The sequence below is a fragment of the Nipponia nippon genome, unplaced genomic scaffold, assembly GCF_047370975.1.
Source record: "Nipponia nippon isolate SJK-2023a ecotype South Korea unplaced genomic scaffold, ASM4737097v1 scaffold_1, whole genome shotgun sequence".
Taxonomy (NCBI): domain Eukaryota; kingdom Metazoa; phylum Chordata; class Aves; order Pelecaniformes; family Threskiornithidae; genus Nipponia; species Nipponia nippon.
The window spans coordinates 121413603-121547161 of record NW_028262290.1 but is presented as its reverse complement, the minus strand read 5'-3'; the positions used below and the strand labels follow the sequence as shown (position 1 = coordinate 121547161).

The following is a 133559-nucleotide window of genomic DNA, read 5'->3' as shown; positions in this document are numbered from 1 at the left end:
CGCGGCCGGCGCAGGCGCAGGGTGGGAGGCGGCCGAGGGCGGCGGCGTGAGGGAGGCTCCGGGGCGGAGTGAAGGGGGGACGCTGCGGGGCCAGGCGTGCTGGCACTCACGGGCAGGAGGCGAGGAGTCGTCGCCGCTTCGCTGTGCTCGTCCTCTTGCCGGGTCTTGTCGCCTTCATGGCGGAAACCCCCTCTCCTGAGGCGGTGCCGAGCACGGGGGTGGCGAACGCTGTCCCTCTGGGCGGCAGAGCTCGGCCGGGCGGTGGTTTCTTGGTTTCGGCTGTGGAGCCTTCGTGCTGCTCCCTTGTTGCCCGAAGCTCCGTGCCCCAGGGGTGAGAGGCCACCAGGCCCGGCCACGGCCGCAGCCACTAAACCCTGCCTGCGCAGCACCAAATGGCCGCAAATGTGCAGCTCGCCCAGAGCTGAGAGTTGGGTAGAAAAAAACCCAGACTGCCCGGCTCACCAGTTTCTTCAGGTGTTTCATCCACCTCAGTGAAGCAGCATTACCTCCTTTGTCCACAGCACTTCAGAGGCCCTTCAAAATTGAGGGGCGATATGCTTTTTTCCGTAACCGTAGCTTACGTAAACTTTGTATTTCAAATAACACATGGACTGGAGTTAGGCAAAAAATAGCTCAAATAGTTCGACTATATACAGAAAACAGCCAAGGTTGGTGTTTGGGCTTCGAATGTGGTGATGGTTTCAACACAAATGGAGGACACCAACGCTTCAGGACCATTCACTGCGTGATAACATGAGCACGTGGAAGTTAGCTTACAGAAACAACATTGTACAAAGATTGAATCTAAATGACAAGTGCTATGAAAATCATAAATGATTACACTTAATAAGGTGATACTTTAATGACAACAATGCGATCAGCAAAGTTGCACGTGGTTGATAAATGACTGTGTCCTACGAGCAGTCCCTTTCTGTTCACAGGTGGTCTCTGAGTGATGAAGTGCCTTATTCAAATTATTTCACCCTGACTTAGTGCTCGGTGGTGTTCACATTTCATGCATCCTAGTTTGAGACCCATGCACGGAAATGAGGCTTTTTTTGTCACTACTTTATAGAAGTCCAGTACTGTGGATGTAAAAGAGTAGTTGAAGAGTAATGGCATATTTTACCAACTGACGTTGGGTGGCTATGTGACTTCGGTTCATGTTACTGACTTTATCTCTGTTTCTCCATCTATAGGTAGTGATAATACATCGTTGTCCAAATAAAGGCAGAGAACACTGGATTTTCAGCAAAAGCCCTCCATAGATGAGGAAAGAACAGGCAGGCTGGGAAGCCATTAACTTTCTTTTGCTTATCATCTTAGGTTGCACGTACGTGTTTAAGTACAACAAAAAGTCAGCAAGTGGCTAACTAAAGCTAATCAAAGCAAAAAATACAGATTTCTTAGGCAGTTTCTCCCCCGGCTCAGTATTGTGCTTCAGGTCCTTGGGACAGAAAGGACCCAATAAAAGGGAGTTAACTAACTGCACAGGATTTATCATCGTCAGTGTTCTGTAAGGCTAGTATGACATAAAACATTCAGCTCTGGCAAAATTTAACCTTCTCCAGTTCAAATATAACCTTCTCCAGTGTGTAACGTAGTCTTTTAATTTAGATAGCAAGACAAGAAAGAAAAAGATATGCCGAAAAGCAGTAGTGAAGGAAATCTGGAAGAACGGCATATGAATTATCTTACTGCTCTCCAGTATAATTTTTGAGTATTTAGTCAGTTATTTACAATGATGAGAACTCTACTCAGACCAGATTTTTATGAAATGAATAAAAAATGTACTTGAAATGAGTACTAATTAAAGACATTCTTCATGAAAGTCCTTTGAAAAAAGGGCTAGAGCCTCAGAAAGGACATTTTGAAGCAGCTGTGGATTATGTTAAAAACCAGATTGCATTCAGTTTACAATACTGCTAAAAAGAGGTAGTATAAACATTGTCTTGCAAAGTGGATCAATTTAACCATCTTTTAAAAATACTTGAAAGAGGAGAGAATTTTAATACATAGACATATTATTTAAAGAAATTCTGTGTCAAGTGTTTATTAAAACTGTAGGTTATTAAAGTGGAAATAACTTTAAAAAATCATATAAACAGCTTTGGGGGAAAAAGGAGTTATTTTCACATTCTAACAATATTTGAATTAGTAATACTACAAGGAAATGTTTGAAATTTATTTTTAAATTATATCTTGTTTGGAAATAAAGATAAATTGTTGTTTCTTTTGAGTTTTGTAAGTCCTCTATCTCAATGCCATATCTAAATTTTAGAACTAGTTGAACTTTTGCTGATCTGTTGCTTTGTTTAATTGGTTTCTTGTTCACCCTAGACACAAACAGTGTAATAGAAATATGAGGTACCAAGTGTCTGAAAGTAGAAAGGGAATCCTGGTGCCTGAAAACATTTTTTTTCCCGAATAACCAGTACACTCAGAGATGCCTGGCAGTTTTCAAGAGGGAAAAAGGAACTTGTGTGACTACATTCATGTAAAGTCCATGAAATTATTATTTCTTTCTTCTCTCAGAGGAGTAAGCATGTGCATTTAGCCCCCTAAGTAATGTAGTTTACATTACTAGTGTGGAGAAGTTGTGGCTGCAGATCTAATGATACATTTGAGTAACTTTCCAAAAGTTTTTGAAGGATTGAAATTTTGATTGATTATGTGTAAACACATAAACCAGCTACATAAGTGAGCAAATCATACAAATTTTTGACTGGGCTGTATTTTAGACTTTGCTAATACACTCATCTAGCAACAGGAATTAAGTTGTCTTTTTTAGCTAGGGAACTGAAAAGAATTAACTGGAAAATGAATTGGGTTTTTTGTGAGGCAATGTGAGAAAGGTCCCCTTGGACCACTTCTTTTTGCACTGCTTACATCTTCATGCTTGGCTGAGGGATAGATTTGTTATCTCCAGCAAACCGTAGTGGAAAGAGTTTGGCTGTGCTGTAATAACTGAGACTGAGCTCTGCAGAACATGCATAGTCTGTTGCATTCTTAAAACGCGCCAAATTAATCCCTTAAGTAATACGACTAAAATGAAACAGGGATGAGTTTTAGTCCAGTATGTCTAAGAAAGTATCCTTTTATAACCCCAAGGATTTATTTATTATCAGTTCTGAACTATTGGTTTTGCAAAGGTAGCACCCAAAGATAGTAAACGTAGATAGGATTTTTAAGTAATTTCTTTACCCGCTGCCTTCCTTTCAAACACATGGGTGTTTTGGAAATAGGTGTGTTGCTAATCTGTTGAACTAAGGACTTTTGTCTCAAGCCATTCATGTGTATCCCTCTAAAACTGCCTTTGCTTTCCATTCCCAGGCACTTAATGAGGGAGCCACCTTTGACGTGACATCTAATGAGAATCGTGCTAACTGCCCTTGTTGGACTTGAGGTACAATGTACACATTCGACTCATGTCCTTGGTAGCTCAACTGTATAGATGTTGATCCGGTTTATAGTAGCAGCTGTTTGTCTGCTTGTCTACCCTGACACTATGAACTCAGTTAGACAAGGGCCAGTACGGTGTTGAGAGCAGAGGTACCTCAGTGGAAATACGTGATCTGTTTTGTGAAGTAGCTGAGTGATTACACTACATGGTGTCATGATGGTAGACTAGGTGAATCCAGTGAGTAGCTGGATATTTCAACCTTTATTTTGGTGTCTGTTTTTATTATAGAGTCATACAGGGTAGATTAAAGTAACTTCATTTTCCACCAGTTTAAAATGAGACATTGGAGGAAAAAGGACAGCTGGTGTATTTCATAATGAACCATCTGGCATTTCTTGGTAGATCCTCTGATTCCTAATTTACTACTGAATTGTGACAGCATGAAAATCAAAATTATTGATTGTGTGGAATCAGTGTTTCCCTCTGGCACATTTTGTGCTCCTTCAGTTTCTGTCAAAGGATAGTCATAAGAGGGGTAAGGACCTCTCACACTGAGCTTTGCAAAGCTTGAAAGTCATCTGTACCATTTGCCTCTTTTTTTTTAATCGTGCTGCTTGACATTTATTCTGGAAGACCGACTTTCCAGATGATCACATCTGATCTGAACCTTACAGAAAGTGGCACTAATCGGTTTTAAGATTCCACGAGGGAACTCCTGTGTTAGGTTCGTATTCTGTTTCATTCCCTTTCTTTTGTGGCTCTTTTTTAAACTTCCACTGCTAGGAGTTCAAGAAATAAACTACCTAGCTAGCTGGAAGTTGAGATTAAAAAAACACAGATGCAGTAGAGGATTAAGTAGTCAAGTAGGAGACTACACATACAGTTGCAATTGATTTTAAAATTCTCTAAATAAAGCATATCTTTGCTTTAACTAGATAGCACATAACCATGCACCTACCACTAAATCTGCCTTTAGAATCAACTTCTTTTAGTGGCTGGATGAAAAAGATGTTGGACTTACGAGGAAAGCACCTGCACACCAGCAAGTACATGACACCTCCATCTTGCTGCCAAAAAGGATTATGAAATGTGATTTCTAAATGAGAAAATTAAAAAAAGAAAGGGAAAGAGGAAGTGGAAGTTGAGTAAATCTGAGCTAGAAAAGCATAGGATTAGAAACGGTAGGAGTGGGGTAAGGTATAGAGAGAATGTAATAAAACAGTAGATAAACAGGGAGAAGAGTGCTAGACAGAAATCAGACCAAAAAATTGGCAAATTTCTTCAGAAAATCACCCTTAAAAGAAGAAAGGAGAGGTGAAGACAAAACACAGTAATGGGAGACTTCTCTGTGGTTCAGACTGACTGAAGAAACAGTGGAGGGTCATCTTCAGCAGTGCTCCTAGGAAAAGTAGAGAGAGCCTTGAACTTTGAATGGTGACAGTGATCAATTGCAAACTAGAATCCAAAGCTGAATCTGAATTAATGTTGCTGTTGGAATCTGAATTAATGTTGCTGTTGGGCAGTGACTGGCTCCTAGGTTCAATTTCTTGTGCTATGGTCATCCATTAGGGCGTAACATCTCTGCTTAATAGCGTCAAGGTGGCTCCACAAAGTGTGAAGCCTCAGAATAACTTGCTATGTCTTTTTTTCCTTGGGTGATTCATAGAATCATAGAAAAAACCCTTAAGATCATCGAGTCCAACCGTTAACGTAGCACTGCCAAGTCCACCACTAAACCATGTCCTCAAGCACCACGTCTACCCTTCTTTTAAATACCTCCAGGGATGGGGACTCAACCACTTCCCTGGGCAGCCTGTTCCAATGCCTGACTAACCTTTCGGTGAAGAAGTTTTTTCTAATATCCAACCTAAACTTCCCCTGGAGCAGCTTGAGGCCATTTCCTCTCATCCTATCGCTTGTTACTAGGGAGAAGAGACCAACTCCCACCTCACTACAACCTCCTTTCAGGTAGTTGTAGAGAGTGATAAGGTCTCCCCTCAGCCTCCTCTTCTCCAGAATAAACAACCCCAACTCCCTCAGCCGCTCCTCATAAGACTTGTGCTCTAGACCCTTCACCAACTTCATTGCCCTTCTTTGGACACGCTCCAGCACCTCGATGTCCTTCTTGTAGTGAGGGGCCCAAAACTGAACACAGTACTCGAGGTGCAGCCTCACCAGTGTCGAATACAGGGGCACGATCACCTCCCTGGTCCTGCTGGCCACACTATTCCTGATACAAGCCAGGATGCCATTGGCCCTCTTGGCCACCTGGGCTCCCTGCTGGCTCATGTTCAGGCAGCTGTCAGCCAACACCCCGAGGTCCTTTTCTGCCAGGCAGCTCTCCAGCCACTCCTCCCCCAGCCTGTAGCGTTGCATGGGGTTGTTGTGACCCAAGTGCAGGACCCGGCACTGAGCTTTGTTGAATCTCATACAGTTGGCCCCTTATTCATGCATAAGCATCCGATCACTCCACATTCCTCAATATATTATATGGTTTGTATATATAGTTTTGAACCTGAGGAGTGTATTTGCAGTTACTGTATGTTTTCAGAACTGGAATGTGAGTCTTTTAGAGCTGCGATCTAGGAAATGGCTGCTGCTTACCTCTTTTTTTTTTTTGAGACAGTATTAATGTCTAGCAATGAAAGTACCTTTTACAGTTGATGAAACATAATTGTTTCAGCCACGCTGACTGTATTGAGCAATGTTCTGACTAAAGCTTCCCCTAACCAAAGCAGCATACAACCATTTTAAAACATATGCTGACTTTACCACTGAACATTTTCCCAGTGGCATATCCAGGGTAATCTATGGGAAGAGTTTTAACATTATTGGTTCATGTGTGCAACAAATTGCTGTGTAGGAAAGGGGAGAGGAGACCAGAGATTTACCTACTTTTGCATTCATCTGCTTACTTCCTCATATGTAATTAATTATGCTATTTGAAAACAACAGAAAATGATCTTCAGATAAACCAGGCACATACTAGGTGCTGTAGTGAGGGTTTCAGGTAAAATTCATTGATGCTGAGTTGAAGCAAGGCACCCATTCAGCAGGGAGTTGCATCCAGCATAAATTCTTCAGTTAATATTGACATCACTTGCATATCTTCATACTTTGATGAGCTGAGTGGCTGGGTCATAACCTCTAAGTGGTATCTCAGCTATTTGTATTCTGCGTATGAGAAGATAGGTTCATTTAAAATTTAAATACTCTTTGCCTCTATGCTCTGCTGCTTAACCAGCATTTGGGGATGGAAAATTTCTTTTTCATCTCTTCACCTAGATAAATATTTTTCTAATCAGCAAGAGGATTGTTGATGTGTTTGTGATGGCCCAGGTTCCATATTGTGTTAACTGCAAGAGTGTCCACTATTCTGCTTGGCTGTCATCCGGTGGGTCAGACTGAGCATGTAAGTAATTATGGAAAGTGTTATTTCTCGAGTCAATGTCCCACAAACAGCAACTCTGTGACTGCAGAGAGCTGATCAGAATGTCTCTGTACCTGTCAGGTGTAGACAAATATGTAATTACTGAAGAAATTAGCTGTTTCACTGTTAAAGGAGGAATTATTTGCTGGACTGAATTCAGCCTTGCCGCTTCCTAGAGCAATTCCTTTGACTCTAAATAGATAAAAACTCCTTTAATGATATAATACAACAGCTCTGAAACCCCATTATGAGTCATGACTCCACTGTGGGTTTTCTGCATAATATTACTATTACATTGATAGAATCCTAAAGTGAGTAATTATATTCCTGGTGCCCAGGCCAGTCGGCTGAGGATGGTTGAATGAGCCATCTCAAGTGCTAGTTTCACGAAGACTTTCTGAGCAGAGACTGTACATGGATGGTTTAAAGACTTTTATTCATGACGATAATTAAAACTGTAGTTTCACTGCTTATTTGGCGTGTTGCTCAACATGAGAACTGGAGTGCTTTGCATTAATCATATTGTGATGATCAGGTGAGAAGTGAGGTTACACATTCACACGGCGTAGGGTACAGAAATCAAGAAGAGTAAGTCTTCTCTGATGTTACTGTATCTATGCAGAAGTACCTTCCTTGCACCTCAGGAGCCTCTCTTTCAAAAGCTTACTCACCTGTAATAAGGCTGGCAATAAGTGATAATTCTCAATTAATAGCAATGTTGTTGTCACCGTTCAACAGACGAGTGAGAACAGCAAGGCAGTCTGCTTCCTTCTCGGCTGCAACGATGGTGTTGCACTCGTTGTTTGTGTGCCTGTTTATGTCAGTCATTCCTTCCTGGCCTCTGAGTAAGTATTAAACATTGGGCAATTCTGTCTAAATTTGACTGTGGTGGGGTAGAGACCACAGAGCTATTAAGTTCCTGCATATTTCATGAAGATGGACATCCACATAGATGAGAAATTGTCCATGGAAAGAAAGGCTCACCCTTTATTAAACATCAGAGAATCCACAGAACAGACAGATGTCAGGTACCAGGTCTTGTCCTGCTGCCTACAGAGCTACTGATTATAAGCTCTTGAACAAGGTTTCAGGGAGGACTTGCTGTCAGGGGACACCTTGCTTACGAGGAGACCTGTTGGAGGGGAGAGAGCTTCCATGGGAATTACGCTTGCTAGCAGAGCTTCATGACCAGAAGGCCCTAAATATTGTTCTTGAGGCTTTCCTAAAGTTGGGGCACACAGGCTAGTAGCTGCAAAGCGGTGTTAACCCCTATGTGGATTAATATGTTTCCATACGTGGTGCATCTGAATGATTTTTCAGGACTGTTCCAATAAATTAATCTCTTCCTTGGTCCCTGTGAATTTACAGAAAAATCATTTTTACATGTAATTTATGTTGTGTAATAGAACTATAAATAAATGTAAATCAATGATATCATCATTTACATTAAAAGTATATAAGTTGCTCTTGTAAATGCGCAAATAGTTATTTATCTTTGCAGCCTATGTCTGAGTTCCCTATTCCGTTTTGAACCTTGAAAAGAGCCAGGTAATAATTTGTATTCCTTTTACGTGCTCCACAGTCTGAAAAGAGACAAGCGAAATCAGTCAGTTGCCTTATGTATGTGGGCTAAGAGTGATGCCTTCAGGGATTCAGGTGATGAGGGCTAGGCAAACGCTGAACTGAAGCCTCTACCTGTGGCGCAGGATACACTTGGTACCTTGCCTTTTCCCCACCATCCCATAGCATTTACATTTCATCTTCAGGTAGTGGTTTGTCACATAAATCTACCTTGTGGTCTTCCCGGGGGGTGTTATCTTGTTCCTGGCCATTGAGGAAATGAAAAGATGTAACCGAAGACAAATAATTATTTCTAATCAGGAATCTGTTTGGATATTTTTAACTAACATCTTTCCTTTGGTGTAGTTACAGACTTCTGTGAACACAATATGTTCCCTTACGTTATAGGCTGTATTTATTAAAACAGAAAGATGAATTAACAAATCGCTGCCTCATTAAAAAAATCAGGCACTACACACAGCATTTATTTTTGACGCTGCTTTTTCAGAGACCTGTTTTCTGATACCTTCATCCTTCTCTTCTCTTTGCCTAAATAAATCTTTTCCGTGGAGTGAGATGGGAAGGAGGTTATTGTAAATAGTTCGGGGTCTGCGCTGAGTCCTTATTTTCGCTTTGGAATTTGTCGGTGCAGCTGGACGTACCGCACTGCCGAGAGGCTATGCACCGGGTTGCGTAGAGCCCTGCGATGGGTTTTTTTGGTATGGCTTAACTCCGGAGAAATAGCAATGAAATGGTCCAGTGCAAGTTGCTGCCTGATCTGTTAGTAAAACACCCTTGCACTCGGGTATGGCCTTTTGTCCCCCGCAGTCCTGAGCAGTGAATGCTAGGCAGAGACTGTCATTTCAGTTGGATTCAACTGGATATTATTAGCAGGACAAAAACTAACACACGTGTTGCTAAAATGTAAAAATGAGGCAGGACCCTCCGGCACCTGTTTCTGGCAGGCAGAGCCCTCGGGTGCTAGCCTGGGGGCTGCTAGGAAGCTCTGGCCTCGCTTCTGTGGAGCGCCGGCCTTGGGCTTTGAAGCCGTAGCCAATGTTTTAGCTGACCCTTCATTTTGAATGACTGCCTGTGTTCCTGGCATTTGATCATGTTTTTCTCTCAATAAAGTAACGTAAGGATTTAAAGATGGCCTGAGAGCTGTTTGAAATCAATGGCTGACCAGCGATTTCCCTGACACCTATGTCTTCCTCTTTTATGTGCGAGTAGATGCTAAGGGCATACCCCAGTGTGAATGAAAACCAGTATCCATACAACAAATCCCTCCATGCCAGAACCGGTACGTTTGAACCCTCACCTCAGGTTTTGTATCTGTTATTCTCTTTCAGAGCGACAGCTCACCTCCTCGACCAGTGCGTGCTGGCCCCGTGAGCTGGAGTTCGTGCTCTGCCACCGCGGCCAGGCTTCACACACATACAAGCCTCTGTGTTTTGGGAGAAGAAGAAAAAGGAGAAGCGGGAGACTTTAGAGAGAGAAATACTGGCATGCTCTGTGAGGAGACTGCCATTTCTTCTTCCTCCTCTGCTTGCTGCTCCACCATGCATGAAGCCTTCGAGCTATATAATACAAATTAGTACATAGCCTATGTGAAATAAAAGGAAACTAATACAGCACGCCTCATTAGTTGGGTGGAGATTCAGAGATACTGTTCTGGAAAGGAATTACATCCACTGCAATAGTATTCACTAGAATGCACAACCTATACATTTTTATTATCCCCTCTCATATAACCCCTCATTTATGTCATCCTTTTGGGGAGGCTTGCCATTTAAACTGCGGGCTTTTGGGTCAGGGACCATTATTCTGGGTGTCTTTGACTCGCAGAGTGAGGCACCAGCTGGTGGAGCCTGCAAGTTGCTGCTGTGCCCTGTACACGTGAGATTACAGCAATAATGTTTGCAGGGGCAATTGAACGAAGAATTTTATCATATATGGCCTTTAAATATTGACTAATTGATTTAGCACTTGAAAAATATTTGGGGCTTGTGGATTTGCCTACTAAAACTGTAAATAGCTACTGCTAGCAGTCTCCAGCTGGATTCGGAGAACACTGTTGGTCACGGTGACCTTCCCTCCTGTTCATTTTTAGTTACTAAAAGTAGTTGGAAAAAAGGATTAATCAAGAATGTCATTCAGATTATTCAAACTATAATAATCTTTATGTTAAAATATACCTTTTGTGAAATGAAACCATTTATATGGGGAGAAAACTGAACTATGTTGAATTAAAGTGCCAGGGGTTGTTACAGTTAGGTATTTATATAGATTTATACACTCAATTTTCCCTGCTATTTTATGAAATTCTCATGATAGAAATTGTTTTCCAGGATCAAAAAATGTTTCAGGAGAAATATAGGTTGTGGGTAGTAGATTGGATTTTTCAGGAGTGAATGGCTGCTCTGCTTGCAAATACCATCGTGGGGCAAATGACGCAGCGGCATAGTGAATTTGCAAAGCTGTAGACAGATAGTGATGAAAACCTAGTAATACTTTGATATGTTAATAACTGTAAACAGGAAGCATTTATTTGAAAAACATAATGGATGGCCCTTTCTTGATTGTCAGTCTATGATGATATTCTCAGTGAATAAAAAGTTAGTTCTCGCTGAAAATCTGAACACACAAGCAGGTTTGCCTGTGCTAACTCAGTCCGCTGGGATTACCAATAAAAGTGGAAAAGAGTTTCTTCGACAAATTAGATGAATTGGCTCTCCTAAGTGCATCTCATCTCTAAATCTGATATATTTTGTCATCTTGAACCACTTTACCGCATGCACACTGGTTAGCTGATACTGAATAATGCCTACAACTCCGTCAGGAGTTCCTGGGCATCTTTCTTGTATCTTTTACTCAATCTTTTACTTAAGATAATATCATTTAGTTCAACTCACTCTTACCTACATCTTACTAAGGGATACTTAGCTCTTGGAGGTTTTGTTTTGCTTTTAAAGGAGATCCAAGAATGAAGGTTTTGCCAATAACACCCCACCCCAAAACTGCAAAACCCTCAGGAGTATCACTGAATGGAGTATTTCCTTCTGCAAGCAAAAAGTTTGGACATTTTTCAGTAACGTCTTTCTGGCCCTGCCTCTGCCTCTGCCACACAACGGGATGGGGTGAGGAGATCCCTGAGGAAGGACAAATTGAGGTATTTCCCACAGCAGCAGCAGTATGGTTGTCGTAGCGTGTTGCCTGTACCCTTAACCAGCCCTTCTGAGGTTGCAGAAATTCTGTCCTGGAGTACCCTTTCAGGGTGAAAGCTTTCTGATTTCCATCAAAGGTTCAGACTCCTCCAATGGATGTTTTTCTGAGCAGAAAAAAAATTCTGAGAGAAAAAAAAAAGCCTGCCAAAATTTTCCAGCTGGCTCTTGCTGTGAATGTGGGGAGGATGCATGGTGTTTTTCATAGCTAATAAAGATGTTGATGTCCTACTTTATAATGAAGCTTAGTTTTGACTGTGGAAATGTGACTAATTCTGCCACAGATTTAACGCTGGCAAAATAACACCATCAGTGCTACGCTCACCAGCTTAGATCTCTCACCGAGCAGCACCTTCTGCTGAATTAACCCTTGCCTTTTCTGTCTCACTTTTGAATGTCTGAAACCAGTCACCTTGGAAGGGTTGAACACCCAAAACCATTGCTCAGTCCAAGGGGCCCCACCTCAGGTTCCCGCCTTCATTTTGGCATCGCAACCCTGTCCCAGTCTCTTGAAAATGCCTGCCTGTGAAGTTAGCCCACAGAGATTAGAGGCCACCGTATCAAAATGACTTCTTGGATAGGACCTTAAAATGCAAACTTTCTGCAGGCCGCACTGTGCTTTTTGCCAAGTCCTCCGAGCTGCCAATTACTCAAGTAACAATATCTGATTAACTTGCAGTGATTAATCACTTCATCATTGCTGAAAAGCAGGGCGAAGAACCAGAGAGGTGGAAATTTTCAGGGCGTCTTGTATTTAGGAAGACGGGATGGTGACAAACGCTGGTGCTGGAAAGATTTGTCCAAAGCGTGTGTGTTCCCAGCAGATGGTGCTGCGCTGGTGGCCGTGAGTGAGGGATGTGCCTTAGGACTGCTCCTCGTCCGGGTACCAGCTCTTGGCCAGCACTTTGTGATACGCAACTTGGGATGCAACGTTTATTGGGGGAGAGGGAACCCAAGGACACTGGAAATTGCCACCGTGCAATGTGGAAGCGGTCTGTTTACACGTATGCATAGGTGCTGCGCGATCTGCATTTCCCCTTGTGGCCTTTCATTATGTTTGCATTAATCTTTAGTTCATTTGCAGTATTGCCTCAAGGTTTGCATAATTTGTATAAATATACAGCATACTTCTGAGGCTAGAAATAACGTGCGCCCTCATTTCGTTGGTCCTCTTAGATGAGCCAGGGCAGTGCTCCTCTTCCATGCTTAATTAAGGAATTGTTGAGGCTTTTGGTGTAAAAAGAAAAAAAAAAAACCTTTGGATTACCTCATACTCTACTATTTTGGAGTGACTTGTAAATGCGAAAAGCACTTGGCAGTTAGGTGAGCAAAACTGCAATTTTTATATTTGTTTTATAAAATCCCATTTTTGCTATTGTCATCGCAAGCACTGTACTCGGGAATTGACACTAAAAAATGTGAGTGTTCCCTAAGCTCTGGCTTGCGTATCTCCAACAGGAAGACACTGGCAGCAGTCAGAAACAATTTTGCTGACGTCCTCCTGCCCTATGTACGACCAGTTGCCTGGGGCCCATGGCGTGACTAACAGGGGATCAAGGTTCCTGAGAAATGGGGAAGGGACCCCATAAGGTGACCTCATGGCTGATAAGCCCAGCCCTAGCAATAGTATTTTTTTAATATTCAAGTCTTCCCACAGAATTTGTCTAATTATCTCTGAGCAGAGAAACTTTTTAGGGCAGCCTTTCATGGCATATTTTGTGCCTCATAGTGCTTAAATGCTGTATTGTAAGTATGCGGGCGGAACACAAAGTATATGTAAAATGCTATGGATTACTCTGTGCTTTGAAATACCACCTGACTTCTAAAGACCTTATTACAAAGGTCATAGTAACAATATATTAGAACCCTTAACATTATTTAGTAGGAAATTTTTTAACCCTGCAGTCAAAAGACCTGATTATCAACGTTGAGTGTAATCAAGTAGAATGAGCATACAAGAAATCTTCACAGGCAACACAACAAAGCAGCTCAATGTTGTTTCCCTTGCAAGGCCATGGCCTTTTCATCATGTTGACTGTGCAGATATAGCAGGGCTTGCAGTATTTTCTTCCCTGCCTTTGTGATTATCACTAAGCAACTGGCCCCTCACTGTTTCTCTGCTCAGAACTGGTTTCGAGAGATTTGCATCATTTCGAACTTTTTCTTCTTTAGAAACTGTATCACAAATTAATGGACTAAAAGGAAAGTGCCTTGGATGAGTGACATTTCTTTGTTGAAGAATTGTGAATTATATTATCTTCTCCAGCCCTCTATGGAGAGAACATGAAAAGCGTCTCCACAGCCCCCACAGCATCCTACTGCTGTTGAAATCTTGCAGTTTTGGAGAAGGTGAATTTTGGAGGTGCCTACCAACAATATATCAAATGTATGTGCTCCCACATAAATGTCCTAGTTCAGCAGTTGAGTAAATCATATGCTGTGAATGCAATTCAGATGGTTTGCTACCTTGCAGCACAAGACACAAGATAATTCTATGCAGAGATCCGATTTATAGAACCTGTTTCCCCTCTGAAGATGAAATCTACTGCAAAAAATCTTTCTGTACTGCTTCTTGTAGGTCATTTCCTGGGACAGGGGAGCTCTCTGTAATGACAGAGGTTGAACTGGGCTGGTACGTAGCCAATATACCTTTGTGGCTCACTCCCAATGTGTGTTGCAGACACTGGAACATCACATATCAGCTACAGGAGAAATAATTTTTAGAGGTATGTCTAGATTTTCATTCTAAACACTGGGCATAAAAATGGGTGCAACAAGAAATGTGTGTCTGTACACTAGCTCTATCCCGTGCTCACTGAATCTGCTTAAAAAGAGTGGTAGCTTTTTCCAGAGATGGCAAGCTCTGAAAAACTGCATGACAGATTGATTAGGATATCATCCGAGTAAAGCCTTTTGTTAGCCTCAATTTAGTATCAACAAAGAGAGGCAAGAGAAAAGGATGTCCTGGAGATTTTTCAGTGCAGACTTCATCCCTTTTTATTCCGCCATGAAATGAAGAGACATCCCTGAAGGTACCACACCTTTCTGAGACAGGAAGCATTGACATGCTTTATAGTAAAACAGCAAGATGCAAAAAATGATGTGCAACCCTGACATTAGGAAATTACATACACGTGGTGTTTATAAAATGGCTGTTGCTGACATGAGTTACCTGGTTAGCTCCCGGCTGAAGCTGACCACCTTCAGTGTCAAATATCTTCAGGGCACAAAGGAAAATCAAATGACTCTCGGCTCCTCCTTGTTTTTGTGCTTTAATCCACTTCTGAATGTCATGGAAATATGGGTTGGGGTGTAGCGAAAGTCTGTATTTTTAATTCAGGCTTTAATTCCATAAATGATCGGGATTTTCTGTTCATCCTTATAGCGGACTTTCATTAATAAGTAGCAGAAAATAATCTGAGAAACTCCATTCCTCTATACAGATGATTATGGTGAGTTAATCGCTGATTCAAAATTCCCCCCATGATTAAAGTTTCAGAGAGCCTGATGACACAGTTATGGGACACTGCTTTTCTTTGAGATTAGTTGTCTTCCATTAAAGACTAATTTTACAACTTCTGGTATTGGATGTTTCATTTGAAGAAACCTCATTTTTCCATGTGGATAAGAGCCATTCTGCTCTCTCTGTTGAGACTGTATGGAAGGGGGGGGGGGCATACTGTCTTGTGAAGATGGTATGAAAAATCCCATTTCTGGACTACAGGCATAACCAGAAATGCCATTCCCACACTCCGCAGAAACACAAGGGAAAGCGTGCTGCTGTCCCAGACAATCAAACCTCTAATCGTAAGGCTAACGATGATTTATTGCAGCCTACAATGTGATTTTTTTTCCCCTGATGCTTATTCAGAATAGCCAGGTCTCTCCCCTTTCCCTCTTGCCAATCCCCGTGCATGGCGTACGCAGTGGACTAAGGTAGCTGCGCTCATGCCTGGAGTCGCAAAACTTCCCCTTACAGCAGCGCAGCAAGCTACCATTTATTTTTAATTGCTCCCCACCGTGTAGGCCAATTAAGGATGAAGCCAGCAGGGCAAGGATCACTGGCAAAGCCTTTGAAGGGAGCAGACCCAGCATTTGCTTCGCCGGAAGGCTGCCATTCACACATTTGTGCAAGAATGCAAACAATTGGACTCACTCAGTGGGATCAAGTGCTATCTAGTTCAGTCTGAACCACTTTCTAGTGCAGATGGCAATGAGAGTGGCAGCACCACTGAATATTATCCCCGGGGTTAGAAACTTTCCAAATGAGATTTACATTCGTGACCCTCCCCGTTTCAGCAGGAAACACCTGCTAAAGCAGCTTTAGGAAATGCCTCTCATTAGCAGCTTCTGTTTGAGCTCAGGTTTTCGTAGCCATTGGAGTTCAGCAGGCTTAAGAACTTGATCTTTTGATAATATGAAAGGGAAAATATTAGAAGATAGTAGGTACAGGCTCCATTTTTGGCTCATGTTCCCTGCTACCTTAATTATTCCTTTAAAATCCTCGTTTGACACATTTATTTTCCTAGCTTTTGAACCTCCCAGAAAAGAGGGTTGATGGGTATCCTGAATAGCTGGGTCATTTCCAGGAAATCCTGGATGGAGGGTTTGCTGGGTAGATTGGAATTAGCAACCAAATATTTTAGATGCTTTGGGAAAGGAGTGAGTCTGCAAATTTGGTCAGGAGTGTTGGGAGCAGTCTGTGCTTTCTTGCTTCTGTGGCGGGGAGCTGGTATTTCTGTTCAGTGTCAGTCAGAACTGGGAAATGTCCGTGTACATAAAACCAAAAGGTAATGAGGTAAAGTAGGAAAGCATAATGGACTAAACCCAGTTTTATCCTGGGAAAAGTTTTGCACTGCCTCATTCTGGGATGGCTCCCTCTTTCTGCAGTGGGCTTGTAGGAACTGCCGGCTGTGGCTCGCACATCGGCACCGTGGCTGCTCAGCGTTAGGGACACAGAGACCTGGGCTCAGGAGAGGTTTGGTGTCTCCTGTCTGAACGCACATCATGCAGATGAATTTTAGTCAAAATAAGCCCTAGTTCTGGCTTTGTTCTTTTTCCGTGCATTGCACAAGGAACCTGCTGGTGTTTCTGTGCGCCAGTCCCCCGGGGAAGCCTCCCAGTTACACACTGGTCAGGATGGTGAAGGCAGCTGGTGCAGCCAGTCTTTCTGGTTCATGTCACTGTCCTTCCCTGCTGTTTGCACATCTCAGTGATGCCAATTCCATGGTTTTCAACCTTTTTTTTTTAAATATGTTTAGTTTGTAAATCCCTCCGTCTTTCCAGTGGAGAGGAAGACCCTATATGAGAAACCGTAGTTTATTAACAACTAGCCTTTTGTGAATCGCTTAGGAATTCTGGCCACAGCTCATATCTGTGCACAGGGTTCTTTTCTAGACAAAGATAGTCTCAAAAATACTCATTACACCTCTTGCCTGGGCATTTGTTTAGTCATCTGTCTGGGGAAGCCCTGTATGTCTAAAAAGACCGATGTCCGGTTTTAAATGCTGTTCTTTATACAGCAGCAATGGAAAAGGATGCAGCTGAATCAAGACTGCAATTCCATCGCGTCTAGGCAGGTTTAATTTCACATGTATGCCATGTAGCCTCATTTCGCATGTTATAGAAAACGGACGCTCTCTGGCTTGTCTATAAATCGATTTTCCCTGCAGAAACTCCTGCAAACGCTTGTGAGGCAGAAGGCCAGTGTGGCTTGGGTTATTCCCAGGCCCTCCCCACCTCCCCGGGCCCCCGCCGTGCATCTCCCTCCTCTGCTCCCCAGGCTGCACCGCCAGCGCAGTGACCGCAGCCCAGCCAGCAGAAAAGAGGAGGAATTTCCCGACCCACGCCGAGCCCCGGGAGCGCCTGCTCCCCGAGCTGCCCAGCTCTCGCTGCCGCGGCTCCGCGAGGAAACGTTGGTGCTGCAGATGAGAGAAGGACTGGTGTGCTTCTACTGCTAAAAAAAAAAGAAAAGGAGCTTCTGGGGTTACTTTTGTTCTGATCCTGGTTTATCTCTCGCTGTGTGACTGCTTTTTAAAATTTCCCTGCGTGTAGACTTCTGCGGATACTGCGGCTTTCTGTGCCACATGAAGTCATTGTGAGGATCAGTTATTGATGGCTGTTAAAGCAAGCTAGCTATTAACGTTACTAAGGGTCTTTTTTTTTCGTTACATTAAATGTATTTCAGCAGTACTGTAAAATTTTAATTAAATTTCATCTTTCGTGACACCAAGAAAAGCACTGTTATTTTACAAAATGTTCACATCTCTGACAGGTGTAACTTTGTCCTCATTTTTAAGCAGCTAATCGTTCTATACAAAATATGTATAAAATAAATTGCTGCATTTGGTTTTTTTCCCTTAGATACCTGTAACATTACTATATTATAAAGATGGAAATTCTCAAACATTCTTTTCTGGAAAGAAATGCAGCTTCTTAAAGCCGTATAAATATTATCTGAAAGGAGATGTATTTGTGCTCTCCCGATAATGGAATAATATGGTGCCTGTGTATATTTTAATCTGGCATTTGGTGGTTGTACAACATGGTGACATAACAGCCTTCAGATTTCAGAGCCTGGATTCAGCAGTAGGTGCAAAATTGTTTTCAACATGGTAGAGAATTGTAGCGAGGGGAGAGACAAAGCTGCTCAGTGTTAGACAGGGGTTTATCTCTCCGATTGCCAGTAGTGCATGTTTTGTAAGTTAGGATATGACTGAGTATCTATTTATATGGCTGTTACAGAAATATATGTGTGTGTGTTTGGAATGCGATTTTTCAAAAGCAAGCTGGATGTGCACTCCTGTATGTAGTTAATCATTTTACTATGATGCTTATATCATGAAAGCTCAACAATTGTGTTACAAAAAAACCCAATATTGTGATCATTTGTCTTGGTTTCCCCATGATTGATAAATTCTTGGTGCATCAATACATCAAAAGCAAGTTTATATACTAAAACAGGAGCCTGTCATATCAGAGGAAAACAAAAACATTAAATAAAAGGAAACTGCTAACTTATATTCATGAGCACCTATTAGCATTTAATAAGACAGCATCCAGTTCAGACCAAAAGCCATACCTGCCTTGTATCAACTATGTTATCTCAGGCTGGGGATTTTACTTGTTATATTTGCTTCCCATGCTTTTGCAGTCAGAAAGTCTTTGAAAGAAAACTTCTGTTCTGATTTCTTACTGAGATGAGAATCACGTTTCAGTTGACAGAGTAGCTGGGTCTACAGTTGCTGCAGTAGTTTGGGTATTTTTAGTAAGAGAAAAAAGCTTGTGCCTGTGGTCTAGAAAGTGCTCTGTTGCTTCTCCATAGCCTGAATATTTGTGAGAGCAGCTGAAATGAGAAGGCAGAAGAGTCAGCGTACCATGACTGTCCATGCTGCAAAAATGGCGTGCAGAAACCACACCGGGCGATGGAGGTGTGAGGCATTGCACCCATAACGACCGAGTCACCGCTTGCTAGGGAGGGAGGAGTACAGGCAAGGGTCGGCAGGGAGGGAGGGTACCAAGCTGCAGCAAAGCAGGTGCAGATGGGAAGAACAATCAGGCTTTGGAAACGAGCGATGGGAAGAAAGGATGGCTTTAGCTGAAATTGTGAGCTGAGACCCTGAGGACCTGGGTTCAGTATTCGCTTTGGCTTGGGCTCCCTGTGTCATAGTGGGTAAAACAATTTCAGTATTTCTGTCTTGCAGTCACCCATGGGCACCTGAGAGGCGGCAGTGTATCTGCACGCAATACCAAATGCATGAGGAGTTACGTGTAGTTGCAAATACAAGTCAAGGTGCCCCTCAAGACTATCTCTCCTTAAGATGATCATAATGTAGAAAGACTTTTGGTCAACAAGCTCCAAACACCTTAGTGTAGTTATTTGTTTAGAGATGTTTCCCTGGGAATTTCCCCAATTTCAAGCCTCTACCCCCTTTCCCAGAAGCTGCTTTCAAAAGAGAGGTTTGCCCTGCCTGGGCACAAATATTTGCCTTTCAGTTTTCATCTGATTTCAGTATATGGGCAACACCCACTATTCAAGAAATGTATGGTTTTTGTTGCTAGAGGGATCGCATTTCTTTCCCCTATTGACATCAATCAGAGGAGCAAACATCTTCCTGACCCCGTGCTCGGGTTTTGAAGCTGCAAAACCAGCGCTGCAAAGGAGCTAGCACCAACCTAAGCCTGTGTTGACTCAAACAACCAGAAAGGCAGTCTTCCACCTCTGTTTTGAATCCATACTGAGGGGAGAGAGCACAAATCTGGAATTACTGCACCTCAGCAAGTACCTGGAATAGCACAAATGAGGACGTGTGTTTCAGAGGGGATCTGGACACCTACAGCTCCAGTTTGTGGTGTATGGATCTTTCCCAGTCATACTGAGAAGCAGTTGTACAAGGGATGGGCTCATGTCAGTGGTATGCTACAAGGACAGTGCTATAAGATTTTTTTTGTCTGTGTATTTCAAATCCCCACTTTTATCATGTAAACACTAAAATTACAAATGTCCTCTCCAAAATCATTATGCCTGAGACGTTAGGAAAAATTACTTTTTTACCAAAATTATGGTGCATTTTATTCTCCTAGTGTAGCCTAGTGTCTGTCTTATTAGCCCAGATTTGCATTTGATGAAACTGCATGCCACGGATTTTGTCACCAATTATCATTCTTTTCAAGGGAGGATGTTTGTGATTTGGGCTGAAATATGCTAATTACTGAAAACCATCGACACGTGAAGAACTCGGTATTTCAGCCTACTCCCCATACCACCAAGAGCGGTGAATGTGAAATACCACCTGTCAAGCACTTGCAGCAGATACAGTATACGTTCTGCGGCGTCCTATGGAGTAAGAGAGATGTGGGAAATAAAAGTGCTGGAGGATGCGGAGGATGCGATGCTATTGCTTGCCTCTGCGATTTGTACACGGAGCAGCCCGGCAGCGTGGCGTGGCAGGAATTCCTCAGCTGAGTACGAAAGGCAGCATCGCAGCGAGCTGCTGAGCTCGGTAATGCTTCCCATACCAAAGGGGAAAAAGTTTGCATGGGGATTTTTTTGTTTCTTTAAAAATCCATACTTGCAAACCAGCAACTTACACACAAGAATAACACCGAGGATTATTTTGAAAGTCCTTTAAAAAGATTGTGAGAGAAGGGGACTGCTGATTGTTCAGAGCAGTGCAAAGCTGCTGCCGCCTATTCATTTCATTCATCCTAAATACCCAGTCACAGTTTAATTCCTAGATGTACTGTATGCCCTTTCGTATGTAATCAGCCTAATTTGTCTTCAGCTGCAAGCAAGTGAACCAAGATTCATTTAGTTAAGCAAGCTAAGCAAAAACATTCTTTGCTCACAGATGGGTAAGCCAGCCGATATCTTAAGATAAATGAAGGGAATTTTGTTTTCTTTTCTTAGCTACTGTAAGGAGTCCTACGGACAGAAGAATGACAAAACAAATTCTGTCCCTCCATGTTTTTAATTAGTTAAACAGGGAAAGACTAATAGATCTCATCCTGGAATCTGGAATCCTAATTTGCAATATTGGACGTTGTTTTGACTTCAACTGGCACTTTTAACAAATAGACTTTTCACTAGAGGTTTTCAGAAAGACCGTGTGTAATATTAGATGAGAGGTACTTAATTAATGTAGGAAAGCGCCAACAAACTATCAGCCAGCACTGACTTGTCTTGGATTTGAAATAAAAGGTATTTGCTCTGTGCTGCCTGCCTAGCAATTACCATTAAACGTGTGGATTTAGGCCAATTCTTAATGAAAAAGGGGCCAGCTCACAACAAATGTCACCCATGTTGTCTTGGGTTACGCTGATAGCGTGGTGAATGAATCAAACAAACTGCAAGCATTAAATCTGGCTGACCCCACCGCAAGCGGGGGAAGGCAGAGATCGGCTACAGCCCCCCTTATCCTTGTGCCCTGTCTGAGGGCACAAGGCAATAGCCGAATCTGTCCGTCACACCTCTCTCCCAGATAGCTAAAAGACTTGCAAAATAGCTGCGTTGTCAAAAGAGAGTGTACACAGAGGAAAGTGCTGAAAATTTAAACCCTTTTAATCCCAGTGATCATGCTGAATAGTAGCAGGACTTGCTACTAAGAGAACTGTGCAACCATTTTTCAGATATATCCTTCCTCCTGACTGCATGCAGGTGAAAGCAGACGGGGAAGGAAGAAAAGTGCATCTTCCCAGGGTCTGGCATTTTCTTGGTAGAGGAGCAAAGTTCAGGACATGTTGCAAGTGTCTCAGCCCTGTGTCTCAGTGTTGCACCCTCACAGGGTCAGAGAAGAAGTGAGCACAAACAACTCCTGCTGCTCATCTCCGTCTTCCCGGGAGAAATTCAAGAAGGTGCAGGAGCAAGGGAGGATGTGTCCTGTTCTGTCCTCTGGCACCGAGGGGGCAGTCACCCCCCTCTAACTCGGACTGCAGGAGAAAAAGGCAGGGTTTGCTCTACACCCAGTGGAGAAGGAGACTTTGCAGTGAAGGAAAGGGGGGACTAGATCTCCCCAAGACTAGACAGGGAATCTAAAGATTGTAAAAACTGCAGAAGTCCTGTCAGCGCTTGGCGAAAGGATTTTGCTTGTGAGAGGGCAGGGTGATTGCCTTGGGACCAGTAAGAAACCGGGGAGCTGGATCCCCCTTTTCTGTCTACCACTCCCTATCATCATGAACTGCCACCATGAAGGTCCACTCCCCCATTTCTCACCCATGTGTGCCCGACGGGCAGCAGGGAGCAGCTTGGCAGCTCCCATGAGCTTCAACATACAGCAGAGGTAAAAAACCTACTAATTCCCTGACCTAAGGTCTCATATCATCATCATTAACCTCCTTCTCTGCCTTTTGAACAGTTACTGCATGGCAGCTTAAGGTAGGGATTTTCTCCACCACTGTCCTACCATCTTTCCTCCGTCCTCTCCCTGTCTCCACCTGCTCTTGGCCAGTCTCTGCAAGAGACGCTTTGTGCACGTGCGTATGTATTTTTCTAATTCCAGCACTATGCAAAATGGATTTTAACCCTGCCTGGGGCCAGGTCTCCACATGCCCTGCCAGTGGATAGAGCCTCTTCTCCATTTCAAGCTCCTTCAGGTCTTTGAGCTGCTCTTGGAGCACCCAAAAACCAAAGCATGCCCTGTGTCTTGCTCCCCGGCAAAACACCAGCACTACCCGAGCCTGCTTGGAAGGGAATTCAAAGAGGTAGCAGTGGGCTGGCAGTGCCCACCCCAAGACCCAGTGCAGGGAAGCTTGGTCCCAGCTTCCCGAGCACCGACTCATGCGATGGTTGCATCATTTTGGTCTGGCTGTTCTGCGGGACCGCTGCCTCTTTTTCTTGTCTCTCTTTTGCCTGAGTGCTTCTGTGATAACCGCTGAAGTTTTCTGGCGAGTCACATCACCGGCCCCAAACAACACCAAAGCGAACTATGGGTTTCTGCTTTGGGATGCAAAAGGGAGCTTCTCGCTCCTTGCCAGTCATTCACTTCTGTAAGTACCCTCTGAAATCTAGAGGTCTTGTCCATAGAAAAGTTAGTGTCGCAGGAAGAGCAGCGGGCACTTAGCACTCCCTTGTCTCCTGTCCATTTCTTTTGGCGGTGTCAGCTTGCTCTGAGGCGGGTGGGCTCTTGGAGGAGATGGTGAGCAAGTCCACCTTGCGTGCAGTCCATGGGAATTGTCTGGGCTCATCCCGAAGCAGGTCAAGCTTGGAAGATAAATTCTGTTTAGAGAACTTGTTATTTCTTTAGGTTAGCCGGGCACAGCAGCCAAATGAGGATTTGCCTCATAATCTTCAGAGCAGAAGTGTGGAATATGCTGCAGTTATCTGGGAAGGGGCGATCATATTTTGCACTGGCCGCTCATCGGTGTAATCACACCTTCAGTCTCGCAGCTCTCAGCTTTTCTGTGGTAGTGGTGCTCAACAAGCCTTTCTCTTCCCAGCCGACTTCAGATGCACCAGGGGAGCAACCTTTGGTACCCCCCCGCAGCACTGGCTGCCTCCCATTAATCCCCTCTGGCCCCCCACCATTTGGATGGGCAAACTGCTGTTCTTTCCATTATTACCTTTTTTTTTTTCAAAAAAGCAATCAAACTCGTAATATATTGAATGACTTTTTCAGCTACCTGGTTGTGTGTGTAATTGAAGGAAGTGGTTAATTTTTGAGCACAGTGGGTTATTCACAGCACTAAAATTAGTTTTGCTTTTGTTAGACCAGACATCCATTTGCTGCTAACACAGTTAAGGCACAAACCAGTATTTATATGAGAGATGAAAAATGCATTGATTGACCAAAACGTTCTGTGCCACTGAACACTGTGCAGTGATCTAACTAGCGGTGAAACAAATAACTTATCACAGCATTGGAATTACATGCACGTAGCGGGAAATTCTCTTTTTTTTTTTGTTCACAAAAGGACTTGATCACATGCCATTATTCAGAGAGTAGCTGAAATCTCTGCAGGCCTTTACTGTGTAATCTAAAAAGCCCTTTGCTTTTTACTATCGTAGGCTTTGGCAGCTACAAGAAAATGCAAAATGATGGCTGTGCTTGTATCGATTATCATCCTAATTCTGCTTCCAGTGAAGTCCATCACAAACTTGCCACAGCCTCCCATGGCAGTTACTTTAATGCAAATTTACTTACTTGACACTTGAAATTCTGCATTCTTGCTGCAATTATGCTGTGAGCAGCATTAAATTAACTGACTCCCAGAAAAAGGCACTTGCACACCTATACTCCTATTTTCTGCTGGAAGAGTCACAGCCTCCTGCCTGGAGCGGGTCCTGCAGTGCAGGGCTTTTTTCCGCTTCTCCTGGTCACCTGTGAGATTCCTCCGACGTACTATGTCTTTGTGATGGATGCGCTGCCCACTGGCAATTGCTCATTTTGATGCTCTGCATGATGTCTCTGCTTCACGTCTGGCTCCTTATCTCATTATTTATTTTATGACCTCTCTACCCATTCTGATCTTCAGTCGCTCCAAGTTCTCTTTGCTGCCTACTTCTCCTGCTCAGTTTGCTCAGTTAGCGGCCCTGAGTCTGTTTTTTGGGTCACAGGGAATGAACAGGCTCTGGCTGAATGCCTCCTTCTTCAGGTGGAGAAGAAGGTGACAGTTCTAAAGCTGTTCAGTGCCTTTGATCAGTTCTTTGCATTGTCCGAACGCAGTATGTATAGCCATTTAGCTTTGCCAATAGGGCACCTTCAGCAATAGCTTTAATTCAGTCTGCACAAGAGGAGGTTACAAGGCCATGGCTTTATCCAGAGTCTATTTTAGGTTTGTGGGTTGGGTGGAGAAACAGAAATTGAGCAGTTTCTACCATCTCTTTAAGAGCTCCAGCATAAACCTGGATGACCCTGATGCTGTGTTATGCAGAGGAGCCAGCACCGGGGAAGATTCACCGCCTTCCAGCTGCTCTATCAGTGTCTGCCTGGAGCAAAGCCTCTTGACAATAACCCTTGAATTACCTGCTTCTGCTGTGAGCCTGGGGAAGGTTAGGACCCCGATTTAACCTCATATTAGATCCTAGGTGCCTCTATGCACCCACTTTTTGCATACTGGAATTGGCAACCTATGCTACTTAAAACCTGGCTGTTACTTCTGCCTGTAGTTCACCAGCTGGCTGTCAGTGGGACATGCAGATTCCGCAGAGAGCTGCTAAGGGAAGAGGCAGAGCAATGTATCACAGGTGGCTCCGTTTTCCTTTCAGAGAAATCTCTCTGCCATAAAAGAACTGGAATGCTTCGAAGCATCATTTACAAATGTTAATATGGAGAATGCTGGGTACCGAGCGGGTGCAGGCATCCAGATAAGTCTTTAGAAAATGTCTGTCCCAAAAGTGGAGAAGGCTCAGATTTGTGTTTTAGTATCTGCCTGTTGTAAATAAATAAATACGTTAAATATCTCCAGCTAAATATCAGGAAGTTATGCCTAGCCCTGCAAAATCTTAGAGACTCCATGACTGGTTTGCGGGAGGACTGTGCAAGCCCATCTGGTAAGACTGTTCAAAACTGGGACCTTGCAATGGGCCTCTGGTTCCCTGGGTCAAGTCCGTACCACACGGGCTTGGTAGATGTAACCGAAGATGAGGACTGTTCATATAGCTGGTCTTTTCATGGCCCATATATGAATGGACGTGATCCCATACATTAAAGCTCCAGTGGTCCTCTCCACAGAAATCCTCTGTACTCTCACACTGATGGGATGTGGCTATACTCCGGATAATTCTTTTACCTTTTGCTGAAGAAGTTGTGAACCGGAGCCGAGGTGATCACGTTGCCTCCTGGGAGCTTCCTGGGTGACGGGAGCAAAAAGCAAGGCTTGGGAGGAGTTAGAAATGATGCTCGCATAGAGACTTTACTTCACCACATCTCCTCCAGCCTGGGAACAAAGACCACTGGCTAGTTAGGCTGGAGGCAGGGCTGTAGTAGGAGTTGTGCTAAAAACCACTTTAAACAGGGAGAACACAGGGCATAATTTGCACCAAACCATTTTTATCTCCTATGATGGTAGGCTCAATCATCCTGCAAAACAGAGCTTCCAACTTTGCAGGTTCAGAAGCAGAGCCCCATGAAGACCCAGAGTACGGCTGGTTTGCACCCTGGACTGGTCCCACTGTGTGTTACACCAGTGCACACTGACACGCACTTCATGGTAATCTACGAAAACTAACCTAGAGGTGTTTTTTCCTTCCTGTCCTCTTATTCTCCCCTTGCAGGTGATCAAATACACATATTCATTTGACAAGGCACTGCTTAAACCTGACAGGAGAAAACAGAGCTTGAGAGTGGGTGCCAGCCTTACTGGGGCAAGTTACAGGCAGCTTCTGGTGGGTGGCTGAGCCCTGGGGACTGCAGAAGGGTTATGATGCCATGCCGTAGGGCTCCGTCCCTGCAGACGACCAGGAAAAGAGGAGGGATGTGTGCATGGACATATGAAACTTGGTGCCTCCATGATCAGGCTGGGGAGTTTTTCACGGGCACGTGTGGGTAAGAAGTTGTACTGAATCCATCCGTGCTTACATCTGTTGCAAATGAGTGACTATACGAAGCACTCGGTGAAATATAATCCCTGATTTTTTTTCCCCACCCATCATGAAATAAAATTAACGAAGTGGCAAAAGACACCAGCTGAAATACCGTGGAAAAGACATGGCCACTGGCTGCCTGCACTAAGGAACGAGCACTGGTCCCCGGTTCCTGTTCAGCTGAGATGTCTACAGGCTTGCAGTTGAGCACTGTAGAAACTACAGATGCTTCTGCGGTGGTTTGCTAGGCAGCACGTTTTATTTCTCTCTGAAAATGGGCCACAGAATTCACTCTTACCTGGCAATTGTGCGTAGGCAGGGACTTTAATCCGAGAGAACAAACTCCCGGTTGTGAGTTTTTCCCCCCTCCCAAAGCAGCATGCTTGAGGACCAGTGCTGCAGCCCTCTCTTCCCCAAAGCTCAGGCACTGACCTGTCCGCAGAGGCTGAGGCTGGAAGCACAGCTGATCATCTGTTGAGTCTGCAGAAACTTTTTGTGGTTGAGACTTTTGGGTTTTGTTCAGCTGACAAGCAGGAGTTATTCGAAACTCATTTGCATTGCAAGTGTGCATTAAAATGCATAAGGCGTGTAACGCTGGGGCTGGTGGAAGAAAAATGCGTGCAATTTGTGGAAACTGTGGATTGTTATGACTCCTGAATTGGCATATTTATATGCTTCATTGTTCTTAGATTTGGGATTTTCTGTTTGTCAAATCTAGCATGTGTGACATACATACCATGACAGACTTTGCTTTGCTTTTCTTTCACTGAAGACCTTTCAATGCAACCAATGTCACAGCATTTGTTTTTAAAGAAATGACTACTGGGTCGTAGGCTAGATGACCCAAGAGTGATCCCATCCAGCCTGAATCATTCTTTTCCAGGAATACACTTGCCAAGCTGAGCTATTTCTTGAGAATTCATCGCACTACAAATCACAGTTGGGGAATGAACACAAATCCTCTGTGATGTCTCCAACTGAGACAGTATTTTTAATCCTCCTTTCTCAGTTGTCTAAACACGTAAAATTGAAGGCAAGATTAAGACCTGTTATGCAAAGGATCAAAAAATGTTTCTTGAGACATAACATTAAGAGGTGTTTTTTGATTTGGGGATCCCAAATGTTTTCCAGCAGAGGTGCAGAGGCTTTGGACATGTAATATATGCAGACATGTACTGAATAACAGACAAGCTCATTTATCTTAGTCCTCTTTTGCAGGACACTTGGAGGAACTTCATAGATCCTCCAAAAGCGTCAGACTCTTGCAGGTGGAAGAATCACTGGTGTTAAGAGAACAGACTTCAAACTCTTAAACACTTTTCATGTGCTGTTGTATGGGACCAAGAAGCCATACATGCTGAATGTCACAGCATGTAAAACGTTATGTCACCGATTATATAAATCGCATTTCTTCCAGTCTAACAAATATGCAAGTGAAAGTTATGAGAATATATCACAAGTTGAATATTCCCACATAAACATGATAGATATTACTTCTCTGTTAGATGCATTCAGCATTCCTTGCAGGGTACAGAGTTACCAGAGAAGGTCTTTTTGATCGGCAGAACGACGCAGAGCAGCCTCACCATTACCTCCATGAGCTCTGCAGACCTCCACTGTTCAAACGTGCCTGTTGCAGGTCACCTGGGTCATTGTCAAGACTCAAACCACGGGGCCGTGAGGTGGGTTACAACGCACATCTCTAGTCCCGTACAGAGAACGAGTTTATTGGCAGCATGAGCGAAGCATCAGTGGAAAAGAAGAAAGAAATTTAACATCTTGTAGTTTTTGTCCTACGGGCAACGGGAGAAGCTGCCGAAGGAAGGATTGATTGACCACTGCTGGTGCTGTCTGATGCTGGACTTGGACTTCAGTATCCAGGAATGTGGTAGGTGCAAGGAAGCTGCAGAGGGATGGGGAAAAGAGGCAGCCAGGGAAGTCTCTTTTGTTCACAGCTGCTCTGAGTGAACGGCCAGAAAACTGGAATCCTCTGGTGTGACAGAGGTGGCAACAGAAAAGCCTCATTTTTCATGAGGGATAATACAAAGAGAAGTTGTACAGCTTCAGGCAGGAACAAGCTATCCCTGAAAAAAACAGGGAAAAATACAGTATATTTTTAATGTTTGTGTGGCACTTTGAAGCTGGAAATTGTTATGAGTGCTAAATATTATGTTCCCTAATGTGCAAAATGATGACTAATACTACTACATTCTGTCATACAGAAGCCCTTGGGATGCAGATTCAAAAAGCTACAATAAATAACCATAAAATTAAAAAAAAAAAAGGAGGAGAACAAAACCCTTCTTCCCCTTTCAATGTGAATGTGCTGATTGACAGCAGACTTGCAGAGACATTCCTCCTCCCCGCTCGGGCTGCAGAGCCCAGACCCAGCTCAGGGAGAAGAGGGATGCTTACTGAAGGGGTAGTGAGAACATGGGTCTGTCTGTCTGCTGCCTTGCAGAGCAGCCGTGGATGGGCACTGCCCGACAGCAGGTACCCTCAGTCTGTGCAGAACCAATGGTTACAGATCCGACTCTTTTCCCCTCATCCCTTTTGAACCGGTGAAGATAAGCACTGCCTGAGCCGTATGCCTCCGAGCCGTTAACGCAAAGCTCTCGGTGGCTTTTTGAGAGCCCATCAGCAGCTTTTCCTACAACAGCTCTGCTTCAAAACTGCTGCTTGGGGAAAGTGGCATCTCGCTGCCACCCACTCTCCCGACTCCTGCTGGACACCGCCAGCGCTCTGCAGTCAAGGATACGGCCCTCCTTCCTCCTATGCTTTGCCTGCGTTAATTTTTTCCCCTGAGTTTTTGCATCATTGGTGTGTGCTGTTGTCAAATGAAATTGTGATCTGTACTCAGTAAGGGCAGGGGGAAGCAGGATCGTGCCTGGCCACATTGCTTGCTGCGGTGAGATGACCACCTTGGTGGCCGGGGGGATGGTGGTGGATGCCGTTTGTCCCTACTTTACCAGGGTTTTTGCCACAATATCCCATACTACCCTTGTAGCCAAACTGGTGAGATGTGATTTGGTTGTTAGGGGGTCAGTTCTGGTGCTAGTACAGTTTAATGGTTTTACCAGTGAGCTGGGCAAGGGGACAGAGAACACCTGCGATGTGTTCCTGACGGCACCCTGGCAGCTGTCAATCTTTACAGGCTCTGCCGCAGGAATGGTCCCAGCTCAGCCACCTCTGATGCCCCACGCCACTGGTGATGCCTTGCCAAAGCCCCAAACTGGCCGCAGCCACGGACATCCCTGTGGGTCCTGCCGGTCACCGCTGCCAGCTCTGCAGAGGGGCAGGGTGCCGGAGGCAAGACGTGGTGGGAAAGCCCCACCCAGCAAGAGAGAAAAAAAAGCCATGGGATTGTTTCCCTAAATCCAGATATAATAAGCGGAGCTTGATGAAATGTGCTGGGTGAGTGTGTCTTGCATGCGGCTGTTTCTAGGGGAGTGATTTTTTTTCTTTTTGCTTTTAATTAGCCAGGCTTAAATTAGCAGCATCTACTGTTGATATTCCTCCGTGAACAGCTAGAGCACTTTCAATCAGGAGCCTTATTAATATGCAAAAAAGTGATTTGTTTTGATTTCAATCTGGAAGGGTTCCCCCCCCCCCAAGTTTCCGTTTCAGTATTTTCTGCTTTAAATGAAGGTGAAATTACTGTGTCGTGGCCATATAAGAGAGCTCAAGTTTGCTGGGGAAAGAGGAAAGACTTGATGGGAGTTTCAGAAACTCCCACATGGGTTGGTATTTGTTCTGCTGTATTTTACTACGCTGAAACAACACCCTGCCGTAGGATAGAGGGAGACTCACCGAGGCTGCTGTGCTCCCTCACAGGGTAATTAAAATGAACAGGAGATAACTTTTTTTACTTCCCAAAGGCCCTGGGACTCTTCTCAGCTATCTCTTCCCCTCCCAACCTACAGTTTTGGACAGGAGGAAGGTACGAGTTTTTTTTATTCCTTAGCTCCTGAATCACTTCACCAGTATATTTGTATTATTATATTCATACTGCAGATGCCTGATGCTGGTCTGTGCGTAGAACCACGGCCCCAGTGAGCCTCACCATGGCGGAGGGTTTAATTTGGTCTTGCTAAGAACATCAGGTCCAAGGTCTGTTTCCTTGCTATGAGGTTTTTTGGGCTGATGTGGCAGCAAACTTAATTTGTTCACTTCTCTAATTTCGCAGTCTTTGGAGAGGTGTGAACATTGAGATTGAAACTGGGCCAAAATGGCGATGCGGGTGTGTCCTGGTTTCAGCTGGGATAGAGTTAGTTTTCTTCTTAGTAGCTGGTAGAGCACTGTGTTTTGGATTTAGGATGAGAATAATGTTGATAACACACTGTTGTTTTGGTTCTTGCTGAACAGAGTTTACACCAGTCAAGGACTTTTCAGCTTCTTTTGCTCTGCCAGGTGCATAAGAAGCTGGGAGGGAGCATAGCTAGGACAGCTGACCCAGACTGGCCAAAGGGCTATGCCATACCATATGACATCATGGCCAGTATATAAGCTGGGGGAAGAAGGAGGAAGGGGGGGACATTGGGCGTGATGGCGTTTGTCTTCCCAAGTAACCGTTACGCGTGATGGAGCCCTGCTTTCCTGAGGATGGCTGAGCACCTGCCTGCTGATGGGAAGTAGTGAATGAATTCCTTGCTTTGCTTTGCTTGTGCGTGCGGCTTTTGCTTTACCCATTAAACTGTCTTTATCTCAACCTGTGAGTTTTCTCACTTTTACTCCTTGCTTTGCTTTGCTTGTGCGTGCGGCTTTTGCTTTACCCATTAAACTGTCTTTATCTCAACCTGTGAGTTTTCTCACTTTTACTCTTCTGATTCTCTCCCCCATCCCACCAGGGGGGAGTGAGCGAGCGGCTGTGTGGTGCTTAGTTGCTGGCTGGGGTTAAACCACGACAGTCCTTTTTGGCGCCCAACGTGGGGCTTGAAGGGTTCAAGATAATCACAGATTTAATTGGAATGTGCTAGATCGAATTTATAGCTGTTAGTGCTGTTTAGGTATTAATCGGCAGGCTTCTGTACTTGCCACGGGGCTTGCTTGCCTTACTGTATATTAGTGTCTAGTGCTCGTTAGTGGCTGCTTTTTGCTTTTGCTGCTTGCTGAACTGCTTATCTTACTCTGCTGTGCCTGGGAACATTTTGATAACAACAACAGCCATGCGCCTGGGCTGGCAGACGGCCAGGGCATCGCTGCTGTTTCTGTGCTGCTGTACTGGACAGGCTGGAACTCCAGTGTGAACTCGAGTCGAAGGGACTGTGACCTGTGGATGAGTCCATGCGGGAGCAGGACACCCCGAAGCGTCTGTGGATGTGGATAAGCCCATGCCAGAGCAGGTATGTCTCGAAGTGTCTGTGGCCATGGTTATGTCTGTGCCGCAGCAAGTATACCTCTTGAAGGGATTGTGGCCCAAGGATAAGTCCACGCTGGAGAAGGTACACCTTGAAGCATCTGTGGCTGTGGATAAGTCCATGCTGCAGCAGGTACACCTTGAAAGCATCAGTGGCTGTGCATGAGGTCATGCTGGAGCACCTCAAAGTATGTGGCCATGGGTAAGGCCATGGTGGAGCAAGTTTACTTCTGAAGAGACTGTGGCTGCGGGCAAGGCCACGCTGGAGTAGGTATATCTCTGAAAGCATTGTGGCCCATGGAGAAGACCATGTGGGAACAGGTGCACCTCTAAGTGACTGTGGCTGTGGATAAATCCAGGCCGCAGCAGGAATACCCCTGGAGAGACTGTGGCTCATAGACAAGGCTCCACTTGGAGCAGGTAAACCCCTAAGGGACTGCAGTCTGTGGATAAGTCCAAGCCGGAGCAGGGGCAAGGGGAGGAGTCCATTGCAGTGTTAAACCCAATGGCCTGGTCCAAATGGGCCAGGGGTGGAGATTGTAATGGAAATACCTTTAAATTGTTGTAACCCGGGATTTGAGATGCATGTTATGGGAATTACTATAGCAGGAACCCCTTATTGCTAGCCAGGCTAGGAGCAAGGGGAGGAGTTCCTTGCAATGTTAATCCTGACCCAAAGGGGCCAGGGGTGGAGATTGTAATGGAAATACCTTTAAATTGTTGTAACCCATGATCTGAGTTGCATGTTATAGGAATTACCATAGCAAGAACCACCTGAACCAATGGAGGACAAGCCTTACAAGAAGCAGTGCAAGTGCAGCAGTGACCTGACCTGAGCTGGCTTTGGTGCCCAGGAACTCCACACAACACACCACCTCTCCTGTCCTGAGCGACCACCATCAAAGATGGAGCCCAAAGTCACGGACTAAATGAACTCAATGGACATTTTGTGGACATTTGTGGATGTTTATGGACATTTTACAGACATTTCACAGGGGTGGTCCATAGAATAAGTGGGGTGGTGGTTAATGAGGATGTATTGGATAATGTGGGACCTGAGCATGACGTAAATGGTATGGAATAAGGGGTGGATACTGTCCTGGTTTCAGCTGGGGTAGAGTTAGTTTTCTTCTTAGTAGCTGGTAGAGCGCTGTGTTTTGGATTTAGGATGAGAATAATGTTGATAACACACTGTTGTTTTGGTTCTTGCTGAACAGAGTTTACACCAGTCAAGGACTTTTCAGCTTCTTGTGCTCTGCCAGGTGCATAAGAAGCTGGGAGGGAGCATAGCTAGGACAGCTGACCCAGACTGGCCAAAGGGCTATTCCATACCATGTGACATCATGCTCAGCATATAAAGCTGGGGGAAGAAGGAGGAAGGGGGGGACATTGGGCGTGATGGCATTTGTCTTCCCAAGTAACCGTTACGCGTGATGGAGCCCTGCTTTCCTGAGGATGGCTGAGCACCTGCCTGCCGATGGGAAGTAGTGAATGAATTCCTTGCTTTGCTTTGCTTGTGCGTGCGGCTTTTGCTTTACCCATTAAACTGTCTTTATCTCAACCTGTGAGTTTTCTCACTTTTACTCTTCTGATTCTCTCCCCCATCCCACCGGGGGGGAGTGAGCGAGCGGCTGTGTGGTGCTTAGTTGCTGGCTGGGGTTAAACCACGACAGCGTGGTTGAGACCCAGTTAGGGGCTGTAGAGCATCAGTGGTCTCCTCCCTGCCTTGCAACAGGGCAGTGGGATTTCGTCAGCATCTTTGTAAGCTCTGTCCCTGTCTGTAGACCATGAGCTCTTTAAATTCATTTCTGTGAGACAGCCGGATGGAGATGGTTGGGTGTTACGAGTGTTTAGAAAACCCTGCTGTGTGTCATAGCCCCACTGCATTATGTGCGATGCATATATGGAGAAAGCTGGGGAGATGATGAAAGAAAATCTGAAAGTGGCCAAATTTCTTGGCCTTTTAAGCCCCCTTGGCACAGCAGGAATGGCAGGAGGAGAGAGCTGTGCCTGCCCACCCCATGCCCTTGCTGGAGACGCTCAGGGCACCCAGACCCTTGCCACTGCGCTGGCGGGCGGGGGGGCTGGTGTGGGCAGAAGTTTTGCTTTCCCCCACTTAACGCTAATTTTTATAGGAAAAATTTCATTTTGAAGTGGTTTGGATTTTTTTTTTTTCCCTCTGAGAAAATCCTTAAGTTTGTCACTGCTAATCTGGGTTATGTTCAATAACAGTGTGTCTGACTTTTTCAATTAAACTGTTTCCAAATATGGGGTTTTTCCTTATATGAATGTATGGGGAAAAGTCAATTTCTTTTCCTGACCAGATCTAACTATGAGACTTGGTGATTCCATTTATGTGCTTAAATTAGAAGAAGAGACCTGATTCTTCAGATGTAGGTTAAACTGATTGATGTCAGGTTTGAACCCAGTGGGTTGCTAAAAGCAGTGATTTACACAGCATAAATCATCTGGTCCGGCACTATTTGCCTTAGGCCGGTTGTGTAATTACAAGTATTGAGTAACAGGAGCACCTCAGGCCTTATCTGATGTTCATACCACCTCCCCAGCCAGGTACACCTCCCAGCTGGGGATGTGGGGATATAAACTCCAGAAGAAAAAGGTTATCCCATGTTAAGAGTGAGAAGAGGACCTTCTCTGGGGAGAAGCTCCCCATGCTCCTCAAGCAAGGGGTGATGCCTTCAGCTGGGGACCTGCCTGCACACACGAGCAGCCAGAAAGTCAGTCACCAAAGTGAGGTTTTGAGTAACCTGGAGACAGGACTGATGGGGCAGACAGATGGACAGATGGACAGAGGCTGTGGGACCAGCACATAGGGAGCATGCTGGGGTGCTACAGCCCTGGCTGTGGTCTGTGCTCAGGGACCACGTCATCTTCAAAAATCCCGTGAAGAAAGGGACTTGGATTCCCAAATATTGCCCTCAGAAGGAAGGGTCTTGTGACAGAGGGCGATAACAGCAATGCCTCCGAGTGACATTTGCTTCTGGGGGTTGGAAGGACAGACTTTTGATGTGCTTTTTCGGTGTGCCTTTCTTCGACTGAAATTCCTCCTGTCTCCGGGGAATTGGAGCCCTGCATGTCCCCGGAAATTAAAACAAAAACTGGCTTCAGTGGTATTTCCTGAAATGCGTTTTCATCTCATTGAATCTGTCCTAACAGCAGCCCTGAAGCATCCAAGATTTCATTTTCATCTAGTAGTGATCAAAAGCAACATCAGCAAGGAATAAATAAAGCCATGCTGCGGGGATATTAATTCACATGACAAGGCAGTGGTTTGCTTTATTAAAAAAGAAAGCTCATGTGAGGGTTTTCTTGGTCACGGAGTGTTTCAGTCACTATGAAACATCTGTATTTTGCAATCTGGTATTTTTCTGGGTCTTGGCTTTGCGGGTATAAGTCTTCAGCTCCTGTGAATGAAGCTGCAGCCCCGGTGAAGGTGCCTGAATTTGTGAGGTGCCTGGGACATGGGCAGCCCAGGGCAGGGGCTGAGCGGGGAGCTCGGCTGCACCGTGCCGGGGGCATCTGTGTTAACGGTTGGAAAGCTGCTTGCTCATCCCGGCAGGGATGGGGAGGCTTTTTGGTGAACATCTCCCTTTTCCCTAGCACAAATACAACTACTTTGTTTACAAGGGCACCCCCCCCTTCCCCAACTAGGTGGGCTTTCTTTCACATGGGTTAAAACAAGCCAACTCCAGCCAAAGCTGCCCACGACTGCGCCGCCCGTTGCAGTCCAAAGCATGGAAAGCTCATTTTGGCTGCCCCAGCCCTGGGGTTATTCTCTCCTCAGCACCAGGGCATGCACCACCTCCCACTGCAGGCAGCTGCCTGCACGCTCACCGCCGCATTGCCGGGAGGGGGGGGATTTCTGGGTTACTTTTCCCTGACAGCAGATACTTCTCCCTCATGACAGGATGAGTGATGCTGTTCCCTTGGCACGTGCTGTTGGGAGCAGTCTCCAGCTCTGCTTCCCTTACCTTGTAATGACAAGGTAATGGCAAAGGCATTGCCATTTTGAATTCAAGGCTTGAAGACAGTACGCTTTTAATTCAAGTAATAAAACTAGAAGGGCTTTTTCAGCAACGCAGCTGCCAGAATGCGATTCAATACTTTTGGGTTTAGGCTAGCTGAAAGTGGGAAGAGATCAAAAACCATTCCTGGAGGAGAAGAGCTGCTGCTTCTCACCAGGGAGCCATCACACACCGCAGCTGATGTGGGAGATGCTGCCATTGTGTGACGGGTCTCTCTGGAGGTCCCCACAGTAGAACAACAACAGAAGTTTATTTGGAACAATAAAATAATAAACTAGATATGTTGAAATCTAGCTGAAGGGACAGGTAACGGAGTGCAGGAGCACTTTCCCTGGAATCACCCTGCGGATGTGCAGCAGTTCCCGGGGCACGCGGGGATTTTTATTCTCCAAGAGTCTTCTGCAGCGTATCTCCAGAGTTGGGGTAAGTGCTGGCCTATGTGGCCGTTACTATGGAAACCAGTACTTTTACATCATAAAAAATAGTCATGTAAAACCCCTGTAGGTTGTCAGCGCTAAAGCCTTTTGCCATTTGGCAAGGAATACGGCCAGCTATCGGGCACGCAGAGAGAGCAGTGCCTTTTCCAGAAGACCATCCCGCTTTTCATCAGCCGAGGGTGGTGGGCACCTGTGTGTGTTTCGGCCATCAGGGGAGGCTTTGGAGAGGGGAGTAAGTGGGTGGGTGCCCATCACTGCCCTCCTCCTGCCTCGCTGCCTTTCCTGGCCTTCCCGAGGACTTTCTACGTCAGCTCACAAGGCTTGTTTTCCAACACGATCCAACAGCTCCTCACTATCATAATGGGTGTGAGCTGCAGGAATTTCTCAGCTTCTCCTGCAGAAATGTGCTTCAGCAGGGAAGGGTAAAACCAGCACAAAACGTGCGGCCTCCTCAGACCTCTACCTGATCTGGCGTCTCTGTGGCTACGAAATTCAGCCGGAGCTTTGGAAATGAAATGTAATTTGCAGTGTTATCAGCCGCTTCATTCCACAGCTGCTATTCACACAGAGGAGCTGCCGGCTCTTCCGGAGAGCCCAGGGACACGGTGTGCTAGCTACCGCAGCTACACATCCCAAATGGCAAGGAGGCCACGGTGGAAAGAGTTCAGGGCATGAGACACCTGTGCCAAGGAAGGAACTGAAATACAGGTTTAGTCCTCTTAATAACCACTTCACTAAAGGCACACAGGGGACAATATATTCGGATGCTGAGTTTTGATATACGCCGAAGAGTTCTCTAGATTTGGGCTTTTCTTCCCAAACCACTGAAATTTTTAGCTGAATCACTGAGATGCCGCTTACTCAAAATACTAATACACCTCAGGTCTCTTCCCAGTTCTGCTTTTCTGTGCTCTTCCAGCCCAGAAACAAACCAGCCCATCCCCAGCCCCTGCCCTGGGCTCTGTGGATGGAGCAGCGAGGGGGGACAAAGCTGCGGTGGCAGAGGGGTGGGCGCCTGGTCCCAGCCTCCCTCCTGGCCCCTGGCACAGTGCCCATGCCCCCCTGGGAGCAGAGGAGTTTTCCTGGCATGAAGCAGGCATCAGAGAGCTGCCGACTGGGCTGTTTTGCACATCTTTGTCAAAATGGTGTCTGTGGCGGTGAGAGCTGGATGCACTACGCTTGCACGTGTAGGCGGCTCCTTCCTGCTAAGGCATGGTTGGAGGACTAGGTCTAACCAAATGCAACATAAAACCTCATTTATTGAGGCACATGTAGTTAGTCTTGTTAAAGAACAGAGGTAACTGTGTGTCAAAGAAGCTTCATCATTTTTGGAATTTCCCATAAAGACAAGGAGTATGACACAGCAAAGTCTCCATGGCTTTGGCTTTTAAGCAGGGAGAATCTCCTTAGAGGATGAGTTGTAAAACTTCTCTGAGTAGTTTATGTGATCTTCTGAGACTGCTTACTCTTTTCTGTTGTTTACATCAACCTTTGAGTGAAATGGCTATTTAGCCTTACTTTGTGATTTTTATGCTCTTTGTGGTGCCACTTCATTGCACAATGGGGATGTTTTGGCCCCTTTTATGTGCATGCTTGAGGCCTGACTATACCCTGGGAAGACTGATTTTTAAAAAAAAATACATATCTAATGTATATACTTGCATTTGTGAACTGTAAAAATCGCTGTCAATCATTTACTACAGGGCGACAAAGCTGGGCATCGCCAGGCACGCTGCGCTGCAGAGCAATCGCCTTACAGCAACGCATACAGGGCTCTGGAAATCAAATGCTGAAGGAGCACAACGTCTCTGCTGCCCAAGACCTCCATTTCCCATCTGCCTCAACCACAAGAAGATAATAGTGCCGTTGGCTGAGCGGCGCTTGCTCTGCGGCTCGTGGCTTTGGCACTGCCGTGCCTGCTGCTGCTGCTGGTGGGGTGGGCGGCCGTGGCAAGGCAGACCGGCCTCACGGCCTCCACGTCTGCTACAGGGACACCGTCCCCTTTCCTCCCAACTCCTTTTTGTTTGTTCGTTTTGCCTTTTTTTCTGTTTTCCTGCTTTCTTTGCCACGTACTGGATAAAGCACAAGTCCTACAGAAGTGATTTCAAAGTACCAAGCACAGAATAAACAGATGGGAGTTTCAGAGGTTATTTAATGTGATCAGCCTTCCTATCAAAATCCTACTTTGGTTTTTAAAACAGTAGCTGTGAACAAGCCCCTTTTCTTCCTCCTTGGCATCACCTCTTGCTCACTGTGTAAAGATGCCTGAAGACTGTTTCTGTGTTTTCTCTCTCCTATTGAGATGCTGTTACAGCACTGAAATAAAACCTGACTCGGCTTTGCGGGTACCAAAATTCAGGCCCGCCTACTGTTTGCTTTGCAATGCTGCCTGAAATAGCATTTTAATTTCATATTAGTTGTTTGCAAAAGAGGAAGGCCAATTAAAGAGATGAAAAGGAAATCCGCTAATGGCACTTTTCATGAGGAACCCCACGATAACAAAGCAGCGTGCATGCGAACATGGAAAGGGAGAGATGCCGAGCCCTACTGTGCCTGTCAGCTTGGCTTTTGCGCGCAGGGGAAAGAGAACAAAATTTACAAGGACGCTACTCTCTGAAGTGCTACATGCACTGCTGGCGAGCCCGGGAAAGAAACAAAGGCAGCCATTCAAAATAATCGAAGAACATCTGTAGTACTAAGTGGATGCGCTGAGAAAAGAAACCCATCAGAGTTAGATTTTAAAGGGTTCAAGGGTGAAACGAAATATTACTTGCTTAAAACATAAAAAGCACTTTGGGAATAACAACCCCTTAAAAGTAAAAAAATCCCACAAGAGATTACAGCCCAGCATTTCAGCTTTGATAGACTTTGCTCTTTTTTTCCCCTACTGCTGAGCACAGTGTTTTATTAAGATTATAAAATTAGGCCTTTCAACAATTCTAATGGGGTATTTTTAGGGGGGGGTAAACTACCATTTTTGATAATACTATGCAAGTAGGAGAAAGGATTTGGAAAGCACCAGAAAGCTCTCCAGGCGTACCCGCTGACTGCAAGGGCCTCCCATTTTCGGGGCTCCCCAGGAACTCAGCAAGCCCCTGTTTTTCCAGCTCAGCAGCCAGAACTGGGATCGACACGAACACGAACTGTAGGCGCTCATTTAAGAATAACACTCACACAAATTTAAAACCCATATTGAACAATTTATTTTGTGCGTTCACCTTTCGCCGTGGCACATGCTAACATCAAGTACTTCTAACTGCTGAAGGGAGCAAACAGAAATTGCTTCCATCACCTGAAGCTGACGGTCGGCTATTCAGCCTGCGATCCACCCCACAAAACGACATCATCAGGCTCCTTAATGACAAGCAGGAGTGCTTGATTTTCAGCAGCAGTGCTACATTATGGCATGCATTAAGTTGCTAGGAAATCGCTTTAGAAGAGCATAAAGTGTGATGGATTCAAGTTAGAAACAGGGAGTACAATAAATGCCCCAAAGGTACCTCTGAAGTGTGACGTCCCTGAGAAATTCTTTAACAAAGGGAACTGAAAATGGCCTGTCTCCACATACCACACTCAGAGAGAAGTATGGAGATAGTCTATCAGGTCACCCGCCAGTGGATATTAAGCATTAACCTATTTCAAATGTTATGTGTATTTACTGACAGAAGCCGAATAGGTCAAATGGGTTTCTGGTTCACAATAAAAGATGACATGGTGTTTTTTTCTATATATGAATAGCTGCTCATGTAAATCAGTGTGTGCGTGCAAGGGTTATTGGGGCTATTTCATTGTTGCCTCCTGTTTCTAAAAATTGTGTATTTTACCCCATGAAACAAACCCTGGAGTGAAAGGTATCAAGCTTTAAAACAAGGTTATAATGAACAATGAGACTACCACACAGAGCACACGGTTTGCCTTAGCAGAGAGCACGTTTAATAAAACAGACTTCTTGCACGTTGGGTTGACAAATTTATACTCCTCTTTGCCATAGTGCCTGAACTAGAAACATGGTCTTGCTTTTCCTCTAATCAATGAGAAAAAGCCAACGCTAGCCTGCATCAACAAGTTGCCCTCTCCTAACGTACGAGTGAGCCTCCCATACATCTCTTACGTTGTTCATGGTGTCGCTTGTGGACTTTTTGCTGTGAAAGGAGTTCAGGGTTACTTCTGTAGGAAGCCCACCTGAACAGAAATATTAGGATGGGTCTAATATAACCACCTTTGTCTCTTTTCACGTGCAATTCCAGCTGTCCCACGCTATTTCTGATCTTGTATATAGCCTGACTCTACCCTACGTCTATCTCCCTGCCAGCAATCATACACCCAGGATGGGATTTAAGTCATTTTTACTGCCGGCTTCAATCAGATGAGTTAGGATAACAAGGAAAAATTTCAAAAAATCCTTCATCAGTTCTATGTTACCTTGATTGTTTGCTCTCTGCATTTCTCCACTTTTTGCTTTAGACATATCCTGTGCTTTATGTCACACAAGAGAACAGCCAGCCAACACCTAAGAGCATATAGCCAGTCTATCTGGCAGGGTGGCAGCAAGGGAAAACCCACCAGAGTTGGGAAAACCCACCAGAGAAAACACCATCCTGAGTCCAAAAGCAGACGGCTGCTTTCAGAGATCAAAACTGAACAGCATTTCAGTTTGGCTTACGGGATTGTATATGTCCATCAGCTTTGTGCTGACCTCCACGAACACGACCTAGTTTCGGGTGGAAAGCACTCTGCTGTAACCTGCTCCCCTCAAACTAACGTCACGCTGGTGTTACGGTACGAGGGAGGAGGCAGGGAAGAGCTTGCATTTCAGACCTGAAACACATCGCACGTGTTACAGGGCCACTCCGGACAGGGTGGGTTGGAGTGTGCTTTGCTGTCCCTCTACACCTAATAATTTAGGAGGGGTTGCTTAAGCAATGCAAAATCAAGCGTTTTCCCTATTTTAAGGACAGCAGCTGTTGGTACCACTTCTGGACAACTCTACTGTTTATTTTTGGTGCTTTTTCATTCATTACAACATACCTAGGGCTGTTTTAGTGTCATTTCCAAGGAGTCTGGCATATACAGCATCTTTTACAGGTAACACGTCTATGTGTCTAGATAGGGAAGGGACCAGGACTAGTCATAGGCAAGGACCACAGACACGACTGTCGGGGAGAACTACACATGGAGCATGCAGAGGCTTTTTTTTTTTCCCCATTATTTTCCATGGCTTAATAAAAGTTACCTGTTCCTTAACATTCACACAGCATGCAAGCAGGCAGTGACAGCACGGCTGACAGCACTGCCCTGCACTGCACAGCAAGGCGGGGTCTCGGGGCCAGACCCACAGAGATATTTAGGGGCCTAACTTCTATTTCAGACTTCAGTGGGAGGCTGGTACCTAAATAGGAGTTGAGCACCTGATTACCTTTGCAGGTCTGGGCTCGTGTGGAGGCAGCCAGGAGGTGCTCCACGTCCCCTGCCTGCCCACGGGAACCTCCACTCCTCTCCGGCCGGCGGTCGAACCGTGGTGCGGTGCGACCCTGGTGTTGTGAAGTAGCCGTTCTCTGACTGGTGACGGCCTGATTCACAACACCAGCTGCTGCACGGCACCCGAGGGGGTCCCCCGGCCAGGCTCCCTGCCGTTGGGCTCTTCCACTCTCTGCCCTCCTCCGGGGTCCATCTTCCATCCCGCCACGTGCTGGAAAGCAAAGTGACAGGGTTAGGTCCATCGATCTCACAGGTTATATACGCCTGCCTGTTTAAAATATGAAAGTGTGAAGGGTGTATGTCTCCAAGAAAAAAAAAAAGAAAAGAAAAAGGCACACTCGCTCTGCATTCAAGATCTACTGCTTCGTAGAGGCGGGCACTGCAGCACGATGCCGGTAATGCGTAGAGCTGCGCTCCTGCTGTTCGTTTCCTGCGCTCATCTCAGGAGAGCTGGAGGCTCGCAGGCGGGGGAAGCAACCTAGAAACTCAGCCAAGCCCTCGGAGACACGGGAGAAACAGGATGCTTTTTCACAGATCCAGGGCGTTGTCAGAAGGAGAGCGGTGCCCCAGGGACTGCCTGGCTTCCTGAGCGCGCCGCCACCATTAACCCCCACGCCTGCACCCCGTCCGCTCCTCCGCGGGGGGTGGGACACCAGCACGTGTGCGGTCTATTCCCAGAAGCTGCCCAGTGTGTTGGCATTCAGGAAGGTACCCCCACCCCACAGAAGTCCTGCTGGGACCCATGAATTTCCCAGTATGCACCCCTCCGTTCCCCTCCAATACCCATCCCTCAGGAGCCCACAGAAGCTGAGGGACACAACCTGCTGCTGACCAGGAAAGCTGGTCTTCCTTTAAAACCACGCAGGGAGTTCCAGATTCTGGGGCTTTTGTATTGCTCAAGGGAAAAAATCTCCCCTGCCTGCGTAGGGCTGACGCTGGTGAGCATGCTGACCATCGTAGCCTGCACGCAGCATGTATCTCGGGCAGTGAGAGAGTCTTGCAATCCTGCAGCACTACAGGAATGGCCTTGGGCAGAGCATGGATCTAGGTGGTCCTGCAGCTTTTCAAGCACACAAAAAAACGTAGAAACGGACACGCACTTCTCCCCGATTCCCCTCAAAATCCTGCACGGGTAGTACAAGAACTTGCTTGGCATGGTCGGGTAGTGCTTAAGGGGTTACCAACAACTCCTTATTGGGCTAATTCACCTAGGGGCATGTGAAAATTAAGTAAATAATAAACTTCACCCTGTGTATTACAGACTTGCCTCAGCAATCAAAATCCAAAAGAAAGCAGAGTTTCTGTGAATCAGCTCGGGACTATCCCTGGGATGAGGACCCATTGTGGGAGTCCTTAAGCAAACGGACAGAAAGCAAGCAATGTGAAGCCTCGCAAACCTCCCGGGAGAAACCGCTGGTTCTTAATAGTTCTCCTGAAATTGCTTAGATGTGGAGGCAAGACTTCCAACCCTGCTGACAAAGGAAGCGTCCCCCCCATCCATGCCCACAGCCCAATTTAATCCAAAGGAAACTTCAGGCGTTGTCTTTCCCCTGCAGAGAAGGGAGACACGGTCACGTTTAGTGCCTGGGCAGAAGAGCGATTAACATACACACTAACAGAAGATATCCCAGAGAGGCAGGCTATGCAACTTAAATCGCTGTAGGAAATGGAGCTAAATTTCTTGACACCCGTGCATGCGTGCACACTTGTGAAGTCTTGGTCATGTTGTACTAACAGAGCTTTTATTTAAAGAGTGGTTTCTGGAATTTTCACACGCTGAAAAAAACCATGTATTTATATTTTATGCGTATCTATTATTCAGCCTTCAACCCTGAAAGCTGAACTTGTGTTGTGGCGGGTGCTGATCAACGGTGACACGATAATGCCGGATGAAGGTGACTCGTCTCCCCCAAGCAGATCTTTCACCGCCTGTGGTGGCACTGAGCACACTTGATGAAGCACATTGTGTCACACACGGAGTAATGCCAAATACTTTTTGTACATTCTCTGTTCCCTGGGAACACTAAAGTCTGCCACTAGTACTGTGGGTGGGAAAAGAAAAACAAATGATATGAGCCTTTTTCAAGGTTGTTTAAATCCTTCTGAAACCTTTCATGCAATCTGTGCCGAAGTGTATCAGACTACTTAAAAAAAGCTGGCTACTGTATATGCATTGCTTGCTCCCCGAAGAAGCCAATTTAAAAGCCTTTTCAAGTAAAACGCAGTATTATATGTTGTACAAGTGAGAAATGAACATTTAATCTAAGACCTTCTCTCCCCTTAATGTACCCGAGATGGAGGCGGGTTTTCTGCTTCTTTATCCCCTTGGTCAAATAGTCTGACGTAGTCTTATGTCTGAGCTAAAATTTTAATATTCTCCCATTTTTACTTAGCGTGATTTTATTCATTCATCTATTGGCAATAGCTTTTATGTTCTTTAATGCTACATTGTTCGAAAGCTTTCTTATGATTTCGGCTAGGTTACGCATATATAAGTGTCCAGTCTCCTAAAGGGCTGAGTAACCAGCAGCTAGGGAACTGCATTCCCCCGTGCTGTTTGGCCGGGTCTAGAAGCCCTGAGGAAAACCACCAAACCCAAATATTTACATTAGGATGACATTAGTGCATTACGAGAAGAATCTCATCTCCTATAAATAGGAAAATAAACTTCTCAGTTTGGGGAAAAAAAACCCAGCACAAAAAAAACAATAACACAGATAATCCTGCCTAGGAATTAGCTTTTTTTTTTTATATATTTAGAAACAGGAAAGTGTAACGAGAAACTGTGCCAACGAGCTGGTTTTTGTACGCCAAGTTTCTGGGAGGTGAGCAAGACTCGGGTGCCGGGTCAGTGCAAGACCCGGGACATCAACTGCAACCCCACCCCGCAAGGTTATTACCGCCCTTAATATCCCATGCAAATAGATTTCCTTGCTTTGGTCACAGCAGTCTATTAATTCAGCCCTCTTGTCTGGTACATCTTTATCCTCTGCAGGTTAATCCTGCCAAATTCCTTTGCTGTAGTACATGTCACACAGCATATAACATCCAACAATGCAATTTTGCTAATCCTGTTTTATCAGCTTTGTTGCCCTGTCTGGTCAATCCAATAGCGAAAAACCACACATAAGGTTTTTGCCAAGATCTCCCTCTCTTTTGCCCCCCCCCCTTGTATGGTTTCAATTAAATGGTTTGAGAGCAGAACATAGCATTTGGATATCCGCCAATGTCCTTCAGAAGCAGAATGTCAAGGCACTTAATTATATAGGTTTCCCAACTCTTTCAGGCGCCACACCTACCCAGTCAGCTGAATTTACTAAATGGAAGTGTAGAAAATCAGCTCAAATCTCTTTTTAAAACACTCTCCACGCATTAAGGACTTGAAGATGGCTGAATAGCATTATATTTATCGCCCATTATCTTACTAAAAGATTAAACAAATGAGTAAAGACTGTCTCATTAACAGTTCTTTGTTGTCTTGTTTACTGTTTAGTGGACTCATTAACATTAATTATTAGAAGAGGAACATCAATTATTGCAATAACCTTTGTCAAGCCTAGCAAACTGACTGCTAAACAGCAAATGGATCCATGTTGATCAGGCAGGATTTGCATGGACAGAGAGCAGAAAAAGAAAAGACCCCCCCCCCCCACCCCCCCGAAATCCTCGATGTTGCTCTAAGGCCGCGGAGATCCAGCGTCGCTTGTTAGTTCTGGCATCAGCAGCGCATCCTGCTCGGGACCTCGAGACAGAGAATAAAAGGGTAAGTAAATTCCGAGCTTAACTCCGCAAGACTTGCTTACGCAGCTCCAAGTGGCGAGATGTGAACAAAAGGATCCCTGCTTCCTCTGGCGCTCACCAGGCTGTATTTATTATACTAATTATTTTAACGCGGGGAACAGCCCTTTCTCTCCCCCGTCATCAGCGCAGTGCATATGCTTGTATAAATATAATGCAGACTGCAGCATCGATTTCAGGATTCTCCGTCAACACGCTGCTAGAGCTGACTGCTTTACTGCCTGGGGTGAAGGGCATTTTTACACTGTTACAAGATATTACGGCTTGGGCTCCCCCTCCTTCTCCTCCTGCTCCCTCTGATTTCTTTTTCCTTTTGAGAAAACCAATCCCAGGTGGAGATCTCCTCCTCTGCCTGAGTAGAAATTCAATGTTGTATCAGTATTTTAAACACACCATATATTTCAGCAGCTCTAGCAGGAGTTAAACAGCAGCAGTAGCACATCCACTATTTAAAATACCGCGAGGACGAAGGCTGAGTCACTACACTGGATCCGTCACTGTTTCTCAGCCTAAATACAAATGCCAGCCTGTGCCCAAGAATGAAATGAACCTTTTCAGAAGGACCCTGAGCCAAATCCAGAGTTTGTAAGATTATATTTATACACAAATAGAAACAAGGGCAGCTAAGCGCTGCACTTTTTACAGATGCTTCCACAACTACACGCTGTAAGCCACTGACAGCAAATATGCAGATCGCTCCTTGCGCCAGCCAGGTTTTAAACAAAAAACCCTTGTAATTTCTGAAAAGCTGCCCTGCGACGGCCACCCCGCGCTCGGCACCACCAGGAGCCTTCCTCCTGGCCCCACGGCCCCACCAGCGCGCTCCGCCACCACCTTCCCCTTGCTTCCCGTTGTGCATCGCCTCTGCCTGGATCTCCCTGCTAATTAAAATGTGAAACAATTAAGCTGTTTGCTAAATTAGCCATTCTGGCCCTACAGCCCCCTGGCCGGAGAGAGGTCCGCAGAGACGGCGTAGCCTGTTACCTCGGCAGGAATTTGTGCTGACAGGACAGTCCATCCGTCTTCGCATCTTTAGACAGCTGTGCTTACCTAGCAGAATGTAAACATCTCTGAACTTTGCTTACTGGATAAAAGGAAGCATTAGTTTCCTATTGCATTTCCTCCTACAAGATCAATCATACACACGGGCTAGACACAGCATCCCTATGTTTGTAATTAATCTCCTAAAGGAAGTACATCTCCTCTCAATCGATTGCTATATTTGTATGCAGCCCTCCTGCAAGAGAGGGAGTAGAAGAAGAAAAGAAAAGCCGGTAGCAGAATAATAATCAGCTGATCCCTTAATAAAGGCTGGTACGTGCTACATGTGCACGGCAAGATGCTTTTTTAGTGAGCTGATTCTCTGTTGGAAAAATCACCTCGTAATCAATGTTGATCATTAACACTGGGGACTTCGGATTGCTTTTAGATGTCCTGATGGACTTCGTGTCATCATGGTGAAATTCGAAAGGATTGTCTGGCTTTTTTCTGATGTTTTCACCAAAACAATACGTGTGTACTTCAAAATAATCTTCCAGATGCTTTACTGTCTCTTGCTAAGTGTTACTGATTGCAGACAACAAAACTGAACGCCACACAGTTTGTACGCTGCCCTGTTTGCGCACGGGAGACTCCTTCCCACCAACACATCTGCTCACGAAGGACGTCTCGTTCGCATTTTCCTTGCTGTGTATGGGAATGCTTAAAATCCAGACTAAGGAAATATTTGTTAAAACACAAACCAAAACCCCCACAGCACAACCTGCTAGTTCATCTACTTCACGAAGAATAATTTCTTGCTCTCTCAGGGAAAGGGGCGTGCGCGGTTACTGCCCTTCTGAGGCCGACCGAGACTCCAACGAGCGGGCAGAGCGACTCCAACGCAGAGCGCTTAAAAAACAAATGGGAACGCAAGCGCTCTCCAGCAGTTCCTAGGAGCCAGGCCTGACTCTTGCTACTGTTTTAGATCTGTCCGTTTCATTCCACAAAATGCATTGAGCTCGCTGACATTTACATTAGGCCAGCACATTCTTTATAATGAGAAAATAAATAGTCTCCAAGACATGTGTAGATGAAACGTACGCTTCTGATAGGCACCGTACTAGTCTAGGGCGTCACTGCCCATTTTGATTTAAAGGAGTAATGCAAAGATTTGCATGCTGAATGCAATATTGAGACAAGTCAGAGCCTTTCCCCCCATTATCGGAGCAGCAGCAGGACGGGGCTGCTATCATTCATGACAGAGCTCACTCTGTGGTACTTCACACAACCTGCTTTACAGGCTTGGAGATTAGGGTCTAATGCTTATATGATCAAATATTCAGAAGTATTGAGCTGTACATGTCTGAGAGAAGGGGGAAAAAAAAGCCACAAACGTTTTAGGAAACTGATTTACAGTAAAACAGCACTTTAAAATAAAATGCAGGCGTGGTATTATCTACCTGATTGCCCACACTACAGCCACATCAGCAGGGCCTGTGAAGACCTGGAAGCGTCCTTCTGCCCACCAGCATCCCACTGTTGGAGCAGGTAATGGCGTGGTCCTTGCTAAATGCTCTGCTGCTGTATGGCCTCTTTGGGGACAGAGGCTGATCATTTTTATTTTGTACTGTTCCTTTTTAATTTAAACATCTTTTAGCTCTAGCAAAATTGAAGTTTTGCCTCAAAGGAAAAAGGATCTCAAATCTACACAAAATACTTAAGTGTACCATTTTCTTTCAGTATACTTAAATAATGCAACCTTCACTTAGAGAGAGAGAGATATATATATTCTTTATGAAAATCATACATATATATATATATATATGCCAATGCCTCCATTTTAGAAACCCTTTATCGGAAAATACTCACATCTACGTGATAACGAGCTGGCTTTCATCTGGGAAATCTATGGCCCATTACCAGATTGCTTGTTCCTTGTTTAGAGGAATTACCAGGAAAACCAAATGACAAATCACTGGTCTGGATTTTTCCACCGCTATTCACCCGCTCCCTGTGCGACAGAGGCACAGCCCCCGGGCCGAAGGTGCTGGCACCTAACCCAAAATGATGGAAGCTTCAGGAACAGCATCCGGGTGCCCAGCTCCTCGCCTCTTCCTCCTCCCTCCCCGCAGCGCTGGGGTGCAGCAGAGGGACAGGAATTCGCCCGACCACACGCAAGGATCGAGCACTTGTGCATCCTTCACCACCGGCACGGAGATTTTTGCAGCTGTGAGGTGGGCAGAGGCTCACATGCCTGCATTGCTCTTGGGATGCTTCCTCTCTGCTCCTCCTTTACCATGAAAGTCCTGGATGAAGAGCATAAAGGAGCAGCAATTCAGTGAGAAGCATCTCACCTCCCCTGCCTTTTGTAACCCAGCGCTACTGAGCATCATTCTCGCCAATGGAGGAGGGAGCTGCTCCCCACTTTTCCTGCTTTGCTCAATCCCTGGGTTTTGACAGCCCAGGGTGAAAAAAAATCTGAGTTGCTTCCTTCCTGCCACCTTCTCTAAAAGATGCTGTTCGCAAACACTGATCACTAAAATTAAGGCACTGTTCAAACGTTCAGTGTTTGATAAGGTGCAGAGAAGATACAGTCCAGCCACAAGCCACTGGCAGTATAAAACACAAACGTGGTAAGTATTCGACTAAAGGGCAAACGGTAAGCCCAGGGCTGGGTACTGAGTGTTAATCTATACTTCCTCTCTGTGCCTTTTTAACAGGGGACTTCAAGACACTCGGCTGACTTGAAAGTTTTGATATCTTGCCAATTGCCTTCAGGCTGCAAATCTTAGAAGATGAGATTTTCCTGTGGCATTTGACTTTTCTGGCTGAAACCCTGAGAGCTCAGAGGAGCAGACAAAACGGAGGTGAAAGCAACCCATTAAAAATGATAATAAACTCACTGCACGTTCTGAGTAAAACTTGCATAGAGTGGAAAAGAAAGGGAATTTTCTTACTCGTATTTCCTCCATATCCGTGTGACCATCACTGTCCTTTGCTCCTACGTGTACTGCTCTCAAGTCTGGAAGACCAATAAATGCAAACCCTTCTTCAGGCTGCAATTACTTTCTCAATCTTCATGACTGAAGAGAGAGTAGTTCTCCTCATCTCTCTGCTCTAATAAAACTAAAGACTAATATTAATACTAGTTCCTCCCTCCTGCCCTCAGCCAAATGCCACAGGTACCTTCAACTCTTGTCCACTATACCTTTAACAGCCAAGCCTCCTCAGGGATGGGGAGAGCTAACCTAACACGATGGCCAGGTTAACAGAAGGTCTAATAACGCTGTAGGAATTTGAGATTTTCTTCAGTGTTGTGGCATGGTGCCTCTCCTAAGGGAACACTGCTACGGTCTTCAGCAGATAGGAAGGATATTCAGCATTGGGGACAGGACCTCAGAGATCAGCAAGGATATCGTAGGTCAGGACAGAGACGCACCAGCAGAGTTCAGTGGGCAGGGTTTGCACAGCGTACCATTTCTCCCTCCAGCCAGAGATACCAGATGTCCATTACCATATGTGCAAGAGAACAACATATATGCATCAACAGACTTAAATGAGAAATTCGGGTCTGTGACCTTATACAAATACACAGGCTTTGATTTTTTAGCAAAGGGGGTTAGACGTGGTGGACACAGTAGAGCCTTACATGGATAAAAGGATGGGAAGCCCATTCTTTACACACTTTCAAATCAAATTACGCTGCAATCAGAAATATCAGAAAAGTTGACCAGGGGTCTGACAATGCTCCTTCTCAGGAAAAAAAGACCTCAAACTCCTCCAAATTCTATCTGCTGTTTGTTATGCTTCTTTCACAAGCAGCTACCCTTCTGTTCCCAGACCTACAGAAGCTGGAGACACACATTTCTCAAAGCAGGCAGGAAGACAATAACAATTAACAGAATTATTCAGTTCTGTTGAAGCCAGATAAAAACCACGATCAGCATAAGAATTCAAAATTATATCCCTAATGAAATGTGGTTTCTGGTCCCAGCTATTTTTTCCTACCCCCCCCCCCCCCAACAATAAAAAAAAACAACCCTCAAACCCAAAACATCCCCGAACAAAGCAAACTAAAAAACCAGCCCAAAGCCACTCTTAAGGATAAGTACACAAGGGCTTCCCTTTCCTTTAGAGAGACCATGCTGCAACCTATGCTAGTGCAAGCCAGCTGCACAAAGCCAGACCCTCTTTTGTTACCAAACCAGTGAAAAAAACGTGAATCAAAGTGCAAATACTTCAGAGATTTCCCATTAGAACTGCAAACTTGACAGAGAATCACATATGGTCGGTCATACCACAAACATGAAGCCACAGTCCTAAATCCAGCTGGTCTCCTTTATCACAACAGGATGCGTCTGTCTAGCAGTAGTCACCGAAAGAATGAAGTAATCTAGGGTCTGGAAGATAACAAGTTGGAAGGAGGCATGTTCAAGGATTTCAGCTTAATTAATAGCAATGGATTTTATTATTCTTTGCCTCCAGTTTTGCTCTCCGTTCTTTTTCAGACTTGCTCTCCATTAATGAACAGAATATAATCAGGAAAACTAAGCATAAGAGAATTAAATAATTTAAAAAAAAAACCACAACAAAAACAAAAAAAAACCCACCAAAAAACCAAAACCCACCAAAACCACCACGTATTTGGGATTCTTACTCTACAATATTCATGTCTCTATGTGTGTGTGTGATTATGGCACTAATCTGTTTAACACAAAGCAGCACAAGTATCCGAAGATGAGAATCTGTACCTAAAGACATAGCTGACAAAACATACTCACATGTGCAAATGGGATGCTCAGGAATGAAGCTAAGCTTGGATTATTTGCACAAATAAGGTGTATTTTTTTCTTCTTCCCCAGCAGAGCTGACAATAAAAGTACTCCTGTCATCATCACAGCCTCCTGCAATGTTAACATTGAATTTTTCTCTGTGTGCATGTCTGCAGGCAGCTTTTGTTAGCGTTTGCCTACAAAATTATAATAGGTGTCTCTCCTTGTGCGCTGGCTTGTGTGATAGTGGTTTAAAAGACAAAACCAAGCCCTGTCTTTAATATAGTGTTATCAGAGGCATCTCCCTTGGGGAGGTGTTACGGCCATCTAGCAGACACCTAGATGCGATATGCGCTTCTTTGGAGAGATATTGCCACAAAGCGTTTGAGAGAAAGAATGGATGCTTAGCTAATAGATGCGCATAATTACTAATCTGCGATGCTCCTTAATGGGAAATTTTGACAGGCAGTTTTGAGAGGTATCACAAAGACATGCAATAGCGCTGCTGAGTTTGACTCATTCCCCTGGAATCCTCCAAGCTTAACTTTTATTAGCTCTAATTTTTTTTTTCCCCCACCTTCAATAAATATTTTGTGATCCCAGCCCATTGCTGCCCTCCCCTCCTGAAGAAGCATGTCAGGACAGAAACATGCATCCAGATTTCCCTCGCCTGCATGCGCTGGGCACAAGCGCTGCATCGCAACCGAGCAGGGATGCTTCTAGCGGAGGGGAACGCCGCTCCTGTTGTGAGGGAGGTTAACATAAAGAGGGCCCTACAGAAATGAAACAGAGTTGCCCGTATGGAAAACTAATTCCTACCTAAGGTAGAAAATGTAAGGGGAGACAGGGTGTTGCCACAGAAATACATCTTGGGAGGCCAATCACCCTAACTCAGACTGAAAGTACGGAGGACCGTGTTTTGCTCTCAATATTGGAGCTGCAAACCCATACTTACCAGTTGGCTGTAATGGAGAAGACCTGAAACTCAGAGGCGAGTAACTGGCCCTATTTCCCTGTGCCCTTCCTTCGCAGCCCTGCACGCCAGCACAGCTGAGGGCAAGATTTCTGATTCTTGCTATTCCTGTCCCAGAGGCAGGGTGGCTTGATTCATCGATCAGCTGGTTTTGCCCCTGTGATTTCAGGGGATGGCCTAGATGTGCTGCAAGGAATTAACCCCTCACCCTCCTTCCCACGCTCGCCATTTTGTTGTGAAGTGCAATATTGAAAGAAACCACTACGACAACACATCTCGCTGTGAGCCAAAATGATTGGCATGAAGCACAAAAAGTCCAAGCCCCACTTGCAGACCGTTTTGAGTATTTTAAAGCAGCATACATTTGGCTTTTGTCCCTGTCTTTCCTTTGCATTTCCATCATCCCTGGCCACCCTTGCAGGAAGTGAGGCTAAAATCCCTCATTTACCTCTTTGTCCATCCCAACATCAAAGCATCCCAATGCTTTGAACAAGCAACTCAGGAGCTCCCATCTTAACAGAGCAAAAGGTGACTTTGACAAAGCTCGGGAGACCATGTGTGTGACAGGTTAATGTGAACCATTTCTGCAGGTGAAACGGAGGCGGTGAGATCCAAGGGCAGCAAGCAGCACTCTCGCAACCACAGTTCACGATGGAGAAGGCCACCGAGTGTCTGCGGCGTATCGGGAGCCCTGTCATGCATTACAAACATATTTTGAAAGGTTTTATAAACAAACCCAAAGGAGGTTATTAAATTTGCCATTCTGTGTACAGAAGGCATGAAAAAATTGTTGTGAATTAGGTAAGTAAATAGAAGTCTTACTGCAAATAATAAAACTACATAAATAATACAAGAATGATGGCTAGATTGCTGTATTTTGAGTGGATTTGAGGCAGATGTGAAACAGGTGGTAATTATTTGCTACACAGTAACCGCAATTTACTTGAATTAACTGCATAATACATTTTGGCCACAAATCCTTGTATTAACGCAATGTTTTCCGAGCTTCTTTAGGGGAAAAAAAAATTAGTAGCGTATCAAGTTGCATTTTACCACGGCACTTACATTTTCTTTATCCTCAACAAAATCTAAACGTTCAGGCAGACCTCTGAGGGTGGGCAAGCTGCCAGGGCAGCAAAGACCAGGAGCTCCAGGCAGAAGATGAGCACTGGCTCCATCCAAGAGCTCCCTTCCCGTTGGTATCACCCCAAACGCCAACACGGAGGACCATGCCATGTCTCCTGCTGCCGCGCCCAGAGATTTCACCCCGGGCATCTTCATGGGCCACGCAATGAGCTTGCAAGGTAACTCCTGCAGGTCTATTTCTCTGTCACAGACGTACCTACTACATCTCTCCTGGTGTTAGGCACATAAACTAATTACGACGACGTTCCAGTGGAAAAACTTCCTCACAATGATGAAAAATCTTAATTTGCTTCAGACAAGCCTGTTAGCTGTATTAATAAATTACAACGCTGAAAATAAGAATAGCAGCACCTGAAACTCCACCAGAAAAAAAAAAAAAGCATTAAGCAAAAGGTATTACAACTACAGTGCAAGGCATGTATTTGCTATATTTAGCTTTTTACCCTACAGGATGATAATCCTAAAGTGGAATGAAAAACGTGCTGAATCACTACATCTAAAAGAATTTATTCTTCTTCAAGCAAAATGTACCAGCCACGTAAAGCCGAATCTGAGTGCTTTTCGCCCTACATTAAAATACTTATTGAACTGAAAGAGATTAAGGAGTACCTGAGACATTCCCAAATGCATGGTTCAGAGGAGCGGAGAATTAAATCAGAATTCATGTACTCGGAAGTTGGTATTCAAATTGTTTTGCAAAAGGAGCGCTCTATGTGTTTTGATAACCCAATGCACCGTAACTGCTTCAGAATACATGTATTACATGAATATCGGATCCCGTACCGCCTACCTTATTCAGGAATAAGGGCAAGAGAGCTGACTTCGGCAATGCTGTTCACACACTTTAGGATTTAGTCCTGCAAATTCTTTATCCAGTGGCGATGCTGATAAAACTGCAGGGAAAAAATGCAGATCCTCGCTGTAATTTGCAAAAGTCTCGTGGATGAAACTTGTCAAACGCATGGGCAATGTGCATAAACAGAGCAAGCCTCTAAAAATGCAGACAAATGCTGAATTTTTTAAGATATATTTTAAAACAGAAGGCATATTTTGTCAGCTAAAGAATTATTTTTAGAGAAACTAAACATATCAGGTTCCTGCCTTCTTGAATAAGTGGTGCTATGGCACCATACAGCAATTTCCACCAATGGTGGCAATAATATCTTTTTTAAAAATAATATCCTTTTTCCTCTCAACAAGCTTTACAGATGAGTACAGGAAAAAAAAAAAACCACCACACTTGAATTAAGCAGATGCTTATGACATTCCTCCTGGCAATATAATGTGATTTATTGAGTTATATTGCAGTCTTCAGCTTTTTAACCAGATTAAGGCTGAAAAGAAGCCGGCAACAAAAACATTTTTCCATTTTTATTTATATTATATTTAGTTACGTTATACTTTTAGTTAAATAAACTTGTGGAAGAGTACAGAAGCTACAAGACCTAATGGCCTGCATACGTAATTAATCAGATTTGAAAAGCAAGGACCATTTATCTACATAAAACAAATAGAATCTATCCTAGTAAGCTAACCCATTCAAATCACAAACCTGACTGCTGCTAGTGAGAATATTTCGCTTGGCAAAGGTCCTAAAGGTTCTAAAATTATGTATGCTATTTTTATTTCCTCCTTGGATTGGATTAGTTACTAAGCAACTGAAGGGTTCAGTTCTGTTGGTTAACAGACATACTGTATTTCATAAAATCAGTTACTATATAGGACCTAAGTGCCCGTGAAGAAAAGATAGTACAGTGGTCTTTTGGAGGCTATTTGCTTGTAAATGGTTTTGTACAACCAACTGTCCCGGCTTACATTTTAAATGCACATAATTACTATCCGGGTTGCAAGTTCTTTTAAAGTTTTATCTCTAGGTTATATTTTTAAGAAAAAAAGGGATCTCTAAATCAGTGTCCTCCTTGACAAGGGAATTTGATCACTTTTCATTTTCTAAAGATGCCGCTAATGAATTGGAGCTATGTCATCAGTGTAATGCGTGCTCTTTGGTGCATTAAACAGAAATAGGACACAGTTTAATAAAAAAAAGGTAAAAAGCAGCAGGGAAGATAAAGAAGATGACTTGAAATAGCTCTCACTCCTGAAAATGGACAAGAATTCTGGCATAAAAGCAGAATACCGTTAACATCCTTTAAGTCACATCCAGAAATCCTATCTCTATCTGATCTATTACCATCACTTGTAATTACATATGTTCTTCATATGGCCATACTAGGGAGGAAAACTTCAAGCCTCTCAGGACTGTGAAGTGTGCTGCTTACTGATGCTGAAGCCCTATAAAAGCTCCACTGTGCACCAAGCTCTCGACTTCACAAACTAGTTGCTAAGCCCACCTTAGATAGTGTAAAATGAGGAGCTGATGGGCGGTTTGATGGTTGATTCCTTTGCCCTGGGTGTTTCTTGGTAACTTTACAGACTCCGTCAGCTCCACCCAACCTCCTCCTTTTGCAAACTCACTCCTGTTTGAAGATGACATTATTTCCAACACCCCCATTTTGGTTTGTTTTCTGTTTGGGTTTTTGTTTGTTTGTTTTTTTTTTTTTTTTTTAATTTTGGTTTGGTTTGGTTTTAACCACAGATGAAGCCTCTGACACCTAGGAGGAATGAAATATTCACTTTTACATAAGGTTACTCTAAAACAGTCCCTGGGAGAATGTGTACCACCAGACATACCCTGGCACCTTTTTTGGAGAAAGAAGAAGAAGAAAAAAAAAAAAAAAAAAAAAAAGGCCATGCCTAGATAAGTTAGGCTCCTCTCTCTCTCTGAGCCAGCTGATTGCCATTTTTCCGCACCGATGGGGTGGTGAGGCTGTGGTTCACAAAGGTGCTCGGACACTCCTCAGCTAGGCAGAGCCCAGGGGTGCTTCTGGGCTGGACGTGAAGAGCACACACTTGTGTAACCAGCTGCCACATCAAGCATCTTCCCTGCTCATGTGCAGCTTGGTCAGGTGAACTGCCTTCATTTCCAGCCTACAAAAAAAAAAACCCTATTAAGGCTGGCAAGGCATTTCTGAGCTCAGGATGCACCAAGCACCCAACTTTGCTTGCTTAGCTGTGATACGGTGAGGAAAAGCCAAGCTGAAGCAAAGGGGTGGCCTGGCAGGGCTTCTCTTCCTGGTGAAAATCATTAGGAAATACCTGGTTAGCAGAAGGACAGAGAGAGATGCTGGAGTGTGTATCAGTCCTGCAGCTGCCTGTGCCATCCGTTTCTTCTAAGCAATGTATTTAAGCTCATACCCATAAATAGGTGCTACTAGATGATGACAAAAGTAATTGGAAATGCTTAAAGCAGCTACTCCATAAATCATTTGCATTCACTGGGTTCCAGCTGGGCCCTCGCTGTACTCTCCTTCCCCTGCCCACTTTGACAGGCAGCACACAAAATGGGTCACTTTCTGCCCCCTTGAATATTTTATCACTAAAAAGGGAAAAGCAAAAGGTCAGTGTTCAAAGGGATTCCTTGTCCGCAGCTCTGCGCAGCTTCAACAACCCGGGTAATCTCAGGAGCAGACCTTTCAAGATGCACACAAGACCTCTGACAAAATCGCTGCCCCGATATCACAGTGCCTCCTCCTGCGTGGCTCCTCGCTGTCTCCAGGCTAACATGCACACACACACACACACACACAAAATCTACTTGTAGATGCTAACGCTGACCCACAGCATGTAGTGCACTATTCTGGAAACTAGTTCAGGCAATTCAGCCCCTTCTTTCAACTCCAGTCTATTCTTTAAGCATCAGTCTTCTACAAGTTTTAGATAAAACAACACTTAAAGAACCACTAGCGATGCTTAAAGAATGCCTACATAGGTACCAGGCCACCCAACTGCAAAACAAAAAAGGGTCTACCTTCCTGCAAACTAAGCAGCAGCACATTTGCACTCAAACCTGATCACTTAAGAACCACGACCTCTGCAAAAGCAAAGACTGTTACCTGAAATCTGACAAATGAGCTATTTTAAAATCAAAGGGAAGGGAACAAATCCATAGTTGTGATGCCTCCCACCTCTGCACTCCAGCCAGCTGCAGGGAGAGTGAAATTTCCATTGCTTCTGTGGTCCCATTTAAGCCCAAAGCAGTCAGGGCTTTATCAGTGTAAGCCAAAGCTACAAGTGCCATCAGGAGCACTGATGTCGTTTTTCAACAAGGTACTGCACCGCAAGATAGACTGCTGTGTGACCCAAACCAGACACATAGCAAGTAAATACACATTTAATTTAAATACTAAAAATGTCCTGGCTTTCCCACCAGGAATTCCTGCAGGGTGACCCCGAGTCAGCTGGGAGGGGGACAGCAGAGACAGAAGATCCTACGGGGTTGATGCTGGGGAAGACGGGGAAAGAGGGAGAGCAGTGGCTCAGCACCTGCTAAACCAGTGCAGTCATAGTAAATGATGTTTAAATACCAATATTGAGTAGTGACATGAATGAAACATACTGGAAAACATGAAGCATTTAAAAATCAATGGGAAAAGTATAAGATGCTGATCTGCAGTTCCAGTAAAGAAAAGTCAGCATTGCTAGTAGACATGCTACGCTGTGAAACCTCAGAAGCAAGCCAGTACCCTAATACAAAGCAAAGCACAAAGCCAGTCCTTCGCTACCTTTTTTAGGGTCAGCTTCTCTTGCTTCAGCACACCCTTACCTTATTGTGCACCAACACAGCAGTTCCACCGAGAGCATAACGGCCAAGCGAAGTTAACGTGATTGCAGGTATAGGCACTGTTAGACCCAAGAAATAATATCAGAACCAACGTTTCAACACCAGAACTGCCACTTTGCAAACTAACTGTCGTACCATCTCTTATAACCCCACAAGCACACCATGGGAAGGCCCTTCAGAGATCCCTCTTATCGGATGCAATCCTGCAAAATCTCTGAGCAAGGCTGACTTGGAGGTCCTCATTTTTGGCACATGCACGGTCCTCCTGACCTTAGCAGGACTGCTCACACCCGGGTCTACCTGACCCACAGCTGAGCTTTCAAAAACTTCTTATGCTGAAGAAAAGAAATGAAGCAAGAAGGTTGAACCTTACAAAGGAAGGAATTCTAATAGAAATGCCTCACCAAGCGTAAACTCTTCTAGACTTTCAATCTGTTTTCCAATACAAGTCTATACTTCTGCAGCCTGCTGCTGTGCATCAGTGACTCCCAGGACTTCCCTGCAGCAGGGTATCATCACCCGTTTCTGTGCAGCAGCTTCACCCTTGCAGCTCTAGCTCCAACTGTAATACTCATACTGTACTACACAGGAACTCACACTGCAGTTTTTGATTTTAAAGTTAATTCATTTCCAAAACCATACCCGCATGCAAGCCGGGCTGCTGATTTAAATGGGAGTACTTGCAGGTTTGCAAAATCAGGTCACAGGGAAGAAAAAAAAATAAAAATCCAGTTTTGTAATGCCTGAAGAAGTTATGTGTGGGAGAGAGATTTTTTTTTTTTTTCTCCCTAGGAAAAGAAATACACAGTGAAACTCAAGGAAGGGAAAATGAAGCCTCACTTCTGAACTGAGACAAACTGCTGTCTTACTGGCACAAGTAAATTAGAGGTGAAGGCTTTGTCAGGAGCTGTGCTCTGCGGAAGACAGCTAGAAAAGAATTTAAGATTTCTGGGACAGGAAGAGTCACAAGAGATGAACATTGTATGATTTAATTATCCAACTGGAGGGATAAATTAAGCTTTTGACTTGGAGCTGCATATAAAGAGAGCAATTAGACTTCTCTTTAAGAAAATTAGCATACGGTTTAAGAAGGGAGTAATAGTTTAAAATACAAGTATGAAATTGTTACTTATATGCATGGTAATGGATCTGTATGCCATATGGATTGAACTAGATGCTCCGTTGTTTTATATTAGTATCCCTTTTCCAAAGCCAAAAGACCTTGTGCTGGTTTGTACCATTAGAGGATCTGCCCCAATGAATACATTTTCAGTGTGGACACAGCCTCCACCTTTCCCTGAAGCTTTCTCCATCTCCAAATCCACACTGCTGCTATGTACCTTAGATACGTATTATTCATAGATTATTAATCTCCTTAAAATCGGTACGTGCTGTGAATCTCCTCTTGAAATGGGCTCTGCATATATATGTACATGCTTAGCTTGGGTTCAAGTTTTCATGATAGATTTTTGTGTAATAGTATACAGTATGAGTAATCCACTCTTCCTCTTACAAGGGAATTTAAAAAGTAAAATAAATAATAATAAAAAATATATATGCCTTTACACTTCAGGCTCCATTGGCACTGCATTAAACAATTCCAATGAGATGAAGTGCTAAGCTTTCAAAAAAAAAAACCCCAAAACATCTCCATTGAGCTTCAGATTTTCCAAGAGGGTAAATTAGTATGAGCCCTTTGACCAAAATAAAACCCTGCCAATCTATTCTAGCTACGAACAAGCCCTAAATAATTAGAAAAATACTTAGTAATAGATTTAAGGTTTAAATTAAGTGATTTCCCAGATCAGGAGTGTATGTTCTCTATACCGCGCATCAACTTTCAATAAACTATGCCCTTTATTTGGAAACATACCAAAAATTATTGAGAGATCTCAGGAGTACAGAGGCAAGCACTTTTGACCCCATGTAAGATTTTGTTATGGTATCCTTACTTGAACAAGTAACAATTCTGAGGAAGTCAATGTTTGCTCTGCTATCGTAGTTCTATCTACCAGCGCTTTCCAGAGTGAAGAAATCGCTCTATCATGCGTGCAGAAGCACTTGGCTTGCACATAAAGTGTCCCCAGAGGGTTAAAAAAACCCAACACTTTTTGAAACCCTATCAACATGCACACAAATTGCACACCAAAGGACTGGCTAGTATAAATTTGAATGCATTTAATACCCAAGTGATAAACAAGACAGTAACTCTGAAGCAACAATCTCTGCTTTTTTGTGTAACTCGCTGTCCAACAAAATGTTTAAAACTAATCATTTTCCATTCATGATTTTTTACCATACACTTTTATCATCAGATAATTAACTTCTCTAATGCAAAAAAAACCAAACCCAAAACCCCAAACAAACAAAAAAAAAAGAAGAAAAATCAGTGCAGGCTTTAGTACGCTAATATAAGCACACATGAGTTTAATTTTCCATTGAACAGATTCACACGGCTCTGAAGCCATGGGATCTCAATGGTAAAAACCTAATGTGATTTGACCTCTTTTATACAGAAAATGGGTTGATGGAAAGAAGATATAACATCTGCAGCTTTACACATTTCTTATATTCACTAAGTTTTTATTACTAGCAGTACTAGAGGGGAAAACATTAAGAGTAAACACACAGGTGTACTGGTCACCGGTTAGGAACTTGATCTTGTACGTAAATTCTCACTATAATACAGCACCAAAAATGACTAGGATATATGTTTAGAGGGGAAAATAGCAGGTCTCCCTTTTGTAAATCAGATATCTTGACTTACTCTGAGCTGAATTTCAGCTATGAACATTTTTGAAAGTGTAATGGCAGTAAGCATCACGATGACTAAGGTCACTGCGGCAAAGCTTCCTCGGTGGATGTCAGCTGCTGGGGCACCACTGACTTCGATGGAATCACTGACGTGGTCCTCGCCTGCTCGCAGGGGACAGCCCAGGCAGGAGCAAAGGCGTGCTCAGGCTGCAGCTCTCAGGGATACACCCCAAAAGCCTGGCGCCACTGGGAACCAACCTCTTCACCCACACGTTGCACTGGTGCTCCCCCCAGAACAGACCACCCGCTAGCAGGCAGGAGCAGGTCTTTAGGACTAGGTGTATTTGTGCTTTTCTGTTTCTATGCTGACACTTAACTGCATGGATGTCTTGAACTCAACACTCAGTTTGGTTGGTTTTTTTTTTTTTTTTTCCTTTATCTGTGCAAATCCTTGAAAATGCTGCTTTGTACCTATTCACAGCTGCCCTTTGGGAGCAGGTTTTTGTAACAGCTGCCCAAGATGACAGGTGAATATTTATCTCTCTGTGTGGTTTAGGTGTGTAACTGCCCTCATCTCCCACCCTGCAGGTCGAGTTCACATGGTCCAGGCAGCTCTTCTGAAGAAGGTGTTAGAGAAACGTAGGGAGCGGGCCGCAGCTGCCAGATGGCTATGTATCTATCTATCTCCTACTCCCTGGTGCTACCCCATCATGCAGCATCAACTGTGAGCTCCGGTGGGAAATTAATTCTCTCCCTTGCTTCTACTCAGGAAAGTTTCCACTCCACATTGTAAGTTTACAGCTATGCATCACCAAATAAGCCCCGAGAAGGGGGAAGACAGCCACGCTGATGTTAAGCGACTTGCCCAACGTCAAAGGGCAGCCAGTAGCAGAGACAGGAATATGAGCCCGGGTGCTGCATGGCGCAGGCTGCGAGCGGCGGCAGCACGCACAGGCACTGGAAGCTGGGGAGCAGGTTTGCACAGCCCACACCAAGGGTCAGTAACGCCACCTAACAAGGCATTCCTGGCAGAGGTGGAGCTGTATCAGATTTGTTCTTTTGCTTCTACATTTGCTAGTTTAAAATCTTGCCTATATTTCTGAAAGTCAGTGCACGGTGAGGAATCACTTGAGTATTCAACACCTTGGTTTTTTGCTGTCTAACACCACCAACAGCAGCCCATCCAGAAGCCTACTCAGATTTAACTATTTGGAAAAGACAGTTATTCCCAGGAAAAAACAAAATGACCTTTGTCACCCCTTTCTAAGTTCAGGACAGCAGGCTGAGTACAAAGTATCATGGATATAGTTTAGCAAATACAGGCTGTAAATACTTACTTAACACGGTATTTTTATAATTCACTGGCCCATGCCCTTTTTTTTTTTTTTTATAACACTGTTGGATATCAAGGTCTTAGAGGAGGTCATGTCTCCCTGGCAATCCTCTACCTTCCTGTATGTACTGGTCATAAGGGAGGAACAGTATGCCTGAATTACTGTTAGCACAGGCGTGAAAACATATTAATGCAGACCTTATAAAGGCTAGTTTTGGAGGCTTATAAAAACCTATATATTCTTTTGAACAATTATTTCTGGCAGCAAACCCTTTAATCCAATAAAGCCTCATTATGTCAACAACAGACCTCACACAACATGCAAATTGTATAGCTCCTATAAAGCAGCCTACGTGAGGGTGCATTAGCTGTCAAGAATGCAGGTCTGGGCTGAAATTACCCCCAGCGCAAAGGCAAGGGATTCACACCAAGTCAGATTTCTCTGTTACAACATCCATGGACTCTGAGGCCACTGCAGAAAACAGGACACCCTCTACAGACTTCAACAGGCCTCGTGAAAAGCACCCTAAATGGGGCTTCTTTCCAGTCTTGGGCTACCCAGTCGAAGTTATTCACCGTAACCTATTAATGGGCGAGGAAGAGCCTCTGCTATTGCAGTAACAGAAATGACTACACAGTGCAAGACTGATGACCTCGGAGTGAGTTTCCAACCAAAACGTCCTTAGGCGAGTAGTCTCCCTCTATGTTACAGGGGCTACACCCAGTGAGCAATGCAAGTTGAGCAACTCTGGCTTCTTCATCAGACCTCTGGCCAGAGGTAAGAGAAAAATGAAGGTTACGAGAACGCAAAACCTGTGAACTCCAAAGCCCCATATTTCAGAGGAATATACGGGGACATGCTGTCCCCGTTAAAAACAGAGCCCTGTGTGCAGAAATGAACATTAAGCCAATGCCCTGCCATCTCCCAAAACAAATCGACTGCCACAAAAATGCAGAGAAAGACTCTGTGGATTATTTTTTTACTTGAAAAATAAAGAGGACATTGCTACTGTGCTTTGAAATTTTATGATCTGTTGACCTTAGCATCAACTCCCTGCCTGGTCAACATTAGTGAAAAGGGCTGAGGAGGTATTTCCAGGGGTTCAGGGATTGCTTTGCTTCAAATGCATTTTTGTTTGCTTTGCCTTTCTTTCGGCAGCAGCCCCTAAAAGCCAAAAGGGCCCCACGGCATCCCCAAAGCCCATTGAGACCATTTGTGTGTGACATCTGCTCCGGAGAGGTCAGATTCGCGACCAGCGCAGCGGCCACCACTTCTGATCACGCCCTTGACTTCTAATGCACTGTACGCTTAACAAACTCCCTTCACTTTTGCTTTCCAGCACGTTCCCTCTTGCCCTGGTTCAGGAGCCTCTCCCCTCATTGCACCAGATTCAGCCATGCAGAGGTAAAGACTACGATTTGCTTTGCAGAAGCTAGAGCAAGATGGAGTGGGGAAATAAAAAAAGGCACAAAATCGCCAGTTATGGAGGAATTCAGTGTTTTTACTGCCTGCCCCCCCCGCCCCAGGCATCAGCGCCAGTCAATTCCACCCAGACAATAAAGTCATTTATCACTTGAGGACCCACACAGGTTCGATACCTGATGTAAAGCAGATGATTGCTTCCATTGATTCAGATGAAATATCCGAGCAGAGCTGCGGCCAGCCGTGGCTAGAGCGCATGCACGATTTGTGATGGTTTAATAAACCATTGATTACAAAATGGAGCCTGATAAATCCTGACGGGGCAGATCTGCAGCTGTACCTCTCCTCTGACTCCTATAATTAATGGCTTAGTACTGTGCTACTGCTAAGCGAGGACCAGCTCATCCAGAAGCAATAGCACATGTTAGCAACATTTATACAAATGTACATAATTACTGCACCCGGCATAACTGACAAGGTCACTCCTTGTTTTGGCTGAGATTTTCTCAGTGGAGACCATCAGCATTGGCTGGGGATGTCTTGCCACAAGACAGACCATTTCTAACACCAAGGCTTCAGCTGCCTGAGAGGGCGATGCCACGGCAGGGAGGCAGGGGACGAATCCCCCAGCAAACAGGGAGATCAGCCCTCAAGTCAAGCAACCACTAGAAGATGCTGAATGAGAGACGCGGGGACTGACTGGGCTCTGGATGGTGTGCAGGCTGGGAAAGGGACTGTCCCACTCCCGGTCACAGATTTTAAAAAAAACTTCATGTAAGACACCCCTTGACAAATAGCATCTTGCAAGTCCGAAAGATCTGGACAGCTACAACCTCATCCAGTGCCTTTCTCCTAAGCAACAAAACTACAGCCTTGTTGTAAACAGTTGTTTAAATGACCTATTTTTTTTTTCCTTGAAGAAGTGCTGGATTTAGAAGATTGCAACCAGCCCATGAGGCTTGCTGGTATGTGAGAGAGGAAACACAAGCCAAATCAAATGGCGTTCATCTGTCCATGCAAATACTCCTCCCGTAACCGTGATGTGCAGCCCCAGAGCTCAGCTATTACTCAGAGGTCTTCAGCCACAGTCCCTAGCATTGCCAGCTTTTGCTTATATCTGCATGGATGACATCAGGAGAGAAGTATGATGTCCTTCTGCAACTGATACATAAGCTCTTCCAAGAACGTATTTAAGTATCAAGCCAGGCTAATACACGTCCAATTACCAGTAAAATTGCTTTACTATTTACTAACCTATTAGACTCGCCACTCAAAGGAAGGTACCAAGTATCAGAGATACCCAATACAACAGCCAACCATTTACAAGAAACTTATATTTAACTTCATAGTATTTTAACAAGGTTGCTGATGATATTCTTTTATGGTTTCAAGGCAAAAAAACAGATCCTTGAAACATAAATATATTGCAGAAGAGACTGGCAGAGAGAGGAGAGGAAGGAGAAAGGATTTGTCTTAAATTTTTATTTGACTCCCACCAGGCTGACTGGAGACAGAAATAGACACATGATTTAAAAAAAAAAAAAAAAAAAAAAACAAACAAAAAAACCCCCCACAAACAAAAACCGAAAAAACCCACTAGATTTTATCATGGTAAATTCTTGCAATTTAAAGAGGTGACTTTACCCATTTCAATTTGAATGGAAAATGAGCTTTCTTTGGTAACATAATGTGTAGATCTACAAAATATGTTAAATAACATAGGGGGTATTACTGAGTAATGTCCATGAGAAAAGTACTCATCTGAGTTAATTCTGTTTCCCAAATGAAATAAAGTGCAACAATAAATAATGGCTAATGTGTAATTCCATGTAAAGTCAGGACCAATTTTTTCTTTCATTAAACTTGGTACAGTGTATGTGCTATGCATTTTTAATACCTTTAAATAATTTAGGAGAAATAGTGCCGACTAAGACTGACAGGAAATAGTCTAAGCTCCTAATTTTAGGAAACAGCCTATAAATGAAATTTCAGGAGGATATAACTTCTTGATTAAAGGCAAATTGTTGTTGTCACACCCAGAGGAAAAAAAAGTAGTATTATATCTTATTACTCTAATTTATTACATTTGTTACCATAATTTAGGAGAGTACCACAAAGACAACAACCAAAGAATCACAGCCCAGGACCTCACCATGCTATGTTCTGCCCAGTAGAATAAACAACAATCTACAATTTGACATATTAAAGTAAAAAATGGTTCCTCTTATAAGCATGCATCCGCTTCTGACTTTTGACAGGCAGTAAATGCAAATGCATTTCTGACTCTTTCCATTTTCTTGCTGGATGGTTCTTAAATGTCTCTCTCCCCCCTCCCCGCCTGTCACTCCTGGCCCTTATTTCCCGCACGCGGTATTTCTGTCCTTCCCGTGAATCTGATGTGCCTGATAGACCGGGCATGCAGGATGCTGATTACTGTCGTTGGCTTTAAAGTTTTCCTAACCCATTTCTCAGGTAATCTCATACAAATGCCTATCTACAGCCAGCACATGTGGCAGAGATGCAGTAGCTCACCTCGTACTCCAGAAACGCCTGCAATAAATCAGAGAAAAGCTCTTAGCCCAGATGTAGAAAGGCAGGCATGTAAGAGCCTGGCTGAAGCTGGAGCTTGAACCCAAATCCCACCGTATGCTTGTACTCTTCCCTGCAAGCTCATTGCAGTGAAGGGTGGTAGTGGATCCATGGAGGGAAAATAAAAGGCAGGGCATAATGCATGAGCTTACGCCAGCAAATAGTAATGCAAATGAATAACTACTCACACGAGCAGTCTCCATAAATCCCGAATCATGTTTGTGTTCAAATACTTCCTCCCACGGCTGCAAAATGTGTGAGGAGGCTGAAAAAGAGTCATCTGCAAGTACAAGGATTCACACCACTTAAAGCCATCCTTATTAAAAACAAACTGTACGTATTTACCAAAGGAGTATACAAGCAACCTCGTCCATCTCCCCTCCTTCAGTCAATGCAAGGAGAGACCAAGTTGCTCTGGAGCAGACCAGAAAGGACACCTTTTTCAGCCAAGGGAGCTGAAAGAGCTTCCATTTCCACTTGGGGGATTTGCTGCAGAAAATACCTAGTTTAAATCACATTTTATAGCTTGTGTCACACCGACTAAATAATTTAATAGCCCCTTCTGGCTTTAAAAATCTCTTAGGGGGAACCTATCTATGGCACAACAGGTGGTAAATCCCTCTACCAAAAGAAGAGTAAACTTGGCCTTGAAAAACGGGGTTTTTTTAAAAACCAATCAACCAAAGCCCCATGTAAGCCAGCAGGTAAGAAGTTTGTGTTGTTACAAAAGAAATCAGATGAGTTATGGTAAAATCTTTGAGCCTGGAACTTTTGATAAGTTTGTACTAAGCTCTAAAAAGACTACATAAAATAACGTCTCTTGCCATAAAACACCAGTGTATTTGAAAAGGAAATCATACATAAAGAGGAACAGATTACAGTATTAATCCAATTTAACTCTACTAAAAGCTAGAAATACCTAATCTACCACAGTGTTTCAGAAACCGAATCCTAAACATGAAAAATCCAGCCATTATACAGTATCCTGGGCTAGAGAGACCATATCAGGTTCGGGGGGGGGAGGGGGGGGAGAAGAGGAAAGAAAAAAAGCTATGGCAGCCTGTTCCTCTCAATCCAAAGGGGACTAGGATCTTTTAAAACAGCATAACTGCACTTAAACTCTACTTAGGGGACTTACACAGCAACTAGATATCAATGAAGTAATGGATTTTATAGGTTCCAACTCCACAATGCACTTAAGCAGGATTACTTGTGTGCATGAAGTTAGGAATTTATTGATCTAGTTTACATGTAAAATCAGCACCATATATATTATTCCGCCCCAAATTAGTGTTTGCACATGACACCCCTCCCAAGAAGCAGATGTCTTTGAAGGTGAACTGCTGAGCCACAGTCTCACATTTCACAGCTGAAACAGCAGCTCTGATGCCCCTTGGACTTTTTGCTCAAAGACATGCAGCATGAGGAAGGTTTCCTGCACCAAAATGGACAAGAGACTCAGATACTACTGAGAAAAATGCCCCATGATCTTTAAGGACCTGTGTGATGCTGGGATGCTCAGCACTTGGTCCTGGTGAGGTCTCAAGTACAGCATTTCCAACAGCGCACTGGGCAGTTAGCCCAGGGGCTCCTTAGGAAGGTGCAAATTTATTTGGGTTTTTTGAGGGTTAAGTAGCACCCTTGATATTCTCAATGATTTCATTGATTGACTAATCCGCAAAGTCCGAGGCAGCTTCAGCACGAGGCAGTACGATCGAGCGCACAGGAGGAGGGCTCTATGGCACCGGGATGCCAGATGCAATGCTGCTGGTGCTTTCGCCCCGATGGGGACGTCTTAGAAGAGTCCTCCGCCCCAAGGACGGTGGTTGCTGCACCGCTACGCTGCTGCACAAGGGTACGTACCTCTTCAAAGCACTTGTATCTTGATAAAGTTTTCTCTGCCTGACTGCTCCTGTCCTTAACAAAAAAAAAAAAAAAAACAAACAAAAAAAACACCACACAGGGGAAACTTCTTCTGGCCTTAGGGGAAGAAGCCACAGTGTCTCCCCTTTAAAAGCAAACCGAGGACAGGAAACTCAGTAAAGCATAGAACAAATGAACTATTTAAAGAGCATTTTTTTTTTTTCTTTCTGCTATATAGCACAGACATGAATGCATACACGTATATACCTTCCCCCCAATTTTCAAAAAGGGAAGACCCTTCTGTTTTCCCTCTGCACATGCAATGCTTCTCCAACAGATCTTGCTCTAATTTCTAAATTTCTCAGCAGTTTCAAACCTAATAAAAAAAAAAAATCTATGTAACAGAAAGATGTTTTCCTCTTTTTTACTGCCAAATCTTTCCACCTCGTTACTGGTTTCAGATGCAAAGTGTGCAGCACCCAGGGAACCAGTGACAAATTTAAGGGCTAGCCCCTGATGCCCGTGCAGTGTTTCAGACTAGCACTTTGGGAACAATATAACCAACTGGGACGTTCAGAGTTTTCCAAATGAACACAGAATAACAGCTTCTCCTTTTTCATCCGGACCCAGAAGCAGAAGGCATCCAACTTCTGGGCAAAGGTAATGTAAGTGCTCCCAATCAGTAACAGCAGAGCTTTCTGAACAGCTTTTCTATGAAGCCATATACAGCATAGAGCTGAATAAATCCTTTTTTTAGTCCTCACTTGAAGTGACCTGCATAACTTAAAATGCAGCTTTATTATCTAATAAAACCTTCCATTGCACTGAATCGCCCTGTGCGTTCATGCACGCAGAGATAAAACGTGTGTGTGTGCACATGGGCGCACACACAGGCAGCCCTATTGCATATCCTTGCGTTTCGCCATCTGGCATCGTTCTAGGGATTAATAAAAACAAAGTTAGGTTAAAATACCACATACACGCAGGGAAGGAGAATTCTTACAGGAGGTTTTAAACAACCTACATGGAGGCGCTAGGAGAAATACAAGGCAAGTCAGCTAAGACAGCGACCGCGCATTAGGAACAGAAAACGCACGTTTATCAAATCAGCAGACCCAAAAAGTTACAGCTATATGTGTTTTATGTAGCATAAGTAAGTTGCCAACCACTACGATTGATTAAAGTTTGTTCGAGTCTAGAGGAATTGAAATATGACAAACGCTAATGCGACAGAGAAATGTCAAAATAGATGAGGAATTACACATGCCAGCAACCGAACAAAAACTAGCTGAGATTAAGTCAGAGACAAAGATGAAATGCCAGATTGCCTAAAGCTAATTTTCTGGACAATTAATGGAATGCCTGCAACTCGTTTTGATTATTAAGAGCACAGTCTATTGGAGAAAGGACAAAGCTATTTACAAAAGTCCGCACTGATTTCCTCGGAAGAGGATGCTGGCAATGAAGTGGAAGAAATTCTTACCCTGGAGATCACTAAGCCAGCTGCTAAACTATGGTACAGCCATGTCACCTGGTACCGAAATCATACCGATCCCTTCCTTGCGCTGTCACTGGTGTCAAAATTCAATTCACATCTCATTTCCCAAGCTGATAATTTGACAGGGATCCTAGATAAGGAAAAATATTTGTATGTCTTTGATGCTACAAAGCAAGACACATACAAGTAAGTATTTCTATACCTTGACCTGCCAGAAATTAAACTGAACTTCCTCCTGTTCTTCCTTCATTTTATCATGCAGAAGTTTTTAGGAAATTCCTACATTCTTCTATGTTTATCAACTCGAGAGCTAAATGTGGTTCCCAGATAAATTCTTTATGTGATGATACTTCTTACATCGGCCACAGACCAGCCAGATGAAAATACCTACTCACTCAGTTAATATGAGGAAACAAAGATGGTTAATAAAAATATTTCACTTCTAAAAAAAAAAAGTAAAACAAAAGAAAAAAGGCTACTCCCAAATACATAGATGCTACCTATGGAGAATTATCTGAGCCTGTTTCTACATTACTGGTACAGGACTACATTAGCATCTGGAATAAGAAATACTCAAGTTTCCCTTCTAAATGCACATTTGTGACAGTAACAAGCTTGGGGGCCGCATCCTTTTGAAAACACAGTACTACAGTTTAGATTCCCCCACACCCCCCAGTGACATCCTGGGAAATATGTATGCATTCACCACTGCCATTAAGCATCACATCCATCAGCCGCAAGCCACTTTACCCAAGACAGCAGAGAGTAGAAATAGATGTGACCCAACCTTGGCGTTTCTCCAAACAGTTCCTCCCCCCACCCCCGAGACAGTCCCTTCAAATATCAGATGTAAATCAGAGCACCTCTCGCCCGAGCAAAGGCCCATAGTGCAAACTCCCAAGCACAAGCTCTGCTAGAACTGGGAGGGCGAGCGGCATGGTCATAGCCAGCTCTGCTCGTCAGCCAGCTCAGACCCGCCAGGAAAACTCCTGGGGCGAGATTTATTCATTTGGGCTCTGGAATGGACCGACATAGTTATGCTGCTTTCAGCACTTAGCTAACACCTTTGCACTGCACATATATTCTTTTTGGAGGTTTTTACATCATTTAACAGCTCAAGATGTAGGAATTTCCAGAGTTGCCTTGATCCTCAAATGAGGATGTGTTTCAGCATAGGGATCAAAAAGCTAAGCTGTTCCTGCTTCTTGTTTAAATTCAGCATTATACCCGTAAAAAGGCAAGAGCCTACAAGACAGCACTCACTACAGAATGGATCGCAATCCACTGCTCTTCTTGGGACAGACCCTTTACCAGGTGGACATCAGAGATTCAGCCGCGCAGAAATTAAAACTGGTTTTACAAACACAATTCCCGAACAGGCACTGGATTTTAGCCGAGGGGAAGGCAGCCAGCTTTGCAGCAGGGAAACCAACTTCAAACAGGCATACCAGGAGGGAGCCTGTGCCTTCAAAACATATTTTATCCATCCTTGGATGACAGAGATAAGATGATGCATTGGGGAAGCCGCACTTCCTATTTTACTCTCTGCACAAGAAGGGCTGGAAAAGGGACTGACATTTAGGGTTTCAGAGCTGATGTACCACCTCAGCAAAAACCTGTTTGGTGAGCAAACACAGCTTTGCTGACATGGCACCGGGCACCAATCTAAATCCCAGACCAAAGCAATTTTAGTAAAACCCCAATGAGTTTTACAAACATGAAGAATACATTGTACATTATCTGAGAGCAACAGCCTTATGCCCCTGCTCCCCGTGAAACCCCAACTCCCAAATGCAGTGGTCACAGCAGTTCAGAGAGGGATCGCAAGCAGGACGGATGGTCACCTTGTTTCATCTCATACTGTTGCTAGAACTCAGGTCACACTTGATCAGCACCTCTTGGTAGGGTTACAAGCAGAAAATACTCGTGATCCACAGGCTTAATAGGTATTTTTTTCCACCAACATGAAGAGTACCCAAATGGTCATTTGTTAAATATTAGGACATTTTTCAAAATATTTTATCTTGCTAACAGTTAAGGGTTTTCCAGGCCCTTAGGGAAAAAAATATTAATATTTCATCTTTCAGATGGGCCAAATCTATCTTTTTTTGCCATTACAACTCATTTTCACCTTCTGAGATGGCGATTAACATCTTGATCAGAGACATAAGCATAAACAAAACCTCTTAGCATATCAGATTATACCAGTACTCAAAAAATGTGCTTATTCTGATTTCAGCTTTTACTTTGGTTTACCAAAACAAAGGAATCAGCTGTTTCCCAGGGAAGAGTTGACAGATACACTGACTTTCAAAACACAAATACGATGGAGGCTGGTGCAAAACCAGACATACACAACGAAGCCACAGCACTCTGTCCTGCAGGCTGAAGTCAAGGCAAGGAAGTGGGGAACAAAGTGTTTGGGGGGGGGGGGGGGGGGGCGGGGAAAAGCTGGTAGGTCTAGCTCAGCTGCCAGAGTAATGCTTTCTGATCTTCACTCACAAAAGATGATTTAAGGCTCTGAAAGATCCCCCCCAAAAACAGCATGTCAGAATAATGCACGCTTCTGCTAACCCCATGGGAGGCATGCGAATCGTACCAATCCATCCAGCTGATGCCACTGTCCACCCAGTATCTACCATGTCTGTGCTTTCAAAAGGTTGAAAAAACTCTTTGTTTTGTGAAAGGGTATTTTTTCCTTTATCTCATTCTTAAAAATAGTGTGCAATTTATACAATCTGTATCCATACTTGGAGAGGCAATGCAGGGGGAAGCATCATTGCTGGACTCCAAATTTCTTTACAGGCTTGACAAAAATCAAGCCATTGCAAAACACGAGTGAGCACAAGCTGAGTGTTGCCCTATGCTTTGATTCCCCTCGTACCAAACAGAGGTTAAAAGAGTACTGAAAGATCCATTGTAGGCTTCCACACTACAATACATCCATGTCAAGCACAGATGTGAAAGATCACAGAATCATAGAACCATTTAGGTTGCAAAAGACCTTTAAGATCAGAGTCCAACAGCTAACCTAGCACTGTCAAGTCCACCACTAAACCACATCCCTAAGCACCACAGCCACACATCTTTTAAATACCTCCAGGGACAGGGACTCAACCACTTCCCTGGGCAGCCTGTTCCAATGCTTGACAACCCCTTCTGTGAAGAAATGTTCCCTAGTGTCCAATCTAAACCTCCCCTGGCTCCACTTGAGGCCATTTCCTCTTGTCCTATCACTTGTTACTTGGGAGTGGAGATGGATCCCCACCTCACTACAACCTCCTTTCACATAGCTGTAGAGAGCAATAACCTGAGCCTCCCTAAACAACCCCAGTTCCCTCAGCTGCTCCTCATAAGACTTGTTCTCTAGACCCTTCATTAGCTTCGTCGCCCTTTGGACACTCTCCAGCACCTCAATGTCCTTCTTGTAGTGAGGGGCCAAAACTGAACACAGTACTCAAGATGCAGCCTCACCAGTGCCAAGTAGAGGGAGATGATCACTCCCCTAGTCCTGCTGGCCACACTATTTCTGATACAAGCCAGGATGCCATTGGCCTTCTTGGCGACCTGGGCACACTGCTGGCTCATGTTCAGCTGGCTGTTGGCCAACAACCCCCCACCCCGGGCCTTTTTCACTGGGCAGCTCTCCAGCCACTCCTCCCCAAGCCTGTAGTGTTGCATGGGGTTGTTGTGACCGAAGTGCAGGACCCGGCACTGAGCCTTGTTGACCCTCATACAATTGGCCTTGGCCCATTGATGGAGCCTGTCCAGGTCCCTCTGTAGGGCCTTCCTACTCTCCAGCAGATCAACACTCCTGCCCAACTTGGTGTCGTCTGCAAACTTACTGAGGGTGCACTCAATCCCCTCATCCAGATCATTGATAAAGATATTAAACAGAACTGGCCCCAGTACTGAGCCCTAGGGAACACCACTAATGACTGGCCGCCAACTGGATTTAACTCCATTCACCACAACTCTTTGGACCTGGCCATCAGACAGTTTTTTACTCAAAGAATACACCTGTCCAAGCCATAAGCAGCCAGTTTCTCCAGGAGAATGCTGTGGGAGACAGTGTCAAAGGCCTTACTAAAGTCCAGGTAGACAACATCCACAGCCTTTCCCTCATCCACTAAGCAGGTCACCTCGTCATAGAAGGAGATCAGGCTGGTCAAGCAGGACCTGCCTTTCATAAACCCATGCTGACTGGGCCTGATCCCCTGGCTGTCCTGTACATGCCACGCGATGGCACTCAGGATGATCTGCTCCATAACCTTCCCCGGCACCGAGGTCAGACTGACAAGCCTGAATCCTCCTTCCAGTCCTTCTTGTAGATGGGTGTCACATTTGCTAACCTCCAGTCAACTGGGACGTCCCTGGAATCTTGCAAGATCTTGCAAGACTGAGGCTTTGGTAAAGCAACAATTCTGTATTTAAATGATTTGTTTGGACAAGGTTTTCAGGAGGAATCCTGCATGACAGCTGTTCCCAGAGAGCTCAGCACGAGCCAGAACACTTTAACCTACCTTTTCATAGCCTTAAAAAAAATGGCAGCTCTCTCTTAACTGACTACTCTTTCAACAGCTCAACATTTTTTTGCATTATGAAGAATAACCTATATTGTCCTAAGCCTCATAGATCTTAATCAGAGGAAGAGATGATACACAAGGAAAGGTTCCTCATTTTCTAAAAATTCTGCCAGGGTGGACTTCAAAAAAACATGAACATTTTTAGACAGGGAACATTTTAAACCTCCAAATAAGAGGAGAACGTGAGAGATTAAAAAAATACATGCATGTACATATTTAAATGATGAAATCCTACTCATGAAAATAAATAAGGTATATACACAAGAGGTGGCCCAAATGATAGCCCTGTTGTCCCATTAATCATATTTATTGCAAAAGTCTAATAATGTTATCTTTGGTCCCAGCTTCACCAGGCTATAATTTAACACAAGCACCTTTTTTCGGCATGTGAATCAGGTACTAACACTGTCTCTTTCAACCTCTTTTGTGCTTCTAAATTAGAAAACCCAAATGTCGTTTTTCTTCAGATATGAAACACAGTCAAGGTCACTGTAAAATAAAAGAGCAATTAACTTCACAAGCAAACTGTTGTACAGAAGTGAAATACAGTACTTGAAAAAGTGGCTAAAAACTAAAACTATTCCTACAAGTGACATCCCTTGTTCAGCTAAAAATGATAGAACACAGCTCCAGAGATTCCTGTCACGTTAAAAAAAAAATCATGGAAGATATTCCCAACCCCCCTTCTCCAATTTGTTCACTGTGCCTTTATTGCTGTAAGGTAGGAGGGCTTGCTGTTTTGTAGCTCTGATACTGGAAAGCTGGCTCTCTCTCCCCCCATTTATCCTCCCCTAAATGAGCCCTAAACAGCTAATAAACATTAGCACAGAATTTCTCATTGTTTCCTCTATCAGTTAAATGACAAAAGTTTTATGAATACTCTGAGTAAAATTCAGGATAGAGTTGCCCTATCTGAAAAGACAAAGAAAAAGCTAACATTAAGGGTTTGGAGTTGATAAGTATTTTAAAATACAAAATTATCTCAGCTCTGACCCTTCTCTAAATCAACCAAGATTTTGTAACTCGGTAAAATTAAATGCGTTATCAACACACAACTGACTGTGCAACCCAGCAAAGATAAATTATCTCATTATTACCATAGAAATCAGATGAGGCGCGCATAGTAAGTGACATATTAAATGCAATTATAAAACCCTACTGAAGTGATGTTAGTGACCTGACACACGACAAAAAAAACCCAACGAGGCAATGCAGAATCCAGGCTGGAAGATGTGCTGATATTATTTCTACGCAGCATACATCAGATGCACAAATACTACTTAGCCATCAGTACAAATCCCATAATCAAAAGCATTGGAAAAATTTAAGAAATTATTAACACGCAAAGAACAGGATATCTTCAAGAGAAGCAGAGCTACCCCTAACGCAGTGATCTGCAATCGCCAGGACGTGGTGAGCAGGTTAGGAGAGCTACCTTCCCGCGTCACCTGCCTCCACTCCTGCACGCACACAGTGCCGATCAGTTGCCACAGGCACAGGCATGTTCCCACTTTTCATAACTGCAGTGGTAATTTTCCCCTATTAACCACCATAAAAATAAAGGAGGAGGGAACCACCCGGCTCAAAGAGACTGCGGGGAGCCCCCCACCCATCCCCTTGCCCTGTTGGCAATACCAGTGACCTAGACCCACCCTGACCAGCATTTATGCAGCTCTCCTTGAACCCCCTGGTGCTGAAGACCCCAGCATTGTCACAAGCAGACTCTCGGATGCTTCGCTCTCTTCTCTGTTGCACAGTTTTTTCTTAAAATCTAACCTACATTTTCCTTGCTGCAATTTACTGCTCTTCATCCAACTCACAGCAGACACATCACAGGCTACTCCCCTCTCTCCAGCAGGCTTTTACACCTTCCAGGGTCACACAGCTTAGCCAAGAGACCCGGTGACAGCTTGCATTATTTCAACTTGCTGTCCTACATCCTATGTTCTAAATTCCTCATCATTCTTGTTATTAACCTTTGCCCCCCCTTATATTTTTCTTGAAGTGCGGTGCCCCAAAGCGGGCACACAAATGCTCTAGCTGAGTCTTTATCGGTACCACCTACCTCAAAAGGATTAATTCATGAGGCATACGTGCAACACTGTTCAGATCCAGCAAGTCATCGTCTTGCAACAGTACATCACTGTCGACCTGCGTCTAGATTGACATTTTCTAAGTTTCAGATTACAGAAGATACACCCCTTAGAAGTCGTCCCTTGCTCAGGCAGCAAATTGTCCTTGCCTAAACGCCACCCTTTTCACTTGTCCCGTGGAACTGCACCCTCCATGAAACCGTGGTCCCCAGTGAAAGCCGAGTACTGACGGCTGCAAGAAGACCATGGTAGGGCCACCTCACCCACAGGGACGGCTCTGAAGGAGTGTTTAACTCCATCTTTCATCATCAGCCTCTCGTTCTATCCTTGGCAGGCACAGCAAGCACAGCTGGGAGAAAAAATGAGCAGCCCGGCCCTCAAACCTGACCCCCAGCTGCTGACTTGAAACAACCCAGCAAACATTCACAACAAAGTGACCGCTCCCCACTGAGCAGCTCAGCACCTCCCCAGGAACCAGAAAATGAGACCTACGCGATTTGGTCTCTGCTTGAGGCGGAAGCTCTGCGGAGCAGTCAGGGATGGCTCTTCACAAAACACAACCTTGATGGCTGGCAAAAAGGACTTCTTTGTTTTGGTTTGTTTTTCTCTCCTTCCGACTTGCATCTGACTTTTACAGTGAATGTGGAAAGCAAACCCTTCTTCAGGCCATAGTGCTGAGGGAGTCTGTAGCAAAATAGTTCTCTGCTATATCTCATACCTGAAACACTATTGCTGAACGGCACTTCAGTAATGTGAAATCTTAGGAAAAGTAATAAAAAAAAACCCTCTGTTTAGTTTGAAAGAATGAGGTCAAATAAACATACACTTGTACCTGATTCAAACACACTGTTTTTACACTTTTGGGGAATATTTTGTTACTGGTTGAGAGCCTCATTTTTATAGGGAAGACGACCAGAGGCTCCCGCACCTGCAGTAGGCAGTGGTCCGAAAGAGACTGGGCACTGCCATGGAGCTCCCTGCCACCTTCCTCTACTCGCCAACCCCATCATGTAAAAGAGGGGAGGAAGTGTGAAAACCCTTGTACCCCTACTTCACATTGCTAGCAAAGGAGAAACACAAACACGTACTTTTTACGTGCCGTTGTCAGAGGATCCAGGGATTTTGTTCACTTATTGAAATGAGTCAGCTTGAAACACTTTCCTTCCTCTTAATGCAACCTTCAGCTGCCATCAGGGCCCTCGTGAGTGGCACTAGTAGGTGTCAGATGTGGAAACAACCATGCCAGGGAGACAGTGAGCACGCAACCGTTTTCTGAGCACGTTGTTTCATTCCACAATAAAATAAGTTGTGCTGTTCACAGAGAATTACTCTTTAACCATCACTTTACTCAGCAAGACAGGCCAATACTATCTCTGCTCTTTTTCTTTCTCTGTACAGTTCATTTTTGTATCTACTGGAGGTCAGGAAACAAAGTACAAATTGACTGGTTTGAATCTTCAACGCACAGAGGAGCAGTATTGTTTAACTGCAGGTACATTGCTGGGATGAGGGTCTCCATTTTAATACATTTGCTTTAACCATAAAATTAATTACTTGATGACATTAGTAAACAGAAATAACCAATAGAGATAACTGCATTCTCATTTAAGTGGGTGTTAACATGCAAAAATGACATACAGTAAAAAGATTTGAGCATGTTCAGTTCTGTTTGTGGGCAGTGTCCAAATCCTTGGTTTTTAACTTTGAAAGGATAAAAAGTTTAATTGGATTAATTTGGTGGTCTACTTACATTATCCAGTAGGGATATCTTGAGCCATTACAGACTGTCTCTTGTGTTGCCTAAGATACAAGCCAATGAAATTGAGATGAGGATTTGTTATTGGCTGGAACCAATTATTTCTGCTGGGAGAAAAAGATCAATTTGTGATAAGAATTGGAATGAAATAACAGGGAAACAATTTGAGAAGTTTTGACCTTACAATAAGTTAAAGTTTCCCTTGGAAAAATTTAGATACAGCCTTTATTTTACACTCTTTTATATGTGAAACTAATGTAAGAACAAAAAGGACATTTTCAACGTCCAGGTTGTTTTTCCTTTCTTGCTGAGCAGAAAACACCAACAAATTAATCCTCTCTATTCTGCATGCCATACATTTAATCTTTCAAGTCTGAATGTCAGCTACCAGAGCTACTAGACGCTAGCAAGAACTACTCACAGCCTATTCATTGATGGAAAGGGAAAACTGCCAAAAAACGTTAGTAAAGAAGCCTTGAAATAGCAGCGGTTGAACTGATCTGCCTGTTTGTCCATAGGAATGTCAAATACCTTTTCCTCAGAGCTTACGTGGAATCTCGCATCTCACAGACCCCGAAGCGCTGCCTTGCTGAGACTTCTGCCCATCTACTCCCGGACTCTCCCATAACCTTACGGCTGTCACCTTTAATTACCCTAGGGAAATGATCAGCCAGAGGCCAATATTAAAACTGCATCAACTCTTCTACACCGAAGGACATCCCTTACTGGTTTCTACTTTTTCCTTGCTTTTGTTCCATGCAGAGAGAACATCATCTTTTCTTAAAAAAAAAAAAATCTAGGTGCTTGTTAAGTGACACTTGGAGCTGTTTTTAGCAAAGACTGCTAACTTCTCAGGTTCACAACCCTCCTGCACCATGTGATTCCTGCATGCAAAGGCAGCAAACGATGTTTGGTTTCACACATAGCACGGATCCAGCCCTCCAACACAATGTCTGTTACGTCCCACGAGACCCCCCCAGACTCAGCACATGTAGCATTTCCTCAGCTCAATCACCCACAAGTTTCTAATGAGATTTTAGCTTTTTATTTCCCTTCAGTCTGCAAACAGTTAGCCTGATCTTCGCACTCTCATTCATTTTGCAGTGATTCTGCTCTGTTTTCCAGGCTATCGAGTTTCATTCCCTTCTTGCTCGCCTCCTTTTATTTTCTCTGTGCTCTTGGGAATGGCTCCACTGCAGAGGCTCCTTGGCCCGTGCTAAACTGGGGGACAGATAACAGAGTTTACGGGTGGTCACAGGCTTGGCCAAGCCCTCTGCAGCTATAGAAATTTTAATACTAATACATCCCTTCTGACTGTGAGCTAAGATAACAGAAGATGAGAACTGGGTACGAAGGGGCACTTCAGCTGCATTTCAGCTTTGGAGAGTGATGGCAGAGCGGGATACCGTTTGCAATAACCCTGTTGGATTTAAGATAGTGACTTTATTATAAACATCTTTTAATTAACAAATTCTTTTGCAAGCCACCATCAGCGACGGTTTCCATGGATGCTGCTATTGGATATTGCAGAGCACAAAGCGGGGCTGCAGCAGCAGGGGGAGGGGGAGGCCACGCACTGTGCTGATGGGGAGAGGGACCACCGCTGCCTGCCGGGACCCTGGCCGAAGGGGCAGAGTTAAGGCTGCTTTCACAGCAGGAATCACCTCCCAGGAAGGCATCAGGGGAGCGGCGCTGGATGGAAACGTGCCTCTTCCATCCACCTGCTGCCAGTCCCACCAGGTCCTCCTGTAACCCTGCTGGCACAAGATCAGGTCTGCACCTCCAGCAGGGAGGACAGCCACGTTCAGCCCTGCTCTGCACCCAAGGAACGTGCCCGTAGCTCTTTCATACCAGAATGGGTATGGGCTTTAATTTGTTCATCTCCAACATTCAATCAAACAATCTACAGCAGGTCGACTTTCTGATGGGAACTAAAGGCAATTCTTTAATTAGATTTAAGAACTGCAACACTTGAAGTTAAATCATGCTTAGAAAGATGAAAATTGAAAAATGATAACTAATGGGATTTACAGATGATTTCCTTTAAAAGTCAGAAATTATTATTACACACATGTACCCCAAGGACCTTTCCATAGCTGTTAAAAATATTCCTCTTAACAGCAGACAATGAGAATATATCCACTTATATGGAAAGATGAACAACAAAGCTTCTGCTAAGACATTTTTTAATAAAAGTAAGATTTCCAATTATAGACTAGAGCCTGCAGTCCCTTCCACCTCCTCCTCCATTTCAGATTCTGCGTTTCTTTTGCAACTGAAAATGATGTAACGGCTAGGTAACATGGGGGCCACATGCCTGGGTTCTGACCTAAGCGACATTGATGAAGCCAGTTGTAAAAGGGGGCATTGAATCCTAGCTCAGCGGCATGTAAGTGAAAACTCATTTTTAAATAGCTGTCCTACTGCAAAGTAGTATTTCAACCCAAATTTAATACCATTTAAAAAACTTAGGACCTTAACACATATTACAAAAAAGCCAGGGAGCATGTTTTAGCTAATCTTCACATTGTTGTGGATTTCTTCAACAAGGCTAATGTTTCACAGAAATTACTGATTGTGGTTTAACATTACACCAAAAGGGATATGATAATTTCAGGGATTTTCCCCTGTAAATCCAAGCACTCTTTTGCATCACATTCATCTCTTCTGACACAGCCCCATGGTCACCTGAAAAATCCCTACCAACTTCAAAAGGAGCAGACACAGACTCCAAATCTGCTTCATGAAAAAGATCTGTTTCCTTAATTAGTGTATAAAAATTGAACTTGTGAAGATATTCTGGCTGTAATGCAAACACTGCCCAGTGCACAAGGCTTTTTGTGCTTGTGTGTCTTTGCTTGCTCCGGTAAGTTAACCGCTGTAAGATCCCCTTTGTTTCCCACCTCTGGTTTGTGGAAGTCCATAGCCACTGCAAGGGCTGAACTACACAGTCAAACAAGTGCCAGCATCTATACTGGTGCCAGAACTCGCAAACTCACCTCTCTGGGTAGTCTTTGCTTAACTTCAGGGCTCGTTGTTTTGCAAGTGTCACACGGAAGCTGCTATGGATGTGATTAAATCAGGTAGGAATCCTTCACTTAAGTACTTTACCATATGTCAATAATTTGAGTAACATTTTTGTACAGATGTACAAATTACCGTGTCTCTTACGGGGGTCCCAAAAGTGTTCTGAAGGCAAGTATTTTAAGTTTTCCTTCAAACACTCATTGATAACAACATTTACAGTGAATTTTGTGGTCTTACTTGCTCACTAAAGGAATTAGCATCAAATCCAGAAGGAGACAGAATTCTGTTCTGAATCTACAGACCAAAATGAAAATGAGGAACATGTTCGATGACATAAATATAGCATGGTACGATATAATAAGTATACTGGGACAAGACAGAAGGAAGACAAACAGCTATCGCTTTTCACACAGATTGCGTTAAGAAACATCCTACAGAACTGATAAAGATAAAAGTGTGATGACAACTTAGCATCTTTTTACCTAGCAAAGTACAATTCTTGCACTTTGCTAGAAACCAAAAGTCACCGGTGCACAGCAGCTGTTTGGTGGCTCATCGTATGCAGCAGGTTGATTACTGCTCTTGCAGGGAATGGGTGCCCCTGCCCTTAAAACTGCTGGCAACCTTGGCAGACAAGCCAAAGACTGCTTGTTTCGAGGCAAACCCCTTGACCCTTCAGTCTCTTTAGACCATGACAGACTAGAAGCAGCCAGCACAGCTTCCCTGTCCCCTCGGCAGAAGAAGATACCAAAACCCTGTCACTGTTCTCTGACAGGCACCTTTTTCCAGTGCTACATTTATTTCCAAGAAGAAGCTAAAAGTTTGATGTTGCAGCACCAGAACAAATGCAGCTGGGGTTTGCCAGGCAGGAAAGGTTAGGTATTTTACCAGCTCAGTGTTCCTGGGTCAGCTGGTAGAGGGGAAAACTGCCTGCTCAGGAGTTGCAAAACCCTGTCACAGCGTTCCTTTTACACAGGTGGATGTGCTGAATCATTAAGAAAAGGTCTTGCTTGACTAGATAAGGCAGTATTTGAAGGCTCTGGAGAAGAGATTATTTGGAAGTTAGAATACGTATAATAATTAGAAGTAGCATTGTGATGCACAATGTGATTTACAAACTGATTTTATGCCAATGCCACTTCATCCCCAGGAAGAATGCCTTTGTGGCTATCTGGCTATGAGAAAAGCTTAGCCATTTACTCTCCTGAAAACCCAATAATCTGCTGTGTAGCAGGGACTCTCTTGGAGTGCATTCTCTTCATTCATAGACTCTGATAGGGATGCCCTATCAGTATTTTTATGTTTATCCTAAATTATGAATGTTTTCAAATCATGAACAGCATTAAAAAGCTTCTTCTAGAAGCCTGCAGTGCAAAAATGTTAACTCAGGAGTTTATTCTACAATGGATTATAAATGACATTTAGTGACATGATGGATACATCCTGACTTTGCAGTATAAAGATGATCTTACAGTACAAGCCTTATTCCTTGTTTCTCTAATATGCTGCACACAGATCAGTGTTGTCAGCAGTCTGTCTTCAGTATTTTGATTAATAATGTTAATGTGGTTTTCCAAATTGTGCTATTGTTCACGTTTCTGAGCATATTTATGCTAATAGTGTTTTAAATTTAAACATTTATGAAAGCATTAGTTTGTGACCAACAGGCTTAGTTTCATAGGTTATGTTGTTCCAAAATGACGGCAAGATTATATGCATCAAAAATTACAACTCACTTTCTTTTTTTAACTGAGCAAATATCTTCTAGAGGTTATTTTAAATCTTAGCCTATTCTCCAGTTCACATGTCTGTGCTGAGATTTTTCTTAAAACATACCAATAAGAAGTCATTGAATTCTTCTGTTGACACAAGGTCAGAGAAGGTATGGCTTTCCCAGCCAAGAACTAGTTTAATTTTGGGGATTTTTTGCAATATGCTTCAAATGAAGCACTTTCAGACTAATGACATCTAATGAACAAGGAGCATGCCTTTTGGCTAATGTGTTTTCATTCAATACCCAAAAGGTGGACTACGCAGACAGATGCGGCGGTAACTTTCAGCCCTTACGAATAAACAGGGTTAAAGGCACAAGTCAAGACAGGCTTCCCAGAAGTTCAATATGGAGACTAACATAAGAAAACACTGTCAATGTGTTTGAGATTGACAGTTAATGTGAGATCAGCCCAAGAAGCCCTAAAAAGACCATACTGGAGGTATCTACACTCCCCATTAAGCAAAGATCTGATTCCTTTCCAATCCAAGACCTGACCCATGACATCAGACTGCAGTCTTCGTATGGCCACGGTGAAGGCAATATTACTTTTTATGCTTACTAATTGCAGAAACTGCTCTCCAGCTTCAGGCATCCGAAGGGCGCAATTCACAGCGTCAGCAGGAAATGACGGGGCTGTGCAGCAGAAGGAAGGGTGATGCAAAGTCTCAGAGTAAGAGGACTGACGGCCATGGGGATGACTCGACCACGAGGTTCCGGCACATCAAAGACAAGCCATGCTTTTATACATACGGACAGGAAAAGGAAGTTCCACCCCTCACCAACCGACACCTAAAATTGTCAATTATCTCAGTTGTCTCACTGAGAAAGAGAAAAATGTATTTTGGAGCTGATTTTATAATTAATAGTTTTGCAAATCTATACTTTTTTTGTTTCTATAGTCCTTATGAACAGAACTGAACAACTCTTCTGGAAGGCTGCAGAACCAGGATGAACCATGTGTGAAAAACCTGAAACTTTTCCTCCAACAAAAAAAAAAAGGAACATAGAAATTGTATGAAACACAATCCTACTTTCTTCTCCCACTGGGCAGCCACGAACCACTCAAATCACTAAAGAACACAATCTGCAATTTTCCTCTAGATGAAGAACGTAGTGGTTTTTGATACATATGCACCTAACTGCGGCTTTCCGCGAGTACAATTAACATCTCCAACGCAGCTAACAAAAGAAAACCTTTTAAAAAAATATAAAGCTGAAAAAAGGGATCTAAAGCTGAGCAAGCGGAGAGAGGAACAAAATGCAAAAGCAGCTCCAACGCTTAAGGCAACCTACACGCACATCATCTATAGATGAGTCTCTTGCTAGGAAATGCATTTATATGGATCATTATCTTCACACGATACCTATGCATTCCAGAAGCATTTAAGTGACCACATTATGCACGGCTCAGCAAACCACTTACATATGCACGTGGGTAGCTTTAAAGAATCTTGAAATTATGTCAACAAGATGGGGAAATGGGGGCTTCCCATCTCGGGAGAAAGAACAGCAAGAGAGCACGTACAGAGGGCTGGGCCCGTCACATCCATTGCGTTGGACATAAAAAGCAAGACTTGCAGATGAAGTTAAAAATATAATTTTGACTCAATAGAGGACAGATGTAGAAAACATTTTATAACCACCTTTGCTGTGTTGATCAGTTCGTATAGGGAGAAGCTAGGAAAAGGCAGCAAGAAGAAAACAATAAAAGACTTTCGTGTAGGTATGGGAAGAGGGAGATGGATGTACGAGCAAATTGCTTTGAAAAATTGGCCAGTGACGGGTAGGGGCTGAAACAGGAATTTGTGTGTGTGAGCTCTGCAGAGCGGCAAAGCTTGGGAACCACAGCACATCCCTGAAGAAAAAAAAAAAAAAAAGACAAGTGGACTTTACTAGAAGTCTCCCAGCTGTGCCGCCATAGGGCTCCCTGATGTTTAACATGAGTGGCACACTGTGCCCAACTGGCCCAAGAGCCGGCTGGACCACCTCGCCACTGCCACCCCGTATCACCGACTCACAGCCTGGAAGACAGGGCTACCAACGGCAGCCCTAGGGTCTCCTCTGAAGGGACTCCAGGTACCCCAGACAGCCCCGCTGAAGTACCCAGGCACTGTGTTATGGTCAGACAGGAGACACTTTGCCACTTCAGCAAATTAGGAAATCCTGGAATTAAGCCCCAAAAGCACTCCTGACTCCTACGTTACCAACCTCTGCCTCTACAGTATTTTTAAACTGCATTTAATGGAAACCCTTTAGATGGGCTCCCCAAGCCCGTGCCTGCACAGCACACATCTGGGGACGGGGACCAGCTCCGCACTGTCACAGGGAACTGGTTTCTGCTTCCCACTGATAAGGAAACACACTATACATTAATCTCCTTTTACAATATCATATAAAACCTTAATTACAACCTCATGCCTCCACAACAAACGCATCACACATTTAATTCATGCACAAATGTCAGCCGGCAACACTTTTTTTTAATGTGGCTGAGTTTGTAATTAAGGGTTTGCATTATTCGGCAAGTGAAGTATTAGGGCATGACCACAGAGCCCAGCTCTACTGCTATTTCCTACAGGATTTTCTCAGATATAAGCAAAACAAGGACAACTGAACAGATACATTAAGGAGATTGTGTGCACGGTCAGAGGTTTCACAGAGCTACAGCTGGAACAGAAAACCCCTTGTGAGCCCCGATCAATGGAAACAACCAGAAAAGGACTTTTTTAACACCTAGCAGATGTTCCAGTCCAGGTGACCATTAATCCATGTGCTTCTCCCTCTCTTTCTTCATGTCATTTTAAAGATAGGTCTATCTTTCTTTTTACCAATATTTAAAAAATAAAAACAAACAAACAAGTAGGATCCTTGGTAGTAGTGCTTAAAACTGACTTTTTTTTAAAATTGGATAACAGAGGCATACAGTACAGGGTTTATACGTGTCAGTCACTCAGCCTTTCATTATCCAAACACAGGTCAGTCCTAAAAATAGGAACTCAAAATCTTCTCAAAATTCAGAAGAGCCTTCTGCTAGGTTGGTGGTCACTTCTAGGTGCTCTTATTTCTCAGACAATCCCACACATGAACTTTGCTGTTATCTAATGATCTTTTCTAGGAACACAAAGAAATAGAGCTGCATGCAACATCCTTTTTAGATTTAAGCTCAAGTGATGAACAAACCATGTCTACCTAACAGCACACAACTAAAGGCTGCTGATCCACTACAGTGTTAAACCATGCTAAAAACTTCCTATTTTTGGTTCTTCTTGCATTGAACTACATTCCCTTGACTTTGGGATAGCAAACAAATTTCCAGGCATTAGCAGATAATAATAATCCTTGCAGCTGTCCCAAACTTTACAGCAATCAGCTTTTATCAAGCTGAAAGGAAAGCTGGATTCACCAAAACACAGGTAATCAGGGCTGCTATAAACATGTACAACATAGCCTAACAATTTTGTGGTAGAAACTGGAGAGAAGAGTCTTACGTTATAACACGAGATAGATTCACTGATTTGGCAAGAAAAACATTTCAAATAAAGTAGGACGCACAGAATAGGTTATTTGCTCCTTTTCACCTGAAGATAACCATTAAACAATTTTAAATTACGAAGTTATTGTAGTAAATGGTCTTCCGGAAGATCACATGACAACAATGAATAGACTCGCATCACACGCAAGTAGACTAAACGTGACTATCACTCTTTGATAATTAGCCTTAGAGCTGCAACATATTAGATGAACGTAGGTAGTGTCATTGGATAGGCGTGCAACAAGACATACTGCCCTGGTTAATCACATATGGTTTCATCCTGTCATATCCAAAGCACTAAGGAGAAGGAGGCTTTGGAATGTTTATATAGGAAACATTAAATTATGAATAAAACGCTTTGGCATCAACAATGGCAGTGAAGCAGGCAATGTTTAATATCAGGATTTAAGACCACAAAAGCCATAAAGCGCAAAAAAAGCCCCATTTTCAAAACCAAGTAACTGGATTAAACCAAATCTGTAGTAAATATCACTTTTATAGATTTTCTCATGCAATCATGAGAACGACAGACAAGAATCTCTGATTTTTAGCAGTGACAGACTTGTCATGGGCTTAATTTCCACGAGCCTATCGGAAAGAAAATACAGCAGGAATATATAGGAAAAATAATCAGTGTGCAAATGTTCTTTTTCTGTAAAATACATCAAGCAAGAAAATGTATTTAAGATCTGGATATGAAGGTAAGTTATCGCATGTATGGTTGGGTACACCGGAAGGGGCTGGATACGTCTTGTATTGCAGTACAGGTTCTGTAGACACATGCATTCCTTCAAGTTACTTACAAGATATTGCATAAAAGTCCAATCAATGATTGAAAGATAGGAAGCAAAAGGGAAGCACAGGCCAACTTAATTAGGTTCCTACCCAGGCTTATGACATATATTACAGCAGAATTTATCAGCCAGACTGACTAAGGCTCCATTGTCCAGGGAACAGACCGAGAAAGTACAAGCCTGTATCTCAAGGGCCTTCAAAGCTAAGATAGCAGGTGAAGAGAACAGAATAATAAGACAGCAGATATGGTTATTTCTAGTCAGTCAGAAGAGACAATGACAGTACTCCATCTGCTTAGCTACGATCCATGTTGCACTTCCTACACGACAAACAAACCAAAAAATTCTGCATTGAATCTTTTCGGAAGTAGTGCCCCAGTCAGGGTGATCTACCAAGATGAGACATTAGTTAAACTCTCTCTTTCATGATTAGATTGATTCTGCATCTATCTTCTTCTGCATGATTATAAACAGAGGTGAAGCAATCATTAAAAGAGATGAAGTTTCACCAAAACTAGGTGATTTTTCCCTTGATAAAAAGATTGCCTACAGTCATTGGCTCCTGATTACAGGACACTTTCAGAGATTGCCTTCATAGACTGTTGGGAATGAAGCCTGCCAGAACATGAGCTCAAAGAATAGCATTGGCCTATGCTATTGACAGTAACACAACCTTCAAGACCTAAAGTGGGACTTAGTGAATACTTGCATAGCACTTTGCAGAGAAGATCACTATCAACATCTAGTATCAGCCTGGGAGTCAGAGAACTACATGGGAGCAGGGATGTAGACTGTGGCAAGAACTGTCCCTCTCTAGATGCCGAGTATTTGAAACTATCATCCTTAGAAAGCTACAGCAGAATTGAAACATAGTCCACTGCTGAGGAGAAAAAAAAAGAGAAAGAATGCTGCACTGTTGATGCTCTTTTACCATACGCTCCAACCAATGAAGCCATTGCTTCATAGGCTTTACGATTAATATTGGCAGTCTTTTTCTTCTTCCTTGCTTCAGTAAACATTACTGATACCTAATCAAGAACTGTTTCTCAAGAAATCTTTTAATTCTGAAGAGGTTAACAGAAATCCATGGGTTTCTGTTGATAGAAATGCCATCGCTACATATTGTCAGTGCAGGAACCCTACCGAGCAGCAGCACATCTGACCATCCACACCCCTGCAACCAAAGAGAAGGGATGTGTCACGCTTGCCAGAAATATGTTGGTCTATGAGCATTATGCCACAGTGACAATTGAAAAAGCCATGATCAACATTCTCCCTAAAAATAAGGCAATTCAGAAATGTCACTTCCGTTGTCACAGTTGATGTCCCTGAAGTGTCACTTGGAGTTAATATTAGCCTAATCAAGCCAATTATAGAGTACTTACAGTATTTAATAGGCTCTTGGATTTGACTTTTGATATGAAAATCTGCATATTCCTAGATGTTTTATGAATTTAAAATGGTTCAAAGTTCAACTCCAACAGAGCAAGGAGCTCGCAAAGCATTGAGAAAAACCCCTCTGCTGTTCAAGCAGAAAATGATGTGTCGCCTTGCCAGCCGCAGTGGGCTTTTAGCATGGCTTTTGGTAGTGACTCAACACAAATGCAAAGCCCGAGCCCTCTCTCACCACGCACTGAGCACTTCCAGCCCCTCTGCTGGTCTCAGGAAGGATTGGGCTCTGCTGCTTGACTGCAGAGGTAGCAAAGGGTCACAGACAAAGTGATGCAGATGCACAGAGATGCTCAGGCCCGGAGACATCTCCTTCACTCAAGAGGTACCTCAGCTCCTCGTTCGGCCATGCAACCAGGACCACCTGGTTGCATGCTGCGGTCCCTGTTCATCTAGCACTGGAGATGAGGTTTGTCTGAAAACCCACACGCTGCCGCTCCAGAGTCAGAAAAGGTACTTCAACACTCCCAACTTGTCTGCTGCAGAAGCAAAACTGGGCAGAAATTTTTCTGTGACATCTATTTTCTCCTTTCTTTAGTACAGAGGCTAATGAAGAGTTTCATGTACATGTAATTGTCATGCACAGTAGTTTAATCTCCCTGTGTGATGTGCATGGTCTAAACACAAAGAAGATACGTTCATTCTCACAGAAATTAGTGCTGGGGAACAAGCAGGAGGGAGGGAGGGACAGCGATCTCATTTCCTCAAGGTAGAAAACCATACCTTTGGGCTGACAGGTGCCCTTGAGGGAAGGTCAGAGCAAAACAGCTACAGTGTCAGGAAAGGGACTTTGCCTTCTAATAAAACATAACTTACTAAATGCAGACACAGAAGGCAAGTTGGTACAAAGTCACATTTTAACTCCTTCAACCCCAAAAGGCAGTGCTCCCCCTCCCACCAGAGCACAAAGAGCAGAGGCCTTGAAAGGGATGGAGACGAGGGGCTCTACCCAAAGCATTGTCCCCAGTCCCTTCCCATGCAGGGCCCACCTCTCCCACAGAGGCACAGGCTGTGCCCCGCAGCCAGCATGGGGGTCCCTGCCTCCCCCTCCTTCAGGTCAGGCTGCTTACAACATGCCACTCACCTTCAAACCTCTTATAAGCAAACAGGCATGATCTGCAGAGGGGGAAACTCACCATTTCAGCAAGGAGGGAAAAAAAATACCCAAACCAAAACACTACCTTGGCAGGTTTTATTTTAAAAGGGATGGGTGTTTGGAATATTTGCAGCAGTCCTCAGGGAGACAAATGAATGGTTTTGTCCACAGATAAAGTAGAAAAGGGTGCATGATACAGACATTTATCACATGCACATTTATAAGCTACGTGTGGTTTATAGCATAATTAATCAGTAGTTGTCTCCTATTCTGTACACAAATGCAACCTCCTGTCTTTCCAGGCACATTCAATAAAGAATTAATTTATATCCTTCTGTGATCCAAATAATCTTCTCCCTGATGGAAGATTCTGGGAGAAGTAATTCAAATTCCTGCACATGGAAACTGAAAGGGTACTTTAACTGCTGTCCCTGCACGTCCATGGTACCTGCCTGCCGAATCCCTGCAGACTCTGAGGAGCATTCGCAGCCACTCTGCCACATGCACAAAGCCACACAGAAAGAGAAATATATGTACAATTGTGTACATCTGACTTGAACAAAATAGAGAGATGGGGAAAATTATATCCTCAGAGGATCACTGCTGCTCTTCAGCTCTCACCACCAATGCTACATCTTTTTGTACCTGGTCCTGTTAAGAGTATGAAACAAGAATCGCAATCCAGAGAAGAATGGGCCCCTCCTTTTGAGATCAGTTAATCAGAAATCAGGAGAGACGAAACATACATTTATGAAAAGTAAATACAATACATAAATTTGAGGATTTTTCCCCTGCAAATAATCTCACTTGAGTCATGTACAGAAAAAAGTATTCAGCTCGATGTAGGTCCCCTCTTTGTAATTATAACTTGCCACATTTTCATGATTTCTTACTCTGTATTTACTATTCTGTTTTGCTGCTGTACAGAGTTTCCTCTATTGCAATCAGCGTGGGTGTCTGGAGTGTGAGCTGTTAGATTTCTGCTCCTCCCCTCACATCAACACACTGGAGGTTATCATAAGCAGCTACAGTAAGAATCCTGGTTAAAGGTTTGCAAGATCTCACACAAAAACATGAGAGTCACTAGAAGGAAGAATTCCCCCCCCCGATAGAAAGTTGAAGGAACACGTACATATAATTTATTGGGAATAAATGAAAAAAATTGTGCAAATTATTTGTGGGTTTATAAGGAAGACACAATGTAGTGAAGCATCCACTGAAACACTGTTCTTTAAAATTCAATGAGAGGAGAACTCACTGGACTTGGAAAAAGCCAGAATATGTGTCATACAACAGGGTTATACCTACCTAAAGAAAAGGACAAAAATATTCTTCACATTTTGGATGTATCCTTTCCTTCAACATGTAAATAAAAAGGAAAAAATGAGATAACTTTAAAAGAAAGATCTATAAATTTATATGTATCTTTATATACCGCTCTATGTCAATTCGTAATTCATCCTGCTTTGCAGAAAATCACTTAAAGGTTAACTTTTCAGAAAAATTAAGACTGCTCAGACAAAGTTATAATATATTTTCAGAAGAGGCCAAATCACAGCTTTTCGTATAAAGCAGCCTCATATCACCCTCTACTTTGTTCCCTTCTCATGGATGCCTCACAAAGCATTTCCATTTTACACAAGGGCGCACCCAAAGTTCAGATAAAAAGGAATCCTGCAATTGTTCTTCTTTAAACACGCATTAACAGGCATTAAACACGTACATCAACATAGGATAAAAATCTGTTGTTCTTTAAGGAACATTAAGAAGGAGCAATGCCTGCAGCTTATGTATTTTTGTGTGTATTTTATCTGCAAAATACCAGCACACAGGCATTCCTCAAAGAACCTATGTAAATTTTATCAGAGAATCATCTCTAATCCCTCCAACATTTCATCTCTGCCTTCAGCAACTAATGAGTTAAAGATGATAAATACCATTAACAAAGGAAAGAGGATCTTTCCTTTGTTTCCCAAAGAATGCGGAAGCCTGACTTCTAGTAACATATTTTTATATTCAGCAAAGTTCCCTAAGCGGACAATTTTGGTTCTAGCTCTGTTTATTATTTTACCTTAAAAAAAGAAATGTTTTGATCATTTAGAGGACAATCAATCACAGTATAAAAGTCATTAAAATTACTGTTTCCTATTACTGATTGTATCTGCATGCATATTTTCCCCTTGCAGGAAAATAAGGGGAAAACGTACACTAAGGACACCCAACACCACAAAATCCATATAGCCTTTCTTCATTTCACAGAGAAACTCTTACCAGGGCAAAGAAGAATTATATATAATCTCAACCATAATTAGTCATTAAATATGGAAACATTCAATATTATGCATCTGAGCTGCATTTCAGATGTAAAATTTGCCATTGATAATCCAAAAGGGGCCCAAATAAGCGACTGATGCCACAAACAAAAAAATGTTTTCAGGTTTGTTGGTTTTGTTTTAACAAACAGCAGGTAAACTACAAAACATACAGCTCAGTCCCACAATCTCTCCTTATGCTGGTTAATGTTTAGGTCTTCAATGAATTCTGAAAGGATTATTTTATAGAGCCGGGAGAAAAAGAATCATTAAGCACTAACAGCAGTCATAGCTTCACGCACTGATTTCATAAAAAAAGGGCTGAATGATACAAATATTGTATAAATTCTTGAGAGCTTACCAAACAGATTATAAATTTGCAAAATATCAACAGAAAACATTGACTCAAGTACATAATTAAAAATACACTATTTTATTGTTCTTTTGAACCTGCCAGTTTGAGCCTAATTGACCTCTTCTGTATTGAGGGGCAAACGTTCTATATTATTCGGTAAACAAAATCCCCAGAAGTAACAGATGGCAAATTTTCCCAAGAAAAATGGCTCTACTTTTAAAAGTTATTTGCAAATGTACTAATTTTTAAGTTACACACATTTAATTACTTAATTTAGATGTTTTGTAAAATCTGTGCATTTATATTTGAAGTCTCACAGATACTAGCATTACTCTGGAATTCTATCAGAAAGATAAGAGGAACAATCAATACATTAAAAAATACAACTATCCGCAAGTATAGACTCCATCTAATAAAAGAGACAATAATAAAAAGTTTTATATAAAAGTGTAGTTTGGCTTTTAAGTCCTTTTTCCCCCCTCCAAGTTTTTACATACAAATTTTTTATTATTTATTTTCTGTCTTTTGGATTTGAACCCTATTAGAGAAAAAAAACAACATTTGAGGAACAAGTGTTATAAATATTTATGCTTTTAAAATATGCCAGGTAGTCAAGTTATTAACATGTCCATTCACACTCCAATTTAACATAGGTCTGGCAGCTATCCCACAGTACCATTTTAAGTGAAGTGCCTGGTATATGGGTGCACATTTACAAGGACAGGCAAGCTAATACACAGTGTCTCGGTATATTGAAAGACGACAGTGCAGTACCCTTGCAGTACAGCAAGGGTTTTTAAGCATCTGATAAGTCAGAGGCAAATTTTATTTTAAGTCTTCAATGAATTTGGGGAAGAATAAGGTCCAGCCACCCTATTCTGAAGACTCCCTGCTGAAATCCCATAGACTGGCTTACGCAGCACTTCCAAAAAAAACCCTGCTCATGCCCCTGCTGTTTCCCTCTACCCGATGTATCTTTATCTTTCTGATAAGACAGATGCAACCTGATTCTCAGCTGAGGGTATTACTGTAGGATATACAGCAGAAATTATGCTTCCCTATATAATACAGTATTCCTCACAGTGAGATACTAATGGTCATTTGCATACATAGTAATGGAAGAATGAAACGGGTGGAGAAATAACTGTTCTGTCTGTTCCTTTCCAAGGAGTTACATTACCTTTCTGCACATTTCTAAACTTTTAACCATAATACGCAGCTGGTGTAACCAGCTGAAAAGGATCCGGAGCTGATCCAGGATTTTTTCCACCCGTCACATCTGTGACAAGCTAGCAAAAGTGCATACCTCTACATTTAAACACATACAGCAAGACTATATTGCAATACAAGTGCATACAGGGACAGACATTCATGTCTTACATTTGACTGAAGGCAATCCTCAACCTGTATGATGCGAATACATCTGATGCGGTGCTGATTATAAAGACTTTTTGCCATACACTATGACCACTAGTATTTTATCAATTTACTTTTGCAGAGTAATCTGCAATTAAAGAAACAGCATAAAAAAATGAAATATTTTAAGTCCTGCTGGTATACCCCACCCTCTCAGAGTTAAACACAGGCAGCTATAGAAAGAACATGCAGCACTATGTAGTCAGAGGCAGCACTGTGAATATATTCAATTAAAACTGATAAGTATAATCTGGAAAAAGGGAATACGGCAGCTACGCTTCCCACGAGGGGCTAGACCTCACCTCAAACGATACACTACGTGCTCTTACAAGCTGAAATATTTCTTCCTTCCCATGCAAAAAAAAAAAAAGATATCTGCGGCTGCAAGGAGGAGGAAACACTTACCTTAATTTCTTTTGCAAAAAAAGAAAAACCAACAAAAGAGCCCAGCTCCACCACCTTGAACAGCAAACGCATCTGAGAAGACGGCGCCGAGAGCGAGCGAGCCGGCAGGCAGCGCGGAGGCAGGGGCGACTCTGCCTGTGCCCCTTTTTCCGGCAGCAGGCATGACAATGCGCGAACACCCCCTCCACATCACAGCAGGCAACTGTAGCCAGGAGACAGAGGTGCTTAAATTAGAAAACCGCTGCCAGAGGAAATAAACGGGAACCACAGCGACCCCCTCGACCCCAGCAGCTATCAAATCCGGGAAGATATAGTGCACATCTGTTTTACGAGGCCCCCAGGGAGCTCCAACTCCAGCTACTTACCCTGTCTGCATTATTAATAGATGTTAATGGCTCCATTATATCAAAAAGAAGCCTCTTCCTCTTTATAATATGGAAATTCCAAGTTTAAAAAAAAAAAGCAAAAACCCCTACACACCGTAAGGCAGCAAACAGCTTCTCGGTCCTGCTAACTGCAGAACTGCACCCCCCACCTCCACCCTGCCTTCCCCAGCCATCCTCAATATACTGATTTGGTAGCCAAAATCGATTCAAGGCAGTAAACAACTGCAATAAAGCAAACATGCAGACAAAGACTTCCTGCCATAAGGCAATTCCTGAATACACGATTTTTTTTTTTAATAAGGTTCTGAAAAATTTCAGCAAGAGCATATGCATATATATTTTAATGCAAATGATGCAGTGTAAAGAACAGAAGAAACCCACACCATTCGGATGTTTCTCACTTGTCTAAATACATGATTTTATTTCTTCAACCGAAGTTATCTGTCACCTCAAAAAGTATTATTTAGACTGACTTGATGACAAAGTATCCTCTGTCAAGCCTTTGATCTAGTTGATGAATAAAGGAATGTGATCCTAAAGTATCCCTAGGCTGTGTTTTTGTTAATGCATGGATTTCCTCTGGGTCCATTCATCCTCAAGGTAGGTGTACTGCAGTCATGCACTAAAGTGTCAAAAGACCTTCCACAAAAGATATTGACCTATTTTAATCTGATCCATGTATAAATGCTATAGAGCTACCACTGGGAATAAAGTGAACCAAAGATGTATTTTTAACCCCTTTATAGCACCGTATGCAGGAGGAACAAATTCGCATCAATAAGAAATGTATCCTCAAAGACTGTACAAGAACGCAGTTTGCTTTAACTGGATCTCTTCCACTGATGTGAAGAGTCATGTGAAATGCTACCGCTTACTCAAAGAACCAGGCACATCTTTTCTGCAGTTTAGTATTGCTATCAGATAATTTTGACCGGCTTTTTTTAAAAATAGTGAAATGCCGAAATGGTAGGCTTCACCTAGTCAGCTTTCACTCCACTATAAAAGATACCGATTTTAAATCAAATATAAAACCACTGCAAGGTCTCAAACCGCAAAGAAAAAAAAAGCTATCCTTAAGGATGGCAATACCCCAGCATTAATTGTGTGATGAAATTTTTGCATACGGGGGGGAATGGGGAGAGCGAACGTGTCAAGAATCACCTTCTCGTGTTGCAGATGCATGCTGCAGCTGTTTGCTGGCTTTCGACAAATGAATGAAAAGTGCCGCTAATTCTTCCAAGACAAATGTAACCGATTGGCTTTGTTGCTTGCTTGCCTCTGCGGCTTTTGAGACCACGCAAGTACGCTGCAGACGCGAAATCACAGGGTCTGGCTGTATTAACTGAATTACAGACAGCGCTGATGTGATCATCTTCATCTCTCTCTCACGCTCTCTAATTATTTATCCAGATCAAGCCTGACTGCTGGAAAATTAGCTCTCTACAGGAGGTAACCGAGCTGAAAGGTTCTTTTTACCAAGAAATGATGGGCTGGCCTCTAGCAGTGCATACACCAGCGTGCAGTTGTAAGGAAATGTCACAAGATGTAAATTTGCAAGTAGGTTTCTCTTCCTCCCAGAAAAAGAAATAAGACATTTTTAGAAGATAGGAAAATACATATATTTGTACAGACACACAAAATAAGTAGCCATCCAAATTCCTGACCCTGAACTTAAAACAATTTACTTAAAATGGGAAGAGAGGAGATATATGTTGGTCATATCCTCTTTTCGTTGCTTTATACGTTCATTCCCGCTTGCGTTTCTACAAACAAGTACATAGTATTTCACTTACGCAAGGATTTCACTTCTCGCTAGCAAACTGCAGAGACCAAGTTTTAGTTCCGATGCTTGGGGGGGGGGGGGGGGGGGGGGGAAGACACCAACATTTTAGTCACTTTATCAAACCAACTTACAGAAGAATGAACAAAGCATAAAAAGAGAGGATAACAGGTTTTTTTTTTTTAAGCTCAAGATACTGCTTTAGCCTGTGGCAATCTAAAAGTAATTGTGAATGTATTTTTATTTTCTATTTATTTAATCTTTTAAAAAAAAAAAAAGTGTTATTAAACCTGCCAGACAAACAAGGTTAGGTTGAAAGGAATAGCTTTGAAATTATTTTCTGATTAGCAAGGCTGTCATTATGAGTCGATTTGCTGTACTGCATGCATATATGGATGTACACATTTTTAATACGCTTTAATGCACACTTTGGTCCAATTCTAGTAGCATGTAAGGCAGTATAAATTTTAGTGCTAGAGAGCTTTAACTTACCATTTGAAGCATTAAGCACACAAAACATTGATATTAAAACAATGCAGCTGTATGAAACAAATACTCTGAATTTGATACTGACGAGCTTTGAAACTTAATGGTTTAAAAAAAGAAGCAGATTCTAGGCTGAATCTCTTTGCTTGCTGCATTTGCAGCACTTTCAGTATGTCAAGCCTTCCCCAATCTTTTAATTGCATTGGGTGTTATGCATGCCAGGGATGGGTGAGAATAGTTGTCAACCCACCTGACTGCAGAACAAAGAGCATTTTTTCTCCCAGCATTTGTTACTGATGCTTGAGCCACACCCTGTCGTCCTTACAGAACATGCTCTCTCACATTTTCCTTTTTTCTACTCACACAGAGATAATTTCTTCTCAATAATAAAATATTAGCCATTCCCTAGAATTACTACATTGGGTTTCACCTTTTATTGAATCCCCCGCAGGTTTATTTTTAAGGGAGGGAGGAGGGCTGCAGGCATAGCTGCGTTTCCCGCAGCGTGGGGAGTCCCCACACTAGGATGCCTTGGTGCCCCGCAGCCTGGCTCCCCTTGCCTCCCTTGGGATGCTGCCAGCAGATGAGGGGCCTCACCCTGCTTGCTTGGTCATGGCAGAGGGCACAGCCTCCGGAGCATGGTTTTAGACCAGCCTGATCAATCTTGGGATGCGAGGGCAGGTGAGAAAAAAAGAAAAGATAGACAAATGCAAAAACAAGAGGGGAAGCCCTATGTCCAGCTCCTCTTCCCACCAGCCCCAGGCACCTGCCTGTGGGGTCAAAACGCTCTGGGTGGCATTAACCCCTAATGCTGATTTGCCAAACCATGAGCTCCCCATCTCACCCCCTCAAATCCTCCGACAGCTCGGAGTTTGCAAGGTTAAACTCCTCTCAGTCTGGGCGAGAGCCATGGAAAGGTTGGTCTCTCGCTGCTCTGCGCAAAGGCCCTTCTGCCTTTCGTTTCTCACCACACTCCTGTTAGCACTGCAGATCACACACAGTGCCTGACCCCTCCAGAAACAGACACAAGAACAAAAACCCTTGTAGGTTAGCTACACAACACCCAGAAGCATAGTGGTTTTTGCAGATTTGTACAAATGAGGCATATTCCTGACTTGACCTATTTATAACATAAGCAAGCAACGTAAAGCAAGATGCAGACAAAGTGAAAACGTACCTGCAAAGCAACCCACGTTCATTTTTCTGCCCGTCAGAAAAATCTCCTGCATCACCTCAATTTTCTATTCCCAAAAGTCTGGAGGCAATCAAACACCACAGCTTCTAACACTGCCCTCACCAACTTTTTCATGAGGTTGTAGCAGCAACTTGGCTACATTTTTGGTAGCTCCACAACAGCAGGTGAGCCAGAGGCATCCTTACAGCCAACAAGGCAGCCCTTTCCCTCTGTGTTTCCTGAGGCATCAAACTTACACCCTCTGACCTCACGTAAGGAGCAGGAATGATGTTTTTCCCCAAGTTTCAGGGCAGGTGGAGTTAAGGAATGGCTTGACTTACCCTGGATTATTTTTGCAAGCAGGAGTAGAAGGTTTACTCAGTCTCTTCCATTTCCATGACGGAGCACATGCATCTAATGTGCTTTCCAATCCTAGCACAACAGGACAAAACAGTTTAAGAACCAGCAATGCCATGGCCTCTGTGAGGTTTGGCATAAGGCTTTTTTGTTTGTTTTAAAATGAGCTTTTGTTCAGCTGTTCCTTAGTATTTGATATGTTACCATCCACCAGCCACGCACCACCAAAGGGAAGCCACGGTGCTCTCGGGCTACTAGGTTCTGCAAAGGGCACAAAGAAACTGTTGCCACTTAAACCTTTGAGATGCAGAAAAACAAAACCCCTTTAACTTTTGATCACATGATTCTTGAATAACCAGCAAAGACAACATTAAAAAAGAAATCTGTCTATCCCAGGACATATTAGACTACCAACTGCCAAATGCTCTCATTACAACTTTGAAATGGGGGTGAGTGGAGATACCTACTGAAGCTTTCTTCTGCTGCTGCCATTGCTGCTTGTTAGGTATGTTTTCAGAAATCCCTGCTCCTAAGGAGCATGAACTTGCATCTGCGCCTCTTCTGGGATGCATCGAAGACATGAGTTCTTGCACCATTATTATTCACAGCACCACTGCACAGGGATGCCAGCCTGTGACAGCACCCAGATCTGCTGCAGGCACAGCAGCAGCCAGGGAAGAACAACAATGTGAGCCATGAGGGGAAGTCATTGAGACTGAGATGGCAACTGAGAAACACGCGGGCAGCGGATTATGTGACGCTGACGTGACTAGGCAGGAGCTGACAGTCAATAGGAAAACACCCCCTTTCCACAAGACAGCAGATTAGTGGCTTTTAAGGCACCTTGGTGGAAAAGGCAGCGCAGTACAGGAGGAGGAACTCACACCCCAACTCCGCAGGCTTGCTCTGCTGCAAGTCACCACACATTTCGGCCAAGCCTTGCAAGGATTTAATACACAATGGACAGACATGGCACAGAGGCTGCTCTCCTGCAACTGCTGGTAGTGACCAGAGGTGCTGCATGTATCACTGGGGTGGTACAGGTACCAGATGGCAGCAGAGGCCTTCCCGATGCACTTGCCCATGTAACACGCTGCACCCTGCTAGACGCCCCTTTGCACTCTGGTTTCTGATGGAAGGGTTTGCTGAATTTGCTTGTGGCCTCCAACCTGTTTACCTTTTGAACTATCAACCCTGCCGAAGGTTTAGGCAAATAGGCTTTATACAGTCACTTTAATGTTGCTAAAAATGTACCTGAAGGAAAACCAGGAGGTCTCCAGAGCACTGACATTGCATGAGTAGACAAGCCCTAAAATTAAAAAAAAAAAAGGTAGTACAGGGCACCACATCTCTCAGTGTAAACAGGTACACAAGTGCTTAACACCTTTTTAAGGCAGGCTAATGTTGAGCCTGTACAGTTTATCCACTGTGAAGTGATTTTCTTTCAGTGTAATAGTTGTACCTGCTGAAACCAAAAGCAGAAGGCCAGCAGATTTTAATGGGAATAGAATTGAGCTAGCAAGTACCAGGACCTGTTAGTTTTTAGATTGCGAATGCGCTGTCAATCCCATTACCATTCAACCTTTGCACACTCAGAACAGGCTGTTTGCTGTCCAGCTGGACACCAGCCTCTTGGTACACTGATGGTGAGAAGCGTGCTCCCAGGTCCCCTGCGCCTGACATGCTGCAAGCCCCAGCAAGCCCCCTGCAGCATCCAGGGGACCCACACGTTCCCTTTTCTGATATATGCTGTGCCTTCCCTCCTGGAAGACTCCACTCGCTTCCCACTGGCTTTCCCTGGCAGGAATCTTAATCCTGCTGACCTTTCTGAATACATGCACTCCTGTTTTTTTTAAATAATTCCTATCTCTAATTGTGCTCAGGCACACTTATTTATACCACTTTTCATTCTTCATGCAAATTTCAACTCTCTGTGCAAGTGTAAAGCTGTTGCTGTAGGTCTTTGGGGGTTGTTCCCTCGCTACCAACCTCCTTTTCTTCCTTTGAAGTCACTTTCCTACTTAAAGTCTGCCAACCCTCCAAAGCTGTTTCCCGACCACAGCCAATCTTCCCATTGCTTTGTCAGGAGCCCTGGACTGTCTCTTACAGTCAGAGACAGCGATGATAAATGACAGGCTCCATAATCCAGCAAGTGATGCTGTCCAGGGGCAAAAGCCACGGGGAGATGTGGAGCCTTCCTGCTGAGCACACCGCAGAGGGAAGAGGGCACATCACTCACAGCAGTAAATCCCATCCACGCTCTGGTTGCTCGGCTCCAAGCAGTGTCAAAGCCCCCTTCCCAGGCTACGGTGCACACAGTGCTTCCCAGTCACTTCTCTGGCCAGCAGACATCACTTTCACTTAAAACAAAACAAGGAAAAACCCCTTCTTTCCCCCAAAAGGAGGCTGCATGCAGCCCCATACACTCCTTATTTCAGCAGGCTCCAATATTGATAGCCAGCTGGATAATGCATTCAAACACTCTGGGGATCAGCCTCTTTATCCAGAAAAGCTGTCCCCATTTTTTGAAGGAGCCCATGGTGAGCAGGTTTGGAGGAATGGAGATTCAAACCACACTTCCCACCTCACCCCTACAAAGGGGGTTATGAAGCAGGAGCACACCACATTTCTTCCCAAAGAATCACAAACATCTTTAAAAACATTAGATCTCGCATCACACTCGCAAGAAATCGATAAACGCCGTTTCCACCACCTCACCCAGTTCTTCGCCAGAAAAGCAATGCTGGAGGGAAGCTTATCTATGTGTCCAAGGTCAGGCTTGGCACCTGTGACAGATTGAGCTGTCTTAAGTCCCTGCACATCCAGCCTTCAATCCCAGAGTTAGTCACCAGGCAGTGCCTCTAACTTTTAGAGAGGAAGCTTTGAAGGAAAATGTGGGGGTTTTGTTGTTCAGGTTTGTTTTGATTTTTTTTTTTTTTTTTTTACAGCCTAGCTAGAGAACCACTGGACAATGTGATGAGGCTGTAGTTCTGGAATCAGCTGCAACATCATCTTTCCCTTCAACAGCAAGCTTTGCCCAGCCAGTGCCAGCTCCAAGCCCTCCAGGCTGTGCCTGTCCTCAATGGCTTTCAGGACAGTAACCTAACCAGACTGGGGCGGGGGGAAAGCAGGGCATAACTCACACTAGAAGTGCCTGGGTTTTGTCCAGTTTTCTGTCTGGTCCTTCCTTGGCTCACCTGGACCTGGTGCTAAGTCAACAGCAGAGATTTCAGATACAGCCACCAGCACCTTCACCGATACAATACCTACCACAGCATGCCAAGAGTGTTTCCAGTGGCTTCCAGTAAACCCGCAAGTCCTCAAGAGTGACCTGCATCTCCTCTGTTCCCAAGCTCTAGTACCTGCTGTGGCACAGCGAGGCTGCCGATCACCTCCAAGCAGCTATGCGACATGAGTCACTAACTGTTAAATAGAGATTTTTCTTTCTTTAGGCTAGAGTAACCCTGTTCTGGTAAGTTATCTAACTCTAAATTGGAAAGGAGGTAGTAAGAGACTCTTATGGTGCCTTTTGCAGACCTTCCTCTCTCAGAAGGACACCATGCAAGGGGAAGGGGATGCACAGCTGCTACATGACCACCAGCAGGGCACGCCTTGGCTCAACTGCAGTCAATAGCATCGTTCCCCCTGGCTGCAGTGACACCAGTGCCTTTTGTCTCAGCCTTGCGAATATTTGTTTTAAGAGGTCTTGATGAGTCAAGCAGCTCAGGATGAAAGTCCATAGTGTGCCAGCGAGCTGAGTGAAAACGCCGAGCTTGTGCTAACAGAGCTGTTCAAGGATGCAAGAAGTGCAAGATGCATCTCAAAGCAAAGGGCTCTCAGCTTGGCTAATGGCACCATGAACCAGCACCGATGAAGGATCTGGGGCAGAGCTCTTGCTGCTGTAAGCACAACCGAGACAACTGGAGGCAGCCATTTTCCTTCAATACACTCCAAAATTGCCCGTGGTGTCGTTACCTTGACAGCTAACAGAGATAATAATTTACAACTTTTTTTTAGTTGCAGTCTAAATCTAGACTAGATCTGTCTTCAGAAGCATTTAATTTAAACTCACATTTTAGTAAATCCTTAAAATAATCTATTTCTTATTTGTCAGCCTCTGAGACAAACACTGGTTTTCACCAGAACAAAGAGCAGCCCAAAACTCAGCCAGACCTATCCGTCACCAGGTGGGGTCCACGGTGGGAAGGTGTGACCCATCAGGACACCAAAGAACTTGGGTCCAGCTTTGCACCTTCCTGCACATAAAGCCTGTATCATCCTCTAAGACTTGCATCGCTTCGTATGCTACCCCTTAGTAGGTAAGACGGACAAATGATAATCTATTCAGCAGGGAAAGCAGTCTTTCTAATGAGAAAAAAAAACCAAAATTTTTTTCTCATCTCTGCCTTCCTCGTTCATGTTTTTCCCCTCTTACGCTTGAAGAAAAATTAAATTTCAAATTTACACAAAAATTAACAGTATATGGCTGAATTACTAAGGACCACATTCACTACAGAGGATGAACAGCACAAGTCCACAAGAGCAATTGCTGCTTTATGTCAGTTAAAGAGGTCACCATTTATTTTTTATCTTGAAATTGATGGGTTTTCCTCTTTAAGTATAAAAATATTAAAATGGGATCATGCCCTTCAACTGAAATAAAACAACAAAATCCAAGTCTCTTGGCTTGTTAGAAAGGACAAACTTCTTCCAAAACATGCCTAATTTTAATTGATTTATATGCGAGACAAGCAGTTAAAAAAGGAAAAAAAGGAACAGACTCCCAGCTATTTTTCCACACAGTAAGACCCGCTGGGCAAACAAAACCGTATTCATTATTTACCTTGGGGCAGGACCCAGAGTCCTTAACCAGGTTAAGGGCCCTATTGTGTTAATCTTTACATTAGTCCAATGTAACATGCACCATATTTAAACAAAATAATGTCAATCCCTCTTTAGTAAGAGGGTTGGGGGGGAAACAACGCGACACCAACCCCCTCCTCCCTACACACACATTGCGGTATAATCTGCCACCTTCTATAAACACTGCCATTTGTCTTTTCTTTAGATGCATTGCAGAAATATTTCCATAAGCCCTATTATAATAAAAACGACAGTGTGACAAACAGCTTTGCAAATAGGTCTGCTGCTCCAACAAAGCACAGACACAACACACTGATTTGCAGAAATACCCCATATAATTCACAAGAGCTACTAGTTGATTTGAAATCCAGTAAATTTAGGTGGTCGCTTTATCTTCTCCATCAAGATACCTACTTCCTTATACAAAGCTGAAGTAGAGCATGTGCTCTACTCCTCCAACCGTTCCCCCAATCCCTTCCTTCTCCTCCCCTCCAATTTACACTGATTACAGGTTTCAAAGTCTTAGGGATTCATTTTTAAGTTCTATTTAAAATGCTGATTTTTACTTGTTTCCTTTTCATCTAGATCAATACTGTACAGATGATAAATATATACCATTTACCATTTATACTTTGTCATCTTAGCACTGAATATCTTACAGTAAGCTTAAGAAAAATCCGTTCCTAGATAGTACTTTATTTCCCCTCTTTAGCCTATTCCCCGTTTTATCTATAATACAATAGATAAGCCTGAGTGTGTCCTATTAATGCCGATATCCATTATAGCATTCAGACATTAAGTGCAGCAGAAAGGAACTGCATCTCAAAACGTTCACTGCTCATTTTAAAGTTTGTCTAATTTTACGATGACACTTCAGTGCATACATTATTCTTTGCAAAACAGTCCCCCGGCGTTAAGACATTCCCACATCAGTTTTGTATTCAGTCTTCACCAAGAGAAGAGAAGCCACCATTTTCTTTTCGATACATGCAAATTAAATTGTTTGTCTCTACAGAAAGTGTAAACCACAGAGAATTCTGCATTTCAGTGGTGATACTGTCACCTAGCATTAAAAACAAGTATTAATTTGTAAATGAACCTCCTCAATCATGTTCAAAGGAAGTAATTAAGCATTTAATGGACTAACAAACCAGCACAAATATTAGTTTTATTATTTCCAAGGTACCTCACAACCATATAACATTCCCTTCACACTGATGTTCTTCTGCATCAGAACAATCAGACTCTTGTACAACACAATTTTCAATAGATACAGGCTTACTAGGCTCTTGCACGAGCTATACAATTTATACTGTTCCAAATGTAGCAAAACATAAATAGCTGCTTACACATATCTGGGATTATTAGACTTGATTTTACATTCTAGAGCCTTAACAAGTAACAGTGTCTTCCAAGTATCCTGCTTATGAAATGCTACAAGTTCTTTAATAATCATGCAGTATTTTCAGCATTTAAAACAGCTCAAATTCATTTTTCTAGCAAGAGCATTTAAGAATATCTTACCTCATTAAAATAAGGTTTTTAAACAATACCTACGTTTAACTAACATAATGCACTAGGTTTTCTGTAATTATCTAGTAATTCCAACTATTCAGTAATACAGGAGACTTAAAGCGCAGCTTAGGAACAGCAAGATTTCTATTTTCCAGGAACCCCGTGAAACTCCGGTGAAGTTAATTCATTGCACTGACAAGAAAAGAAACCTTAAAAGCAGTCAGGCAAAGTAGTTTAGCAGCTGTATACAGGGCTTTTCTTTTGCTCGAGGCTTTAATAATTTCAACAGGCACTGTTTCACAAATAATCTTTCAAACTCCGAACAGCCACGCTGCGATAGGAACCAAAGCAGCAAGAGTCGTGGCTCTCTAGTCGTGCACAGAAATCCCGACATACCGGCTGGCAACTGAAGGATACATTCATTAACTTTGTTTTCCTGCCTTTAAAAAGGTCAAGTGGGATGCTGACTGCCAGACAATCACTTCGTTTCAGACATTTTTATTAGACAAAAGGCTTACAGTTAGCACTGCATCGTGCCCCACCCAGCTGGCTGGGAACTGTCATCTTCTCACTCCATTAGGCTGTAGGGCTGTATTACAATTTTCTAATTAAGCATCCCCTCCGATACATGTGTCTACCTTAAAAACACACTTTCTTCTCTCCCTCCCCTCCCAAATAATCTTTTGGCAGGTCAGACACGAGGAGGAAAAAACCCCATGAATGAAACAATGAAGGGAACAGGATAGTACTGACCTTTGCCTGTAATAACGTCTCGCAGCTCTCCCTCCCTTGCTGGTTTCTTAAACTAGGAAACCAATTCTTTAAAGATTAAGAATTACCAGAAAAAAAAAAACACCAAACAAACTACAACCCTTCTCCAAAGCACCCGCTCCCCTGCAAAAACAGGCAAGCCTATATTGGTCAATTATTTTTCCTAAAAATATTTTGAGAACAAGGATTTCTTCCACACACACCCCCCCCCCCCCGGCATCAACCTCGCTCTATCTGCATATGACATATTAAATGTAATGCTTAAAATAAGATGAAGTAAATATTGTTTCCTCTCCTTGCACCATGCATATGTATTGGCACTACTACACAAATGCACAGTATGTGAAAAGAATGTTAAAAACTTTATACTTATGAAATCCAAGTTAAGATTCTCAAACACATGAATTTAACCACTTAATTCATAAGAATAGTAAACGACAAGTTTCTCATGAAAGAATGTCACATTTACTCAACCACTATTTATGGGACAGATGTGAGGCAGCCGTACCTTACCATTAAATACCAAGAACACGCTATGAGAAAATACTGAAGACACCGCTGAAGTACAGAAAATATTTTCTGTTTTCAAAACAATTTTAAGTAATATCACATTCTCCTAGGTCTCTCTATGTACACTCAGTTTAATTAAAAAGAACTTGTAGCCCTCATCTATCTTTTAAAACACAAGCGTGACTAAGACTAGCCAACAACATTATGTTAACACAAGTCAAAATGGAGCATCATTTAGCCTGATGTATTAAAGGGAAAACAATCAGGTAGGACACAGTTTTCACAGGAAGGCCCAATTCCCCCCTCCCTTCTCTTTTTAAAAAACTGATCTTATGAGCATCCATTATTTCTCCCCTTCACAGCATCTTTTTAAAACCTATTTTACATCTCCAGACAGCCATCATGCATCTATGCAATACTAAGTTTTCAGAAATGTGGACTTATTTTCAAGGTAAAATGCAGGCATATTAAGAAGAATCATTACTTCTTACACTAATATTTCCCAGCATGTATTTGACAGAATGCTATTAACCCGCAATTACTTAACCTGTGGTGAAATGCGGCCAACTCTTCCCTTCTGATCAGGCATCGGGTGTTTCACGCTGGTAACAGTTTATATTCTTATTACATTAAAAACACTATTTTCACATGAAGTAAGTTGTATTTGTTACCGTACCTTAGTTTTGCTTTGCGGTTTTCATCTATTCATTGACTGTTGAGTGGCATTAATAAAATCCTTGGGGTACCTACCTTCCAACATTTCAGTGGCTCAAGAAAGGCCATAACATTGCCACAAATTAATTGAAATATATCTGTCTTTCACAGGGAATACGTGCTGGTGATGCAAGCACTGGAAATATAGGCAAATTCTTTCCTAGTTACTATTTTTTTTTTTGGTATGAAAAGCAGAGCCTTTCAGATATTACCCATGATGCCTCCCAACCAAAAAACATCTGCAATATGCTATGTTCCCCGTTTGCCGCAATCAACCCGCCTATTTAAAGAGGGGAGGAAAAGAACATTAATCTACCAAAATCCACACGCACAAAAAATCATAGGAACGCCTCTTGTACTTACACGTCGCACTGAGCCGCATGCAGGAAGGTAGCTGTGGCAGTGCCAACCATGTTGAAGACCTGCAAGACCCAGGTATATTTGTGAAGATGTTATTTGTTGGCTTTGTGACTTTCAACCATAAAACATCCCCCACTTCCCCAGAACTACCTACGATTTTGCCAATGACGCTCTAATTTTAAATACAGTTTGAGAGAGACGGGATAAGGAGAAACGTTCTAGGTATTTTAACCTCTTGATGTTACAGCTGTAATGCAAGAATGTTTAAGAAACGCCTGAAATGCATGTTCATAAATAACTATTTCCTTCCTGCTGAAGCAGCAAGGAGAAAAAAGCAAGCTTTTACGCCATGCATTTCACACCTTCAGGAGGTAATAACCCTGCTTGGTTAGGACAAATGGTAGGACACGCAAGGTAATGTTTGAAATCAAGGTCTCCTCAAACACTCTTCTTCTCCCTCCCAGTAGGTCACCCCGCGCAGCTGATTTTGTGTAATTTTTCTAGTTTGTTAGGAAGCAAAAAGAACCTCTCCTGCTGCATAAAGCATGTTAACTCCCATGCCACAAAGAGAGCTAGCGCTCTACTGCAGGAGGAGAGGGCTCGTTAAAAGGCAGCATCATTGACTACTGCCGTTTTAAACTTCTGTCAGGTTGTAGCAACCTAGATTTCTCAAAACCACTTCAGTAGAAGCAGCACAGCAAAGGCATTTTCTGGTGGTTCCCTGCTAATGACTGCACCGAGCTACAGCTTGGTCGCCAAACGACAGCCGCACGAGGGAAGCCGACCTCTCCTCTTCATCACGCACAGCCGGCGCGGGAGCTTTACGTTGTCTTCCCCCTCGGGGTTACAGCGAGGTGTGTGCTGTACCAGCGTGGAAGCCCGATTGCTCCTTCCCCTCGCGCGGTCCCTAGGGAGAGGTGGGTGCTCCGGGGCGCTCCCGCCTCGCCGGGGGAACGGGCGGCACCGCCGTTCTGGAACCTTCCTGCGCACGCCAGCGCAGCACCTGCATCCCAAAACCTGCCCAGCAAAGGCACGCTCCTGGAGAGCGGCTGCTCTTTCCAACACACTGACAACCAGAATCAGGTTCTCTCATATACCACCTTTTCCCAACAAAATTTAAAAGAAAAATGAATTGTGCTTCTGCTTGATCCTTGTGAGGTAAATAGCAGCTAGAACGTGATGCTTGCAGAAGTTTGGGGGATTTTAACTAAAAAAAAAAAAAAACAACCAAAACCACGCAGCCCAGCAACTGAGGCACTGCAAAACCATTTTCCCTGCAGCTCTTCGCAGGGCGGCGAGGCTTCGCCACCCGGTGCCGCGCAGACCCGAGCCCCCCGGGCCGGGAGCGGGCAGCTCCCTCGGCGCCCGCAGCAGCCGAGCAGCACCGCTGCCGGCGGGCCGAGGCAGCGCCACGCGTGTTTCCCGCGGCAGGGCGCAGCGGTGCGGGAAGGGCCGGCGGCCAAGCCGAGCCTCCCGGCGCCCATCCTTCTCGGGCCGTGGCGGCACGGGAGCCCGGTGCCCGGGCGCTTGGCTTTTATTTTTTTTAATTTTTTTTTTCCATGCAACTTCCCATTTCAAGGAGTTCTAGAAACTTTCCGCGAAGAGCCCGGGGCCGGGGCCGCCGTAGCGCAGGTACCGCCGGGCGCAGGCTGCCCCCCCCCCCCCGCCCCCCGACCCGGGCAGCCACCCGCGCTCCCCCCGGGCGGGCGGACCCCCGGGGGTCGGCGGGGCTCTACCCACGGGCGCGGCGCGCCCCCGCCACCCCAAACTCCGCACCCCCGCCACCTCCCACGCCTCGCAACAGGTACGGCCCGGGCGAGCCCCCCGCCGCAGCCCCCCCGGCACCTTCCCACGGCGGCGGCGCCGCTCCCCCGCACCCCCCCCGCCCCCCACCGGGAGGGGAGGGAAGGGGCGGGGGGGCCCGGAGCCCCGCGCCCGCCGCCCACGCACTCACCCCGTGGCAGCCCCGGCGCGGCGCGGCTCGCCCACCTGCCAGGGCCGGGCCCGGCGCGGCGGCGGCGGCGGCTCGCAGCCTCCCCTGCTGCAGGCGGCAGGCAGGGGCGGGGGCGGCGGGGCCGTTTATACCGGGCACCCCCGCCCCCGCGCGCGTTCGCGGGGCGGGCGGGTGTGAGGTGGGAAGGGGGGGAGGGGGGCGGTGCGGTGTGCGCGCGCGCGCGCGCGCGCGGCGGCGATGATCAGGTGACGGGGCAGCCCCCGACACTGCGGAGCCGGGCGGCGGCCGCGGGGGGCGGGGGGGAGCGCCGCGACACGCCACGCCGCGACACGCCACGCCACGCCGGGCGGGGTGCTACAACGCCGCGGCAGGGCCGGGGAGGGGGGGGGGGGGGGCGCGGATCGGGAACGGCTCCGTTCTACATCGCCGGGTCCGTGGCCCCCCCCCCCCCCCCGGGGCCCCCCCCCCCGCACGCCTGGCCGCCCACCCGCGGGCAAACCGGCCGGCCCGCGCCTCCGGGGGTGCCGCCCTCGGTGGGGGGGAGCCCCCGCCCCGCCCCGCCCTGCCTCCCCCCCACCCCGGCGTCGGTACCGATCGCTCAGTGTCGCCGCAGCGCGTTCCCCGGTGGCCGGAGGTACCCGCGGCTCGGGCGTGGGGCCGGGCGGGGACGGGACATAACAACCGGTGCGACCGGGCCGTTTTGAAGCGGGCAGGTGGGTCCCGCGGGACGTGGCCGGCGGGGGGCGAGGGGGCCCGGGGGCCGCGCCGCGGGAAGCCGCCTCGGCACCCACCCGTTTGGCTGGTGGAGGGAAGACGCCGGTACTTCGCGCCTGTAAAGGAATGAGTTTAATTAAAAATATTGACCCCGGTGTTATCTCTTTTTAAAAAAAGCAGGAGCGAGGGGGGCTGCAAAATCCCATTAAAGCGGATTGGCAGCCTGCTGTAAGGATGAGCGGAAAGCTGGTTTTTACGGTGACGCTGGCTGCACCTCCGCTTCTGAAGATCGGTATTTGGTGCAGCCTCCTAACGGGGCGTGGGGGGAACACACTCTGCCAGGGGGACGGGATCCTGCCCAGGGCCTTGCCCCCTGCCAGCTTGGCCGACGTGTGGCCCCCACTGCTGCCCACCTTTGGAATCCGGTGCCTGAGGTCACTGACTCACCTAATCCAGGCTCCTGTACCCCCCTTCTGGGCAATGGAGTTGCTGCTCTTTAATGTAGCACAGCACACCCCCCCGAGAATGCGTCCCCACGTTCCCCCTTGCTGGGTCCGTGCCTGCAGCAACACCGATCCCCTGATTTTGGTCAAGCCAGAGCTGGGATGAACTTTTGGGAGCACCCACCTGCATCAGCGGGGCACCAAAGCACGCACCAGGGCTCCGCAAGCGGCTGCGGGCTGAGCGACACACTCACAACCCTCTGCTCCCGGTGGAAATTTTTGGTTTAAAACAAAAAAATCCCCATGACTCCCCAAACTGCCCCTCCACCCCCAGAAAAAAACCCAAACACCCCATTTGCTCCTGTGTTCCAGACCAGCCAGTGGACATCCCTGCCTGCTGGCATTTTGTCCCAGGCTTTTTCGGTGTCCAACGATGCCAGGGGGCAGGGGTCGGGCACCGAGGGAAGCCCCAGCTCTGTGTTTGCCTGTCCCACCCCGAGTGCCCCCGGCCTCCCGCGCCTGCCCCGCTCCCCTGGTACCTCTTGCGTGCCTGCACAGCACAGCAGGGCTGGTGGGCAGCCCACCGCCCCGGGCAGGCCCACCCCAGCCCCTCTGCTGCCATTTCCCAGCCTCTGCAATTACTGTTAGCCGTAGAGCTTTATGTGCTCCCCTTCCCTGCAGGGTCTGTGGGCCGTGTGGCTCCCCTCTGCAAATGGCGGGGGTTTAGGTAGTTTTGTGGAGGGAAGCACGCCGGCACGGGGCTGCTGCTACCAGGTAGGCTTATAGCCCCCTTGCGATCAGGGCCCCTTTGGTGGCATAAAGTATGGCCAGACTGATGTGCAATCTTCCCTCAAAAATCCTTAGGTGGATATGTGCTTAATTCCATGGATGTTTCAAATTTTCATGGAAATATTTTCTTATTATTCAACCTTTACTCGTTGGTGTAGTCTCTGATGAAGAGGTAGCAGAGGCTATGCTGGGTTGGGCCCTTTCCCCTGATGGAGTAGGTACCCTTCACATTAGTGCATTAGCAATTTTTTCTCCTGGAAAATTCTTAAAATTTTAACCTTGTAACTTATTGCCATGTAATTGCAAAGCTGTGTTTTTCCTGCTAGAAATTTCTCATAGGAACTTGTCTCGCTGACATGATCCAGTTACTGTGTTTTCCTTGTCAAGCGCAGGCTTGTTTTTCAATAAAAATAAAAGCAAAGAGCTAATTCTGAAATCCTTAGTCAGGCAAAGCTTGCACTGAAATCAAGGGGAGTCTTGTCTCGGTGTAAAGATTGCGGGTTCAGGATCAAAATCATTATAATAAAACATTGTCACAGGAGCGACATCTCCCACTTTGAAAATAAACATCTTTGCTCCAGTTAGGTATTTATGTAGCAACAGGAGACTATTGATTTAGGAAAGCTTTCTGGCGCACAGATACTCTAAACCTTTAGTGCTACTAAGAAGCAGCAAAGCTGAAGAGGAGCAGGTTACAAAAGGAGTGTAATGCACACCTCTTCTCTCTTTTGCTCCTGGCAGTACTCGGGTAAAGCCTCTGGCTCACCTTCACCTGAAAAACCCCTTTGCCAGCTCTTCTCCCTGTCCCTTGGCCAGATGTTCCCAGCCAGGCTGCAGAGCTGGGAACATCTGCCCGTGGTCGGGACGCAGGGCTTCGTAGCCTGGCAAAGGCACTGAAGAACAAGGGCTGCATCCCTGCTTGAGTATGATACCCCTGTAGCTTCTCCCTCCTTACCTAAGGGATTCTTACAAGGGGGGGCAAGAGAAGTTTTGGTAATTGTACCAAAATAAGAACCAATCTACTAATTCATCAGTAGCACAGACGAATACGGGGGGGGAGGGAGAGAGAGAGAGAAAACATACACAAGCAGCCTGAATCAGAGGAAGATTTGTCATCTTATTTATATAAATTTCCAGAATTTCTGTAGTAATGTAATCATACTTACGGTAGAAGAATACTTGGAGAGTTATTTTTGAACAAAAGCTTCCAAGTGGTTAAATTACATCGAACAGAAAACTGAAAGTCTCTAAGCAGTGCTAGAAAGTGTTTCCAAAGAGTCTGACTCTAATCCCAATAAATAGCAAAGCTGCAAATAACATAAGGAGTTGATTACGTTTGAGTCTTGCAACTTATAGTCCATAAAGAAGTACTAGTTGCTTGATAGCATACATTTCTAGGAATTAGGTTGGTGACTTCAGTGGGAAAAGAGCTGGGCCAAAAATGTGTTAGAATTATTTTTATGGGAGATGATAGTGTCTTCCCCACTGCTTCTGCCATAGAGGTCTCCTTGCAAGATGTGTAAAGAATTCAGTGGTTTAATAAATAATGGTCACCAGGAACCAGCCTGTTCAGCCCCTCACCAGAAGACATTTCTACCCTAACAAGAAACAGATAAACTTGTGTCCACGAGCAAATTTTTATCCCAGGGGAATGTGAGTATGGTATTTCCTCACTAATGCAAATAAATTTTAATGTAAAAGAAGCTGAAACAACACATCACTCAGAGCAAATCTAAGTTGCTCACCCTTTAATCTATTTAACATAAATAACTGCCATAACTGTGGTGAATAGGGCAGTTGATCAGAAGTCCCAGTATGGAGGCTTGGAAGTCATGGTATGAAATCTATTCATCTTACATCCCACATCCCGAAAAATGGCAGTATCCGTGCCTGATGTTCTCAGAAGTGCCAATATGGCATAACTCTGTTTAGTGGCCCATTTACGTAGAGACTAGCTCTCTGCTGAAGTGTAAAATACTGTTTTGGCATAGTTGGAAGATACAAAAATAAGTTGCATGCACTGGATCTGTACATCAGTTTTTTACATCCTTTGAGGGCAGGCAGATGCGGTAGTTCAGCCATCAGGCAACCCTCAAGACATGTTCAGAGCTGCCTTCTGATCACCCAGGCACTTCAAGCTCCTCTCCAAAAAGCAGCAGGTGAACTCTGATTTATTCACTGTACATGAGAAGAGGGTAAGTGCTGTATTACCCCAGTTAGAAGCCGGTAGACCCCATTTACCCCTTATACTACTGTGGACTCTTGTCTCAGAGCAGAGGAGCTTGACTTGAAAAGCCTTACAAAGAGGAAGGGTGAGCTTGTGGTTGTGGTGGGGGCAAGACTTTGTAGATTCAGTTTTAGTTCCTACCCTGAGCTGTGGCTACCACTACCTTGCTGCCCTGCCCGCCACCAGCCCTTTGTCCCTGCAACAGAGAGATAATATTGCCTTGCTCTGCCACGTCTATTTAAGTCCTAGACACTTGTGACCACAAACTAAGCATATACAAAACGGACCCCTGAGCTTAGCTGAGAGGTCAAGGTGTAACACAAATGATTTCCCTGTCTAGTATCCATGTGGGGCCACGTGCTCAAAGTAAGAGCAGTGCTACAAGTAGCAGACTGCAGCTCAGACCTTCAGAGGCTTGCTAGTTGCTACTGCCCCTCTGCCCGGAGAGCCTGGGGAGAAGATGGCCCCCCGCTTCCCTCCCTCAGCCCCAGAAAGGACCTTTTTTGGACCCTGTTGCAGCAGATGTGGGTCCAGCAATCCTCTATGGGGCAGGACCTAGGAAACCCGGGGAGAGGCACCAATCCACATGTGACCACATAGCTGCAGGGTGGCCCAAGGGACATCCCCTGTCACATCCTTTGCCCTCCATCAGGGAATGATTGAGCTGGGGCCATTGCCCATAGCAAAGGGGGTATAAAAAATTAATTTATCATTTCTATAGGATGGCTGAGGTGAACTGGCTGAATCTAAGGCGTTGATACTCATCCTTTCCGATGTGCCTGCCCATTCATTTAGCAGTGGAAAAGGACCAGGGAGAGACCATGACTCCCACCACCTGCTTGTAACCTTTCAACCGTGAAACCTAGGCATAGACTACTTCTCCAGCTTTCCCATGCTGTACAATGCTTGTTGTAAGAAAGAGCCCTTTGTATGCTACCTGCCCTCCAAAATGCAAATCCCTCACTTAAAATGAGAGCAGCAGGCAGCCTGCAGACTGTGGGTGACACACACCAGAGTTTGAGAGCTCCCAATATCATAAAATGGAGTACAAGGTGGCAATGTTTGCATCTAAATCGAGCTCTCTGAACAAACATTTTGGAATCATTCATAAACAACAGGTTCCAGTAAAGATGTGACTAATGCCATTAGTCATCAGAATCAGACCTTCTGCATCGCCATAGACATCGGTGGCAAAGTTCCCCTTGACTTCAGCAGGAGCAGGTTATATTTCCAACAGATTTACTGTCCTTACCTAACATGTCAAAAATGTCAAGGTCCATCAGAAGACCACGGTATGTGAATTGTTATCATATTAATGGCAGAAGAAAAGACCTTTTTGGAACACAAGGAAGCTGACATGAGTGCGGTAGTAAAAGAGTGCATTAAATGATGATGCCTCTTTTGAAAGGAAATTCACAGGCATCTGGGGCCATTACCTTTCATATCCTGGCAATCAGGAAATTAACCTTTAACCCTTCTCTGTTGACCTCCTCTCCTTTCTCTTTTTCTGTCATTCATTTTTTTTTCCTAATGACTGGAGAAGATAGATACAGCCTATGATTTATGCTTCCAAAGGCTACAGTCTGCCTCCTTCATATACCTTCCCAAGTGCCGCAACGTCTGTGTTCACTCAACTCTAGATTTCTAGAGTCAAAGCTTCGCTCAGATTTACTTCCACCTCATCCTTTCCAACACCTGAAGTGAATTGTTTATGCTTCATTTATTCCAAATCCCATGTTATTTAATAACACCTGACCTAGGTATAAATCTTACTCCCATCTTCTACTGTCACCTAAAGGTAAGCAAAGCACTGGAGGTGTTGGATGCATTGGATGTCCTCTGCTTCAAGGAGAGGTTAGACCCTTTGGACTTGCATAGGGTGATGCTGCACAGCTGGTACATGGAAATACACCATGGCCACTTTACAGAGTTGGCATCAGGAGCAAGAGTCGCCTTTAACATCTGTACCTGAGGGAGGGGGGTGTGAGAATGACTGTTTCACCCCCTGATCCCAAGAAGATATGGCAGATACAGCACCAGATCAGTGGGTTTCAAAAAGAGTGTGAAAACGTTGTTTTAAGCACAGAAAAGGTGACTATAAAGCCAACAAACAACGCTTACAACTCTTTTCAGCGCTATGATGATTGTGTACAAAATTTCTGAGATGCTGTGAGTTAGCAATATTAGCTTTATCAGGACAAGAGCTAGGAGAGCAAGACATGTCCTCTTGTCATGAAAAATGGAAATTCTGCCTGAGTAAGGTCTGAGCAGCCTTGCCTGCAGAGAAACTGAAAGTCCTGAGTCATCACACTGAATCTCAAGCTGCTGGCTGCAAATCCAGACACTGAATTCCCACCTATGTTCACTGCACATATTGCAAATGAAACTTTGCTGACATAGCTGTGTTTCACCACATGCCCATGTCTTCTATGGTTTTCTTTTCCTTGGAGGCTGGCCCTTCCTGCCTTGGGTCATGCCTATAGTGTGCACCAAGAGCTAAGTCTGGCATAACTAGTCCTCTGGCCATCGTGCTCAGGGGACACATGGTGACTTGGTTCTTGCCTACACACCTGGTTTTTGGACTTTTTTCCCTGCAGAAACCAAAGGTGGGTGGGGGAACGTAGTTGAGCTCCAGGTCTCATCCTTTTGTGAGATGTGGCTGGGGCATGTACCTGGCAGTTCAAAAGCATTGCTTGGTCCTTCCCTTTAACCTTTGTTAAGGTCATTCTGGTGCCGCTCAGCATCTCTGGAGTCCCCCTGAAGCTTTGTGCTATTTTAACCTTGAGCGATGGCTTTTCCTCCAAAACCATCTAAGCGGTGCTCGGCCAGAGAGATAAAGACTGCATGGGCACCACCTGCAGTCTCTGAGGGCTGGTCCAGCTTTGCAGGTAACATATACACTGGGAAGAGGTGATTTTTTCAGGTTATTCAATAGGGGTGTGTTCGGCATGGTCTGCTTCCCCATCAGAGCCAACCCATCAATGCTTGTCCCCTCCTCTCGCGCAGACCCTGTCAGCTCGCAGGCACCATTCAATTTGTTTCCTCCGGGCTCTGTCAGAGGATTTGCTGCTGTTTGCAGAGAGCTGCTCTGAAGCATTTAGGGATCTGTAGTTTTACCCAACGTATTTACCAGCCGCTCCAGGCGACTGTTTCCTCCCCTGGCTGCGGCAGCCCCAGCACGCCAGGGGCAGTGGGCTTTGCTTTTTGATCGGTGCTCCCATCCCTACCTGGACTACAGCAGTGGCACACATGCATGGGACAGAAGCGTGCCCTTTGCCTGGCCTCCTGCTCCGTCTGCGACCAGGAGTGCTCGAGGGACGGCGTGTCAAGAAGCTGGTAATAGAAATAAATGAAGGCAAACCCCCCTCCTGTTGTCCACAGAGGCTATTTTTGGTGGAACTATTTTAAGGGTTGTGCTCCTGGCATTCCACATCCTGACATTTCAGCACATTTGCCTCACCTACTGTCTGCGTTAATGGGTTTTCATCTACAGATCATCCCTATCAAGCCACTGCAGCGATTCTTTACGCCCTATCTGTGTTGTACACACAGTGTCATCAGCACCTTTTATTTATAAAACAATAACTCCAGGAGTAAAGGGGGTGTTTCCGCTCTTCCCCTGCCCCCAGCGCTTAAGAGCTACAGCATCATTTTAGTATTCACTGTACGATGCCTTAGTCAAGCAAAACACGCTTTGTGCAGAAGCTGTTTAATAAATAAAATAAAAACATGCTCCAAAGTGACCCTCATGGCAGGGGTAATTTAGTATGCTGCTCTTCATGCTTTCTCTCTTACTTCTGCTGTTTACAGATATTTTTTTTCTCATCTGTTTGCACAGGGAATAGATGCTGACGTTGTCCTTTTCATGAATAACTCTCTTTTCAGGATGTTGGCCAGCACAATAAAAAAAATTATCAAACAAATTAGAGCCTGAACCTGCAACCTTTTCTCATGAAAGGAAAACCTGTTCCTGGGCCAGCTCCCTGGCTTGCAAGGGGCTTTTTCGGTAGGAAGAGCTGCTCACGTGAGCTGCGTGTATGAGGTCTCAGGATTTTTGTGTTGCAGAACTTGACTGTCAGCCAAAGCTGGAGGTGGCTCAGCAAAGGGAATAAAGGTGGGTGTCAGAGACCAGTCTCAATTTCCTTTCCCTCTGCCACCTGGCACTTGCATTCATTGGAGGGGCCGAAGGTTGCTGTAATTTATGCCATGGCTTAAGGTCTTGGTGGTATGGTTTGCCTCCAAAACAAGAATTAAGCCTGTGGTAGCGTTTCCAGCAGGAGAATTAGGGGACGCCAACTGAAATCTCGAGGAGGAGACTCAACGCAAAGAGGGGGAGATGCTTCTCACGCAGCCCACCTTTTATCTCAGGACATGGTGCCTCCAAAATTACATGGATTGCACAGTAGATTGATGGGACGAAGTCCCCACAAAGGCTGTTAAATATGAAGGCAGCACCTCAACCTCAGGTACCCTCTGAGCTGTCGGTATCTGGAGGCTGAGTGTGTCTAACAGAGAAGTGCTGCCCTACATTGCTCCTCTGCCATTAGCCACGTGGAACTTCCTCTGACTTGTTGTGTCTGTCCTCATGTTCAGAGCTAACATCAATGATTTCCAACTCCAAGTTACACTTGGCTACATCCCAGTAAGCAAATGACAAGAAATGGTCAGGACATGGCCCATATTGCCCGACTGCCATACGCTAAGCTTCCCTCTTCCCTCCTGCCTTTGATGGGAAAGGAGTCGTACCCATCCTTATGCAGGTGTTGAGGGACCTGCACAACACAGATGCTTACGACCTGCATCCTCACCAGCTCAGCTGGAAGCAGATTCCCTGGCCAGACCAACCAGCCTGGTTCAGAAATGCTGCCCAGCTTCAGCCAGGGGATTTTACGTATAAATCAGGAGGTTGTATAGAACGTCTGAGAGGCAGCAGAGATCTGCAGCTGAGGTTGTCCCCAGCACATGCCTGCTGCCAGGCAGCGCAGGGGGTCCCCAAGTAGGCTTGCAGTAAGTGCAGAGCATCCTTCCCTGTGCAGGAGAGGTGCCTTCTCCGGGGTTTCAGTCCACAGAGCATCCATGGGATGCCTGCTGCCTTGCACCCCAGCTCTGACCCACCTTTTGCCAGGTTCCTCCTCAGCGTGCCGAGGATCAGCTTCAGGTTTCTCAGCTTTTCGGAAGGGGAAAGTTGTGTTCCTAGAAGCAGTTCCCAGTTCACAGGCTTGTGGACACTGGCTGCCCAAAGGTGGAAATAACAGGATAGAAAATGTGTGTACAAAGAACTATTTTTGTCAATGGCTGAAGTGTATTAGGTGCAATAATATAGAATTAAAAATTAATACGACTAACCCAGGCTCTCAGCAGCCCTGGCTCCCACTGTGCTGAAAACGGTATCAACGTAAGTCTTTCATGCACTGGAGCCTACAAAGTAAGCAAAACTCTTCTTGGTATCTTCCTTCACTCAAGCAAGAATAGTCAATAAGGCCTTTGTGTTGTGCCTGGCGAGGAAATGACAAAAACAACTGCATCTTCAGCCAAGAAAAGCCTTGCAAGGGTAAAGATGATAGGATTTTAACTAAACAGCAGAAATGCACTTTGGTATGAATAACTTCATAGGCTAATATGCTAATGTATGCAGCAAATGTGGTGCTGCCAGCTAGTGTTTGTCAAGTGCATCCCACAGCAGCGAGCGGTGTGTGGACACCAGTTTTGACATGTATTGGTAGTTAGTAGAGTTTTAAAGGGTAACCAAGTGAACACCAGCAAAAGTCCTGTAAAATAATGCTGGTTTTACAGAGCCAATATACAAGGCGGATTATTTAATGGAAAAAAGGGAAATAAAACCCACAAGGCAATAATTCAAACAGTTGCAGCTGACTGGACATATGTTAGAAAGGGAGGCTAATTGAAGAGACATTTCTGCAAATATCCAAAATGTAAACAAAAAGAGGAGTCTCCTGCCTTTTGCATTGCTGCCAAAAGTCTTTAAGCACTGAAGTTAAGTCCAGGAGCAGAGTCATCAGAGCCTCCCTGTATAGGACAGAAGCAGGCCCCCAGGTCTGACTTGCCATCCAGAAAAATCTGTCTTCTTCCTCTGAGGGGGCAACCAGGGCCCCTAAGAGCATGAAGGAGGTTAGTCTTGGTGGTTGTGTCCAAGGCCAGAAGCTACTCTCATTTCTTCTTGCTTCCTCTGCCCCTCTGTGTAACACACTTATCTCTGTACGAAGCACAGGATGTTCTTGTTTGCCTGAAGCATATCTTTCAGAAAGACTTTAATAATTCATTGAAATAATTAAGGGCAAGGAAATCCATAACTTTCTGTGGCAGCTTGCTCCCAGTGCCCATCAACCCTCATGCTAAAAATGTGTGCCGCATTTCCGATTTGAACAGGTCTGAGCTCACCATCCAATCTTTGATACTTGCTGTCCCTTTCCTCCATGAGGTTAAAAGAGCTCTTTAATACCCAATATTTTTCCTTCCTTAGAGTGCTTATCTGCTGTCTATCAAATCATTCCTCAGTCTTCTTTCTGATGAGCTAAACAGATTGAACTCCCAGCCTTTCACCAGAGAATAGCTCGCTGGCTGTCCAATTGGTCTGGGGCTCTTCTTTATGAGCTTGCTGACTTTTTCCAAATACTTCTGGTAACATGGATGTCAGAAGTACACTCACTATTCCCAGTTTGGTTTCACCAGTGCTGCATACAGATGTGCTTAGTTACTTTTATTTTTTTTTAATAAAACAGCCCTTTCTTCCTTAGCCATTGGGGTCCCTGGTTTTCTCTGAAGGACCCATTCCAGACTGCAGACCTCTCTTTTCTAGGAGCAACCAGCATTTGCTGCTTCTAGATGTCTCTTATGTTACTGAAAGGGACCCTCCAGTCCAAGCCATCTGGACTGCCCCATGCGTACCCGCATGTTATTTGTCCCCCTTACCATTTCAGTGTCATTGGTGAAGCGTGGCGTACACGAGGGCAGCCTGAGGAAACGTGGGCAGGGTGGTACACTCAGAGCAGGACTTCAGCAAGGGAGGGTCGCAAGGGTTAAGTGGGCTTCCATCTGATCCCGCGATCAAGGGATCCCGAGGATCCCAAGGGGCTTGTGTTCAGTGTAGGGGTGGTCAATACCTCCGCAGCCAAAATCCGTCAAATAGCCAGAGGTGTTTTTTGAAAGAAAGATGTGGTTGCAGGTTATTTTTGGCTTGCTGTCTCGTTTTGAGATGCCTACATCAATACTCTGCCCTGATAGGCTAGGAGGTTGACCCAAATGCTTTTGATAAAAGAGCACTTAATAGGAATGACGCTGCTGCTCGAGTTTTGGCCCTCTGAAGCCAAGATATGGATACGCAAGCCTCAAGGAGGGCCTCTGCTCAGCCATCCCATACTCAGAGGATGTGTCAGCCCTGTCACCCATCCTATCTCACTGCACCTTACCTTGCGCTGCTTGTCCCCATGGCCACCACATCTTTTTCAGGGTACAGATCCCTCCTCCTCAGATTTTGGGGCTGACTCACCCAGTCTTTGCTGCGAGGCTAGTTCAGTGAGTTGTCCTGACACTTATTTAATCTTGGCCAGTTTTTTTTTTTTTTAACTGTCCATTATATTGTGAAAGTGAGGGGTTACTGGGAAGCATAGATATAACAGCTTTTTTTTTATTCCCTTTCTCCTACACATGAGACTAGCCAGCATACATGAAGTGCACGAATAGCCAGAGAAGAATTGCGCACAGAGAGCATCGCACCATGTCCACATCACCCAGGGAAGGATCTCTTTGAACAAACACGGTTTCCTGGAGGTCTAGAGGGACCTTGCGGGACTGGTGAATTCAGAGCTGGTTTAGGTCTTTGGGTGTCAGGGAAATAATTGGGAGTGTGGCTTGGGATCACAGCTGGAGAGTGCAGCTCTTTTCAGGAAAAGAGGAATAGTTTGCTTTGCGGATAACCACAAGAGATAATGAGGGAACAAGTTTCGAGAAATTTTGTGCTGAAAGCTTTTAAAATTCCATTAATTTTACACCAAGACATTTCTTCCAACATCCAGGAGATGATTTGCATGAACATGTTGGTGATTACACAATCAATGAAGGCCACACATGAAGCAAAATCTTTGCCAGTGCCATTAGGGATAACGACATTAGGGAGAAATCCTGAGCAGGGCTAATTACTCAGTGTTTAGGAGGCCTGGTTATGCAAGCTGCCAAAAAAGTAGTGAATGTGAGTACCTGGAAGGACTTTTCTTAATGATTATTTTGTTGTTGTATCACCATCATGGATTTGTTTGGTTGCAAAGGAGATGCGTGTGCTGTTTATTTCCCTGAACTGATGTACGAAAGGAATAAATAAAGCTCAGTGAGCTGAAGTGAGGAAAGGTGGGCAAGTCGATAAATCACGAAGTCATTAGGAGTGGGGAGAAGATTTTGTATTGGATTGTGAAATGCACAGGAAGCCATTGAACGTGCATATTAAGAGATGAGACACTGCATTTTGAAGATTAATATTTAGTGAGCGGGCATCATAAAAGAAGAATTTACAGGAGTCAAAACTAAAGGCCGTGAAGAGGTAATTGCTTGCTTTGACCACAGACTTCGCAATGGAGCCAGCTGGTTTCCATGCACAGTGCCATTTGCCGGCTCATTCATTTGTTGGGTTGCGGTGGCGTGGAGCCATGGAGGAGCAGGACAGCACTGTAGGGCAACCTCGGTCGCTTCACTTGCTCCAGCTGAATGAGAAGAGGTGATGGAGAAGAAGGGGATGAGAGGAGTCTTAGTCCCCAACTCCAGAAAAGGAGAGAGTCCTTCACTCTCCAGAGTCCATACCAGATGGATTAAAGTAGGGTAGGTAAACAAGAAACAGAGTCTCCTCCCTTCTTCCCCAAATCCTCCCCCAAGGACTACAGGTACAGCAGAGTGAAGGAAGAAGGCCAGTGGGAAGGAGGCGGTGCCCATCCTTAGACTGTTTAGGTGGGTTATCATGCCTGGTGGAGGTGTCCACCAAGTGCAGCAATAACGCAGCCTGTAGAGCATGTGGGTGCTTGAGAGAAACCGGTGTGCACAGTTCACACAAGGACCAGCGACATATGGGTGTGCAGCTTGTTAAAAGGAAATGAAAAGCAACAGCCAAGAGGGTAAAATGCTTGCAGATGGTGGGGAGGTTATCTCAAAAGACACCTTACTACCAGGTCACAGTAAAGGTATTTCCAGTTATCAGAAAATATTTTAGAAAGAATGCAAAACAGGCACAAGGTAAGCAGCTGGATAAAGAAGGCTGTCAAAGACGGCCTTAAGAAGTGTAGGTTGTGTCCAAATCAGGGAAAGCAGAAGAGCACGAGCTCCGCAATCAGATGCAGAACCATAGTAAAAGAAGCCAAAATGGATCTTGTGGAATAATTTACTAAAAGACATAAAAGCCAATAATAAAACCTTTTTCAGCTACATCAGGTGGAGGCCACTTGCCAGCAAACACTTAGGGCCAACAGATGACTGTGGGGTAATGGGAGCGCTTAGAGATGACAGGACTGCAACAGCGGTGGCAGATGAGCCCTCTGTGCTGGTGTTCGCTGGAGGGGAGCCTCAGGAAGCCTCCCACACCACAGCATTTTCCTACTGGGGATGAACGAGAAACTGCCTCAGATTGAACTGTCAGAAGAAGAGGTTTTAGAGCAAGTGGATGAAATGAATGGCAACAAATCACCGGGTGCAGCTGGGGTTCACCCTGGGCTCCCAAGTAGACTCAATTACAAGACTGCTGAACTACCAAGTGCGATGTGTAACCCCTACCTTCCATCAGTCATACGCCAGGAAATGGACCTGGTAAATAGGATACTCTTTTTAAAAAAAAGAGCTCTGGGAAACCAGAGTCTTGTCTGTCTGCCTTCCATACCAAGCAAATTGTCAGGCAGTGTGATGAAAAAAAGACCAGACAGATAGGTTGGATTGATACCGGCGGGATGCGCTGCATTGCAGGTCTGTTAGAGTCCTTCAGAAGAGCCTGTATGTCTGTGGATGAGGATGACCCTCTGGACATGGCATATTTGGCTTCCCCAAAAGCTGATGACAGGTCTTTCACCAAACTGTCTGCTTAGTGTTTAGGAAAGCATGCAGATGTGTCTCTGTAGCAGTGGTTTGGATGACATGGGTGGAGTTTTGTTCTCACCCTTGTGTGTGAGCTGGACCGCGCTCTGCAGGGGCTGGGGGAGAGGAGAGTCACCTGCCCTGTGGCTCCCACATGCCCCACTTGGGGTTCCCTCTTGTAGGTGAAACCTCAGCATCTCTTGGGTCTCCTACTGGGGCTGTGGAGTCAGTAAATATCATCATCATCCTCGTCACTGATGGAATGCCTTAGCTTTAACACAGACCCCATAGTGCTATGTGATGTACAGAGACAATAATAAAAAAGCGTGTACTTGCCCCCAGATTTTGCAGTCTAAGACAACGGTGGAGGCATACAAGCAGTATCCAAGACTGGATTTGGTTCTTCTGTGAGGGGTGGTTTCATGTCTCAGCTGTTCCAGAGCACCCCACGAGGACTAATGTTTGGGTCGAAAGCCCCTTCAAGCGCACATCCTTCTCTGTAGCACTGCTGCCTGACCTCCCTTTTGCTTGTACAGTGGATTATTCCTACTTTGTTCTTGTATTTATTGGATTGCATCTCCTGCTGGAGAAAGGATCCCAGGTTTAGCAAGATGGTTTTGAACTCTAATCTCAACCTGCAGCCTACGTGTAAATCCATTTGGTTTGGGCATATCTACAAGTAAAATAAATGTCTACGTTATTCATGAAAATATGAGGAATTCCCACTTTTGAGCTGACAGCCTGGCTGCTGTGCCCTGAATGGGCTGTACTGGCAAGGAAACTTGGAACGGTTCTTTGTTGGGATTTGTTTGCTCCCGTTTGTTAATTAGAGTGAAAGCCCGTCGCTCGAGGTTATAGAATCAGCTGATAACTTGTTTGTGGGGTTTAAAAAGATTAAATGAAAAAGGAAGCTGCTGGCTTTGCATTTAAAACTAAACTTCTGGTTTTGCATTTGAACAGTAGTGGTATATAATGTGATGATTAAAATGGAAGATGAGAAAATACATTGCTTTGAAAGATTTAATCAGTTATTTCCATAGGAGCATGTCAGGGAATCAAGGACACTTGATTTCCCTTCATTGTTCTGCATAACTGAATATATTTGGGTCATTATATCTGAATAATCAGAATAACATTCTGACAAACAAAAAAGGAGTAGTGATAGCAGCATACGATTAAGTACGGCTTGTTTCAAATCTTCTGGAAAATCAGATTTAACAATTTTCAGAGTCCTTTTTCCCATTGATGAACCGGGGATTTACATGACTAATGTCTATTAACACATGTAAATACCCCTTGCCTCAATGGGAACTGACAATGGGAAAATAAATCCTGCCTGCAGCCCATTCTGTCATATGAATTGAGCCTATGAATGGTACGGTTTCGTGGTGGGGTATCGGCTGGAGTGGGAAACACAGCCAACGTTCATATAATAGGTTTTCATCTCTGAAGGCAAATGTCAACATCAATTTACCTCCAGGATAAGTGAGACCTCCTGAGGGATCTCAGCCCTGTGCGGAGGGGTCACAGCACGAATCCATTGCCCGCATTTTAGCAGACGTGAGAGCGGGCTGGCAGGCACACAGGGAAAGGCCAAGGAGTGTGGGAGTGGGATGTGGTCCAAATCGGGATATTTTCTCAACGTGGAAGATGGAGGTTCAGTGATTAGAAATGAAGTTTCCCGGCCTGGGCACCAGGGGACAGTTGTAAATAAGTTTCAGTAGCTGTTTTCTCTCTTAATAAAGCAAAATATGTAAACACATCCTAGACGGACATCCATCAGAAAGACATTTTACATCACATACGTTTTATGAATATTAGATAATGGAGGAATGTAACAAATAGTCATTTTTGCCTCTCTCTTGAATACCAAATAACGGTTATTAGTATCTGTCAAATAAATAATGTGAATAATTTAACAAGACATCACTATTTTGCAAGAAATGATATCCCATTCTATTAAGCTTTGGAGTCAGTTATTGTGCAAAGAAAATAAATACATGGAGTAGCTACAGCAATTACATCCTAGAAATCTACTTCAAGTGGTGCGCTGCTTTGAGGAAAGCAAACCATTCGGGCTCTCCGCACGCCACGCAAAAGAAAAGCTAGAACGCACAAGGTGTGCAAAATCTTCGGCTTGTCAACTGGCGCGGCTCCAGCTGTTTCAGCTGTGCTCTGTGTATGGTGCCCTTCTGCCTATGGCGATTATATACGCGCACACCTTCCTAGCTCCAGCTCCTTAATAAAAGTGTGTGTGACCTTATCGTGTCAATTTGCCCTCTCTGCTAACTTTTGAACCTTTTCCAGCAAAACCTGCCAGAGGTCTTGCAGGCAGCTTCTACAAATCTGCATGAAAATAGGGGACTAGGAAGGGAAGAGGGATCCTGTCAGTGAAGCCAGCATCTGTCCATGCCTTGTGTCTACAGGAAATCCAACTTAACGCTGTTGGTCAGAGAGCCGCTTATAAGAAGAAAGGTATAAGACGAAATATTAGATTAAAATTATTTTAATGATCACTTTGAGGCGATGTTCCTGGAAGGCGTTGGCCTCTTGCTGCAAAACGGGGCACCTGCTTACAGGCTCAGGATTGCATATCAAATCCTTAGCAACTATTTCATTGGTCTTTCTAGATTCCTGCTTGTGGCTTATTATTTAATCAATCAAAATTATTTAGAAAATATTATTATTTCAAATTACTATTTAGGACTACAGAAGTTATTCTAGTTACAGAAGGCATTGGGGTCATTACCTTTTACTGAAAAGACCTGGTATTTTCTGTGATAAAACATTCCTTTCTGAACATAGGAAAGTATTAAGTATTTGCATTAAAGTTTTCTATGCTGGATGTTTACTGCTCACTGATTTTTTTTTCTCAGAATGAAGCTGAAATCTCTCAGCTGAAATTTGAAATCTTTGAGGTAGGGGCTGGCAATTCTTTTGCAGCGAAGACCTTGTGTCAAGGACATGCTTTTTACTATCTTCATCCCAGACTTGTTTAAAGTACAAGAATATGAAAAAAAAAACCATTGTGGACTGCATCTGCTTATTAACTACTTGTCCTACTGAATGGCTAAAAATCTCCCCAGGGACCAACTTCACACAATGTGCTGCAATGCTACCTCCCGTCTCCAGGACCTCAGTGACTGCAGTACACGTGCACAGGACACCTGAGCGTGCCCAAGCCCAGGGCCACTGGTGGTGATGGACTTCACCCAATGCTTACGTGCAGTGCCTGCATAAATGGGGTAAAAAGGGGGCAGCGTCTCTCTGCAGTCCTCTCAGCAGCTTTGCTCCCGTTGCTGGCCCCCAAAGAAGAGGGACGGTCATCCACAGCTTGCAATGGACTCCCAAATCCATGACTTCTGCTGTTCCCCAGCTATGTGCATCATCTATGAACCTCACCTGTCTCATCTTCTTCTACTTCTGGTCCACAAAAGCTTACCATGGTTATCAGTTACTTGGTTGGCTCCAGTGTTGCAGGTTTATGCTGTGAATATGGAAGTTCCCACCAACCCAAATGAACCACATGGATGTTATCTGATGCTAAACGATGGGATTAATTTTTTAACATCTTTCTTAGAAAAAGAATGCAGAAGACTACATGCAAAAGCTACTGTCTTAAAGCTGATGAAGGAAATGCCTCAAACATTGAAAGCTGCCAGAACTAAGGCAGTCCGAACAACTCTCATTTGACTCTGTTGTACATCTACAGCATCTTACGGCCAAACTACATTCTCTAAAGGACAACTGGGTTGTAGAATGCAATGGGTGGGCATTGTGCACAGCCTGGGTTTGCTTCTGGACTGAACCAGAGCTGTGGAGCAAGTTGAGCAGTTCTCTGCATCTCATTTCTCACATCAGCTGGAGCATGGGTCGCACATGGGACATGGCGCTGTAGGCAGAGAAAGACCTCTTCTACAGTGCAGCCGAATCCTCACCTGGGATCTCACCCTAGCCTTTTTTCTGCCACAAAATCCCTTTGTAATGGTGGAAAGCCACAGGAATCAAGCTTTTCAGAGATGGTAATTTGCATGTTGCGGCACCCAGCTTGAAATCTCGGGACTGGGCTTGCAGGAGTACTTGGCATGCACAGTCGCATCTGAAATCAATAGAAGCTATTTTCTGAGCATATGAAGTGCTGTAGAAAATATGATATACTATGAAATGATAAGCCTTAGGTATTTCAAACCTTCCACCCTGAATTAGTGGGTAGTTTGGACCATACGCTCAGTGTGTCTTGGTTCTCTATGCATAACCATCTCTACTGATAATTCATCTCACCAGAAGCACCATGGGAGTAAGTTAAATGTTTGTGAAACACTGATACTGCACGCTGCAGCAAAGCCCAGGAAGGCATGAATAATTCTGCTTTCAGAGCAGGGTGTGAACGGTGTGCAGTAAATGAGACAGTCATGCGTTGATGATGAGGACGAGCAGGATTTTGAGGAGCAATTAGTGAGGGACGGGTCAAGTAGAAAAAAACCCAGTAGTATAGTGAGATAATTAAAGATGTTTCATAAGCCACGTGCCCATAGGAAGCGGTAGCAATTGCTCAGACAACCATGCAAAATTAAGCACTCATTTAGGAGATTTTACGTAACACACTTCACCAACTGCTTTGGTGTTTGCAGAATTGAGGTCTGAGCACATCCCCTTGGTCTAAGATAATATGATTGCATCAATGTTGATATTTTATATGAAAATCTGACATTTGTATTTTGAAGAGCATCAAGGCACAAATGCCGCCTCTGCCAACCAATGCTAGATAGCCTCCTGCAACTACTATTTCATACGTAGTTTAATGATTTGGGAATGGGGAAAAACCTAAAACACACCATAAAAAACCACACCAAAACTCTGTGGAAGGGTTTTGCTGTACTGCAGAGATGCTGTTCGCCTACAGTTGATTTTAGTTCATTATTCAGCTCCTTTTGTTCTCCTCATACAACCTGGACTTTCATTAAATGTAAATAAAAAAAAGAAAAGGAAAAAAAGGAAAAATAAATAAAGAGAAAAAGAATAAAAAGGAGCACTGTATGGATATCTTTACTGAGATGTGGTGGGGCTGAGAAACTTTCCTTCCTGGCCAGAGTTTCTGGTGGATTTGCCCACTGTTTTGAGAACATGAAAAAATGAGGCACATGTAAGACCCCCTGCTGAACTGACATTTTCACCTCAGTTTTCAGGGGCGTAAAGTAATTGCCATCTGAAGGTCTGTCTCCAGTAAGATATTTATTCCATCTAGTAAAGGAGGATACAAGCCTGGTAAGGCTGATGAGGCTGTTGATTTCCATTCTCGTATCAGCTCTTGCCCCAAATAGTGGCACGTTGCAGAAATGTTATTTGACAAAATGACAATAATGTTTTCCGATATCTTCTCCAAATACACAAAATGCAAATTATTTTGAAAGAGATGAATAGTGTGTTGAGAAGCACCATTCAATTAAATAATTGGTTGTGAGCATCTTTTCTTATTAAAATGAAGCAATTGTAAATAACAGAATGATATTTAAATGAAATAGTATGTAAGGGGAGTAAGAAAGATTTGCAAAAAACATTTGTAATTGCATTATCTCTAAGTAGAAAATTCAGAAATTATAATGAATAATACAAATGTATCCTGATATAAAATGGCAATGTTTAATCAAGAGGCTGAATACGTAAGGATTAACTTCTTTTTATTGAGGAAGTTTCTCCTGGCTGTATGCAATATTCATAAAATGTGTTACAAGTTTATAAATGGAAAAGATATTTGTTAAAATACAAATTTAGTATGGGAGATATATTTTAAATAATTAATGAAACAATTATGCTGTATTAACAGTATGTTCTTTATTTCTCAGATTAAAAATTCACAGGGATTTTTATCCTTCGCATCTTTATTAGAGTTATTCTCTATATGTTTTCAGAAACAGCTGAAGAATACTCATTATTTGCATATACATTTAAGAACACCTTCAGTTTGTGCTTCAAATGTATTATATACATATACATAACATCTCAGTATTTATTGCCCAAATAGTCTTCACACTCTATGATTGTGTAACTGGCAATATAGCATAAAAACTGGTTGCTGCTTACATGCTTACATGAAACCGGCTGGCTACGTAAGGGGAGAGGTGGGAAATGGCCAGCAGGTGAGGAGCAGCGGTGGTTGCCAAGGCTGGAGGACACCAGCTCTGTTCATTTCATCACCTCCCAATGCTTGCCAGCACCCGAGTCCCAGCTGTTAGATGAACTTAGGCAATATTTAATCTAGGCAATACAGAAAAATCTTTCCCTCCCATCAAGGATGTTTCCTCGTAGACCATCCTCTGGCTGCTGAGAGGTCGGTCCTGGACCACAAGGATTTACCTTCCCAGAGCAGGTTGGTTGGTGATTAAAGCAAACCTGTTGTCATTGCGAATATTGCCATCATTTAAAATGCAGGTCTAACTTTTTCTGGACCTGTATGAAACTCAGTGGCACTTGACGCTGCCCTCTGGCATGAAGCCCCACAAATTAGTTGCCTGCAGTGAAGTGATCCACTGGGACCTGCTGAAAATACCTCCATGAAACCTGTTTTTCCTCTTGTCTTGCCCTTTTTTTCTTTGGGGGGGATTTTTTGACTATTTACATTTTTTGCCTGTGTAAGTATTCCCTGCAGAAAATGTGGGCTCTGTTACAAAAAGGGTGCACACCTGGTGAAGAGGCCAGCAAGCTCGATCCCTGCACAGTCTGGGAGGAGGGTTGGTGGGGGGCTGCACCCACGCATGGGGACAGGGACCACTGCAGCAGTGGCTGTGGGAAGCTGGGGACCTCTGGATCCACCAGCCAACACGGGGAAGCACTGAAGGGAGGCTGCATGTTACCTGCAGGTGAGATCAAATGGGGCAGGGCTGGCTGTACATCCAGGTCACCGCAGTTAGGGCTGCCCTGAGCTGTGGGTTTGAGGGACGTGGATCTGCAACCTGTTGAGGAACAGCCACCTCTGCTGTTCTTTGCAAAAAGACACCATGAACACTCCAATTAAGACTAACAGGAGGTACGTTTTTTAGATCTAAGAAAGCGGACTCAAAGCCTGTCCTGCCACAGAGCTCCTGTGTGCCTTTGGGGCAGTTTGAGCTTTGCTTTTGCATTAGGTGGGTTGAAGACTTGATGCCAAATGTCTTCCCTGGGTGAGCTTTCAGACATTGCCCAAGCTGAATCAGCGCCAAGGCATTTCTGAAGTTAAGTTTCTCACCGTAGAAGCCACCCAGAAGCCAACAGGGAGACAGTGCAGCTTTCTGTAGTATAGACACTGCTTACAGCAAAGGATACTTACCACCAAGTGCTGCACCAGTTTAACCAGCTAACCAGATTTAAGATGAACCATCATGTGAAGCACCAGCATGGAGGTACAATCCTGAAACAGAAAAGGAATGGCCATAACCTCTGGCTATTTACAGCCTGGAGAACAAAAAGCTGTGCTGACTGCTAATGGCTGCTGATCATCTCTTTTAACTTGTGGAAACTACTCACCCCTTAGGTTGCAAACCCTACGAAGGATACCAACAGGTCTAGTATCTTTGTGACTTTTCCACCAATATCAAAGTGATACCAATAGAGAAGTTAGAAACTCAGAACTGCAGGGACATCTTGCAAAGAAGCTTTTAGAGAAAGATTTAATACAACATCATCCAGGACAAGCACTACTGGAGACCTTCATCTAGGACTTACCCAGAAGTGGTGAAAACATCCTGTGAACCGGAGACAGGAACTCGGCATTCAAAGGTCAAATTTACTGATAACGTCACAAAGATGTTTCTACATTTCTCTTTGCCCAAGATACCAACGCAATACTTGCGAGGAAACTGTTTTGGAAAATGGCTCTCTGGAGCACTACTACGCTGTTCTGTGCTCTGGAGTGTAACAAGGCAGAGCTCACATCTCATTTCAGGCAGTGTTTTTCTCATAAGAGAACTGATCCCAGATCAGCTCTGAAGACAGCAAAGCGCTATCCGTAGCCATTTATTATTTTTATCCATGGAAAAAAATTTGATAAACTAAGTGGTTTAATTGGTGTAAGACCCATTGCCCAAGCAGCAGGCTTTATTACACGATCAATTTAAAGACAAAGAAAGAAAATCCTACCAAAGCAGAGCCTAACCTGGGTACTGATAGAGCACTGTCAGCATCTGCAGTAAATGACTCAGAGTCTGACAACTGAATTTATTAGAAAGAAGGATCTGGGCTCCGATGGATTCAGTCTTGCTGAAAAATTAATGTATTTCTAAGTCTCCTTTGAGATTTTTGAAACATTAATGCCTATTTTTATTTGTATTACCTTGATTTTAATGATTTTATTCTTACATGTGAACTGTACATAAATACTGACCTTGTCAGATGTCCGCTCCCTCCACTGGTGGAAGGACCCTGGCAGCTCCCTGTGCTCTGCATTTTCTGCTGGACATGAAGAGAGTGTCTAGCTGATGTAACCGCATTTTTGCTCCATTCATACAATTAGTTTAAGAATATTTTTATAGAATAATTATCTGAATGTAGCGTAACTTGATGGAGGAGTGCTTTCTAAAATCAGATGAGTTGAGCACGAAATGTCATTTGTGCTAATCTGTCTCAAACTAGGAAAGTGTGAAATGTGCTGTAGGGAGGAATTATCTCTTCTGCAATATTACAGGCCAGGAAAAAAAATCTGTTTATTACACAAAATTAAATGTATTTATAACAAAACTTTAACTTATTCTCACTCATTTCTGGCTACGTTAGTGTGTTATTAATTGTGCATTTTTGGATATAATTCGAGAGGGGGGGAGGATGAACTATCTCTAGCACTGCAGCCACTTAACTGTAACAATCACATTTTCTTTTTAATAGAGTAAGTTAATTTTTAAAGTGATCTACAGAGGAACAGATGGGGGAATGAATTCTCTATGGGTATCTCCTGCTACACCGACACTCAGAGTGCGGAGCGGTGCAAGGCGCATCTACCTTGCAGTCCTTCCTCCCCTTGTTCTCTCGTTATCTTATGTCTGGTGACCAGAAATGGAAAAGCAGCCTCTGAAGGTAAAAATTCCTCTGGCATTTGAACTAGCCTTGTGTTGCAATCTGCTTCGTAAACAAACTCCTTGCTGGGCTGCAGCATCTTGCAGCAGGGTCCCATCTTAGGGGTTTGTCTGTAGGTCTGTAAGTGTGATATGCCTCCAGCAGCAAGGGAGGAATGTGGGTACAAAGAGAAAGCCGGGAGAGGAGGCCCTGGCCCACTCATCATAATGCAAAACACTAGAATAATTAACTGCTGCCTCATCCTCTGTTTTGTTTCCCTGCTGGCATGTGAACTCTTGCTACGCAGGAAGCAAAAACCCCACTGGCTTCGGTTAAACTCGGATTTCACTCCGGATTGCATCATCCTCATATTTTCTCATTAATTATTGCTCCACTGCTTTATTTGTAGAAGAAAAGAGCAGCAACACATCAATCATAAAGCAGACTTGGACTGTGGCTTTTCCACGCCCTGTGATTTTGGAAGGAGGTCTCAGACAAGGGGGATTTGGAGGCTGGAGGCCGCTCTAGCGGATGGTCTGAGAGGCTCCCCGTGCTCCAGCAGCGTGCCCTGTCCTCCTCTCCTCCCCACGCACACACCCTGCCGACAGCAAAGAGGCTGGGTATTAACACCCAATATTTTTAATCTGATTTTTTGAAATGGAAAGTGTGCTTTCAGGTTACCAGTGAGAGTATAGTGTTAGTTCAGGCAGCTGATTCAGAGTTGCCATGAGGAATAATCCCACCACTGCAGGAGGAACTGCCTTTCGTGGCTGATGCTTCTTTAGGGTGCCAGATCTGCACTAGAAAGGAAAAAAGAGTCCTATAACATACAATTTAAAAAATTTTAATAGCGGTAATTACAGCAGAGCAAATAGGACAGAAACTGAAAAAAACCCCTTTTCTTTGACATATGTTTTTCTTTAAAATATTACCTACATATGCTACCAACCTCTGAACCTCAGCATGACCCTCGTGGAGTATGTGGAAGCTGAACATTGATGCAGGGGATAAATGCACCTTAGCTCGTAGTTCATGATGGTGGGGAGCATTTTTAACCCTTCTATTAAAGTGATTTAC

The 133559-nt window shown here is 44.3% G+C and overlaps 2 long non-coding RNA genes across 3 annotated transcripts; one reads left to right on the top strand and one right to left on the bottom strand.

The window, feature by feature from the left end:
* Window positions 1-29935: 29935 nt before the first annotated feature.
* On the top strand, window positions 29936-33523 carry LOC148057597 (uncharacterized). 2 transcript variants are annotated; one of them, XR_015700337.1, is made up of 3 exons: window positions 29936-30047; window positions 30648-30743; window positions 31862-33523. It is a non-coding gene; the product is annotated as an uncharacterized LOC148057597 (long non-coding RNA). The 2 variants fall into 2 exon arrangements; XR_015700266.1 differs by having other exon boundaries at window positions 31817-33523.
* A 12125-nt stretch (window positions 33524-45648) lies between these two features.
* On the bottom strand, window positions 45649-109317 carry LOC148057596 (uncharacterized). Its single transcript, XR_015700063.1, has 4 exons — window positions 109227-109317; window positions 107276-107334; window positions 54411-54513; window positions 45649-45692 (listed from the first exon to the last, which is right to left on the bottom strand). It is a non-coding gene; the product is annotated as an uncharacterized LOC148057596 (long non-coding RNA).
* Between the last annotated feature and the right edge of the window lie 24242 nt (window positions 109318-133559).